The sequence below is a fragment of the Natator depressus genome, chromosome 11, assembly GCF_965152275.1.
Source record: "Natator depressus isolate rNatDep1 chromosome 11, rNatDep2.hap1, whole genome shotgun sequence".
In the NCBI taxonomy this organism is placed as follows: domain Eukaryota; kingdom Metazoa; phylum Chordata; order Testudines; family Cheloniidae; genus Natator; species Natator depressus.
In genome coordinates this window covers 2,823,937-2,941,535 of record NC_134244.1, presented here as the reverse complement: position 1 = coordinate 2,941,535, position 117,599 = coordinate 2,823,937, and the positions used below count along the sequence as shown (strand labels likewise).

The window sequence follows — 117,599 nt, the reverse complement described above, 5'->3', positions numbered from 1 at the left end:
TTATAATCTTCTAAGTTTAGGCCTCAACATATTTTGTATTACATTCTGATTTCATTTTAAACTGGCTCATTTTTAAAAAGAAAAACTTATAAAAAAATTTTAAAAAGGAATTTTATTTAATTTTTAAAAAAGTCTTCCAATTTGTATCCACCCTGGACCTTTCTGTAATTATGACATCACTGCAGCTGTCCTGGGCACAAACCCAGCACTTTCAAGCAGCTGGTATACTCCGTTGCAGTGCTCCGCGGCCTGGGAGCAACCCGAGACTCCCACTCTCAGGGGCTGCAGGGACAAGGCCCAGCTCCTTGAGGAGATGAGCTTGGAGGGCTATGTCAGAACACGTGTCAGTTTTTCAGACAGGTGGATCGCAGCTCGGGGGCCCTTCTCCGGGGCCCAGAAACCCCTCACCACAGCTGAGATTCACGCAGCGGCAAGAGGCTAATGGCCGTAGAGTTGCTCACAGCCTGTACTGCGAAGGCAGGAGGGATACTGATGGGGGAATTGTAGGGCCAGGGACCGGGGAGGGGCCTCTCCAATGCCCGGCCTGCGGGGCCGAGGGGGTAGGTGCAGTGCAAGCTTCTGCTTACAGCTCTGTTAATGCACCTTTGTCCTGGCCCGGAGCCCCACAGCTGCTCTGCTGATGGCTCTCAATCCTGACTGCTGCTAGCCCCCCTGCTAACCCAGCCCTGGGCTCCCTCCCACCCCCAGCTCTGCCAGTGCCCCTCACTCCCGACCCACAGCCCCTGCTATCCCAGCCCCCTCCCCTACCCTACCCTAGCCCCAGTGCCCCTCACTCCCAACCCGCAGCCCCCTGCTAGCCCAGTGCCCCTCAATCCCAATCTGCAGCCCCCTGCTAGCCCAGCCCCCTCCCCTACCCCCACTGCCCCTCGCTCCTGACCTGCAGCCCCTGCTATCCCAGCCCCCTCTCCTACCCCCAGATCTGCCAGTGCCCCTCAATCCTGACCTGCAGCCCCTGCTAGCCCAGCCCTGGGCTCTCCATCTCCCCCTCCCAGCTCTGTTGCTCCCCCCACCACTCTAGTATTATATCCAGCCCAGGTGATTTGAACACAGAGCTCCAAGCCAGACACCACCCTCCAGAAACTCATTTCCTTCATGATTTAATCTGGACTTGACACAAATCTTGGAGGGGAAAAAAACAGTGCTTTAAATTGCCCCCTGAACCCACCTCTCCTCCACTAGGGGGGAGGGCAGAGCCCAGTGATTGGGGGCAGGGGGAGCTCGCTGGAGAGGTGTCTGAATCCAGACACCCTGCGCTCACAGCCAGGTGGCCCCTCCTGGGTGAGATGTGGAAGGCAAGTCCGTCTTTTGGGAACTCCCACGCAGTGCGGGGCTCCTGGGTGTCCTTGCAGGTCACAGGGCCAGGGTCGAAGGGGAAGCAGCATCTCCAGTGCCTGGCAGGTGGTTCAGGTCCAGCTCGGAGACAGTGATTTGGGGAGTTTAAGGACCCAAACAGGTTCTGGGGCTACTCGTGACAGCTGCGAGGGGTGCGGAGGAGTCATTCCCACGCCACCGTTATCATCTGAATCTCTGCCCCCCTCTCCGGCATAGCGGCTCGAAGCTGCAGCTGACGGCGGAATCCCAGTGCCGAGGTTTCCATCGTCTTCCCTGGGCGCAGGATCAACCCTCAGTCAGCAGCAATCTGGACACGACCCAGCACACCTGGGAGACCAGCCCCGGGACCACCTGCCCAGGCCTTGGGCCAGAAATGGTCTCTTCCCACGTCATTTCTCGTGGGCGCAACGCCCATGCACACATGTGTGCAGGACACTTCCGCGGCGGAGCCAGGCCGCAGCTCCGGGTGGGTCGCTGGGCACTGCTGCGTTCGGGGCCCAGGTCGGCTACAAGGAGGGGTTGGAGCATTCATGCAGCAGTGGGCCGAAGATGCCAGAGGACGCCCCAGGGACAACCGGAGCATTTTCCTCCTACCATGCCCCAGCAGAGCGGTCAGCAGGCAGCGTGTGCCAGCGACACCCTGCCTGCAACCCAACCCTCCCCCCTGCCACCAGCGATTAGTGAGGGGGCTTTGAAACCCAGGCGGGGGATGGAAACTCAGGGGTGCCTTCCGGGCACAGTACCGAGAACCGTGCGCCAGGGAGACCTGGCCGGGGCCCAGAGCGCGAACGTGATCCCCCCAGGGTGCCGGGAAACTGGAACCGGCCTGGAGGGAAGCCCCCTTCTGCCCTGGCTCCAGCAAGCGGGAGGAAGGCACCCGAACCCAGCAGCATCTGCCAGGGAGATGCCCCGGCCCCATCTCCTGCACCCCAGGGCTGGAAGCAACTGAAGGTGGGACGCAGACAGATTAAAATAGACTCTGGGCTTTGGCAGGGCCCCACCAGGACCTGAAAAGGCCTGCCCTGGAGAGCTCTGGGGCTGGGAAAGGGACGCAAAGGGCCGCGGGCAGGCAGGCAGGCAGAGGTCCCGCTCAGCCCCAGCCCTGTTGCCTCCTGCTCTTCCCACAGGCTCACAGGGGGCAGGACAAAACCTCGCAAACAGTTTCAGGGGCAACCCCCATGGCAGGGGCCAGGCCAGCCACAGAGGGTAGCTCAGAGCTACGGCGACTAACGAGCCCCCGTGGCCAGCAGCCCGACCGCTTCGCTCACACGCTGTAACCCGTCCCCGGCTCCCACAGCCCTAGAGTGCGTTGGGGTGCGGTGCTCCTCAGGGGTCCCCGGAGAGCAGAACAGCCAAAGCAGAAAGGAATGGGGGGGGAACGGCTGATGGACCGACAAGGGCAGGGAGGCTGCAAAGGATCCAGGCAGAGGTAGGGAGAGCCCAGATCACCTACGAGGAGCTGCCTCGCTCTACGGGCCCCACTACAGTAACACCAGCCTGAGCCGCGGGCAGCAGCTCACAGAGGGAGACACAGCTTCTAGGCCCAGCTCGTCTAGCCCCGTCCATGCCTCAGTTTCCCTGCCTGCTACAAGTAGGCCAGGTGCTGTCAGTTTGCAGCTGGGAATGGCTCCGCCGGTCCCCACCCCGCAGGAGCCCGGATGGATTTCTGAACTCAGGCCACCCTTGAGGTGCTGTGAGCCAGGCCAGCAGTCCAGGTACCAGCTGCTGGGTGGAGGATTAGGCTGTTCGTGCTGGCAGGAGCTATCTGCAGCCCCGACAGGCCCAGTGGAGCCCAGCTACGCCTCTGCGTCCAGCTCTGCTCCGTCTGCTGGCCGCTGGCGCACGGTCATGTCGACGCTCTCAGCCAGCGCAGCCCGGCCGCTCCCAGGGAGGCGCTTGTAGATTTCACCCCCACAGAAGGGAGGTAAATTTCATTTCTCCCCTGTGGGCAGCACCTGGCATCTTCCCACGGGACTCATGCCAACAAGGTCCACCACAAATCACCGAACTCTTGCCAGGGTCCCCCGCACAGGAAGGGGGGAAAGCCCCCATCCAAGAGGAGGCCACTAGCCAGGCTGAGAGAAGCTGGAATTGGGTTATGGGGACGGCACAGACCTAGTTCACACCTGGATCCCAGCCTCATTTACCATCTGCCTCTCCATGCAGGAGCTCAGGAACGGCCCAAGCCCCGCTCTGGGATCTTGCCCCAGACTCGGCTTGTTTTATCGTAGGTCCCTAAATTGCACTTGAAGCAGATCTGCAGCCCCAAGTGAAATGCAGATGCTCTAGCAGGACTGAATCTTCAGGCTGGCATGTCTGGGGCTTGGGCAGAGCCAGCGAGGGGCGGGTAATCTCTGCAGGGGAGCTCAGAGCTAGCTAGGAACCCCACCTAGGAAAGAGAGCACACGCTGTCTGTTAACTGCTCCACAGGAGAGCAGCTGCTTTGAGCCCAGCCAACAGGCCCAGGGAGGGGCAGTAGAAAGGAATCCCACTCGCCTCAGAAGCAGGGCAGCGTTTCCCTGGAGGTGTTTCAGAACCAGAGATTTCCTCCTAAGCCCACTCAGCGATACGCTGTAGGACCTGACAGTGGATGGCTTCGGCCAAATACAAGATTAAGAGCCATCGCCGTGTTCCACTCATGTGAATGGCGCAGACCACACACAAACATCTCCTGCAGCTAGACGCAGACAAGACCGTGGGGTGGGTCTAGACAACGGACAGGTCGGGGAGAGGTAGAGAGACACCCACTGAAAACTGCCAGGATCCTCCCTAGAGCGGATTCACCCCCCCACTGCTGACGAACCAAGGATCCGGGAGCCTGAGGGTGCGCTTGCCAGGCCTCCCGGATCTCCTGCCTGCAGACGGCCCCCTCTCTGATCCCACACTCAGAGATCAGACAGGAGCAGTGATGCTTTGGGTTTTTCTTTATTAAGTTTAAGTTACAAAACAGAAGCATTTTTAAGTCGCGTCAAGGCCGGGATGGAAAAAATGAGACTATCTGTTATAAAACCAGAGCCCGGGGTAAGGGAGGGAGCCTGGCGCTCTGTCCCCGTTCCGCAGGGCTGGCTGCGGGCTGGGGGAGGAGAGACCTGGAGTGGGTTAAGACACTGTTGGCACAACAACATGGCCGATGATCAGCAAAAAGGGACAAAGCTTCTCCCCAAGGAAGCGCGAGATTTGGCTGCTCAGTGCCGCGGCCAAGCCCAGCTCTCACTGCAGGGCAAGGGCATGGCAGTTGCCAGGGGATCCCGGCTTCTAGCCTTGCTGGACAAGTTACAGCCAACCTGCCTTCTCTGCTGCCCAGCCTCCCCGCTCTGTTCGGCTTGAAAAGCTAGCCTGTCCCTTTCTACGCAGGTAGGGGCGCGCCTGCCTTTCCAGACGCCTTAACTGCTGCTGGGCTGAGGCAGATGCCAACCTGGGCCAGGGAGAAGGAGGACGGACAGACAGGAGAGCCAGAGCCCTTGTGTATGGAGGCAGCCTTGAGGCCTGGCACCCCAGAATAGCTGATGTCCCTGGAGCCCTTGGCACCTGCCTGAAATCACTCCTGCCGGTCCCCCTGCCGCCCAGAGGCAGGATCCCCTCATTCAACGGGCTTTGGACAGCAAAGCGGCCGAGCTCACACATGCACGAGCTGCTGCCTCTAAGCCTGGCCAGCAAAGCGGGCTTTCGAACCCAACTCCGTCCTGCCGGCCGAGGGCAGCACTAGGAGGAGGTGCTCTACTTCAGTCCAGGGGACGCCGGACAGCCAGTACACGGTGCTTTGAGTACAGCAGTCACCCAGCAGCCGGAGCAGCTGAAATGCGCAATTTATAGCCCAGAAACACTACCCTGCTGTCACCTCCACCCCGAAGGAAGGGCCCAGAACCCAGGAAGTCAAAGCCTTTGACACCTGGGTTAATTGCAAGTTCTCTCCCTTCCCTCGCTCCCCCAGCAAGTGGAGCGCAGATGGGCCTCGCTCCAGCCATCGCCAGTCGCGAACGGAAACCACAGCCAGGGCAGGCAGCTGCAGCAACCAGACACTCCGCCAGAAAGACGCTGCTCCACGTCGGACGGAGAGAGCCGCCCCAGGGGCGAGACGCAGCCGGTTCGCGCTCTGAGGAGGGGATAAAACAACTGGGTCAACTTTTATTGAGCTCGCTCGTCTAACAGACTTGTAAACGGTGAGCGTGACAAGGAATGCGAGGGAGGCAGCCCGTGCCCCACGCGCTGCCAGCACGGAGACTGCGCTACGGGGAAGAGTCCACGTCCGGCCCGGCCCCAGGCAGACGCCAGGCGAGCTGGGAAGAGGCGGTGCTTGGCTTTTAAGCTGCAGTAACAGTATGTGCTGGTGTCACAATCCCCCCGCGGCTGGGGGAGCGGTCCTGCTGGCTGGGAGGCGGGCAGTCCGGAGGCCGCCCTGCGCACACAGGCGGTTCTGGAAGAGGTCATCGGTTCTTGGTTCTCTGTAAACCTGAGCTGTTTCCTCCCTGGTGCCCCACCCTCCGCGGGTGTCATTGCGGGGGCAGCGGGATGCCCCTGGGGTCGGTGACCTGACCCTCCTGCAGGTTCTTGACGAGCTGCGCCAGCCAGCGCTTGGTGGTAGTGTCGTCCTTCAGCACCTGGGCAAAGGTGGTGTCCTTCAGCTGGTCAGGAAGGCACTGTCTGAGAGCCTCTCGTGCCCTACATCAGGAGACAAGAAACAGGGGGGCCAACAAATAAACTCACATTGACAAGAGGGGAGCATGCCCCCTGCGGGAACATTACAGCCTGGGACAGGCCTTCCCTGTGTCCTCAATAGCAGGCTGCTCTGAACATGCCTGGGAAACTCCCCCCCACAGACTGTAGCCATGACCTCCCCTCCTTCCCCAAACCCAAGAGCTCCAGGCAGATCCCCCACATTAAAGGTTACTGACCCAAGGGCCCCCCCAGTTCCAACACATTCCCAGTCACAACCCCCTTCCAGACATGAGGGGAGTGGCACGTCTGCAGAGTCAGAGGCTTCAGAGCCTGCCCAGTGAGGGACAGAGTAAATGCAAATATAGCTAGCCGGAGAAGTGGCCCCTCATTACCCCACCACTCTGCCCTCCATGAGCCCTTTGTAGCACAGCCCCACAGGAGCGAGGTGGAGCTCGCGCAGCAGCACCGGCCCTGGTCCCTACGTCTCAAGTCGCGTTGGGACAGTTGTAATTTATGACCATTTGACCTGCCGAACCTGCGTTACAAGAGTCAGGCAGAGCCAGCGTGGTCGGCAGGTGCTGCGGGAGCTCATGGGTCTGTATCGAGAAAGGTCCCGTTCCGCTTCCAAGGCTGAGTGAGAGGCAGACACGCGAAGCGGGAATCCCAACGGAACGGCACTTCCAGCAAGAGGGGGAAGCACCTTTGCTCTCTGCCCCACAAGAGCCCCTGAAAACTCCTAAAATGTTTACCTTGGGTTATCGGAAAGGCGAAGGTAGCAGCGGACCACGTGTTTCAACAGCCTTGCGGACGGCTCCTTGGAGAGCTGTAGGACCATCTTACCCTGTTCGACAAAGGAGCGGCTCCAGTTAGAGAAATGGTGTTTAGAAAAAGGACTAGGAAGTGCTCGACTTCGGTGGTTTTGTTTCATTCTCCCAGGACTGGGACCGGGTTTTGGCAGCCACCAAAGCAGAGAGGACTGGTGCCTGTTGGCAGGCAGATCGTCCTCTTTCCAGTCTAGCTTGTAACACTAATAGGAGATGACCCCAACTCAAAGACCCTGCTCAAACTGGGGCCACTACTGCGGGGCTCTCTCCCACCAAGACCCACTTACAGCTGGATGGACCCAGCTGTCATTACAGATTATATCACCAGGCCATTTCCTTCAAAACTTGATTAATTCATATTCAGCCCAGGACCTGCAAGACTTCCATCTCCCTGAGCTTTGGTCCAAGGTTCAGGATGGAAAGCATTTCCCAGGGCTAGGGTTTCAGCATCCGCTCACTCGGTTTGCTTGCAAGTGACAGCATCCCTCTCCTTAGAGCCGTAAAGGAGGAATAACGAATGTCTGATAAGCACTGGGCAAAAATCTACATAATCCGACCTCAGGCCTATTGGATATTAACTGATCTATGCGGCTAAAATAGCTCTTTTTGCATCGTTTATGTCCCACCTCACTCCCCTTACTGAGGGATCTTCCTTGGAGATTCTAATTGTGCAGGTTTTAGTCAGTCTAGTCATAAATATCCATGATGTGTTTTACACTCATCCCAGTAAGAGTTAGATGAGAAGCTGCAGGTGAATTTACAAAGCTGACCATGGGAAGCCTGCATAGGACGGATCCTTGGCAGCAGGTGCGATCATGGGTCAACACAAGCTGGCTGCTCCAGTGTAACCCCGTTAGTAAGTGAAGAGAGCAACCAATCCTACCAATATCATGGCGACATGAGAAAACCGCTCGTAAGTCTGGCAGATATACGCCAATCCCGTATCATCCAGGAGGATCTTCTGTAGAATAAATGTAGCAACCTGGAACAGAGGGGAGAAATCACTTAACCAGCTGCGCCTGTAATGGACCACGTCCTGTTTGTTCTTCTGACAGCAACCCCTACCAACTGCAAAATGGACACATACCAAGAGCACCAAGTATTTCAACAGGGTGGCTAACAGGTTTACCCAGTTTCAAACCAGAAGGAACAGTTGGTCTTTACACAGCACATGGAATTCACTGTGAAAGGGAGAAAGGAACAAACAGATCAGGACCCACCAACTCAAAGGGGCACCAGACCCTGCCTCGAACAACAGATGCAAAACCTGCAAAATCTCTCCATAGCTACAGGGATATACACCCCGCAACACCTTTCAGGATCCCTGGGAGCTATACATACCTATCACAACACATGTGCACCTCATCCAATGCCCCAACAACAACGATGTGGGTGAAATCAATACACCCCGTATAAACTCGCACAGGAAAATGATAAAAGACAAACACACCATGTGCCCTGAGGGCGGACACCTGTCACAAAGCGATCGCTCTCTATCTGACCTACCAGTCCTCGGCCTCAAAGGAAACCCACAGAGCACTTTCAAAAGACGAGCCTGGGAGCTTCAATTCATAACTTTGCTAGGCACTAAAAATCATGGTCTTAATAAAGACACTGGATTTATGGCTTATTACAACCATCTGTAACCCACTAACCCCCTTTTTTGTCCTATGACTGCAGGGGTGCTAATGGGCCACTTCACCTTGAATGTGTGTGAACAACTTACATTAAACCATTTGTTTCACCTTGTATTTAGCTGCAACAGCTTTTGCAAACCCGAGGGAGAGCTCGGCGTAGCTCGAAAGCTTGTCTCTCTCCCCGCCAGAAGTTGGTTCAATATCAGATATGACCTCACCTATCCTGACTCTCCAATATCCTGGGGCCAACGCAGCGACAACAACGCTACAAAGGGAAGACAGGCAGATACAACAGCAGGGCTGTGTTGAGCCCCATGTTCACTCAGGCCATGTCTGCACTACGGCGCTCACCACTGTACCGACGCAGCTGCGCCGCTGTAAGATCTCTCATGCAGCTGGTCCACGCTGGCGGGACAGAGCCCTCCCGTCGGCATCATGACACCACTCCCAACGAGCGGCAGTGGAAGAAGCTCCCACGCCGACACAGCGCCGTGCACAGCGGTACTTATGCCAGCATAAGTTAGATTGCTCGGGGGGGGAGGGGGGCGGCTCGGGGGGGTGTGGAATATTCACACCCCTGAGCAACGTAAGTTTTGCCAACGTCAGTAGTAGCGTAGACATGGCCTAACAACCACCGCCATACTACCCGAGGTAATGGGCAATTCAGACCGATCAACTGTTGAGAGAGGGGAGACAGGGAGGAACACCCCAGGCCACGGCCCTGCTTAGCCATATACAACCTTGCCCAGCTGGCTTGTGGCTTTCTTCTCAAGTGTTACACAGCCAGGCTGCCTTTCTGGAAGAGATGCTTTTATCAACCACGAGTGACTGGGCTAGGTACAGGCATGACGGAATACAATTCTCTGGCCTGTGCTATACAGGAGGCGGGACTAGACTAACGGTACCCTCCTGCCTTAACATCTACGAATATGGGCGAGTGGTGGGGGGAGCATATATGACTGGGTGGGTCAGTGGTCGGCCTGAGGATGCCAGAAGAACTAGCAAGTGAGGCATTACTGTCACGCTTCAGCATGGCACAGTCACGGTGTTCACCAATTCAGGACAACGGAGACCCAAGACAGGCCACGGGAAGGTCATTCTGCAGGATGGCTGCTCCAGCGGGGGGGTGGGGGGAGAGGAGAGTCACCAGCAACACAGCCCCTCACGCAGCACGAGAGCGCAGCTAGTGCGGGGGATGACGGTGGATAACATCCAGCTCGGATCTTCAGAGCAACGTTTTTAAAGGAGATAAAGGGATCAGCAATTGCCCGTCGTTTTACAATGTCAAGTTGCAACAGGGGGAAGTTCAAACTAACTGGTAAGACACACTGATCTGCTGCCTGCAGGGACATGATGAACATAACACCTGGGAACCAGGGGGAAGCGGCCAAGAGGCCAACAAAAACAAATCACTTAATTCAGCTAAAAGCAAATACCGTTTTGGAAAGTTCGCTGCCAGACTCCATGATGCGCAAGCAGAGGGGGATAATTTCTGTTGTCAACAAAAAGTTTATCACTTCTTGCTCATCCGTCTTCACCAGGGCCCCTAAAAACAGACAAAAGAACTTCAGATTTTAATCACTACTGTCTTTGAAAGAGCAGCCTGAACGAGGAGGCAAATATTTATATGACCACAGTGATGGCGAGAGCACAAGCTTTGCTCAGGTTTGTCCAGCACAACGGGAGACTTTGGGCACAGCCCGAGTACAAAGAAAGAATATCTGAATGGTTACGGAGTGATGACTCAAGCAGCAGCCGTATCCCAAATTCGGCTTCTGAAACTGTTACTATCCGGTGGGGACAATCCTTTGGATTCCTAGCACCTGCTTTGCCGAAAGCAGCCCACCCACTCGCTTGTCTGGAACTTAAGAGCCATTAACCGGGGTCATTGTCAGCTGAGAGGCCTGTCAAGTCCCATGCCACCTGGAGTGGATCTAGCTGACTTGCAGGGAGAAGCAGGAGGGGTTACTGGGAATACGGTACACATCTCATCGGACAAGATTAAAGTGTTGATGCTTCCTCGCTCACTGGTTGTCCGTCCCCCCTCCCGTCCCCCCTTGCTTTTCTCTGTCTGACTTTACACTGCTTGCGTCACATGGCAGGGATTGGACCTTTTCTCTATGAAAACCAACTAGCACATTGTGACCAACATGCCAAGCGACGCACTGCAGAAAAAAGAGGAAGAGAAGATGGCTTCATGCAACACTCAATGCCGGGTGACCAAAAAGTCCCTGGAAGCTGTGCTCCAAGCCTCTCCAAGACATACATCCTCACCACGCTGCGCATGGGAGTGCAGGCTGCTTCTCTGAGACAATTAGTCCGAGTCGAGAACAGTGTGACCGGCATGGGAACATGCTACATAAACCAGTGCCTGTATGCACCCAGGGATTTTAAAGGGGGCACTGAACAGCCAGTGCAATCCTCACGCTAAATCTGCGGACATTTCTGGCTAGGAAACTGCAGTCGTTCAGCAGAATGAAGCAAATATGCCATTTTTTAAAAGGCAGGTAAAGTCTAAGCTTTGTCTCCTCCCAGCAATAAAACAAACCCAATCTGAATCGTACCATCAGTTGACCACTGGCGACCTTCATGAAAAATGAATGCATTTTAGAGACGCTATCTTACTGTGCTGGGTTAGAAAGCTTTTAGGAAAAAAATAATCTAGGGGAAAAAAATAGGGGAAAATGACACCCAAGTAAATTCATGGCAAGAAAATGGAGAAAAACTCTGGAAGTCTGACCCCCTCAGTAATTACTTCTCTTGATGGGCTCAGCTTGTAGCTGAAGAAAAAGCAGCTTCCCTGTTCCTGCAAGAGAACTCCCCACCTGCTTTGAGACCAGAACTTCCCAATGGAGCCAATTTTTCTTGTGCCAAACCAAGATGCGGCTTAGGTGCATGCTATCGATACATCAGCCATGCACTTGTATTCGGTGTGACAAACCCCGCCAGCAACACAGCCGTGGTCCAAAACTCTAGGGTCTTTTCTACCACGGACACGTAGAATTTATCTTCACAATTCCCACTAGTATTAATGGGAGTCACGCTGGTAAGCTCTCTGCACATCAATGGGAAGTTAGACATTATCACATAACTCAGAAGATTACGTAGGGAAGGACAGCAACAGTGATTTAAGGTGCTGCTACACTAAAGGAATGGGATGCATTGGCCCATAGGAAAGGAGGAGCCAATGCTCCCAGTGTTTGCATGACTGCTTACCAATCACTCCAAGGCTGGTAAGCCGCAGGTACTCAAATGGACGAGTCTTGCTAACTGTGTGCAAGAAGGGATACAAGAAGAGAGGGATGTGAGCTGCAAGGAAGGCTGACCTGGAAGAAAAGGCAGAAGACACATTGAACATATACCACGAGAAGCCAAGAGGGCTAAACAGACCACACAATCCAGTGACACAGCGTGCTACATCTGCCTCCGCCTCACCAGACAGTAACACCCATCGCTCTAGGCGGCCAGGCAAAGTATCCTCCTTTACAAACGGAGAGAGGGGACGTGACATGCTCCGGGCCATACCGTCAGTGGAGGATGGGCAGGCAGGTGATGGGTCACAGGTATCGCTCCCAACAGGCTAAGGATCTCACATATCCACATTTCTGTATTACCCCATCTCCCCCATCCTGATCTGCTTCTTGTCTTCCCCACATTACAGCTGGTCTTGTAGGTTGCAGATGCTTTGGTGCAGCAACTTATTTACCAGGTGCATGCCCAGGCCCCGGCTGGATGGGACCTCAATCTGCTTGGCCTCCAGCTACTACTACAGTATAAATATTACACAAGACTAACCGTCACCACAGCACTCAGTCATCCCTGGCTCCCAGCCCCAGAACCCATTTCTGATAATGGGCTGGAAAGAATTCTGATTGTGGGAAGTCCCCAGATGAAGAGGTTCCCCTGTTGACATACCATTTCCAAAGCCCATCCTAGGGGAGCTCTCTCTGCTGAACTGAATGACTGTGTTCAGAGTAAAGAGAATCCACCCTTCAGCTACTGATCTTGAATTTTCACATTTTTATGTAGTTATAAAGGAATCCAGTGAAAAAACTGGACTATTTCCCTGAAGGCTGGCTTAAGGAGCAGTGCTGTGAAACCTTGTTTGGCAGAGGCTGAAAGACATTCTGCTTCCTAATTGTTCCCACAGTTTCGTTACAGGGCCTTATTCACAGGGAGAACAGAAACATGAGGGAATGTGGCCATTAGGCCGGATTTCTTCTGGGTTTCAGTCACTGTTCTTTAGGGCGAGCCCCTGGATTATTCCTTTCCTTGTCATCAAGCAACAGGGACAGTGAGGCCCTAGGATATTGGAGGGGCCGCGTTCTCCAGCAAATAAGGCACTTGACTGGGACTCCAGACATGGCACTTCCACTGACCTGCTGAGTGACTTTGGGACATTTTCCCTGGCTGTGCCTCTCTTTCACCCACCCATTGTTGTGTCAAATTACACTGCAAGCTCGTATTAGGTGCTAGCACAACAGGGCCCCAATCTCAGCTGGAGTGTCTTGGGAAGACCAGGTTTTAGAGATTAGAGTATTTAAGGAAATCTCAATATGCAATGTCCTATGTTTGGGGTTTCTGTAAAGCTGCATGCAAAGATCCACAAAGGAACTAGTGACAAGACAGTGCTGCTGTCCATCATCTAGTGCCATATGCCACACTGCCTTTAACGTGGAGGCAACATAAATGAACTTACCACTGGCCCAAAGTAACACAAAACAAATGATTTACACAGCCCGACACACAGTTTACAGGTACTTAGAGGCTAGCCAGTATGACTGATGACAATTACCTGGTTTCTGGATGTGACGCAACGCACTGCAGGAGCGCCAAAGCATTGCAGACTCGGTTAGATTGATGGGCTGTCAGGGTTGGCGGGTTGATTGATGGATAAATATTTACAATTTCCTGAGAAAGTTAAACAAAGCAAATTAAAGGAGAAAACTGGACCAAGCTGCAGAAATTCATTCGCCTGATAAGCGGCTGCAAGTGCCGGAGAGATAGCTGCCTTCCGTTTGCCACATCACTGCCTCAGGCATCATTTTAAAAGGAAGTTATGTAACCTGGGGAACTCAACCTTTGCCCAAGTGAGGGCTGCACCATGCAAATTGCCAGGTATCAGGGTGATGCATCTATTTTGCATGTAATTACGCAGATTACAGCTGCCTTTAATTGTCAGTTAGATACCATGGTAACTGATGCCCTGGAAGTACCAACAAACAACAGTGGTGCAGTTCACTGTGCCTAGAAGTCCCAGCATGCAAAGCTCTATCCTGATCTATCATATGCTGGGACCTCTCGTCTCCCTGAAGTGAAGATGCTATGCGTACCAAGAAGGATGAACTGCATGAGCACAGGGGGCAATTATAAGGAAGTGAGTGAGGAGGAAAAGTCTGCCCCATGCCTGTCGATTACTAACATAAGCCCTTTCTGACTTTCTTCCCTTGCTCCACGTGTATGCTGAACAGGAGTTTCTCAGTGCCCATCCCTCTGATTTTAATTTAATTCCTCAAAGGAAACTCCCAGGTCTCATATTCAGAAAGTCAAGCAGCAGCTGTGGAGCGTGGTGGACTGCTGAAGAGGTAAACAAGGAGGGACGTGCGTGTTTTTATTCGGAAGGCTCTCTTGCAGTAGGAAGGGTTAAGTGACGGAGAGGTAACTGAGGAAACCCACGAGAAGCCACATCAATGAGCGAGCTCTCCCGGTCACCTGCACAGCACGCCGAGGATCATTTCAGGTGCAAAGGAAAAGCACCCACCTGCAGAAGAGCTGCGATTGTGCCAAATGAGTGCCATAGCATCGGGGCCAGGTCCGGGACTGATTCACGCTTCTTACTCAGCTCCAGCAAGGCATTCTCACGGGTCTCGGGGCTGGACAGTTCATTAATCCACTGATAGATCTTCTCTCTATCCACCTGAGCCAGTGCTGTCGGCACAGGCTTGAGGGAAGACAATAAAACGTGTAAGTATATCACGGTTTTTTCGGATTCAAACCAGGCCCTTTTTACTTTGAGAGAGACAGATGAAGCCAGGCAGTTAATGCAACATCAATTAGAGGAGGAAGAAAGCAGCAGACCTGCTTTTCTAATAGTGTTCTGGACACAGATAATGGTTTCAGGTCAATGCTTATCATTTCACCTGCCACGAAACATGGACAGGTGCTTTGCTTCAAGGAATAAATCTCTCGCTACTGTAGTTTCTCTGTATCCTCTGGCAAAATGTTATCTAGCAACTTCCTTCAACAACATTCAGCGAATCGCATGACTTCCCATCGATACAAGCAAAAGACTAGGACAGGTTATTTTTCATTCTTTTTCCACTAGAAATCTGTGCTATATCACAGCACCAGCCCTGTCTATGTTAAGTATCTTTAGACCCTGCACTCAAAGTGTATGCATAATAAAAATGTATTTAAAGGAGTTCTTAAGACACGTTAGTTTAGATTCCACTGGTTTTAGACCTCCAAAAAGCTCAAGACAGCAGCTTTTCAACACAAGCGACTCACACTCAAAACGACATTAAAATAAGGGTCCCACATAAATGAAAAAGATTCTGATTATTTCATCACCCTTCGCATGGTATCCCGGGGCATTTTAAAAGTATTGCTAGAGAGACATTGGGCTACAACTAGATGTTGCACAAATCCATCTTGCTTGCCCATGAACATCAGTCTCTTCCCTAAGTATATATCTTAAAGGGAAACCCCTTATTAATTTGCTGTGTGGTAAAAATCCCTTCCAGAATAAGACAGAGAGAACTGAATCTGTACCCACACTCGGGTAATATTTTTAAGATTAAACATGACAGTTTTTAAAAAGATATTTCCATACCCACTTTCTCACGAGATCAGTGAAAGAATAACATCTTCAGTGAGTTCTCAGGTAGAAAACAATCACATTGGGGAAGCCAGGATTTTAAGATCTCTCTGATTTCCTTTGCAGAAAAGCTAAACTTTCATTAAAAAAAAAAGTCTCACGGCTTTGCGAATGCTCTTTATAACAGCAATACAAAACTAATGCACTGCTGGTCTATTAAACTGACAATCTGGTAGTTTAGGTTGAAAATTCAGGTGTAACTAGATATGAATAGGACTATTTTCTTGACGTTTAGACCAACTAGTTACAGTGTATTTAGATTTAAGCATTCCCTTGCAGTGTCCTCTGCAACTCAACTCTTTCACAAGAACTAGAAAGTGAAATCAACTAGTACCAGAAGTGAAACTGTACATCAGGAACCAATCCTTGCAGAACTGTGGAAGTTAGAGATGAGATGCGTATTAGGGTCCATCTAATTCTTTGGGATACCATTCCACAGCCTCACTTCTCATATCAACAAGTGTTTCCTGATACTTAGGTAAAGTTTTCCCTCTTAATTTCATCCATTCGGCCCAGTTATATCCCATGCACATTCTAACTAATCCTTCCCCACTCTTCGTATTTATGCTATTAAAAATCTGTAGACTTAATAATCCCTTGTTCTTATTCACTTAGAAAAGTATTTGTTTAGTGCCATCAGATTATCTGTAGATGTCAGACACAGTCAATCCCTGCCCTGCAAAGCTCACTACACATTTTAACTCTTCTTCTTTCCTCAAATCAATCCTTCTGGCCCCCTCTCCTCTCTCCCTGTTTTTCAGATAGCTTTTCAGAACCTCAAACAAGGGTATCTCTTGAATGGTGAAAAGTGACAAATTTATTCTGTTTTAAGAGTGAGAAGTGTAATCCTGTTAGCACCTCCTATAACAGTGCTTAGAAATACATGGAAAACTGGAAGGTCTAATTTGTATTAGTTTATGACAACTGAACGACAAGCCCTTTAACAGATAAACATTCGGGTCTATTTTGCTAGACATATTGGAAAGTTCAGTTCAAGTTAACAGTTCAAATGTGTTGACTCCTCAACAATGCACGCACAAATTTATAGCGTCCAGTGCCTTCTTAAGAAAGAATCAAATTTCTCCCCAGACCCTACAGATTCCCATCTGTTACTTTTCCCTGAAAGTCTCATCTGCTTTTAATGCAGTCATTAATAAAATACTCTAATTTTCAAATTGCTGTTTTCAAGGCTCACAGTCTCATTCGCCTTCCCTAAGATCCTGGGGAAGGTCAAATGCAGTATGTAAACATTGCAGATACTTATCAATGATCTTACTAAATGTACTCTGTTGCCCCTCATGTATGCAAGAGTGATGCCATAGCTGTCTTAAAGCACCACGCACTGAGCGCTTGTGAATCACTGAAGAGCCCACAACTCATTTCACAAGAGTAAGGGCATTTACCTGCAGTGTCCCTGCCAAATTGCAACTCTGATAATTCCATAACAACCTTGATTTAGCCAACTGGAGACTTCTTTAATTAAGAAACTGCCCCCCAAGCATTCTGGGTAAAAAACATTGATTATCACACAACATTGCCGAATTGTGTGTGTTTCTCTACATATACTGTTAGATGATCAACCTGATAACACCAGAATGAACCTTTATTTAACAAGAATGAACTAGAAGGGGTCTGATTAATTTGTATTTTCACTCTCATGCTTCTATTTCAAGTTTTCTGTCGTTTATTGTTTTTGCTCCATTCTCTGGACCTCCCCTCTATTATGCTTTGCTCCTTTCAGATTAGCATCTAAATGCAGGCTCTGCCAGCAGTCTCACTATGTAAAAGGCCAGTGCTCTGCCTTATTACAGTTTTGTAATAGCAACTTCTTCCAACCTAAAAAATAAAAACCCCTGTTTATAGGCCTAACAGCCTTGCCTAAGGATAGGGTTATGTACTGCAGCCATCAGCACCGGGCTGCATTTTGGGCCCCATTTACATTTCTAAATATAAATGCAGGTTGGTGGACAGTAAACACATTTCATCACAGCTCACAGAGCGTGTATGTATTGAAGACTTTTTAAATTAGCACTCAACAACTTGCACTCCATTCACATCAACCAGTTGTTTTTATTAGATAACTGTTTAAAAACAGTTTATCGCAAGGAAGCCCAGCGTATAGCTGGGGGCTTAATGGGAGGTACCGCAATCCCTTATCCGCTATAAAAAAGGATAGAAGCATTTTGCTATAAAATCGTAAGGAAGGAACAGTTAAAATATTTAACTTTCTGCTTTCACCCGTTTGTACTCTACACATGTATTTCGTCCAGGAATGATTCTTTACAATCATGGCATTAGACTGGCTGGGAAAACTAAAGGCGGCTGGAATTAGATACCGCTAAGCGCTTGGGTGACTCATATTTGTTTTTGTTTTTTTGTTTTTTTTTTAAGTCTGACTAGTACTGGCAGTAAATGAATTTTAAAACATCCCTACAACTTGATCTCCCAGCAAACCACCCCGGCGCCCGCACGCAACGGCAAGGCCTCTCGCAGGCTCCGGTTTCAAGGAGCGTCCAGCAGCTCGAGACGGGATGTTTCGCCCCGGGAATCCGCACGTGCTGGGGGGGGGGGGGGGGCGAGAAGCCCCCCCACATGGTCTCAGCCTCCCGGCGTGTCCCGGGGCTCGCCGCGGGCACCAGCGGTGTGTCCGCGGGACCCGGCCCCGGCCCGGCAGGGACCCCGGCGCTCGGGGGGGAACGGGCGCGCTCTGGGAAGGGCCCCGGGGCAAGTTCTCCGGCCTGCGCGGCCTCCTGCAGGCGGCCGGAGCAGAGGGTCCCGCGGGGCCGCCCCGGGCTCTTCGGGGGCCGCCGCCCCAGCAGCAGGAGGAGTGGTGGGAGGAGAAGCGGGCGGCGGGGCCCCCCCCGGGCTGAACGGGGCCCCAGGCCGGAGGGGGGGGGCGGGACCCGGCCGCTCCGGGCGAGCTGCGAACGGGGACCCGGCGCCGGGGGCGGGACTCACCGCGGCCGTGGCCAGGCTGTGCATGTTCGGAGCCGCCGCTCGCGCCGCCCAGGGCCGGGATCAGGAGGCCGCCGCCGCCGCCGCCATGGGGACCAGGCCGCCTGCGCGCCGCCGTGACCCCTGCCCTCCGCCCTCTCACCCCGTCACGTGCGCCGAGCGCGCGCAGCCGGCGGGCGCGGACCGAGCCCGCGCGCGGTGAATTCTGGGGCAGGGAGCGCTCCGTGTCCGGGGACGCGGGGCGTCCACCCGGCGCCTGCGCGCGTGCTCCGCGGCGTGGTGACGTGCCCGCGCCGGGCGTGCGTGCGTGTCGCGCGCGGGGAGTCTCGCGCTGCTGCCCGCTTCCCGCCATCTGCCTCCCCCGCCCCCCGGTCTCCCTGAGGAGCGAGCGAGGCTTCGGGAGACGCCGAGCGGCAGGTAGCGGGGCCGGGGCCGGGGCCGGCGGGAGGGGAAGCCGCGGGGGCGGCCGGGGAGGGGCCATAACCCCCCCTCACACGCACACGCAGACAAGGGGAGCCCGGCTCCCCCCGGCGCTGCGGTCCCCCCCCGGGGACCCCGGCCCGCCCGGCCGCCCACGGGCAGCCCCGGGGTCGCTCTCTAGCCCTGCGCGTTAGGCGCCCCCCCCTCACGGCACACAGGGAGCGCAGCCCTCCCCGACCCCCCCCCACCGGCCTGGTGCTCCCTCTTCGGGCCGCCCTCAGCCCTGGCGGCTTCCCTCCCCTCCGCGCTGTGCCCCCCACCCCCCTAGGCGGCCCCTGAGCCCGGCCTGTGGCGTTTGGGACGCTCCTGGGGGGCCCCCTGCCCTTGCCAACAGCCAGAGTAAGCCCGAGCCCCCCCCCCCCGCCCCGCGCGCTCCAGGCCTTGGTTTCCTCTGGATCCCCCAACCTAGGGGGGCGTGTGGGGAAGGGCTGGCAGGTCTAGCGACCCCCGCTGACCTCAGCACAGCAGTCCTGGGGCTGGACAGAGGCCTGCAGCTGATGATGAAGAAGGTCAGGGCCTGTCCTCCTGGGGCGTATGGGTATCAAATTGCTCTTTGGGAAAGAAAAACAAGGAGGAGTCCGGTGGCACCTTAAAGACTAACAAATTTATTTGGGCCTAAGCTTTTGTGGGTGTAAAACCCACTTCTTCATGCACCGGAGCAAGTGGATTTTTTTACCCCCGAAAGCTAACGCCCGAATAAATTAGTCAGTCTTTAAGGTGCCACCAGACTCCTCGTTGTTTTTGTGGATACAGACTAACACGGCTCCCCCTCTGATATTTGGAAAAGAAAGTGTGCCTCTGATTCCCTAATTCTTTCACCATCAAAAATGCGGTCGGGGCAATGTCATGGTCAGAAAATGTTTCTCTGTTTGAATGTCTGAGGAGGTGTGAGTCTGTAGATTGCGGTCTTCCATCCAATTGGCCTGTCTACATTGTTGCAAGAAAACTAAAGGGGAGTGGAGAGAATAAGCTGCAATAAAAAGTGGCAAAATACTTAAGTACTTAGCTTTAGCCATTGACAGCAGTCTGGTCTGTAGATATGTTTACGCTAGACTTTTGCTTAATATTTCCCTCCAGTGCAGCTCTACAGGTGCCATTAATGGAGGAAGCACTGGTTTTGACTAACGTGTATAACCTTGCTGAGAGCAGATCTAGCTGACACCTGTATCTTGTGTGTATTGGCGTCTCCCACCATTGCTTTCACTAGCAGAGCAGAAATGGAGAGAGATAAAGTCTACACTAGGGAATGGTGATGGAATGCAACTTCTTAGTCTTGTGTTTTTGGATAAACTGCATCGCCTTTCATGGAATTTGTGTCAGAGTTAGTGATGAAAGGGCAGGTTCAGTAAGGCACTCTGCTATACATATTGCTGCTGATTAACCTGCGGAAACACCCTCATTGTCTTTAAAGAAACTCCCTTAAAACTGTGTTGTTCAAACTTGAACTGATTTGACCCTGCTACTTAGTTACTGTACCTTGTGTGTGTCTAGGTTGTAATTAAGAATAGTGTTTAATCAAAAGTTAAATAGAAAAGGGTGGTTATATGTGTGCTCCTATTATTAAAAACCAAGGAAAGAAAGAAGCTTGTATCAGACAATGCCTATCAAAACATGAAGTATTTACAGAATAATTTGTCACGTTATTTTAGTAATTTGTATTAGTATTGCTTAGAAGCCTCAGTCAAGTTGGAGTCTCATTGTACTAAGTGCTGTACCAATGTAAAAATACAATCTATACTCAAAAGTTTGCAATCTGGACCAATGACAAGATGCAACAGGTGGCTGAGACAGAGAAATGTGTGAGTTTGAGGTGACAGTGATTCAAGCATGTAAAATACAAAGAATAAATTTTGTTACTAAAAGCAGATTTCTCATTAGATGTTTTATTGTCTAATTTTGGAAAAAAGCGGTTTCCTTAAAAAAAAAAAAAAAAAAAAAAAAAAAAAGTGTTGTTTTTTCTCCCCTACCCATCATCATTCCCTGCTTGGTCTTAGCTAAAGGTGGATTTGTTTTGGAAACTCTGTGGAAACTACATTATTAGATTTGCAAGATCTTTTGGTGTCTCACCCAACGTTAAACATTTAGGGGTTAAAGCAGAGATCTCCAAACTGTCGGGCACACCCCATGGCTGGGGCCTGGGCCAGCCCCCATGGCTGACCAACCGGGAGGGAGATCCACCCACTTCTGCTTCTGGCCCAGTGCTCATCTGTGGCCCCAGCCTCAGCCCCCTGACCCTTGTCCACATTTCTCTTCCCCCCGCCTCACCCCCAGCCTGGTGGAGGGGGAGCATGGACGGGGTAAGGGGGTCATGACCCTGAAAAGTTCGGGGACCACTGGGTTAAAGTAATGCTGTCCAAATTGTGGAAGATTTCTTTATCTATGTTTTGTTTAATGTATTCTATTTTTTCACTAAACTCCTGCAAAATACGCTATTCCTTATTTTTACACTTTACACAGATATATTTGCCAGTTGCCAATTTTAATTTTCTTATTTTTAACAGGTTTCAAGGTGAAGTAAATTTAGTTAATCTGTTATAAGTTATTTATTTGGAAAAAAAAAAAATGGCTCCACTGAAGGTGCATGGACCTGTCCGGATGCGCAGCATACAAACTGGGATTACAAAATGGAAAGAAGGAAGCTTTGAAATTGTGGAGAAGGACAACAAAGTGAGTCTAGTGGTTCACTACAATGTTGGAGGAATTCCAAAGACATTTCAGGTACTCCAAATATCAAGGTGTTTTGTATGAGCAATGCATGGATTGTTCCCTTTTGTGAACAGCTGTCATCTCCAAGACTACTAAGTATCACACAAACTTCCCTTTGTGACTCTTCCTTGGTTTTCATTTCCAGAACACTAATCCTTTTGTGTAACCAGACTTTAAATTATTCAGGTGTATTGTTGGGTGGAATGCCAAGGCAGGAGTGAGCAAACCATTAATTGGGAAGAAATGAAAAAGCTTAAGACATGAAAGAAAATGACCAAACCATATAGTATCTTGCTTTTTTAATTACCTTTTTGAAACTCTTTTTGCTTATTTGATAAACTTTCAGAGCACGTATGTGAAGACCTATTAGGTCACCTACACCTTGTCTGCACTAGCACTTTTCCCAGTTGAACTGCTGAAAATTCCCAGTGTAGACATATCCTCAGTCCAGGTGCAAGACTCTTCACTGTTGTACATGGACTACAGTTCTGTCCAGTCTAGATTTTAAATGTGCCAAGAAACCTGACTTCCACCACTTCCCTTGGGAGACTTGATAGATCTCGCTGTCAGGAAGTCTCATACATTCAGCCTAAATTCTCCTTCTCTTATTTACATCCCATTCCTCCTAATTATTTTTTAAATTGCAGTGGGTGCCCCAAACACCATGTCCAAACACACATGAAGATACAGTGCTTGTCCTGAAGAGCTTACAATCTAAAAAAGATAAATAAAGTATAAAAGCATAAAAGTTGGGTTGGAGCCAGTATGGCAAGTCCTATGTTTTCTATGTAAGAAAAAGATTAGCTTGGGTGATTCTTCGTCTAAGTGCTACTGTATATTTAATATCCCTAAGGACTGTCTGCCTTCTTACCTGAGGAGTCCTGGGGAGGGTTCCCTTCAGTGGATAGGACGGATTTAATGGTCCAGAAGGTACCTGCTGAATCTACATTAGGAACGGAAGAGCAAAGTTGTGTATTATTGGCAGGGAATTTGTTTGGATTGGTGAGATGAGTAAATCTAGTATCATGTGCTACCAAAGATTTTAATGAGCATATTGGTAGAAAAATAGGGATCATGCCAACTGTAAGGTGATAAGCAAAGTGTGTGAACTTAATTCTCAGCAATTTGGTGATATTCATGTATTGAAACAACAGTTCCTGTAATAGGAAACACTGGGAGAAATTTTAAAAGTCCCTTTTTCTGTCTTCAAGTTCAGATTAATCAGAAACATCTTCATCTGCAGATTTGGGAGACCCTATTGTCCTGTTATAGAGGCAAATTGAATTAAATCTTTCTCTCTCTGGAAGCTAGCAGCTCTTCATACTTGTAAAAAATGATTGTTAGTGGTGCCTAGAGGCCTCAGCCGGGTTGGGGCCCCATTGTGCTAGATTCTATATACAGATATATAGTAAAAGACACTCTTTGTCCAAGAGACTTTATAATCTAGTTTAAACAAGACACAACTGGTGGCTGGAGAGAATGGAGGATGATGAATACTGTTATGTCTTCAGAGCTTTTTAAGTTGCAACAGGAGGTTTGACCTTGGATGGTGACAAGATTGAGAGTCTTTTCTGGTGTGCTTGTTTTAGGAGACAGTGGAAGATTTGAAGGCCCCACTTGAATTCTTGCTGTACTGAAAGTTTTCAGTTAATTAAAAAACCAAGGATTGGGCATAAAAGATGGTGGAAGGGTAGCTTCACCAAATGAAAAACTAATCACTGACTGAAGTGGATTATGTCTACACTAGAAATGTTACAGTGATGCATAACTTGGTTCCTGAAGATACCAAGAACTCTGTTTATTCATCTGTTTAAAAATTTTCCTCAACGTACGCGCAATCAAAAAAAGTATCATTGGTCAGGTGATTTCTCGTAGCCAACCTAGCAGAAAGTGAGAAGGAATATATAGATTAATTAGGGAGGGCAACTTTTTTTTATGTTAATGTTGTATTTGATTTGTTGCACTAGTAAATTTTTTACTCTATTAAAAAAAAAAAAAAACCAAATTAAATATGTACTGCATATTCAGCAGTTTTTTGATACTTACTGATTACCAAGCCAGTTTTTTTCCAACTTGTCAAGAATTTTTACCTTTTGAGGGCTAAACTATATGAAAGTTTCTAAAAGTCTTGAGTTATTGAACAACAGATAAAAATCTGAAAAAAAATGCTTAATTGATTAAAAGTTTCTTTAATTTTGATATCTCTGGCAGCTAAATGAAATTTTACTGGCCTCTCATTCATTTAGGATTGAGAGAATCAAGAAATTTGAATCCAGTGAAGAAAGTTTCTGAATGTTGTAAACACTTGAAAATAGGGGCTTGTCAGTGATAGTGTTGCCTTTTCTGAGCAGCATTTTAAAAATTCATTAACCATATTAACTTAAGGTTTAGTGATGACTCAGTATGGAGGAGGGGGAAATACTTGTATTTAAGTACATTTTCTTTCTTTATAACTCTTGGCCAACATAACTGGTTTTGGAGTTTTTTTTTCTTTTATTGTGGAAGTACTTAAATAGTTTAATTTCTTACAGTGATCTATGTTATACCTTTACTTTCTTTCCAGCTAAGCCATAACATTAAAACTGTGGTCCTACGACCAAATGGTGGAAAATTGTGTTGCCTGATGCTAACCCTAAAGGATGCCAGCTTCCTGACGATTGATAAGGTACCATCTAAGGACGCAAATGAAATGAGGATGTATCTGGATGCAGTCCTCCATGACCGGCTTCATACTGGTAAGCGCAAAACAATGCAAATTGTGTTAATAGCAGGTTGGATAAAGATAAGATTTTGAATTAGTTTGTCAGTTCACCTTTGACCATTTTGTCCATCTTTGACCATCTTCCCTTTTTTTAAAGCTGTTTGTTTCTTGCATTGTTTTTGTTTGAATACTTTTCTTTGGGCCATTGAACTCAATTTTATTTTAACGTTTATGTAACTTTCCTGCAATGTTGGCATGCATAGTATTTAATGTATAAGTGAGTTGGTATTTGAAAAATGGTTACCAATCATTTACCATGTTCAGAGACATGCACAGTTTCCTCTCCTTTCTTTGAACACTTGGGTTTTGTTGCACATTAAGTACACAGACTGTAGGAGGAAAATCTGTAAACTTTTGCTTTTTAAACACATGCACTCCTGATATTGTATTGTCTGCCAGATATAGATTCTGGTTTTTACACATACATCTGGTGAATGTTTTGAAAATCTAGCCTTAAATGATTTCTGACAAAGAAAGCAAGAATATATAAAACTACAAGTAAACTAAATGGCGTGTGCATTTGTTGTCAGCTGTGAAACCGTCTCAGGGATCTGGCAGCTTTGGAGGTGTTCTGGGCAGCAGGACGACCCAGAAGGAAGCTAACAGGCAATTTCCATATATTGAAAACCAGGTTTGTTAAACAGTTTGTTTACACATCAGATCTTTGCTCTTCCCCCAGTTCCTTTTAATCACTTCCTCTCTTCCCCCCTCATTTTGTGTGTATGATGCATATTGTAGTAGCACAATAGGTGATTCCAGTTTGTGTCCCAAGCCTTCTGAATCAGGACAGGGTCAGAAAGAGAGAGATACACACAATTAGTTGACCATTTGGTAGGGTAGTGGGAAAAGTGTGTTCCAGTCTTCTGTATGATCCAGGAACGTCATTGACTGGCTCTGGAAGGGTGCATTTACTCCTTGTTGGATAGGCAAGTCAGTCTGCTGGAGAAGTGAAGTAAAGGAGGAAAACATATACTTAAGGGTCTGCACCCAGCGTAGTTCTGAATGTTGCTTTAAGTTTTTATGGTGAAACACTGCACAGAAGTTGGGTATGGTAGATGAAATAAAAATGCAAAGCTCATGTATACGGTAATCGGCAGATTTGGCTGGAAGTGACATTTTGCATAGTAAACGTCTGTTAAACAGTTTTTGGTATCAGATTAGTCTGATTTTAATCTTTCGTGAGATTCTCTTCAGCCTTTCAGGCAAAATCGTCAGACCTACTTTACTGAAACCCACCTTTCTTGGGGTCGCTTTTTGTTGACTCCTTTGCTTGTTGCTGTGACGGTTCTTGGGATACCCAGGACTGCAAGTCACCTTGCTCTACCCCCAGTCTTCACTGAAGGAGAGTCTTGTTGAAGCTGGGTGTCAGTTTCCTGACACCACCAGCCTTTCAGCCATTCAAGCACTCTTCTAGGCTATGCCAGCTCTAACTTTCAGTTTAACAGTAGCTGCACTCCATCCCTGAGTCCCTTTTACTCCTGACAGAATTCTGTCCCCTGTGGAGGTGCAGGATTCATATGGCCCGCATTTTCTTGTGCCCCCCTGCACAGAAAAACAAAAAATAAATGTGCCGGGGGACATGTGCCTCGTCCCTGGAAGTCCAGGCAGTGCATCTGTTCCAGTGTGCCTAGAGCAGCCTCAGAGATGGGGGAGGGGGGCAGGGCATGTGTGCCTGCATGATTGAGCATCGTCTTGGGGGTGCAGGGCTGGGCTTACGTGCATGCCAACAAGCGAGAGAAAGAGAGACTCTGTTCCTCTTGCTTGCTACTGCAGCTCGCTGGCATGGAAGGGTACAGCTTTTTATTATGCATGAGGCAGGCTAGAGGCAGAAATGTAGCAGCCTGCCTGCTACTTAATTGATCTCATTCTCTCAGGCACAAATGTAGCAGCCTGACTGTGTAGTAATGTTGTTAAAGTTGCTGTTGATGGTTAATCGTTCTCATTCTCTAAGGCAGAAATGTAGCAGCCTGCCTGGTAGTAACATTGTTAATGTTCCTATTGTTAGTAAACAGTTCCCATTCTCAGTCAATTCCCCCAGGAATCTGTGAAAGTTTTAAGGCCGCTACATTACCAGAGTGATGTAAAGGAGTCTTATTGTAAATGGCAGTAAGGGAATCCTCAGCTAGGAAGATCTGTGTGCCTTCTCACTTTTTTTTTAATTTTTTTATTTTATTTTACTCATCCATTTAAAAAAAAAAAAAAAGACTTTGAGGGCAAATAAAACATTTACCAAGCAGTCAATAAAATGTCAGGACAATCAGAACCAAACACTTCCCAAAGTACCCAGCCAGGTCCAGATGAAGTTACCAAAGGGCAAAGGGAAGAGGAGTACTTGTGGCACCTTAGAGACTAACCAATTTATTTGAGCATAAGCTTTCGTGAGCTACAGCTCACTTCATCGGATGCATAATGTGGAAAGTGTAGAAGATCTTTTTATATACACACACAGCATGAAAAGTATGCATCCGATGAAGTGAACTGTAGCTCACGAAAGCTTACGCTCAAATAAATTGGTTAGTCTCTAAGGTGCCACAAGTACTCCTCTTCTTTTTGTGAATACAGACTAACACGGCAGTTACTCTGAAACCTGTCAAAGGGCAAAGGGATATTCGTTCTTTTGCACAATGTGAACAGCCTTCATATCACGCATCAAAAACAGCTACACCAGCTTCTTGTGCTTGAGAATTCCCCACAAAACTTCATGCGCATGGGAACAAATTATTTTGCACATTGTGCAGTGTTGTTCTCAGTTATGACAGATGGTCTGTAATTATGGCTCATTTTGCATCAAAAAAAAACAAACTGAAGGAAGATGCGGCTGAAGAGGAAGGCAGAAATAAACATCAGAAGACCATTACAAGTCCACTGAAAAACAAAACACCGTCAGAGAGAGAACATGTGGAGGTGAGTGGAAATATAAGAAAATGTTATAATACAGAAAAATAAGATAAGTAGCATAGAACAGTCATAGTGATGGGATCTTTCCACTTTCTTTGAAATCTTCAATAGACGGCTCTGTTTTTAAACGACTTTTTTGTAAATGATGACTGTGATCATTTACTATACTATAAATCTAAATTAAAATCTAGAAATTCAGAGCTAAATATATGAATAAATGTATTAATCTAAGATTAAAGATGTTACATGGATGGTAAATCTTTGTGCTCACTCAAGACCTATCTAACTTCTTCTGCTTTCAGATTTGTACAGCATGCGTGACGACACTAGCAGGTGCCAACATCCCCCTGTCAAAGACTGACCACCTGCTTGTGAGGGAATTTCTTGACAGCAGGGTACAGAATGGTGGTTCAATTCCTTGTAGGACACAACTGACTGAGACGTACTTACCTGAAGTGTACCTCAAAGAAAAGGAAAACTTAAAGACAAGAAAATCACTGTTATCTTTGTTGAATATTGTGATGATGAGGCAAGATCAGTTCTGAATGTACTGTTTGCACCATTACAACCTTATTGCAGTGTTATGTTAACTCTTTTATGGTGGATACGGTGTTTTAGATGCTGTTAATGACTCCGCTGTTTCACAGGCTGTACTCAAAGCAGTAAGTGAGTACCAGATTGACTATGAAAATGTTGTAGTAATTGATACTGACGATGCTAGTTACATGAAAATGTCATTTGATTTTGTGTTTTCTACACGGTTTCCAAATTCTATGCATATAACCTGTTTGGCACATATTGTTAACTTAATTGGTGAATCATTTAGAAAGCCTTTTCAGCTGGTTGATACATTTTAAGGTGCTTCAAAAACATGTTCTATAACTCTGGTTGTAGGAGAGCGAGGTACCTCCGTTTCATGAACCAGAAACCACAAGAGGAGTCTCCAGATGCCAAAGCATCCATGCCTCCTAGCCCAGGTGGAACACGCTGGAACAGCTGGTTCCATGCTGTCAGGTATCACTCTAAGAACTTTCAGTGCTACAAAGAGTTCTTTAATGAAGAGTGCAATAGCAGCTCCCCAGTTTCTGTGCAAACTATTCTGAAAATGCTGAATGACCCAACTAATTATGCATGGTTGAAAGTACAGATCACTTTTCTAGCACGTAATTTTGTGAACAAATTCTCAGTTTAAATCTGGCATTTGAGAGCAGGAAGCCTTGCACAATTAAAGCATTTGACCTTCTGGAAGAACTACAGATATATTTCAGTTCACATCTAGAACACCCTTCAGAAAGCACCTCAGAGTTCTTCAAATTTAGGGAGGCAGAAAACTTATCTCCTGTTAAAAGATTTGCCGGTCTAGATTTCTTTAAAGAGGCATTCCATGAAGCATCTGAAAAGCTTGACAAATATTTGTCATTTGGACAACCAGGTCTAAATTTTCTGAAGGCTTGTAGGTTATTCGATCCTCATCGTGTTTATATCCTGCCAGAGCGCTGTGAATACTTTCAAACAATACCTGTTTTTTCTGAGGTATCTGAACAGGAGCTAAAATTGTACAGGGAAAAGTTTGTGCCTGAAGCTATTCAATGTCAACCTATTTTTGTAGACCTCTAAGTGTTTTGGCTTTCAGTGACCGAGAATTCCAAATATCGCCAAACCGGCCTTGAGTTGCATAAATGCTGTCTGAAATTCTGCAGATGCAGAGAGAAATTTTTCACTGTACAATTTGATCCTTTCTAGCAGAGGGAAATCACTAGGTGAGAAAAACTTGAAGGCTCTTTGTTTTCTGTACTATAATTTAGATGACAATACTGGATTGCACTGAAATGCGGGACAATGATTAGGAATACTATGACTTTCATATGTGAAAGTCTGAGCAATTTAAAATGACATTCTCCTTCTTTTTTTCCCTTCTGTAATGTAATTTAAATGAAAATCCAGAATTACTACTGGAATGCAGGGTATTAGTTACCAAATGTTTAACTTAATTTTCATGTGTTTAGGAAATGACGAATAGTTGTTGTGACTTTTTTTCTGTATTGTAGTTTAAATATATTATCCAAACAATTGAAACTGGTGTGATTATATTGCATTATTTTGACAAATAAAATATGCAGAATTTTGAATTTTTTTGGTGCCGAGTTTTGAATTTTTTGGTGCAGAATCGGCCCAGGAGTACACTTTGAATTGTTGCCCTGTGCTATCCATCCCCTGACACTGGCTACTCACAGAAATTCCAGGTCCTCTGCTCTGAAAGGTACAGTGTACCCCAGTTTTACCTTAAACCCTTGCTCCTGTAAACACACAGCACTTATGAGCATTTACAATAAAAATAAAGATTTAACTAGAAATAGAGAGTGGTGGAAACAAAAGGTGGTTATAATACAAAACAAAATCCACAAAATATGACCCCGGATCTGCACTTATTAATGGTTACCTTTCCTGTTTGTTAAAGTAGGTTCCCCCCCAGAGTACAGCCTGTTGCAGAGCTGCCTAGTTTCTCAAGAACCAGGATCCAAATGTTCCTGAAAGCACCCATGCTCCACAAGGGGGTTTTCTCAGTGAACGGATACAGAGTGCTGCTTTGTCTGTTATAGTGAAAACAGCATTTTGTTTCTGGCCAAAGACAGGGTGAACCCCTGTCTTGTGAAGTGCTACCTTTCAGTGTGTGTTTTTTGTTGTTGCCCCAGATGGTTTCTTCTTCTGAGATTTAGTATTGTGCAAGTCTAAACAATTGAGCCTTGCATTGCATCACTAGTCAAACAGGGTGGAGTAACAACTCTCTCCTGCCCAAGTGGGCCATCACTGAGACATAGTGACTAATTTCTACTCCAAATCCATAAAGCATACTTTCAGTGTAAATACATTATTCCTTAAATACTACCCATACATACATCTCACAACGATGATGAATCTTGACATGTTATGAGCTTTCTGTACCTTATATGTAACTCTTTATGGATAAATATCCTGTAAGATGTGTTTGGTGTAGTGAGTTTATCAGGTCTGAGGTGAGAGTTGTTTGCAAAGAACACAGAACCCTTTGCCATGGTGCCTAGATCAGTCACTTTACTGTAAGTTTCACTCCGTATTCAAAGGCTTTCAGTTACATAACAATTCTGTGAAAGTACCAAGTCAATCCTTTTATTGCAGCCCGAAACGGAAGTTGTTTTAAGATTATTCCAAACAAATTTTCAGTGCTGCTTAGTCTTAAAATAAAAACTAATGCTGCATACAACCTGGTTAGTCCCTCTAGTTCGGTCCTCAAGCTGAAACCTACCAATATTACTTAGAATTAGCCAACTATGCCACCTCTTTCCATGGCATTACATTTGTTTTTGTTTGTTTGGTCAACAGCAACAGGATACTGTTCTTAAAAAATATCTGTCTTAATATTATTGCACTTTATTTTATAGCACCCAAAGGTGTAGTAGGTGCATCTCAGAAGACCTAAGACATGGTCTGTATCTGAAAGAATTAGTGTGCTGTAGAAACAACATCAGTGACGCTGACAGTGTGGGAGGGGAAGAAGGGTAAAGTTTGCATGGATACTTCGTGTATGCATGTCCATAATGTGGTGGTTTTTACAATGACTTTTCACATATGCAATCTTTACTCCATCTGTGCAACATTAAACTCTACTGTCCTTAAACTTTTGCATTTCCTTGTTTTCATATACTGCATTTGTGGGAGGTACATGTAAATGCCACTTTAGAATAACGATAGTCATTTTCAGTTTTGATTATTGTGGATTTCCCCTGCTGGATTTTGCAGGTTCCTTCCAAAAGAGTGACTGTGGATGGAAAGGAAGAAAATCCATTTCGAAAGGTGCTGGGCAGCCCAAGTAGAACATCTGTTAAGACTTCCCCAGGAAGTGGAACACCTAGCAACAGGATTAACATTTCAGTGTCTCCCACTTCATCAACTCCTCACAGAATGGGCTTATTGGAAAACCGGTATGAAATAAAGTTCCTTCAATATGCTGTCATCAAAATTTAGCACTATACAAATGTGTAATCTTAATAACAATTTACTGCACGTACAAGTACGTATACGCCCTTTTGGTTCATTTTTATAATTTTTTGGTATTGCTTTGAAAAAAGTGTTAACAATCACATTTCCAGCTTACGGCTGGTCCATGAGCTCCGGGAACAACCTAAAAAAGCTCTGTGTACAGAATTCTTTGTTGTATTTTAGATTTTAAACTTGAAAATAGTGAAAGGTTAGCAGGAAATACAGAGAGCACGTGAGGCATGCATGGTGGAGGAAGAGGTTTGACTTTGTCTGTCTGAATTAATGATTCCTTGAAATGATTTATTCTTGTGCTATGTTAGTGAAAAGAGGAAAAGAACACAGCCCTCTGGTTCAGAGATGAATGAAGATTATCCCAAAGAAAATGATTCTTCATCGTAAGTTATTACTTATTTTTGTAGTTTCTGATGCAAATTCCTCCTGTGTGTGCCCACCTACTCTTCAAATATGAGTCTTGTTGAAAAGAATACCCAGATCTATCTTTGTCAAAATAACACTGTAATATATGTTTGGAAAGGGTTAAGGCCTAGGGAGTGAGAGAGAGCACTATATAGGTATGTTAATTCTGTGGTAGTATGTTATCTGCAGACAATGTGTTTGCCTTGTAAGTTAGCACTAACCGAACAAGTCTTCTATAATGGTGTTGGATGCTAAATAAATATCTGCGATACTCGCCTTTTGGTGGTAATTTGCACTGGTTTTGACAGAAGTTGTCTTACTGGGTTTCAGCTTTGACTTGTACGAGGTCACAGCACAAAGGGGGATGGTATTTAATACAACAGAAATATGTAGGCTGTGTGTTTGACATGATAGTGAAAAGGCCTATTTAATGAATTAGTTGGCTAAATTTGTTTGCTGATGAGGTGTACAACATACTTCATAGTTAATTATAACAAAGGCCAAAATGAATTAAATATCTAAAAAAATTTAAAGTGTGAACATTAACTAGCAAAAAGCTGTACTTCACATAACTGCTCTGACTTCAGCTCCCATTTATCTGTAGCAATAACAAAGCTGTAACTGATCCAGCGTGGAAGTTTTTAAATAGTAGCAGAGAGAAACAGCTGAATCTGAAACAGACAGAGGAGAACAGGACATCAGGTAAACATGCATTTTATTTCCTTTCCTCTGGCCTAGAAAAAAATGTGGTCTTGCTCCACTCATATCCATTAAGAAAGCTGCTGCAAAAATAGCTTTCCTAGCCTGTCGCTTTGACCATGTCAGCCATCTCTTTGAAGTCCTCCACTGGCTCCCCCCTCTATTACATCAAACGTAAGCTACTTGTATTCACTTTCAAGGCCCTTCACAGCCTATCGTAAGAACGGCCATACTGGGTCAGACCAAAGGTCTGTCTAGCCCAGTGTCCTGTCTTCTGACAGTGGCCAATGCCAGGCGCCCCAGAGGGAATGACCAGAACAGGCAATCATCTGGTGATTCATCCCCTGTCGCCCGCTTCTGGCAAACAGAGGCTATGGACACAATCCCTGCCCGTCCTAGCTAATAGCCATTGATGGACCTGTTCTTTGTGAACTTTTCTAGTTTTTTTTTTTTTTTTTTTAACCCTGTTAGTCTTAGCCTTCACAACATCCTCTGGCAAGGAGTTCCACAGGTTGACAGTGTGTTGTGTGAAAAAATGCTTCCTTTTGTTTGTTTTAAACCTGCTGCCTATTAATTTCATTTGGTGACCCCTAGTTCTTGTATTATGAGAAGGAGTAAATAACACTTTCTTATTTACTTTCTCCACACTAATTGTGATTTTATAGACCTCTATCATATCCCCCCTTAGTTCTCTTTTCCAAGCTGAAAAGTTCCAGTCTTATTAATCTCTCCTCTTATAGAAGCCATTCCATACCCCTAATCATTTTTGTTACACTTTTCTGAATGTTTTCCAATTCCAATATATCTTTTTCTGAGATGTGGCGACTATATCTGCATGCAGTATTCAAGATGTAGGCGGTATTCAAGATGATCCCCCTTGTTCACATGCTTGTTGACCCGCTCAAAGAATTCTAGTAAATTAGTGAGGCATGATTTCCCTTTACAAAAGCCATGCTGACTTATCCCCAAGAAATTATGTTCATCTATGTGTCTGACAATTTTGTTCTTTATTATAGTTTCAACCAGTTTGCCCTATACTGAAGTCAGGCTTGCAGGTCCAAGTTTACCTATCATCTCTCATTCACTATTGAGTTCTCAGCTTCGATTAATACCAGCCTCCATCGGTCACATGCTGAATTTTCAAACAAGCGCCTTTGTGCTTTCTCCCACGTTACGGCTCATTCTTGGGAGGAGCTACCCATAAACATCTGCCGCACACATTAATTAGTCTCCTTCAAATCCTTCCCTAGCTTTTGTTTGCCATGATGTCTACAAAAAACTTGGCAGTGTTTCGGGCACTGGTATGCTGGGACCAGTATTCATTTCAGTGTTCTTCGCTGCAAGTCCCATGAGCCAGTGGCGGCTCCCATGGACCCTAAGTGCGGCTCCCTGTTGATCGTGCTCTCTGGCAGCACAGAGGGGCTGCAGCTAAGGCAGGCTCCCTGCCTACCCCGGCCCCACGCTGCTCCCGGAGGTGGCCAGCATGCCCCTCCGGCCCCGGGGTGAAAGTGGGTGAGCAGAGGTCTCAGTGTGCTGCTCCTGCCTGCAAGCACCACTGTGACAGCTCCCATTGGCCGGGAACGGGGAACTGTGGCTAGTGGGATTTGCAGGGGTGGTACCTGCAGAGTGGGGCAGCACGCAGAGCCATGTGCCTTCCAAGGGCTGCAGGGGCGTGTTTGTCCCTTCCAGGAGTGGTGTGGGGCGGGGGCCACCCGAAGTAGGTGCCGCCTCTTCAATGGGCAGGTTCTGAATAGCTCTTCCAACATCCAACCTGAAGTCCCCCAGAGCCAGCCTGCAATACTCTCTCCTGCACCCCAAGCCCTTGCCCCAGCCATGAGCCCTTTCCCAGAGCCAGACCCCCATACCTCCTCCTGCACCCCAAGCAATATTACCAGTAACAGTAATATTACCACATCAACCAACAAAGAACTTGGAGTGTTCAACCGTCTGTGTCGGGTTGACGTGGTGCTCACATTGAAGGTTTTTTGCCAAAGTGGCCCCCACTTCAAAAAATAACGAAGAGCACTGATATATTTTTTTGACAAATATTCTCTCAGGGAATCTTTTCACTACGGAACTAAATTGGCACTGCTGCAATTGATGCAGCGGTATCGATTTAGCGAGTCTGGTGAAGATGTGCTAAATCGATGGGAGAGTGCTCTCCTGTTGATTTCTGTAGTCCACCTTCCCGAGAAGCGTAAGGTAAGTCAGCGGGAGAGAGTCTCCCATTGACGCAGCGCAGTGTAGACTGAAGTAAGACTGAAGTGTAGACTGAAGACCATGGTAAGTGGATCTAGTTATGTCGACTTCAGTACCATTATTGACGTAACTGGAGTAGCGTAGCATAGATTGATTTACCGTGGTAGTGTAGACCAGGCCTCATTGATTCCTTGTGCTATCCACCTATTGTTTCTTGTCTTATACTTAAACTGGAAGGTCTTTGGGAGCAAGAACTGTCTTTTAGTCCGTCTGTACAACACCTAACACAGTGGGCTCCTGATCCATGACTAGGGCTCTAAGGCTTTATGGTAATTCAAATTATTAATAAAACCATAAAAATGTAGGGCTGGAGAGGACCTTGAGAGGTCATAATAAATAGTCCTGGCAAGTCAAGATAGTTAAGTGGCAGACACAGACTCTAATGCAATTCTTTTCTTAGAATCATGGATGTGTAGGACTGGATGGACTTCAGTAGGTCATCTAATCCAGTCACCTGCGCTCAAGGCATGACTAAGTAATAACTAGACCATTCCTGACAGGTGTTTGTCTAATCTGTTCTTAAAAAAAAAAAAACTTCTGGCGACAGAGATTCCACAGCCTCACTAGACAATTTGTTCAGTGCCTATCTACCCTGAGAGTTGGGAAGTTTTTCCCATGCTGCAATTGGAGCCTATTGCTTTTTGTCCTGTCCTCAGAGGTTAAGGAGAACAATTTTTCACCCTCCTCCTTATAACAACATTTTATGTACTTGAAAACTGTTATGCCTCCCCCTACCCCCCAAGTCTTCTGCAAACTAAACAAACCCAACTTTTCAATCTTTCCTCATAGGCCATGTTTTCGAGACCTTTAATCATTTTTGTTGCTCTTCTCTGGCCCTTCTCCAATTTGTCCATATCTTTCCTGAAATGTGGTGCCCAGAATTGGACACAATACTCCAGTTGGGGCCTTATCAGTGTGGTGTACAGTGAAAGAATTACTACTTGTGTCTTGCTTACAACACTCCTGTTGATACATCCCAGAATGCTATTAACTTTTTTTTTGCCACAGTGTGACACCGTTGACTCATATTTAGCTTGTGATCCATTATAACCCCCAGATCCCTTTCCTCAGTATTCCTTCTTAGGCAGTCATTTCCCATTTTGTACGCGTGCAATTGACAGTTCCTTCCTAAGTGGAGTACACACACTGAGAGACAGCAGCCCGGGATAGGGATAACTGGCGTAGACTTGTTCGAGAGGGAACGTCCACTTTTGAGGAAAATCGCCTTGCCCTGGTCGCAGAAAAACGCCATGAGTTTTTGAAGATAATCGTTAGTGGCTTGGATATCTCCTCGGTCAGCTCCTTCAGTATTCTAGGATGTAGTTTATTGCAATTCTAAACGTTGAGCACCTTGTTCACAAAGGGGAATGTAATCTAGATCTGCCTTTGTGAGAAACATTGGCTGGTGCAGATTTAAAAATGTGAATACACTTTATTTTGGTATAGCTCAGACTACAATTTTGCTAGTCGAACAAGTAAGGTTGATGCTGAACTGATGAGTGAAGTCTTTTTTTAAAAGGATAGGTTTTAAAAGGACTTCAGAATTAGAAAGCGAAGTTCTCTGTTTATCTGCAAGTACAGGTGGCAGCAGTAAACGTCCTTCAGGCTGTGCAGTTCGCCTGAACTCTGCATCTTCCATCCCAAAACCATGATGAAAGTGAACAATAATTCTCTGTCCGTTTAATAGACGTGCTTGAATGTTGTGAAGTTACGGTTTTACATGGCAACATTTATTATTCGAATCACTGGGGTGTCAAAATACATCTCATTTGAAACACTTCATGTTTTGCCCGCAAATATACATTAATTTAGCATGAAATGGAGAGTAGGAAAAGAAACTTAATTTTCAGTACAGGGTATTTGTTTTGAATTTTGTGTACACTGTATTGGAAATCATAGAAAGGATTTGTGTGTCTATTTTTCATGTTTGAACAACTGACAAATACACATTACATTGTTTCAGTTGTTGGTTCCACATTTTAACAGCCCTTTTCAAATAAGCAAATCAGAATTTCAAGGTGGAGGTATCCAGTTGAACTTTAGCTTATATGAAAAAACTACATGCACTTAGTATTTAGAGCTAGTACTTCCTTCATTACACAACTCTGAAAAAATTACTTGGTGAAAAGGTTTTTAAACCTTTTACATATTAAGTATAGTCATTTATCTTCCTCAAGTACAGTACGCATAGCTGAGCTAGTTGGAATAAATGACACACGTTTTTTCTGTTGCACTTCCAGGGGTTTTGCCTCTACAATCATCCTCCTTTTATGGTAGCAGGTCCGCATCAAAGGACTACTCCACTGGCAATTCCAACCTGGACAGGTAGGCAGGACTCTGTAGTGTTATGTCTACAGGACAAAGAGCTGTTTTTCAGGAATTTAGGCATTTGAATTTTCGTGTGTTTACCAAATGGTATGCATATTTTATTCATGAAAACAAGTGCATCTCATTTTTTTTAAAATAAATAATGCAAGATTGCTGAAACTTGCTCTTGTTTTGTACTAGACTTGGGTTGTCGTGTGGTCTGTATGCACATTGGGCTAGACGGGCTTCCTAAAATCTCTTAATTTGCATGTTGTAAGATTTCACCAAGAAAAGCATGGGTTGTATTAAAGTCATATACAACATACCTCTCTGTTGAGAAGCTCTGCTGTTAAAGGGAGCTTTGCCGGTGCTGGGTATAGGAGTGACTGTGTCAGTGAAGATCAGAGCCCCACATTCAGTTCTATGGGCTTGATTGTTTCACACCATGTTACCTGAGGGATTTGGAAGAATCTGGGATCAAAACCAAACTCTGCAGGGAAAAGAGTGGATGGTTTAATGGTCTGTGTCACATTTAAAATACCTAAACTCTAGAATTTACTAGATGGTTCAAATGCCAGTGAGATTGAATCAGCCTTCATCCTTCCCAGGTAGATAAAGTGTAGTTATTTTTATAAGAAGTAGCTGTATTCCTGTAGTGCCAGATTGGGGCCATGTTGTTCTGAGCACCAGACAGATACAGTCCCTGCCCCACATAGTTTCATATTATACCAGACAAAGGGTAGGGAGAGAGGTAATATTATCCATATTGTAGAGATGAGGAACTGAGGTATAGATATTAAATGACTTGCCAGGGGGTTCACATGGAAAGTTAATGGCAGAGCCATAAATTCAAACTAGATCTCCTGACTTGTGGTCTAGTCATGCCTCAGACCATCCTTCCCAGAGTTTACTATATGGGGATTTGTCCAATGGTACTTTAAAAACAAAAGACTTATCTGCTGTGGGGTTTGGTGGATGTTCTGGACCAGTGTTTCCCCTTCCCATATGGAGCCCACTATTTTGCAATGTAGTGCGCACCAGTTGTCTGCCTGGCTGCTACCATTCATTACAAAGGCGGCACCATTTTATTAGTGAAGCGATTCCTGTATGTGAGTTCTGTTTTGAGATTCTTCAAGACATAATCTAATAAAGGTAGAGTAGGACAGCATTCTCTCCCGCAACTCAATCCCATTTAAATTGTCATGAGTAAATAGGCAGCACCTTGACATGTGCTATGGATAAGGCTGATACGATTGTCATTTTTGTCATCAGCTATAATTGTTGTCTTTGCTACTGTCTTGAAAGAACAGTGCACTCAAAAACTTACATTTTATTCCCTTTTTTTTTTTTTTTTTGCACTGTAGGTCTAGCATATCAAGTCAGACGCCCTCAGCCAAAAGAAGCCTGGGGTTTCTCTCTCAGCCAGCCCCACTTTCTGTTAAAAAAATGAGATCGAATCAAGACTACACAGGATGGAACAAACCTCGAGTGCCCCTTTCCAGCCACCCACAGCAACAGCTACAAGGGTAAGTTTCAGCTACTTTGATATCAGACTTTTTTCCCCTGTCATCTGAATGTGAGCAGACTGAAGTGTACTAATTACATAGAAACAAATTCAAGACCTGGTTCTGAAATGAGTGAGAATTGTGCCTGAGTAAGGAGCCCTTTTCCCAGTTTGGGAAAAGAAAATGCTAACCTGGGAACTTAGTAGCTGATATAGTGAATCCAACAAACTTGTGAAAGGAATAAGCTTGTTTGAAAATTATTCTCTGTACCAAATGATCAATCACAGTATTTTTATATTTAGATTGTAGAAATACCCATAGATGCTTTCCAGATATACAAGATGACTAATGGGTTGCCAGCTTTCTGATTGGTGTTGCAGGCTCTGGGGTGGGGCTGGGGATGAGGGGTTTGGAGGGCATGGGGTTGGGGTGTGGGAGGGAATACGGGGGTCTTGGCAGCAATTATTGCAGCTCCAAGGAAGTGGCTGCCAGGTCCCTGCAGCTCCTAGGTGCATGGGCAGCCAGGGGGGGCTCTGCGTGCTGACCTCATGCCCTCAGACACTGCTCCCACAGCTCCCATTGGTCGCGGTTCCTGGCCAATGGGAGCTGCAGAGCTGGCACTTGGGATGGGGGCAGCGCCATGGAGCCTCCATAGCCGCCCATGTACCTAGGGGCTGCAGGGACCTGACGGCCACTTCCAGGAGCCGCACGGAGCTAGGGCGGGCATGCCGACTGGACTTTTAACCACCCAGTCAGTAGTGCCAACCGGAGAGTCCAGGGTTGCTTTTTGACTGGGCGTTCTGGTTGGAAACCGGACACCTGGCAACCCTACTAATGGTCTAGGAGGGAGGAGCTGTGTTGGAGCAGTTGGGATGGAGAACAGCAAACGGCTTAATAGGTCAATGTTCAATAATATCCTTTGTTGTTGTTTTCAGATTTTCAAACTTGGGAAATACCTGCTACATGAATGCCATTTTACAGTCCTTGTTTTCAATTCAGTCGTTTGCTAATGATTTGCTTAAGCAGGGTATCCCTTGGAAAAAAATTCCACTCAATGCACTTATCAGGTAAACTTCATTTGCTTGGGTGCGATATTTTCTTTTATGGTAACTTTATTTAAGAATATAAGAACGGCCAGACTGGGTCAGACCAAAGGTCCATATAACCCAATATCCTGTCTTCCGACAGTGGCCAATGCCAGGTGCTCCAGAGGGAGTGAACAGAACAGGTAATCATCAAGTGATCCATTCCCTGTCGCCCATTCCCAGCTTCTGGCAAACAGAGGCTAGGGACACCATCCCTGCCCATCCTGGCTAAAATCCATTGATGGATCTAGCCTCCATGAACTTATTTAGGGTTTTTTTAACCCTTTTATAGTCTTGGCCTTCACAACATCCTCTGGCAAAGAGTTCCACAGGTTGACAGTGCACTGTGTGAAAAAAAATACTTCCTTCTGTTTGTTTTAAACCTGCTGCCTATTAATTTCATTTGGTAACCCCTAGTTCTTGTGTTATGTGAAGGAGTAAATAACACTTCCTTATCTACTTTGTCTACACCAGTCATGATTGTATAGAGCTCTATCATACCCCCCCCCCCCCCAGGTCATCTCTTTTCCAAGCTGAAAAGTCCCAGTCTTATTAATCTCTCCTCATATGGCAGCTGTTCCATAACCAGAAATTCCTGTTTTACTCTATCTGCAAACTGGACCTTGGGGTGAATTTGTAGGACATGATGCTTGAGTACAGGCATGTAAGAGTTGGTTGTGCCTTCAACCCTAGCTGGAATGTAAAATTAGGAAAATGGAAACAATTCTTGCTGTCTCTGAAAATCCATCATAATTTGGGAATTTATAAGTGTATTGAGGGACAGATTTTAGAAACATAAAGTAGGGTGCAAAGAAATTGCCGTACTGTGTCAAATCAGTGGTCTCTCTAACCCAGTATCCTCTCTGAGATTGGCAGAACCAGCTGTTTCAGAAGAAAGTAAAGCAAATCCATAAGACAAACATGAAAGAACTTCCCAACAGAGGAAGCATCTTTCTAGTCCCTGTCAGTTAATTGTTGGCTTATGCCCTAGCACATGAGGGTTTATGTTTTATACTTTTTTTATTTTACTTTATGTAACTGTAGAGGTTTACTGTCCATAAAGACGTCTGATCTTCTTTTAATACTACTAAGCTTTTGGCTTATCTCAGTTATACCTTGTGGCAATGAATTCCACACTGTGTTTTACACAGCACATGAGTTATGTGCTGTGTAAAACTGTCTCTCCTCTTATCAGTTTTAATTGTGTTGCCTTTCAAATTTCACTGACTATCCTCTGGTTCTTGTATTACCAGAAAGGGCAAATTGTATTTGATCTACCCTCCTTGTACCATTCAGTATTTTATATATTGCTCTCATGTACTCTCTTATTTGTCCCATTTCCCAGTTAAATGGTTCTAGTCTTTAATTTCTCCTTATGGAAGTCTTTTTATGTCTGTAATTACTTCTGATATCTGTCTTCGGACCCTTTCTATTTCTGTTGTATCTTTCTTGAGCTCCTTGAACTCTTCCTGCACTGTTTGGACTTGGCAGTTCTGTATGCCAGTTGAAATGTCCTTTTGCCAGGATTTTCAATAAGACCTCTGTTTGGACCTATGTTATCAGTCATAGAATAACCATGTTGTGGACACTTTGTCTAATGTTACTGTCAACTTTACAGATAGAGTAAAATAGGAATTTCTGAAGACCACCCTTGTGCTCTCAACTAAGTCCTGTTCTTTCAGAGGTCTATCAAATGGGCCATTGTACATATTTTTCCAATTCTAGTTGTATAAATGCACTGTAAAGCTGCACTAAAGACGGTGCCCTATATCCTTACCGGCAAACTAGGTAGATAGCTCTTGTGACCCATTATAATAGGATCTTCTCATGGAGGGCCATGTGCAATTGAGTGTAGAGGTACAACAGGACTGACTTGAATGCATCATAGTGTCTGTCTTCTGTTGCTTTGTTTCAGGCAAATTTATCCAATTCTTTTGTTAACTAATTGTTAGTTTTCTTTCCTTTTTCATATGTCACTTGCATGTATATGTGCTGCTGCCTTCCTCAATATCGAGGGTTAATATGTGTCTGCATATATAAAATCTGACGTGTAGATCGTTGTGCTTTGAATGTATTATACTAAGGGTATCTATCAATTGAAGAGCACTATGAAATTAACTAGATCACAGTAATTGGAGGTAGGGAGAATCACCTGATTATTAATAAAGTTACCAACAATAATGGTATATCTGAGTTAAAACAAACTTGTCTTGCCAGATTTCTTCAGCCTTTGTTATGTAAATGAATGAAGCTATATGTTGCAACTTCTTGCATTGCAAAAAGAAATAAGACTTGCAGCTGGGTGGAGTGTAATTTATAAAAGTGTTTATTGTCCATAAGAATTAGGGTTAATTATTTATCTGTTTATTTTAATGGGATGTTATTTCATAAGAGATTTTACATAACATATTTTGTTATTGTGCTCTTTACATTGGAGGAATTTTTAAATGCCAAGTCCCACTGAAATGATGGCATCAGGAGTTAAGTTTTAAAACACTTGGAATCTGAGAGGGTGGGGACAGTTTGTGAGGTGTTATACAAGATGAACCCCTCTGCCTCATCCTCTAATGGAAAACAGACTTGGCAAACGTTTTTAGAGAGAAATCTTCAGGTTTTACACTACCTACCATAAGATTTGGAAAGCCAGCCAACCAACCTTTCACTGCATTAATTTCTCCAGACGCTTTGCCCATCTGCTTGCAAAAAAGGATGTTTGCAGCCCTGAGGTAAAGAAAGAGCTGCTCAAGAAAGTGAAAAGTGCCATTTCAGCTACTGCAGAGAGATTCTCTGGTTACATGCAAAATGTAAGTGCTTTCTCTTCTACAAATTGCTTGTATGCTTTGTGCATTACCTCAGCAGTAGTCTGTTTGACTTAGTCTATGCCCATTGGAGTCAAATTGATACTGATTGAGCTGTTATTTGAATGGATGGCTCTTGTCCGTTTTGTGGTTATAACAGAACTTTTATGTGATCCTATATGAGACCATTGTATTCAGAGTTAGTCTGTGTGTTTTTTCTCTCATACACACACACACACGTATAGTAGAGAGATTGAAAGCAGGACATGCAGAGAATCATTCTAATCTAAAGTATTTACACCGTTTCTAGGATGCACATGAGTTTTTGAGCCAGTGTTTGGATCAGCTGAAGGAGGACATGGAAAAGTTAAACAAAACTTGGAAGAGTGAGCCAGCGTCTGGTGAAGATAACTCGCCGGGACGGGCCTCTGATGACATCTCAGCCACTAAAGTTTACACTTGTCCAGTTATCACTAACTTAGAGTTTGAGGTTCAACATTCTATCATATGTAAAATGTAAGTATTTTTGAGAGAGACAATACTTTTGAAGTCGAAGAAGTAAAAGTTCTGCGGGTGGAAGGAGAGTATTTTCATATTCTGTGATCTTATTCATCCACAAACCAACTGCCACATGTAGTACTAAGCAGTTTCCTTCTTTTCCTGCGTATGATATAAGCAGAAATGAAAACTTTCCAGGTGCTTGAAACTGTCTGCACAGGAGGATTAAGTGTAGTCACAGGGTAAACCCTCACACTACACTGCTCTTTACTGTAACATATTCGCCAAGCAGTCTGCTAGCTTTTAAATCTGTTTTTGCAAGAAAAAGGCCTTGGTTTCAGTGTAGGTGTTTTTTTTGCTTTCCCATCCATGCCCTCTAGACAAGATCAGGGCTTTACAGCAGCAAAGGGCTTGTTCCCAGAAGTGGGCAGGTCACGTTTTCTCTGTCATTCTCCCAGTGGTTTCTTCCAGGGAATAGCAGCTCTCCTGTGGCTCCATAAGGAGCTATGCCAGCAGAGGCTACACAAGGATGTGTTGAGTAAGCACATCTACCTGGTCATTCACCTCTATGGCCAGTGCCACATACATTTGGTACTGTGCTGGTGTTAATCATGTCATCATTCTAGACAACTGTTGTTATGTGTGTGTCATATTGTGCTCTTAAAAGCTGTATGATACTACTTGGGTCCAGTTTTTATATCCTGAAATGAAATTAAGGTTTTTAAAGGTGTGCAAATATTAGTATTTCATTTTTTTAAAAAATCAGATTTCCTTTTGCTCCCTTGTGATGTTGGGCTGACTCCTTTCGTCCTGAGAGGGATGATGCAGATTGGAGGGCTTTTAGCTATACCACCAGGCCTGTTGACTTTCCCATATGACAGATCCTTTGACCACTCCAAAGTACTTCTTAGAGATCTGGTTCATGTTTGCTCTCAAACTATTACTCACAGGAATTATTTCTTTAAATCATGAAAATACTGAACCCAAGTCCCAAAATTAAAGCGTAAGTTCAGTCAGTGAGAGACTTCATCATCTTGATGAGTTAAAATGGGCTCGGTATGTCAACATGCATAAAGTTACTGTGAAATAAACCATATAAACTATGATGATTTCCCAGCATACGTATAGGCAAAATCACATGTGCTTTTTTGTTGTAGGTGTGGTGAAACAGTCACTAAACGAGAACAGTTTAATGATCTTTCCATTGATCTTCCCCGAAGAAAGAAATTACTTCCTTCTCGATCCATCCAGGATTCCCTTGATCTCTTTTTCAGGGTACATAATGCTTATTTATTACTATTCACCTCTCTCTCTCTCTCTCACACACACACACACACACCCCCACCCCACATCAATATATATTGAGTAACAGAACTCGATTTTGTATATTACCATGCAATGAGAGGGGTAGTCTTACAATGCATTTTACTGGATATTTATAGCAGGGGTTGTAGGCATATGAACTGTCCAACCTTCAAATACTTTGTAGAGATTGTGTGCAAACAATACACTAATGCTTTTAATATTAAAATATGGTGTAGACACAAACTGATCCTCACAATGCTCCTGGGATGTACATGTTTTACTGTTTCTTAAATAGGGAGATTGAGGCGCAGAAGAATTTTGTAAATCCTAGAGAAGAGTCCACCTCAGATGGGATTAGAACTCATAAATTGTTGGTTCTCAATCCTGTGCTCGTGTGGTTGGACAACTAGTCTGTCTCTTTAAATCAGTACAGAGACCAGAGGCCATATATATCTGTTTAAAATATCTAGATACATGCACAGTAAATAGACCTCCAACATGAGCTTGTTTAAAACTGGAGATAAATATTTCCTGTACAATTCATAGTATTGCATTTTAGTAAGAGTCCCCTCTGAAATCAAAACTGATCAGTAGTAAGATTTTTTTTTTTTTTTTTTAAATCTGTGAAATCTGCCATGGTCCCTTTTATATACACTGGTCTTCATTTTATTTTGATACACTGATTGGAAACATGGACTTATCCTTTCTAAGGCTGAACAATAAGCCCATTGCTTATGCTTGAGGTACAGACTTCCATCCTTAGTTGAAGAGTAGTGGCATGTTTTGACCCCTGGTTTATAGAAATGAATTATATAAACAGTGGACAATGTCTAAATATTGCTGCTGTTGTATGCTTACTCCTCGCATGCTGCTTTTCATCTCCTCTAGCTGTCTGTGCTTGAAAATTCTGTTTAACTGTGATACATCAGTAATGATCCCAGAGGCAGAGGGCCTTTCAGGAGAAAAAAAATAGGAGCTTTGGACTAAAGATATGGAGAATTAAATGTTGTCCAGTAAGGGCTATGAAAAGCTACATGGTAGATGTTTCTGAGAGGAAAAGCTGAAGGTCTTGCAAAACTACTGTCCTCTCCTTTTGAGTACTAATCTTTCTTTGCCCTCTCTATTTTCTAGCTCTGTTTTTTCCAGATTTGGAAAAAACAGTTTCTCCCTAACTAATTCCACCTGTCTTAACTGACAGATCTTCAGTTGTGAGCTTATTTCTTGTTCTTATCTGATTCCTTTTTTGGTATGTCATGTTGAAATAAGTCAGTTAAGAAATAGATGACTGCCCCCTTCAGAAAAACACTGGACTGAAAAAGGCCATCTGCTTTCAATGGAGATCTGGTTGAGTCATCCTTATATTTTGCTTTGTCTTTAATAGGCAGAGGAGATTGAGTATTCTTGTGAGAAGTGTAATGGAAAGTCTGCTGTTGTTACACACAAATTCAATAGGCTTCCCAGGTAAGGGTAAAATCCTACTCTGGTGCTTTCCCAAAAACCATGTCATAAAAGCAGATAAACATATTGGTACATAGGACAGCGTGGAAGAGCAGGGCTAAAGTGATGAAGAGGATGAAGAGTGAAATGGTAGATGTAATTAGAGGATTGTACGCATCATTGCTTCTGTATGCAGAGCTCATTGTACACACCAGGGGAGTCTGACATTCCTCCATTCCCTCCCCACCCCCCAGCTTCTTGTGGACCACCATTCCATCTCCCTCTATTTCAGGGCTCCCTGCAACCCCTCTCCCTTACTTCATGCTGGGGCCCTATCCTTCATTTCCACGGCATCCAGTGTATGCCCCTGTTCACCGTGTCTGCCACATGCCCGGGTCTTTCTGTGCCCCCATATCATTGTGTCCCATTCTCCTCCCCTGAATCAGGGGCTCTGAATGCCCCCCCCATCATTCCTCCCCTCCACCACATGCCTGCGGTGCTGTGCTCTGATGTCTCCTTCCCCCATTCTCCTCCCCATGCCTGTGGCTCTGTGCATTCCTCCCTCCCCCCATTATTTATTTCGGGGTACAGTGTACAATGGGGACTATATTGGCATAGCTACAGTGCCTTAGCTTTGCTGGCATAACCCCGTAGTGTTAGACACAGCTACACCAACAGTAGCTACAGAAGCATTATTCCATCGACCTAGCTTTGTCTTACACTAGGGGAGTTAAATTGCACAGCTGCATCACTCAGGGATGTGGATTTTTCACATGCCTGAGCAATGTAGCTATGTTGACCTAAATTTTAAGTGTAGACCAGGCCTGGGAGATAAGTCATACATGTTATCAACATTTTAAACTCATTTGGGAAGGAGGGCAAGGCTGAGATGGGCAGTGGGGTGAGAATTATGCTGGAACTTGTTAATGGCTGCCATCAACTGATTCTTTGATCTACAGATTATGGTAGACCTGGCTGAAGCTGATACATGTGCTAGCCACATACCTGGGGCTCCAAGCAGTTCCCACTTTCCCCTTTCGGTTTTCTGATTTTTCACTAAAATCAATAGGATTCTGTCCACTAATGCCTAAAACATTCCCTGAAACTTTGGAATAGATCAAATGTGGTGTTCAAAAGTTACCACATTACACCCAGACTGACAGAGAAATGCCGTTGAGTTCAATGAAGGACCTCACTTTGCGTGGCCAACCATCCCTTTCACCTTGGTGCTTGCTGTCTTTCTATATCACAGTGAGTATAGTGGGGCTGCAAGGAAGAGTCCAGAGAGGTTTCTCCCCTATATACCCTTCCTTCCGGAAAGTCAGAGCTTGCACTGTCTCCTAATAAGGATCAGATCTTTCCCGTTTGTGAAGAGAGGTTTATAGCTGCCAGCTTTGTTCTAAAGAAAGAGCAGAATATCTGGGTGGTAGCTGAGAGGCTAGACAGGCTGATATCATTAGAAATACACAGTACTCTTGAAGCAGTACTGATAGTGTGCTTGGTACTTATAATCGCGTAGATGGAATCATTACATAGATTGTAAGCTCTTTGGGGCAGGGATCATCTTGTCATGGTGTAAGTTTTACAGTACCTAGCGTAATGGAGCGTGGGGTCCCTAATTTGGACCCTTTGGTGATACCATCATTCAAGTAATACCACGTGGTCCCTGCCCAGTCTAAATAAACACAAAATGCAGTGCAAGAGGGAAGGCTCACCACACAGTGAATATTTGTAAGGTTGGTGGTAATTTCATGAACAAAAGTTGTAGAAGTTAGGTAAAGCTTATGACTAATAAAAAAAAACCAAAAACAAAAAACCCTCTGCCCAGTTTGTGTTAGTGATTGCTCTTCCTCCTCTAGGATGCTTGATTTTCAGGGCCAACCAGTCTAAGGCCATGTCTACACTTACCAGTAGATTGGCATTGCTGCGATCAATGCAGCAGGGGTCTATTTAGCGGGTCTGGTGAAGACCTGTTAGGTCGATGGCAAAGCACTCTGCTATCGACTCCGGTGCTGCAACGTCCTGAGAAGAGTAATGTAAGTCGGTGAGAGAGCGTGTCTCATTGACACAGCCGTGTAGACACTGCGGTAAATTGACCTAAGCTACGTCAACTTCAGTTACGTTATTCACGTAACTGGAGTAGCGTAACTTAGGTCGACGTACCGAGGTTGTATAGACAAGGCCTAAGTGTTGTTCAACATGTACGTTAAGCCAGTAGGGGATATCTTGAGGGAATATGCTGATGACACTGGTCTATGATCATTATACTTGGCTCTGTTTCCTCACTGGAAGCAATCAGAGTTATTTTCTAGCTCTCTCCTTAGCTGGTAGAAATGAGGACCGGTATAAAAGCCATTTGGCATAAGCTCATCCTGGACAAGAACAAAATGATGTTGATTGAATCGGGAAGTCTCTTGAGTTGACAAAGTCTGATTGCTCCATCGGAGCAGGATGTCTGCCTATTGTTAAAATGGTCTGCAACTTCAGGGTCTTGCTAGATAGAAGCAGTAACCAGAACTGTCTCCTGAGAGGATCAGGCTGAGAGCATATTACACCTGTGCTCTTCATTATGAACTAGCAGCCAGTAAATACCCAAATTAAGTTCAGGGGACAGTTTACTGTCTACAGAACCCGAAGTGCCTTAGCTCCCAGAACCCTGCGGGACCACATCTCGTCAAGCTCACTACACAACTAACTGTTAATGCAACCAAACATCTGTTGTCAGAAAGCCAAGAGGTAGAAAACTTTTTTTCTAAAAATAAAATGTATTTGAAACTGAGGTGACTATTTTGTGGGTAAAGCAAGCTTGGTTTTGAATGTGTTTATTTACTGGCTGCTGTCTTTGGTTTTGAACTTAATGCAGTTATTTTTGCCTTGCCTTCTATCTTTCAGGGTCCTGATTCTTCATCTGAAACGATACAGCTTCAATGTGGCACTTTCTCTCAATCACAAAGTTGGGCAGCAGGTGGTTATCCCGAGATATTTGACCCTGTTATCTCATTGTACAGAAAGCACTCGGCCCCCGCTTACTCTGGGATGGAGTGCGCATTCTGCAGTGTAAGTGTGAAGTGCAGAATTTATCACAGTTATCTATTTATGGGTATTAAGTCCATGTATATGGCACATGGGAGGGGATGGTATCAAATGTTACATATCAGATCTACTCTAGAGAGAGTCATATTAATAAGACATTTAAAAATTGCTCCTGTCCCCTCAAAGGTCATTGTGATTCCCTTTACGAAATTAAAAGCCAAGTCTTTCATCTGCTGCATTAATCCATAATGATACCAATATGAGACAATGTGTGGGGAAGGAGGATTACATCTCATGATGTAAGAATGGCGGGAGCTCCTTTGCTTTGAGATGTGTAAAACTAGACAGGACAATATCTAGAGAACACTCTGTAAGGAACAACTCTTGCCCTAACCCTTGCGGCATGGACTGTTAGAATTTACCAAGGGAAGTTCCCTGAGAGTCCATAATTCAGCTTTATTTCCAATACAAGTACTAGAATGATTGAGCTTTCATTTCATATTTGGTACACCATGATAGCTCTTACATTAAGATATAACTTCATACCTTTTCACTGCTGATCTTCCCCTGCATCCTTTGCTGTGCTGTCCTGTCCATTAATTTATGTATAGGTTTTTCTATGGTGCTTGTCACCACAGTATCTAGTACCTCACACAATGAATTTGTCCTCACAACAGCCCAATGAAGGAAGGAAGTATTACTTAAGAATGGCTATACTTGGTCAGACCTAACGGTCCATCTAGCCCAGTATCCCGTCTCTGACAGTGGCCGGGACCTGATGCTTCAGAAGGAATGAACAGAACAGGGCAGTCTTTAGTGACCCATCCCGTGTCATCCAGTCCCAGTTTCTGGCAGTTGGAAGTTTAGGGACACCTGGAGCATGGGGTTGTGTGCCTGACCGAATGGGCTAATAGCCACTGATGGACCTATTCTCCAGGAACTTATCTCATTCTTTTTTGAACCCAGTTATTCTTTTGGCCTTCACAACATCCCATGGCAATGTGTTCCACAGGCTGCCAGTTCGATGTATGAAGAAGTCCTTCCTTTAAACCTGCTGCCTGTTAATTTCTTTGGTGACCTCTAGTTCTGGTGTGATGTGAAGGGGTAAATTCCACGTCCCTAGTCACTTTCTCCACACACCCGTCATGATTTTATAGACCTCCATCACATTCCCCCTTCGTTGTCCCTTTTCCAAGCTGAACAGTCCCAGTCTTTTTAATCTTGCCTCACATGGAAGCTGTTCCGTACGCCTAATAATTTCCGTTGCCCTTCAGTACCTTTTCCAATTCTAATATATCTGTTTTGAGATTGGGTGACCAGAATTGCATGCGGCTTTCCAAGTGTGGGGTACCATGGCTTCTCATTTTTACAGATGGCAGACTGAGGCACAGAGTATCGTGCCCAGGGTCACATAGGAAGTGGGGCAGACCAAGGAACAAAACCAAGGTCTCTTGTGTTCCGGTCCAGTGCCCTAACTGCAATAGCATAGTGAGTTAGGATGTGTCTGGCATGTTCAGCAGGATGGCACATGTGTTCTTTATGCTTAGTTTTGAATGAGGGTTTTCAACAGTATATTTTTGTAATTGAAAACTTTACTTTTGTAAAGAAAGAAAGGAGAAAAACGCTTTAAAGGGTCAGATTTGTAAGTGGTTTGTAATGGAACCTGAATGTTCTCAGTCTTAATCTATCCTCCCGGCGAGCAGTAGGGGGTGACACACGGTGAGCTGGATGCAGCAGTCTTGGGTTTGGAGAGGAAGTCGGCTGTGTGGATTGGAAGGGATTGCTACAACAGCAGCCAGGTGGTGGGTATGATAAGAGTTGATGGAATTGAGGGACCCGAGATGAGGGTCAGGTGGATCAGAAAGCTAGTGTGGCAGTTGTATTGGTGAAAACGTGGGCCAGGTAGGGAGCTGGTAAAGCCGCCAGGGCAGGTTGTGGGAGAGCAGATCATGAGTTGGCAGTAGGAGCTGGAAAGATGGTAGGAGTGCTGCAAGCTTTCAAACTGAGAGCTGTCCTAGGGTGTGCCACTAAGAGGAGAATCAAGTTGAAAGGGCTAATTATTTTTATGAACCGCTTTTGTATATTCATAGCATAGAATTCTTACTCTAAATCTCTGTGATTAACCAATACAAACAGGTATTCTCCTTATGGCTTTTTTGGCCATGGGCTGGCATGCAGTAGCCCATGAGTAAAATGCACATTTTTTTCAGAATATAACTGTGGCAATAAATGCTTTGTTCTCTTTATAGTTCTCGACCATTGAAAGCTTCCCAAATGGTGAATTCCTGTACTGTAAGCACTTCCACACCTTGTAGGTAAGTTGTAATTCTGAAATGTCCTTGATTTGGGGCAGTTCTCTGAAGAACTTTTGAACATTTAAATAAAAGTCTTGCCTTTCTCTCCCACTTTTGTCTTCCTTTACCATTTTTACTCCTTGTTGATTTTTGTGTTACGAATTACTGTCTCTACAATGTTTTTCATGCTCCAGAGTTGTCTTGAAATTGCGTATCCAATGGCATAAATATTAAGGACACTTTTAGTGTTCACACAGCCCAAATCACATCTTTCAGCATTTCTCTTATAAGCCTGTTTTCTGAGGTTTATAATTATAACACAGACTAGATTTTTTTCAGTATTAAAACCTACAGTAGCAAGGAAAACTGAACTTGGTTTATATGGACTCTTTGATAGTTCGACTCCTCTTATGAACTGGTTGTAACCATAACTGCGAACAAGCTGGTTTGTAAGTCGTTTACCAGAGAAGCAAAATAGTCTCTTATTCCAAGAGCTAGCTCTTTTCTCTGTTCTTATGTTTTGCGCACCAGAGTTGGTTCAGGAAGAGTCATTTAATCTTAGGCTTTATTTGTGGGGGGTAAAGGGACATTGTTTTTACACTTCTTTTTGAGAGGCCAGCTCCTGAGAAACAGTGATAAATGTAATGTAGCGTTGGATAACTTTACGCTGCATAAAAGTGAAGACACTGGAGGATGCATGTAGAGAGCACAGGTTTCTTAACCCAGTGGTTCTCAACCGGGGGTACATGTACCCCTGGGGGTATGCAGAGGTCTTCCACGAAGTACATCAACTCATCTAGAGATTTGCCTAGTTTTACAAGTCTACATAAAAAGCACTAGTGAAGTCAGTACAAACTAAAATTTCATACAGTGACTGGTTTATATTGCTCTATATACGATACACTGAAATGTAAGTACCATATTTATATTCCAATGTTTTATAATTACATGATAAAAATGAGAAAATTAGCAATTTGTCAGTAATAGTGTGCTGGGACACTTTTTTGTATTTTTTGGTCTGATTTTGTAAGCAAGTTGTTTTTTAGTGAGGTGAAACTTGGGGGTATGCAAGACAAATCAGCCTGCTGAAAGGGGTACAATATCTGGAAAGGTTGAGAGCCGCTGTTTTAACCTATAGAAAGTGCTTTTATTTTTCACCTTCGTGAGCCCTCCTTGCTTTTGGTTTTAATAAAAAGGCCAAATGGGAAAACTATTACACGTGTGAAATTTTGTCCTGCCAACACTATTTATGATCTATACAACTTGATTTCAGAGAATAATTAAAGTGTTTAAGTAAATTTCCCAAATTAAACAGCATATAATAATGTGTTCTGTACTCTAATGGAGTCCACTTAAGTGAATGTTCACAGAATGTTGTCCATGCACTGTAAATACCTAAACGCAGAAGTGCAGGGAAGTTCTTTTAATGAATACCTGGTAAAGGAATACAGTAACTTCCAATGCACCAGTAGGTAAGCTAGGATGGAAAATTGATTTGCTAAGTAAATAGATTTTAAATATAGGAAACTGGAGTCTCTTCTAAATTTGCGTAACTGCCTACCTGTTACACTCAAATTTCCTTTTTTAAAAGTTTAACAGGTTTCTACAGTGCTAGGAAATTATAGTTGTATTTTTAATTTTCAGAAAGTATACATTCAAATCTAAGAGCTCTGTGGCACTCTATGTGGATTCAGATAGTGAGGATGAGCCATTGAAACGGTCTGTTGCTCACAGTCAAAGATTGTGTGATGTACAGAGCAGAGAACAGCAGCAACAGCAAGAAGAGCCTGAAAAGGTAAAAGATTCTTTCCTCTCTGTAGGATTTACAATACATTGTGCATTTTCTGTTATTGAGAGGGGAAAACATACCCTTTCACACGGAAAAAATCCCTTACATGTTTGTGTCTGGGCTGTCAGAGTCTATCAGACTGTGAATAAAACAGATGTAAATACAAGATTGGTTCATAATTAGCACAATTATGCTGAAGGGGACTGCTTTGCCAGGCCATCTGATTGACCTCTCTATGTGTTGGCTTGGGATCCCATTGGCAGCAGAGGTATTTGTATTAGTACTGCACTGAAGTCTTTAGCTTAGGTGTGTCAGCTGCACAACTGTTTTACTATTCAGTCCTTAGCGGGTATTTGAATTGCCTTCTCTTGAAGCTGCTCCCTGACTGAAATAGGATGAAAGTCAGTCACTGGTAATAATTATCCAGTAAAATTCTTTGTTTAAATCTGGGGGCCAGGGTATGCATTGAGGATGGGGAAGAAAAATAATAACGTACAATTGGAATGAGTTTGTGGACCCCCAAGTTAAGTGTTTTGGACTTTGGGTCTCTTAGCTGATTGAAAAGTAAAGCTGTCAGTCTCTGGTGATAAGTGCTTAGAAATGTTTAGAGACCTAGTTTCTGGTATGGGGGCATAATTCAATACGTTCTGCCTGTGAGGTCTGTTGTGGCAGATGTTGGCTGCATCCAAAGAAGCTTCTTGCCTGTACAATGGCATTGTAAGTGCAGTAGAACGGAGATGAATCAGGATTGTATGGGAGGGGAATGACATCCTAGAATGGCAAGTAAGACAAACTTTGAGGGTTCTACTTTGCATCTGCCTTAACTGATAAGAGTGCTTCCATTTGCACTCTCCTTTAGGGATGGGTGAGAAAGATGGCAGTGCTGTTGTTGCAAAAATGGAGTAATGCAGCCAATTTATGTGAATAGCAAATCAATCAGATCTAGTCTTCCAGGATTGCTGTGGGGCTGAGTTGAGTAGTTATACTGTTGGTTTGCTCGTATGTAACCATATGCATTGGTGGTCATAAGAACAGCCCTACTGGATCAGACCCAAGGTCCATCCAGCCCAGTGTCCTGTCTGCCGACAGTGGCCAATGCCAGGTGCTTCAGAGGGAATGAACAGAACAGTCAATCATCAAGTGATCCATCCCTGGTCGTCCATTCGCAGCTTCTGGCAAACAGAGGCTTTGGACACCATCCCTGCCCATCTTGGCTATTAGCCATTGATGGACCTATCCTCCATGAACTTATGTAGTTCATTTTTGAAGCCTGTTATAGTCTTGGCCTTCACAACATCCTCTGGCAAAGAGTTCCACAGGTTGACAGTGCGCTGTGTGAAAAAATACTTCCTTCTGTTTTGAACCTGCTGCCTGTTAGTTTCATTTGGTGACCATTAGTTCTTGTGTTAGGAGGAGGAGTAAATAACACGTCCTTATCTCCTTTCTCTACACCAGTCATGATTTTATAGACCTCTATCATATCTCCCCTTAGCTGTCTCTTTTTCAAGCTGAAAAGTCCCACTCTTATTAATCTCTCCTCATATGGAAGCTGTTCCATAACCCTGATAATTTTTGTTGCCCTTTTCTGAACCTTTTCCAATTCCAATATATCTTTTGTTAGATGGGGCAACCACATCTGTATGCAGTATTCAAGATAAGGGCCTACCATGTATTTATATAGAGGCAATATGATATTTTCTGTCTTATTATCTATCCCTTTCTTAATGATTCTTAGCATTCTGTTAGCTTTTTTGACTGCCACTGCACATGGAGTGGATGTTTTCAGAGAACTATCCACCATGACTCCAAGATCTCTTTCTTGAGTGGTAACAGCTAATTTAGACCCCATCATTTTATATGTATAGTTGGGATTATGTTTTCCAACATGCATTACTTTGCATTTATCAACATTGAATTTCATCTGCCATTTTGTTGCCAAGTCACCCAGTTTTGCGAGATCCTTTTGTAGCAATTGGCAATCTGCCTGGGACTTAACTATCTTGAGTAGTTTTGTATCATCTGCAGATTTTGCCACCTCATTGTTTACCCCTTTTTCCAGATCATTTATGAATATGTTGAATAGGACTAGTCCCAGTATAGACCCCTGGGGGACACCACTATTTACCTCTCTCCATTCTGAAAACTGACCTTTTATTCCTACCCTGTGTGTCCTATCTTTTAACCAGTTACCAGTCCATGAGAGCACCTTTCTTCTTATCCCATGACTGCTTACTTTGCTTAAGAGCCTTTGGTGAGGGACCTTGTCAAAGGCTTTCTGAAAATGTAAGTACGCTATATCCACTGGATTCCCCTTGTCCACATGCTTGTTGACACCCTCAAATAATTCTAGTAGATTGGTGAGGCATGATTTCTCTTTACAAAAACCATGTTGACTCTTCCTCAACAAAGTATGTTCATCTATCTGTCTGACAGTTTTGTTCTTTACTATAGTTTCAACCAGTTTGCCCGGTACTGAAGTCAGGCTTACCAGCCTGTAGTTGCCAGGATCACTTGTGGAGCCCTTTTTAAAAATTAGCATCACATTAGCTATCTTCCAGTCATTTGGTACAGAAGCTGATTTAAATGAAAGGTTACAGACTACAGTTAGTAGTGCTGCAAAATTTCATGTTTGAATTCCTTCAGAACTCTTGAGTGAATACCATCTGGTCCTGTAAAAGCGGCAAAGAGTCCTGTGGCACCTTATAGACTAACAGACGTATTGGAGCATGAGCTTTCGTGGGTGAATACCCACTTCGTCGGATGCATGTCATCACCCATGAAAGCTCGTGCTCCAATATGTCTGTTAGTCTATAAGGTGCCACAGGACTCTTTGCCGCTTTTACAGATCCAGACTAACACGGCTACTCCTCTGAAGCTTGACATCTGGTCCTGGTGACTTATTACTGTTTATCAATTTGTTCCAACATCTCCTCTAATAACACATCAATCTGGGGCAGTTCCTCAGATTTATCACCTAAAAAGAATGGCTCAGGTTTGGGAATCTCCCTCACATCCTCAGCTGTGAAGACAGATGCAAAGAATTCATTTAGTTTCTCCGCAATGGCCTTATTGTCCTTGAGTGCTCCTTTAGCATCACGATAGTCCAGTGGCTCCACTGGGTGGTTAGTGGGCTTCCTCCTTCTGATGTACTTAACATTTTTTTTGCTATTACTTTTGAATCTTTGGCTAGCTGGTCTTCAAATTCTTTTTTGTCCTACATGCATGAACCTGACCAACTACCAGTTATCACTATCTGGACCATCTCTTCTCTCTAGAATTTCACTCTCCTCTTTGAACTTCCTTTCCTATCCATGGTCTTGTGCCTGTGTCCTACAGCATCAGAGATGGAAATAATCTCTGGTCTGAGTGTGTGGTTATGTAACCGGTGTGGTGGTCAGTTTGTAGTCTCAGCAGCTTGTGTGTTCAGCTGAATGATAAGCACAAGCATAGAAGGCTATTGCAACAGTGGACAAGCTGGCTAACAGACCAGCAACATAAAGATACAGCGTTAGCCTGAGTTTTCCGGGTAGAGTTGACAGGCCTGTCTGTTGTGAAAGAACCATTTATTTTTCTTTTATGCATTGCTATTTGCTGCCCTGATCTTCAGATTTTGGCCTCTCTTGGTCATATCTCCTGAGACTGTCTAAAGCTCATTTGAGACACTGAGTTCTTTTCTCTTCTCTTCTCATCCTGGCCTAGGTTCAGTGGTTCTCTTTCCATCTTCCAGTTCAAGTTACGTTTATCTCTTGCAGCTGCTGTCCAGCTTCATTAATCACCTATTGGTGATGACTTTGCTACTTATATATGGAGGTTACCAGAGGGTGAGGGCTCACCACCACCTGAAAGGGTGTCACAAGGGGAAGGTGTGGTGATCACAGATGGAGAGAGAGCTGTAGCCTTGCACATCTTGCAAATCCTGGTGGTTGCAGATCAGTGGTTTTCAGCCTGTGATCTGCAGACCCCTAGGGATCTGCAGACTGTCTAACATTTTCAAAGGGATCCTCACATTGAAATTTTTTAGGGGTCCACAAATGTAAAAAGTTTGAAAACCACTGTGTAGATCTATTATTCAAAGTTAACGTTCGTCCCTAAAGACATATTGCATTGACTCTGTATATGTGAAGTGTATTTAGTATGGTTGACACCCAAACTCCCACTTTCTGACGGTTAACCCAAAAGAAATGTGCACAGTAAATGCAAACTGGATATGACACACCTTTAATTTTTTTTAAAGCCTTTTAGCCTGAATCCATTCATTTGTAGGGTTCAAAACGAAGTAAACCAGAGTGCGATAAATCTTCTGACTTGGGAAATGCTGGTTTCGATGGAATGAGCGAGGATGAGTTGCTAGCAGCTGTGTTAGAGATTAGCAAGAGGGAAGCCTCATTCTCTGTGAGCCATGATGAAGATAAACCGACAAGCAGCCCAGACACTGGTTTTGGAGAGGACGAGGTGCAGGAATTGCCAGAAAATCTGCAGTCTATAGAGATGGAGAAACCCAAATCAACTACAGAATCAGGTAGGATGAGAAGTAACTTTATCTTAACTGAACAGATTCTGTGGTGACTCAGAAGTTGGTATTTACAGCAGCAGATCAGAAATATATGAGGCATGAATTGCATGTGAGTGGATTGTAGGCCGTGTCTGATGTACATGGAGAAATATAAATATCAAGTTTTTCCTATCTTTAAAGCTTTTTGTTTATTTAATTTTGAAAATGTTCTAATATCAAACACTTGTAATATGGCTCTGCTAAACTTAGTCATCACCAACGTTTTGGTGATTTTTTCCATCTCCTGTTTAACAATCACCTCAGTCAATTCACTAACAAAAGAGTTTTACTCTTCCATATTCTGAGTACACTTTATTTTCTATAACTGTCTCCAAATCAGTTGCAATCCTGAGTTGCATAGTAGCAATATCCAAAGACAGTTGTTTTTGTGTATGATTAATACATTCAAAGGATAAGGCTAAAATCCCTCTGATGCATAGTGAAAAATAAGTAGAATTGTAATTAATTTGGCCTCATGAGTATACAATTTTAAAAAGTTTTTTTTCCCCCTAAAACAGTACTTTATATTTATGTAAATCCTTCAGAATAAGCCCAACACACTTTTACAGATTGTGGCCCCAAATCCCGCAAATGTGCTTAACTTTACCACTGTGAAGAAGCCCCATTGATTTGAGTGTGGGATAATTGGGTCTCAGCTTTTCTAGTTGGTTAACAGAAATTTTTAAAAGCTTGTAATTTGCTCATGCTACTCGCTTTGGATCAAATTATTTCCTAACTCCACTATCCTGAAAACGCAGTCAGATGAAGTTCCTTCTTTTCTTTTCTTTTCCTCTTAAGAGTTAAGAAATTAAATGCAAAAACCCTACTCTACTGAAGGTTGCAGTTAGCTCAAAATGTCAGGTACTGTCAAATGAAACTTCATGTCAGAAGTCAACACATGAAATAATTCACACAACCTTGTCTGCTCCCGTATACATACACACTGTGGTGCATTTTACACAATCACACTGAATTTCATGTACTTTCAATGCAGGTGGAGGGGGAGACCTACCTAGTTTAGATATGATGGAGGGCACACTTTCCCCACTCCTCCTCATAACTGAGCTGTGTAATAGCCAGAAACCTTGTGGAGTATTGCTCCTTATAATGAAAGTCTGAGTCACAGACTTAAAAAGTAGAGTTAAAAAATTCTATGTTTTGCTATTCATTTAAGAGGATTAGACAGAGCTGGGTTACAATCCTGACTCTGGTGGTCCTGCATTTTCAGGATGTTGCAGATGCTGGCATTTTGCTTCCTGTAATCCTCTGATAACTAATGAACAGATGTGGAAGTCTGCTTTTCCAATTCAAGGATGGGTTCACATTAAGATAGATGGCCTTGCTGGTTTTTTTAGGGGGATTCTGACCATTTACCTGTAGCCAATTGGGGGTTGAAAGTATGCTGCAAATAAGAGAGGTACATATAGTAATGGCAACAAATATTCCCTCCGTAAGCTTTGTAAAACAGCTTCTTTCCTCTTTCCATTGCACAGATCTTAAAGGTAAACAAACTACACAGTTGAAAATTACTTGTGCTTTTATACTACTTAAAAATCTGTAGATCATCTAGCTCTAAAGTGAAGCAAAAAAATGACAAACCGTAATAGCATTTAAGAGATTTTGCTGCTTCCCTCGGTCTTATTTAGAGGAAACATAGTGGGTTCAATTTTAGGTTTTTCTATGGTGCTGGCACCGTAGTATGTAAGCACTGTCTAAATCTATGTACTGTAACTCTGGCAAATGTCAGTTAGCTGAACTTGGGCCACAGTTGTGAAAGCCTAGCAGAATGGGACATGTTTGTTTAGGCAAAGGCTGCTGGTTTTAAATGAAAGCATAGAGTTTGGGGAGAGAGGGTTTTGATAAAACCTTGCTCAGTCCCAAACCTGTAAGATTTGTTATAACATTCCCCTCTCTCATCAAATCCTTAGGCATTCCTAAGGATTTATTAGTTATCCCTCTACCAGTAGATGCCACTGTGCTCCAAGGAGTTCAGGGGCATAAAGAGGACTTAGACTTGGACTTAGGACTTGGTAACAAACAAGGGACCAGAAAAGCATAAATGTCCTCTGCTTCCTCAGGTCCTGCCAATTTCACTGAGATAACTAAAGATTTTGATGAGAATAAGGAAAACAAAACTCCGGAAGGCTCCCAGGGGGAGGTTGACTGGCTGCAGCAGTACGATATGGAGCGAGAGCGGGAGGAACAAGAACTTCAGCAGGCACTGGCTCAGAGCCTCCAAGAACAAGTAAGAGCTAATACTCCCTTCCGTAAGTCATCTTTTCTAGCCTCAGAAACCAGATGGCAAAATAAAAGTTCACCCTGGGCTTGGACAATAATTGCATATTGTCTCTACTGCTAATATTTATCTTCTAGAAGAGACCAGTATGAAAAGCAGAAGATTATTCTAATTCACTAGCCAGTACAGTTGGTGAGATTAACTGTATTAATCACAGTTAGTGTAAACTTTGAAAATCACACCTAGATATTTAAAAGGTTCACCTATACAAAAAAAGGCAAAGCTGTTCCTCACCTAGTTATGTATTGAAATTTAACAAGCCTCACTCTTTAACTTCCGTACACCTCCCTAATTCATCCCCCACTTGAAGGCCTTGCAGTGTGTCCTGTCAAGAGACAGAGGGAGAAGCAGGTTCTAATGCAGATGACCATCCCCTCAGGCAACCATGCCAGGAGCTCTCTTTTTAAATCAGAACACGGTTAGCTCAAACTGTTCTTCTGACCTCAACTGCTGTGGTATCACATGAGGGATAAGGGCAGGTTTCTGAGATAATTAGGTCCCAAACCATTTAGGTTAATATTAGCACCTGGAATTACACCCTGAAACAAAGTGGGAGCTAGTGCAGATCACACTGCACTTCTGACCTGTGCTAAGCAAACACAGAGCTGCGTTATGCACTTGCTGCAGTTTTTGAATAGTCTTCAGTTCTAGCCCCATGTAGTCCATTCTTGGGGTTGCAAAGGCTAACTCAACCTTCTAGTCAAACACAAATGGGGACAGAAGTGCTACTGGCAAACCAGGCATCTGCAAACATTTAGAGCTCTAACAGCCCCCCTGGGTTGCTAATGTGTTACACAAATACTGGGCAGACTGCTCGTCTCCCCTTCATGCACACAAACGTTGAGGGGAGCAGAACTGTTCAGCAGCACCCCATGGCCAGGACTGCAGCCACCCCCGCACCTTGTTCCCTGTTGTCTTGGGCCCCTCAGCTATGCAGGGAGCCCCCTGCAGCCCTGCTGTCAGTGCTGCCCTAACTCCAGCCCTGTCCTGTCCTGCCCTTCATTTCCAGCAACTGCATAGGTGTTGGAAGTAGGGGTGCTGCTGCGCCCCCTGGCTTGAAGTGGTTTCCATGATACGCAGGGTTTACAGTTTGATTCAATGGCACTCAGCACCCCCACTATGCAAATTGTTCCAGCACTATTGAGCAGATGTGAAAATAAAACATTTTAAATATTAAAAACAATATTTTATATAGATTTTTATTTTTATCATCCACATTAGAAAAAAATAAAAATCTAATTTTGCCAACCCTACTTCTTTTCACGTTTGAAATACCTAGACAACTTGGAGTCAACTTAACCCTTCATCCTTCCTGTATAGACAAATAGAGTTCAATACAGTTTACTGTGATAGGGAAGGAGATCATTTGTTATAAGTCCTTGAACTGAGCACCCTGTCTGCTTTGTGTTGATATTAGATATCATGGTACTCCTTGTAAGAGATGGGGTTGGCCTAGATATCAGGGGGCAAATTTCCCCACCCTCCAGTGTAATTCCTTGTGAGGCACAGTGATGGATTTGCTTCATTTCAGCTGTGCTATTAACACATAGATTCCTAGTGCTTTTGGAACGGTGAGATGAAAAACCCCTATGGCAATAATGTAAAATGGATTTAAATGTTACCTTCTGGTGTAGTCATAGTGAGGACCTGCCACCCCACCTGTGATTCAGACATGGCGTGCATTCAGACCCTGAATTAAGGAGCCTGTTCATGCAGTAGTGCCGGCTGGCTTTGGAAGCAGCCACATCCAGTCTCTTCTGCTGGAATCAGTGTTGCTACAACTCAAACCCCTTTTGAGGTTGGTGGGAGGAGACAGGGCAGAGATACAAAAAAAAGATGGTTTCACTTTTATTATCTATCCCAACTTGTTAAGATTCATTGATGTGTAACATTTGCAAAATCCTTTTCTGGAGTTGGGAAATACAGACATTTTTCCATGAATTATATATTTTTGTTAAGCTGTAGGCCAAGTCCTCTTTTTTAGCAATTTTAAAATAAATTGTAGCAGATTGTTTCACCTTTTGATTGAGGTTTGTGTCCTCAGTTAGCTTTGGGCAGAATATTGTGTAAATGTTGTCGTAGGGTCCAGAACCTTATGTGTAAGTGACGGTTTTACTTTTCAAATGGTTCACAAATTCATTATGATGCTTTTCAGATCAGTGATCCAGAGAGCGCTCATGGTGTTACTAGGGACTTGCTCTGCTGCATACCAAACTTTAGTAGCTTTGACAAGCTTTAATTAAGGTTTGTCCCAGGTCCTGTTGCACTAGAACATTGGATTCTTGCTGGTTGTAAACATTCCTTCACATGGAACTTTTAATGTACTATGTCAGGTTTGTTGTAGAAACCAAAGCCGCACAGTTTCAATAGAAAAAGCACACTACAAGAATTTTAAACAGTGAAGTGTCTCAGTGAACTAAGTTTTTTTGTTTTGTTTTGTTTTCTTTCCATCAGGAGGCACGAGAACAAAAAGAAGATGATGACCTTAAACGAGCTACTGAATTAAGTCTCCAAGGTGAAATTTATTTAACCGCTTCCATAATGCTGCTTTTTAGGGGAAATATATCCATGTGTGTGATTGCAACTCTGAGCACCTGAAAGGCAGCTGGGATTTCATGCCTTTTTTTTGTTTGACTGTAGTTGGCTCTGTTCCGTTCAGTTTTATTTCATTCAGTTATGGAAGTAAATGCCAGTGAAAATTCTTAACATGAAAACTGCAGTAGTTTGTCATTCCTTAATTCAGTTTTTTAAAAATATTGTGTACACAGATATTTGGATCTTGAAACTCTTTGTTCCCGAAAAGCCAGCTGTCTATGGCCGAGAGACCCCTGCAGTCTCACATCTGCAGAATACCCTCTTGGCTGAATCAGTTCCCAAAGCCCTGGCTTATCATAGTTCTGTAGTTTTGGATTAACATTTTAATACACTTAAATGTAACAGATTTGCCCAGGATAATGGATAAAATGCTTTATATCTAATAAAAGAACAGAGAGATTATCCACAGCAAGGTGTAGCCCTGGAGAGCACCCAAAGTGAGCAGGTACGGTGCCTGTGCATTCTAAACTGAGGTAACACATTCAGCCCAAGGCTCAGTTTAGCAGTCTTGTAGGCCTAGCATACGAGTAGGGCAGAACAAAGCCAAAAAACCCCACACCAGAAGAGGGGCAGTTGTGATGATGAAATACAGGAGTATTACTTAAAATTCACTTCTAATCTTGCCCAGGCTCCTTAAATAGTCCTCCCTTGCTTATTATTGAAGAGGCACGGGTCTGCTCTTTAACAGGAATAAAACAATATTAAACACACAACAGTGTAAAAGTATAATTCACAACTGTGACACATCACATTGTGAAGATTCAGCCAGGTACTACCGTGTACTCTTAACCAGTGTCCTGCATTCTTGGGCTTTCTTTGCAGCCCACAGCCTCACTCTTTTATCAGATATTGGGGGTGATGTTTTGGCAAAGCAAGTTCCTTCTCCAGCAGTGGTTGAGTGCATTCCCCCTGCAGCACTTCCGGCCCTTAGTAGGCTGGTAGGGTCCCGCACTGGGAATTTAAAATGCTCTTGATTTGCAATCACTTAATTTTGTTTGACATCCTGAATATTGTCAAATGCCTCTAAGCATGCAGTCATGTCATTCATAATTGTGACAGCAGGTACTTGCTAACAGGGATGCTAATACGTTTTCACTATGAAGCTGCTGTTCCCTTCTCACATGTAGCCAGCAGTTCTTTTCTTTTTTTTTTTAAACATGATCCAGTGTTGGTGCTCTTGGTCCAGTATTGATGCTATAACAGTGTAGTAATCCCAGCACTATCAGTGTTTTGGGACTAAGGATTCTCTGTGACTGCGTCTCCATGTGTTACTCACTTGGACAGCCTGCATTTCCCCCTGGGACAATGTATCTTACAAAGCTCGGAACAAAGAGCATGAGATCTGGCAATAAAGCATTTTCACTTAAGAGGTTTCAACTTCGGAACACACCTAAGGAGATTAGACTAATTCAGCGTCTGATGACTTTACAAGGCAAATTGCATGAACCTTCCTTTTGGCAAAGTATTTCCATCCTAACTGGCATGATGACAGTTTTAAAAAACCAGGGAGAGGAGAAGAGCAGAGAACTCGAGTCCAGTTAGGACTCACTATGCAAATTTAAATTATCTGGGAAAAGTTTAGGTGCCTCTGTAACAAGTGCTGGGAAGAACCTTTAGTTGGTTAGCTGCAAAGTCCCAGAAAGTTTAGAACACTGTGTAGGAGAGCCCTTCCGGCTCTAACAGAAAGCCGTGTGCACTTTGCTCAGCCAAGCATTCTGGAAGTTCCTGCAGGGAGCAGCCCTTCTCACCATGTATAAACAATGAAAAGATGGATGCTGCCAGCAGTAGGTTTAGATGCCAGTTTTAATTGATAAATGTAGTTTGTGAATAGAATTTCTAGTTGAAATATAGAGAAATGCTTCTCACCATGGAAACTTCCCAATCACCAAGCAAAATGGGTGCAGTTCATTTAATGTGGATGTTGACCATGGGCCACCAAAGCTTTTGAAAAACGCAGCTGTGCAGACAAATGAAATTTGCAAAAAAGTTTGCATTGACTGTTTCTGCTCCCTGTAATGCGGCCCTGCTGTTTCTGCTCCCTGTAACGTGGCCCTGCTGTAAAAGAGGGTGAAAGGCGTGTGTGCTGCTGCTACTTCTGCATTTTCTGCAGTTCAGGGTTCGTTCCTTGATTCAGAGTCACGGCATAAGTTGCCACATTTTTTTGGGTGGGTAGAGAGGTGATGTGAGGTGTTTTTTGTAAATTTTCCAATATCCCTTGCTTTCTTCAGAAGGGAGAGCCTTTAGCTTTAGTATTTCCTTGGTGTTTGTTTATGAAGATTCATTATGAAGAAAAATATAACCCAACCGTCTGTAACGTTTGTGGTCTGCTTTCCAGTATATGCCAAAAATTCTGACATGGCATCATTGTGTCTTTGTGCCATTTAGAATTTAACAGCTCCCTTCTGGACAGTGTTGGCTCTGATGAGGACTCTGGGACTGAGGATGTTCTCGACATGGAGTACTCAGAAGCTGAAGCTGAAGAGCTGAAAAGGAATGCTGAGGTGACGATCCATTGTTTCAAGCGCTGAATGGGGAACTAATGCCTCTTCACATGTTCAGCACTAGATATTTTGGAGCAAGTGCATCTGTTCAGTCTTAGAGGACCTTGTTAAGTAGCAGCCTTCCCATTAGTACACCTCTACCCGGATATAACGCTGTCCTTGGGAGCCAAAAAACCTTACCGTGTTATAGGTGAAACCGCGTTATGTCAAACTTGCTTTGATCCACCGGAGCGCTGCTTTACTGCGTTATATCCGAATTCATGTTATATCGGGGTAGAGGTGTATTGGGAAACAATGTATAGTTCAGTAATCTCCCTCTATAAGAGCGTGTCCTACAGTTAGAAGAGCTGCCAAGACCCCTTGGTTGCTGTGAGGAATCTTATGGGTGGGGAGGGGAACAGGGAAACAGAGTAACTTGACTACTGGAAGCATTCTGCTGTGTGAAACAAGTGAAAATACAGGCTGCTTAATTATTAAAAAGGGAGAAACAGCATTTCAGATAGTGTAGTGGTTTGTGATAGTGCTAGTAACTGCTGTGGGTTTCTAGCTCTTGCACCATTAAAGATCAGGCAAGTTGTGGAGGAGGCCTTGTGAGTCCTGAGTGGAATATAGCAACAACTCCTGCTGTCTGACCCACTGAGGGTCACTCGTCTATCTTGCTTGTAAGGAGAGTGTTGTATGGCATCTAGAAAGGAAAGGATTAATGTTTTTTATTGGGAATTCCTTTAGGGAAGTTTTACTTCCCTTCCAATTGCTGAACCTTCATCAGAGAGCTGTATTTTCACACCGCTGTTGAACCCCAGTCTATCAGACCGAGGAGGACCAGGAAATCTCTTTAAAGCCAGTCAGCATTATCTGTTCTTAATTGTCACGGCTGAGTTGATGAAAAGAGCTTCATCCCAAATAAGAGGAGAGGGACATTTTCTCCTTAACACTCCAAGAGCAGGGGAAGAGAGAATCTCTAGGCCACCAATCCAGTCTTTCCCTATTGATTTACCTCATTTATCAAATGGTTTGTTTTAATACTGCGGAAATCAATATAGTTCTCTTTGATTTTTCTTTTAACTTCTCTCTGTGGACTTATTGATATCAATGGAAAGTGGTCATTCAGGAAATAGCTTGTCTAGACAAATGGCAGTGCAAAGCAAAATGGAGAGCTTGTATCATCTTACTGGTTTGGAATCAAAACAATGACTGCTTTGTTGCTGTTCCATTGGCAGATTGGTGAATGGGGAAACAAAAACAAACAAAATCTCATGGCATTTTCCAGTTTTAAAGGGACACTTTTTCCTCCTGGCCTGATGCAGTGTGGCAGTTCTTATGTTCCTTGATCACATTTCTCAAACAGCTGAACTTTGTGTACAGAGTACCCAAAACCATGTTCTAACGTGCTGTAAGGCCTTTTGTTCTGAGCTAAGTGGAATTAAGAGCATATTTAAAAGCAAATGATTGGATTGTATTTTCCAGATAGGAGAGCTCCCGCATTCCTATCGTCTCGTCAGCATTGTCAGCCATATTGGAAGCACATCCTCTTCAGGTAGGGAATATGATAACTTTGGTATCTCCGTCTCTCTGTTCATGTGGAGATTAAATAAATGTAATTGAAAATGGTTGTAATATTGTTTGAAGTTGCAGAATAGCGTTAAGATCTGTTTTCATAGTTAACATTAATTAGTCAAAAATACCCATTTAGTCTATAAGTGGTTTGTACAACATGATGGCATTTCAGTATTTAAATGTCAGCTAACTGCAACAGGGTATCTAGAAACAACTTACTGATTTGTTTTGAACTATAGCATGAAAATAAATATGGTTTCTCTCTTTATTTTTTTAGGCCATTATATTAGTGATGTCTATGATATCAAGAAACAGTCCTGGTTCACCTACAATGACCTAGAAGTGTCTAGAATTCTAGAGGCCTCTGTTCAGTGTGATAGAGACCGAAGTGGCTATATCTTCTTTTACATGCACAAGTAAGAGAATCTCAACAGTTTGGGCCAGTAGTAATCATTTCCCAGTCATGAAGTTCTGTGCTTCTCTCCCTACCATCCTCTTCGGTGGAGTTGTCAAATCTAATATTTGCCAGTGTGTCTTAATTTTGATTTACTGCTGCATGTGATTTTGACTAGCACTAAAGCATCCCCTGAAAGTTCAGTAGCACAGAATTATCCCTCGCTAATATATAGTGGTTTAGACATACCTTGCAGTCCCTTCTAACCCTATGATTCTGTGGTTCTAATTGTCATAATGAGATGATAGCTAAGTATTAAAGGCATGTTTAAAAAGGATGTTCAGTATCTCAGCTAAGTATTAGCCCTTAGTGTATGTTTTCCTCTGAGATATAGTCATATATTTGTAAATTCCCATATTCCCCCCAGCTCTTTTACTAGCATTAATTTATTCTATTTTTGCTGCCCTCTTCCCTGCAAGGCTTAACACGCTCTTAGATTTGCTATAATTTGTTGCAAAATCTTACTGCAGCTTCCAACTGGTTCTGAATGACTTCAGAATTTCAGGAACCCTGCTTAGAGGCCTTTGGTGACAAAGTATAATTCTTTAGGCTTAACTAGTAGGATCTATAATTCTGAAATTTCCAAGGCTTAAATTAAACCACTCATTTCCTGTGTGTCATTCTCCCTTCCCATAGGACTGTCTTCATCTTGTGCAGCAGCTCTGCGCTCACTGATTTCATAATCTCCCTTCTCATGTTTTCTAGGGAAATCTTCGATGAGTTACTAGAAACAGAAAAGAATACGCAGCCGCTTAGCATGGAAGTGGGGCGGTCTGTTCGTCAGCCTCTGTGAAGAGCAAATCCCTTGTTTCTCCTGAGCATGGAGAATTCTGAACTTGCGCAAGACACGCAGGAGTAGCAAACAGCTCAGGGCCAAAACGAGACAAAAAGTAAGGCATATGAGATGCTTCACTTGCAGAACCACGCATGTAAACCTTGGGCCTGAACCATACTTGTAAACCTTTGACATCTCAAAGCACTCCTCCTGTGGTGAGATTTTTATTGTTCCAGAAATATTTTTGTCAGCATGGAGCCTTAAAGAGTTACATCAAGCCACAAGACCACAGCTGCTCATAAACTGATGAAACAATAGTGCAAAAAGAGGCTTGACTTTAAAGTCCATTAACTGTGATATGTGAATGGGGAAGATTTACATATCACGTGGCATTCTACTTTTCCCTTCGAGCAATTAAAGCAATACAGCCTGCAACCTGGCATGTATCGTGTCAGTAATATTCACTGGAACCCTAGATCACCAAGTACGCTTTTGCCAGTCTGTCCTGCTAACAGGTGTGCTGACATCATTCAAGTTGACGCGTTTTGACATTCATGAGGTTGTAAATGCTCTGCCATTTACATGCCGTTCCAGGAAACAAACTACTGGTGCTGTGGAATTTATTGCATACCCTACCCCCACTGTGTCATCTTGTAGAGGTCATTTTTGTCTTTGTTTAGAAATGAGATTATATTTCTTTCATTTAAAAAGTTTATCCTTTCTAACTGCATCTTCTTCATAGTGTCATTGCATATTGCAGTTTACATCTTTCTGTCAGTATGTCTATTTCTCACTGACTTTACATCACGTTGGGCTGCCTTGTTTTGACTCTGACAGAAGCAGCTAGTGGGGTGGAAGGTAAGCTTTGGCCTATTGGCAGATTCTCTTCAAGGGAAGCAGCGCCAGTGCTGAACAGTAAAAGGAAGTGAACTAACAGCTCTTCTTTTTGCCTCACACATTGGAAAAAGAGCATTCTAGCATTAACTCTTCAGGGTCTGCAGGCACAAATGTTTGTCTCTGTCATCCTCAAGTGGAAAGTCTGAAAAATTCTTTTAGCGGTTAGACCGATCCATAATTTCACATTGTCCCTACAAAGCCCAGGAATCACACAGAGACATAGATGTTTTTATTCTAGCAGCCTGTTGTTTTTTTAGGAATATGGGCTGCTCAGCTGGAATAAACTAAATCAGTTCAGAAGCTTTTGAAAACCCGTTTTGAGTGTTAACATAAGATATTACAGGGCAGAACTGTTACATTTTATTATCCTAATTGTACCTGGTAACGTGACGCTCATTTTATAGCTGACTTTGGCAAAAATATCCAGTGATTTAATTTTTATTTGAACCTTCGAATGGTCTTTTATTTAATATGGGCAAATATTTCCTTAATTGGTATTTACTTTTATTGCAAAGAAATTGTTGCTAATCGTTGGAGCAGTTACTCTTCTGCCCCTAATTTGGATTTTGTGATTTGAATAATTGGTTACAGAGAGTGCAAAGATATTTGTATTTAAACTACCATTAGAAGTTTCTCAGGAATAATCCATCCAGAGCTAAGTAGACAAACCATTGCTGTAGAGGACAGCAGGCAAAATAATTCCTCCACAGATCTTGTCGAGTTAAGGCTGATCTTCTGGTCTGTGTACCAAGCGAATCTAAATGAGTTTTGTTACAGCTTGGATAATATCTTATTGGCTGTGTTGATCTCATAGTAAATGGCCTAAGCATTAAACTTCTGTCACAAACAGGACAAAGCTTTTACCTCATAAGGTGCAGCACCAGTAGTATATGACATGTTAATTTATTATAAATCATTCTGATTTTGTATTGTCAACAGTGAATATGTTAGTGGAATGTGTGTGTGGGGGGGGGGGGAGTTAATGTAGGAATTTTTTTTACTGAAAAGGGCACATACCTATGAAAATGTGGCAAAGATTTCTTCCATCATAAAAGCAAAGCTGCCTTCCTCATCTTAACCAGCATCATCCTTTTCCCTACATGCTGAAAGCAGCACACGTGGCGCTTTAAATAACAAATGTACTTCTCACAGCAGTGAGTTAGCACTGCTGATTGCTTGGTGGGGAGCAAATTATAATGTTGAGGCACAGCACTCCAAATCAGTTCATTTATAATAAAAGCCAAGATTGCACAGTTTTAGTTATTACCCTAATTAATGTATAAAACCAGCTTTGATGCAGATCCAGAGTTGAGAGAGCTGATGCTTGAAACCAGATTTCATGGTCCCTCTAGTGAAAACCAGGTTCTCACTTAGCATAGCTAGTAACAACTAGTGAACATATGTGTCTTTCACTTTTTTGGCATATGGCAGCTTGAGTGACCCTGTGAACCTTTTCCTGAACAGAGCTGGTTGTCAGTCCAACACTGTACACATCCACATCCCCTGTCTAAAGATGGATTCTTTCTCTCAGCTCCAGGGTGGCAGTGAGGAAGGAAATCTGTACCTTGTCAAGGGGTGTATGTATAAATATATGCTTTGGGGGTTTTGCACAGCATGGCTAGTTCATTCAGAATCGGGGGGAGTATGTGTTCCCAGCGTTCTGTTATACCTAATTAACTTTCACATTCAATACTACTTGTATTTTTGCAATAATTTTGAAATTCAGTAGAGCTTAGCTCTGTGCAACCTTTACAACCATATTGGATTATATGTAGGACAGACACAAACCAAATAAAAGCCAGCACATGTAAGGGATTTTAGCATCAGATATCTTGGAAAGGAAATCATTTAAATATCCTACAAACCCTTAATGCCTTTATTAAAATGGCCATGTTAATAGTGGTGAGACCTGCTAATGAGAGGTGGTCTTTCTGGGAGATAGTGGAGTGCTGTTGGTCTGAATTATGTATCCTATTAATTAGAAAGGGTTTCTAGAGAGTGCATGTTATAAAACACTCTGACATTTCCTGAAATATACAGAGCTGTCAGTTTTAAAAGAACCTGAGAGCCAGTTTAGTTTGGTCTGAGTGTGCTTCAGCATATAAAAAACAAAAGAGAAAACCAATGTCATTCTTTCTTCCACCCCATCATCGGATGTCTGCTCTAACTTGTTCTTGAGTTACTCCTTCACTGTATTTGGCTACTTTTTATGATAAATGTATAAATGTTTATGTAAATGAACTGGAATTTTTGTCCCAGATATTGCTGTGTGTGACTGAGTCCACATAGAGGACTGTTGTACGGGGATGTGCAAAAGAACAACAACAAAATGCAGGTACTAGCTTCCTAATTAAAGCTTCAGTCTATAATACGAGGATTTAATAATTGGGAGGAGAGCGTTCTGATGTATCTAACCTTGGCTGATTGCCTCCCCAGCCCTGTCTGCATCATGGTGTAAATGGCCTGATTTGGAGTGTCCTCTACTTCCTTTTCTGTGTGTGCTGTATCTGATGTACTGGAAAGATTAGCAGATGCTGTTTGTACTGCAACCAATGGGAGAAGCAGTTGATTATCCAGTGTTAACTTCTTATTTAAATTCACAAAAGGTTTTAGATGCCCGTGAAGAATTCTTTGGTTTGGGGCGGGGGGGAGTTGTGTGTGGCTAGAAAGAACTAACTGGGTCACTTTTTAACTGATCTAATCTAAGATTGTAATCAACTGCCAAAGAGAGAGAATAAAAAGGGGTTATGTATCCTTTGCACTCTGCTGTCAGTATTCCCCATCCCACCGGAGATCTTACGTGCCTCCTGACTACATAATTATTCTTGAAAAACTAGGGGGGGTGGGGGGTTCCAGGTGTGTGTTTGAGAGCAGCCAGGATGGATGCCACGTGTTAGATTCTGCATTGAGTGACTTTTGATTCTTTACAAAGTTGATGTGGAGCAGCACTTTCTCTGTGTTTTAGCAGATCTGTTCCTCGGTATTCTTTACGGTTTTGCTCTTGTTTTTTCCTTTTTAATGATGTGTAGATAGATTTTTGTGAAATTAAAACCTCTTTATTAACCCTCTGATGGGTTTGAATCTTATTTCCACAAAGATGGAGTTTTCTGTAGACTCAGATAGATGTGGATAGTTGAGCACTTGACTCCACTCTGCTTACATTGGGGGCCTGTACTGTACCTTTAGTGAAGAAGAAACTAGTTCGCTCTGTAGAAGAGTGCGGCTCTGTTCCATTGATATAAAACTACTCAAGATAGTTAAGTCCCAGGCAGATTGCGAAGAGCTACAAAGGGATCTTCAAAAATGGGTGACTGGGCAGCAAAATGGCAGATGAAATTCAATGTTGATAATAAATGCCAAGTAATGAACAGTGGAAAACATAATCCCAACTATACGTATCAAATGATGGGGTCTAAATTAGCTGTTACCACTCGAGAGAGATCTTGGAGTCATTGTGGACAGTTCTCTGAAAACATCTACTCAATGTGCAGCAGCAGTCAAAAAAGCAAACAGAATGTTGGGAATGGCAAAAGGGATAGATAATAAGACAGAAAATATCATGTTGCCTCTATATAAATCCATGGTACGCCCCCTCTTGAATACGTGCAGATGTGGTCACCACATGTCAAAAAAGATATATTGGAATTGGAAAAGGTTCAGAAAAGGGCAACAAAAATGATTAGGGGTATGGAATGGCTGCTGTAGGAGGAGAAATTTAATAAAATTGGGACTTTTCAGCTTGGAAAAGAGACGACATGGGGGGGATATGGTAGAGGTCTATAAAATCATGACTGGTGTGGAGAAAGTAAATAAGGACGTGTTATTTACTCCTCATAACACAAGAACTAGGGGTCACCCAATGAAATTAATAGGCAGCAGGTTTCAAACAAACAAAAGGAAGTATTTTTTCACACAGCGCACTGTCAGCCTGTGGAACTCCTTGCCAGAGGATGTTGTGAAGGCCAAGACTATAAAAGGGTTAAAAAAAAAAAAAAAACGAGATAAGTTCATGGAGGATAGGTCTACCAATGGCTAATAGCCAAGATGGGCAGGGATGGTGTCCCTAGCCTCTGTTTGCCAGAAGCTGTAAATGGGTGACAGGGGATGGATCACTTGATGATTGACTGTTCTGTTCATTCCCTCTGGGGCACCCGGCACTGGCCACTGTCGGCAGACAGGACACTGGGCTGGATGGACTTTTGGTCTGACCCACTCTGGCCACTTTTATGCTCAGTAACTTTTTATTTTATGCATTTTTTTTTTAGTGACCTTAAGTGCTAGTGAAAGCAGCTCTGCTATTGCTGGCTGCTGCACAGAGCGGAGCATATGTAGGCTCTTCTCTTGTCTGTGAGTTGAGATGTGCATTTATTTCAGTTGTAAGCCGCTTTGGACAAGAGCGTCTAGTCTGTGCAGCTCCAAGCTCTGTCCGTGGTTAATAAGAATCCCTGCTATTCCAGTACTTACTCCCCTCACAAGCCCACGTTCCCTTCTCCCACTGCACTAACAAGTGAGGCTTTCTGGCTAAGGGATTTGCTTTTCGCCTTGGAGATCAGAGTTTAAATCCAAAATGAAGTCACAAGGGAAACTTTATTGTCACATCTCAGTACTGAGTGGGAGGGAATTGTATTAATAAAAAAACATGCCAAGTGTGATACAGTTGGCAACATCTGCTGTAGCAAATAGGTCCTGCATCCCTAGGCCAGTGGCTCTCAACTTTTCTAGATGACTGTCCCCCTTTCAGGAGTCTGATTTGTCTTGTGTATCCCCAAATTTCACCTCACTTAAAAACTACTTACAAAATCAGACATAAAAATACAAAAGTGTCACAGCCACACTATTACTGACAATTTGGTTACTTGCTTGTTCTGTCTGGATTAAATTTTAGTTTGTACTGACTTTGCTAGTGTTTTTTATGTAGCCTGTTGTAAAACTAGTCAAATACCTATTTAAGCTGATGTACCCGAGAGACTTCTGCATATTCCCCAGAAGGACGCGTAGCCCTGGTTGAGAACCACTGCCCTGGAAGATGTTACATCAGTTAGAGCTAATGTAGAGACTGACCTACCTGTCACCTTTTTCTCCCACAAAGTGTATCCTGCCTTAGACTGGGGCAGATTTTCTATGTGTTTGTACAGCCCCTAGCACAATGGGGGCCTGATCGGGGCCTGCAGGTGCCATGGTAATACAAATACGACAAACATGGTCACGGTCATTAAAGTTTGCACTGTGCTTCAGTAAAGTGTATGGCATATGGATTTTTAAAATGTCACTCCCTGCCGTGGCTGGAACCTTTACCTTCAGCACCACAAATATTTGCATAATACTTTTCATGAAGGCTTAACAGCTAGTGGAGGCTGCAGTAGTGGACTGTATACTTTATCTTTAGGAGTGAGGTACCAGTACATGTGAAAATGTAAACAGTTTGCTTTGCAAAGATCTGACATCTAGAAAGACTGAAGATCATTCTAATACCACAGAGCAACACATTACTTGGAACCTCAAACCACTGACTAAGGAATGTAAGTATCCCCGCCTTACAGATGGGAAAACTGAGGCAGAGATGTGCTGTGACATCCCCACGGCTGTACAGCAGGTCAGTGGTGGTGCTGAAATTACAGGTCAGAGGTTTCTGATTCCCACCTCTGTTGTTTGTCCCTTGTGTGCGGCCTCGGCACAATCCTGGCTGGAGGTTGGAGAACAGACAAAATAAGCCAGGGTGAAGAAGCCGTGCTACTTGAGAGCCTGGTCACCACTCACCAGTCCTTCCCACAGCCACACCATTTAAGGCAAGATCCCAGCATACAAATTATAGCTGTCAAACCAACCCAACCAGTCGGGTAGCTTGGAAAGTGAAGATTTTAGCCTAGTGGGAGATCAGTGTTTTCCCTGCCCAAAAAATCACAATGGGGAGGAATGGTTAGCAGTCACCTAAGCAGGGTCAAGTGCACAGCCCCGTTCTCTGAATTAGCTTTAATTTTACTTTCTTAATACTAAACCAAATACATCTCAGGCCAAATCTCGCTGCAGCTCTGCTTAGAAGAGGCCTTTTTCCTTCTTGAGCTTCTGTTGCTTCCACACGGGCAGTGCAGCAAAGGCGTTCCGGGGCATGCTGAAGACCACCTCGAAATCATCACTGGACAGGTGCTCCTGAGGGAGGCAGAGGGGCTCGGATGAGGTGGTGGTGGTGGTGACAACTGCAGCCCTGAGGACAGGGCCATCCTGATGAGCTACAACCTCCCAGCCCTCTGGCTTTGCTGGGTAGCAGGAATTGAGATGGAAGTCAGACCTGGGGTTTTGAGGTAATGCCCTGGGCTACCATCACTCTCCAGGCTGGTATCCAGCCGCCAGCAGAGGGCTCCGGACCTGACATGCGGATGGCAAGAGCTGAGGGAGGCATGAGCCATTGGAGGATGACCTGGGCCACCAGTGAAGCAGCTGATTATCCTAGACCTTTGCAAGTCTCCCCGGGGCCTGGAACACGAGGCCATCAGCTGGAGTTACTCCCTTCCCATTTCGACAGAAGGCCCTAGCCCTAGCCCTGTACGCTGGTGTCTCAAAACGGAGCACAGCTGCTTGCTCCTGGCACTCCTACCCTGCACGTCCCAGCTCCCAGACACTCCAATGACTGCAGCAGCTCAGCGCTGGAGAAAGCATGGGGCCCGGGCCCGAGTCGCTACTTTCAGGATACTGCCCCTGCTGTGGGCATTCAGAACTGCTCACGCTCCCTCCTCCACTCCGCTCACGGCTCTGCGGGCTGCCTTTCAGCAGGCGTTGCAACTGAACCTCCCTGTGCCGGGGGAAGCCTGCAGGAGGCTGGCTCGGAGCCGGTGGCACAAGGCGGATCGTTTCCTTCTGTTAAAACTCCCGCTGAGGATGCTCCCTGAGGATGCGTCACACTTGGGTAATTCTGCTGGGCCAGCTCGTGCTCCTCTGCAACCAGCAGAGGACAAAACGCCCCCTCTCTGCAGAGGAACTAAATCCCCTGCGGCAGCCCACCCTCTGCATCTCCAAACTGCTCTACGCGGGGCTGGTACCGCGGTGGACACGGTGCGGGCCCTGGAGGCCCATTTCTTACACCGTGGCTCTAGGTGCTTGGACAATGTTTATCATAGAATATCAGGGTTGGAAGGGACCTCAGGAGGTCATCTAGTCCAACCCCCTGCTCAAAGCAGGACCAGTCCCCAACTTTTGCCCCAGATCACTAAATGGCCCCATCAAGGATTGAACTGACAACCCTGGGTTTAGCAGGCCAGCTATCCTTGATGTGACAATGCACACAACAAAATTAACCCCATTGAGCCGCTCACCCTCGAGCAAGACTGACCCCAAATAATTAACACAGCCCCTTAGCTAAGCACCCTCCCTCCTCCAGACCAAACTAGGAGCTGGGGGGTGACCCCTGGGCCCCTGGAACATCATCACCCTTGAACTCGCACGCTGGGTATTAAACTCCTTACTCCCCAGTGTATCTCCACTAACCACGGGGCTCAGATCTGTGCTTAGCTGGCTGGCTAAGGAGCTGCTCTTTGTTCCCCCGGGGCCCAAGGAAATTCTTCTGTCACTGGGGCAGGATCGGACCCTAAAAGCCCACCTGCACTACAGGGCAGGGACAGCTGCAGCTTTTGCAGTGGGCCATGCCCTGATTTCACACACACACACACACCCTTTCTCACCTCTTTCCTGCTAGGGTCCACTCCTGTGGGCAGCTCATCCAAGGACTTGTTCACCAGCAACTCTAGGGGGAAGGTCTGGATGGTTGCCGAGTTCAAGGTGGTGTTGGCAGTGAAAATCTCTTGGCTTGTGATTTCCTGGAGAGGGGGTCGGAGAGTCACATGGAGCCATCGCCGGACTGCTCCACGAAGCCCCCGCCCTGTGCTCTGTGCCAGCCTTTGCCAAAGTACCCACCGCATCTCATTGCTGCCGTCCTGACCCTTTGTCCTCCCAGGGACTCTGACCTCTAGTCTGACCTGCACATCTCAGGCCCTGGAACCCCGCACCCCGCCGCAGGGGGAAGATTTCTGCCTGGGCTCGTGCCTAAATCTGACTGCAAGCTGGGTGGGGTGGGGTATGCCACAGCTGTGCCACTGTCTCAGCCTGGGGCCAGCTGTGCTGCCAGGTGTGGGCAAACCAGAAACCACTCCGATTCCTGACTGAGCCGGGTCCTGGCTGGTGTGGGAGGGGGAAGCCTGGGAGCTTTTGCATCCCTCAATAGCCACGACCAGCGGGTGTGCGCAGCATCGCGGGCAGCTCAGCACCAATGGCCATTTCCTCGCACTGTCCTGCAGTCAGGCTGCCTTTCCCCAAGATACTCACGGTCGTCAGCTGGCTGAACTTGCTGTCCTCTCCCAGCTCGGCTTTCAGCTCCTCGTAGGATTTCCTGTCCTGCAGGAGAGAAGCCAGATCTGAGCCGGGAGGGACCAGAGGCAGGCATGTGGGGAGAGCAGAGCTGGCTGGCTTTGGAACGGCGGTCTGGGTTACTGAAGTCAAGCTGGGCAGGCGCTGGGACAGAACCGGTCTGGTTGCTGCAAATCTCTCCCCCTGCCACAGCCCTGGGCCTTCCCCTCCCCAGCAGTTCTGAGTATATCTCACCAGACGGGGATCTGGGGAGATCGTCGGGACGCAGGGAAAGATGCAGGAGCCCAGCCAAAGGGGCATGCCCCCCCCCCCCCCGGGGACCAGTTGGGTAGCGACGTTTGCTGCAAACATGGGGGGAAGTGTCTGGGAGTCAGTGGCACCAGTCCTTAGGCTGGAGGTCGGGGATTGTGCTGGGGGTCGTTAAGCGACTGGCACCAGGGACTGGCTGTCTTGGGTAGTTGGCAATGGGAGACGGAGCCTTTTGTGGGGCCAGCCAGCTGGTTCCTGGGAAATGGGTGTCTGCGCCCCAGAACTTCTGCCACACACCCGCCCCCTTCACTGGGGCCTTGCTAGAGGCCCCAGACTGGTCTGCCCAAGATCTCCCTGGGCAGAGGCTAGTTGTGTGGGACCCTCCCACCGGCCTGTGGATTAAGAGGGCATCAGGGCTACCCAGTTAGTCTCTGGATGCCCAGGTTGTTAAATCTGAAGGATGTTGTAGCCTTTATGCCCCACGGTTCCCTGCCTGTGCCCACGTCTCCTGCCAGTGGCAAGGGAAACGGGGAAGCCCTGCACAGCCACTCACGCTCCACTTCAGGGGGTCCCAGGCCAGGAACCAGCCCGTGAAAGTCGGGGGCTCGTAGCCTTGTTTCACCACGATGATGGGCGTGTCGGGGTCGCGCCCACTGGGGTGAGTTCTCAGGTACTCCTGCGCCATCACGGCAGCCGCTGCCTTCTCCGTCTCGTTTGCGTGCTCCCCAATCCAGAAGAACACCTGCGCGAGAAACAGCCCCTCCGTGACAGTGCCAGGCGGCCCCAGGCCAGCGGCTTCCCACACCGCCCCCTCGCCATCCGCTAACATGGGAAAGCCCCAACTAGCCCGTTCCTGGGCCGGTGGTGGGCTGCGTTCCCTGGCGCTTGGTCTTTTCCAGGAGAGGACGGACGGACCTGGGGCTGAAAGCAGGGGGCCAGCAGCCAGGAATTCTCGCTCTGGGCGGCCAATGCGCCCGGAGGAAGACGTGAGGGGTTGGTAGATTCTCAATTCTAACCCTGGCTTGCCAGCGACTTGCTGCATGGTTGTGGGGGAGAAACGTCTTTTGGCTCCCTTGTCTGTGCTAGGGGGACCATAATACAGACTCCCTGGGGGAGACAGTGGGGCTGAAGGCTCCCCACATTACCTTGTAAGACCCCTGGCCCTGTCTCAGGCCCTGTCCCAGCCCCACCCTACCTGGTCCCAGGTGTCCAGCAGGAAGATGTCGTCATCCTCCAGGTCATCCTGGATAAAATCGGTGATCTCTGTGGCAATGAACGTGCCGGTCTGATTGGAGCATTCAAAGAGGCGGGGCGTTATCGACAAGGTCTCCTCCTGCAGTCTGTGAACAAGGGGGGAAGGAGGGTCAGAACTAGAGAACCCATCCTGGCCCTTGGCTCCAGCTCGACATCCAGCTGCTTGACCCCTGGGGGCCAACAGGCGCAGGGGCTGGCCACCTGGAGAACTACCCCGGGCCAACACGCAACGGCAGCCAAAGGGCTTTCTCAGATGGAGGAATATTTGGCTCTGGCCATGATCCTATTTCCTCTGGCTCAAGGTTCCCCCCACACTTGGACTTTGACCTTGGCGGGCAACAGCCTCGTGTTGCCCCCCAGGGATGCCATACCAGGCTGCTGCGTGTCGGCCCTACGTCCAGCACACCTCGGAGCGGTGCTGGCGGCCCAGCCCTTAGCCCCCGGGGCCTGGGCTGGGATGTGCCGGTGGGACCAGAGACCCGCCCGGCACGTTGCAGAGAGGTGGCAACTCGTGTTCTTGAGATGCCGCCACCCTAACCTAGAAGGTAGCGTGATGGCCGGCCTGCAGCCAAACCCACTGCTCCCCTCCGGTTCACGGTGCTCTCGGGGGGTGGAGGCGGTGACCAACCCGGCCTGGTCATGACTGCTTCAGTGAGGTCAGCCACTCGCCCTTCCTCCTCCTGAGGCTCTGCTGCCCAGGGGATAGAGCACCATACTGGGATTTATGCCTGGCTCAGCCATGGGGTGACCTTGGGCAAGCTGCTTCAGGGACTCGGTTTCCCCATCTGTAACATGGGGGTGATGGCACTACCACTGACCTCCGTGGTGAAGCGCGTTGGGACCTGCGGCTGGGAAGAGCTAAACACGAGCTAGGGGCTGTTCTCCTCAAGTTTATTATAATACAGTGTCTCGAACCCTAACCCTATTACAGCTCAACCCCTCCCCAGAGCTCTGCGGGGCAGGAACCTCCTGGCTGGGGATGGCAGAGTCAAGGACAAGACCTGCCAGGGGGATGGCCCCGTGCTCCGTGCCTGATGGGGCCCAGCGGTGCGCAGCCCTTACCGCTTGCTGTTGGCATACTGGGATTTCCCACCCAGGGCCACCCAGAAGTTGTCCGGCTCCTGGCCCTCGGCTATTACCAGCTTCTCTGTTTTGGCGATGAGGTCGGCCACGGTCTTCGCCATCTCCCGCTCGTCCCCGCTGCAGCCCTGCAGGGAACCAGAGCGCAATCGATCAGGACCCCCCAGAGGGTCCGCGCGGCCTCCCAGTGCAGCGCCGAGAACCCGCTGTGGGTCCAGCCCGTCCTCAGCGCCATCCTCCCCGCTGGCAGGGGAGCGAGATGGGATCCCGGTGGGATGGCAGCAGGGGGCGGGACCCTTCCAGGGGGGACCAGCCAGGTGTCTGGGGGACCCTACAACGAAGGTGGCTCCAGGCCTCCCCCAGGCCAGGGAGAATACTTCTCTGCCCCGAGCATCTCGCCGCTGGCTCAGGTTCTCCGGCTCTAGGCCCGGCTGTGGCGCCCCCAGCCCCCAGCCAGAGGCTCCCGAGCACCATACCCACCTTCCCGTACCAGAGGTAGCAGCAGGCCTGCGTCTTCAGCACGAAGACGTCGTTGGAGTTGAGGGAGCAGGCGCGCGGGGGCACCTCGATGGCCTTGGTGTTGTATTCGTTGGTGCCGTGCACGTGGAAGAGGCGGGTGGACGGCACCGGCTCCGTGCTGCCAGCCCGTGAGGTGCCGCCCTGGGGAACAGCGCCGCGGGTGGGGGGGGGGAGGAGAGAAGACGTCAAACCGGCCTCCACTCTCACTCTGCGGCCCTGACGGGGGCGGGGGAATGGGGTCCGCTATAACACGGACCTAAGGCTAGGAGCCCCTTTGCCACCCATGAACGCAGCTCGTGGGCCGGTTGTAACAGCCTGGGGGAGCCCACTGCGGCTCCAGCCCCACGGATCAGCTTGCCCATTTCATCCCAAGCCCCACCTTCCAGCCAGTGCCTGAGGCCGGGGGTTTGCCTCGCCTCTGCCCCCCTGGCTTGCGGAGCAGCCTCAAGCAAGTGCTTTCTCCCCATGCCTTGGTTTCCTCATTGGCAGAGAGGGGATAGCGCGGCCCGCATCCCCGCTTGCCTGGGGCTCTGGGCTCCGTGGCTGGTGGGGAGCGGAGCTGTCTCCCAGGGGCTGGACTATTGCAGGCTGGTGGGCAGTGCCTGGCGCAGCCCCAGCACCCTCGGCAGAGCCCCGAGTGGCAGGCCAGGGGTGATGGCGCAGGGACCTCCCCCCGCCCCCATCCCTGGCACTCACCGCGTACACCACCATCTTGCCCTTGAAGATGGCCATGAGGTGGGCAGGCTCCTTGCCCATGGGCACCCGCACCTGCACAGCCGCGTTGCTGTACTGCTGGTCCAGGGCGACGGCCTGGTAGGCCGAGGCAGTGATCTCATCCTTGCTGGCGTGGCGGCCCTGGGCCAGGGTGAGGGACGGAGGAGAGGGGCTCAGAGTGGGGATCGGGGCCACGCAACCCCTGGGACCCCCAGCCGCAGGAGCACCGGGCCCAGGGCTGGGCAGCCGGTGCTCCAACCCCAGCGCCAACACTGACCCAGCCCTGGGCGAGTCACGCAATCCCGAAAGTCAGGGGAGTCGGCGCCTCGGAGAGTGAGGTCGGGCCTCAGTTTCCCCATCTGGGAAATAACGATGACGATAAAGCCCCACCCCGCAGCGAATTAACGGCCTTGTGAGGATCCGAGTGGCACATGGAAGATGCAAACCAGCCCAGAGTGGCCATTGGCTAGCATTAACTGACCGTCCCTGAGGGTGCAAAGCATCGTGGGTAGAGGGAAGCCCCCTGTGTTGTGACCTCACTCCCACCCCCTGCTCTGGGATGTTGCATCGTGACTGGAGAGCACTCTGGGGGAAGGGCTGGCCCAGGATGCATCAGCTCTGGCCCCGTGGTTACAACACGGGAACAAGGAGACGTTACGTGAGGCTGAAATGGGGCAAATTCAAAACGAAGCCAAGGTGTTTACACCCAGCGCGTGATCAGCCTGCGGAACTCTCTGCCACAGGATGGCACTGAAGACGAGAGATGAGACTGGACTCGTCTGTGGGTAACACGAGCACGCGGCGGTAGCCTGGTCAGTGACGACATGATTTCTGGCAGGGAGATTAACACCTGGCATCGGTGCAAGAGCCGCTCTCTACCTGTTACACACGGGCCGGGATTCGTGGCGGGGGGAGGGGTCATCCCACGCCTGCTGGCCCTGGCCCCCGCTGGAGCTGGGATCTCAGCCGGGGGGTCCGGGATGACCCTGGCCGGAGACGGGATCCCACCCAGCAGGCTGGGGCGGCGGGGGGCCCACGCACCTGCCAGATGTAGATGATGTAATGCAGCTTGTTGTTGACGAGGTACTTGTAGAGGATAAGGTAACAGTCGCCCCCGTAGAAATGGCCCAGCCAGTGCTTGTCCACCGGCGCCAGCTCCAGGTCCTCAATGCGCCAGACCTGCCGGGGAGCTGGGAATGAGCCGGGGGCTGGCTCCTACCACCCCACACCAGCCCCCGGCCGGCACTTCACAGCAGGGCCGTGGGGATGCTGGGGGGGCAGAGTCCAAGGGCTGGGGCCATCAGGAGCTGCCAGCGCCCCCTGCTGTGGGGATGCGGGGGGGCAGAGCCCAGAGGCTAGGGATCTGGAGGGCCAACGTCTCAGTCTCCATGTGACACCTGGAGGATGCGCCAGCCTGGGCAGGGGGCCCATGCCGCGTGGCCCTGCTCCGTGGCTGGTCTGGTCTTCAGCATGGCCCCGGGGCCTCCCACTCCTCCCCCTACGGCACCTCGCTCTGCTGACCCTGTCAACGCCCACCGGACAGCTGTGCCCCAAGCTCGGGGGTCCCACTGGTCACACGGGGGAGCCCATGTACCCAGCAGGTGTGGGGGGCCCCCCGTGTCTCCCTCTGGGCTGAGCCACACAGGAGCCGGGGCTGTGACAGCCCCAGTTCCTGAGCCTGGCTTCGCAGCGGCTGCTGGGTCCCCGGTTCAATCCCTGCTGTTGGCCAGGCCTACGGCCGGCGGCCCGTTCTTTACCTCGACCTCCCCGGAGCCGTCATCCACCATCTTCTGCTGCGCGGCCACCTCGGGCTTGGCGTGCATGGTGGTGGCGTCGAACTTGACCTGCTCCACTTTGGCTGGGGGAGAAAGACGGGCACTGAGGCTGGGGGGAGGGGGTCAGGCACAGCAGGACCAGTCCACTCGCAGCTCGGGGGGTGGTATCGAGGGACGCCCAGCAGCCCCCCAGAGCTGCGCTCCGCCCTCTTCCGCACCAGAATTTGGTGTGGCTGCCACAGGACCCTTCCTCGGCCCCCACCCCCTGCGCGGGAACGAGGGGCTGGCTTGGGCCGCTCTGCCGCTTCCTGGTGCCAGGCCCTGACCCACTAGTGCCCAGGCCTCTGGCTCTTACCCACTTTGCCCCGGGTGTGGGTCTTGCCCAGGCCGCTGGTCTGGTTGTTGACGGTCCATTTCTGGAAGAGCTGCTTGAACATGGCCGACTCGGCCCTGTCGTTCTCGGTCTGCACGGGGGTGCTGGGCGGGTAGTTCTTGGCTTTGATAAACCCCTGCAAGAGACAGCACCCAGTGGGTGGGGCGGGGGAGCCACAAAAGTGCTGGGGGAGCAGCAGAGAGAGGGCGTCCCCTCTCCAGCCCCTCGTCCAGCCAGCTTTGTCACCGCCAAGCCATTGGTGCACCGGGCTATCGGAGAGGCTGGGGCACTGCAGGGAGAGTGGCGCCCGCTCCCTGATGGGGGCAGCCTTTTAACAGCCCCACCCCCCCCAAACACTCCTGGGTCTCCACCCAGGTCCCCACGACGGCAGGTACAAAGCAATGTGTGTGCGTGTGTGTGTAACACCAGGCTCTGTCGCACGGCAGGTTCGACGCAGAGCTCTGGGGGCCTGTCACCTGTGCTGGTGTGAATCAGGAGTGACTCCACTAACAGAAGGGCCGTTACACTGGGTGTGACAGTGGAGCAAGGAGAGGCAGGGCCCAGGCGGGCAGCTCAGGGCCCCACCCATGGACACACCCCAATACCCCAGGGCTGACGCAGCTAGGTGAGAATCACCTGTAGGGGGCACTGCTTCCTCTCGGGGGTTTCCCAGCCACTAATCCACAGCACAGGAGCTGTCCAGACCCCAAGGGGTTAATTTCCACAGGGCAGACAGACAGCAGGGGGCACCGTGAGGTCACACCGGGGAACATGCAGCCCCCACCCACCCACCCAGGGGTGCGCGGGGCGCAGGGTCTCTCTCCATCCCAGCCCCTGCCACTCACCAGGGCTCTGCTCATGGCCTGCTGCTTCTCCTGCTTGCTGGAGTTCCTGCCTTTCCAGACGTAGATGGTCAGGCCACCCTGGTCGAGAATGTAGCAGTCCTGGGGGGTCGGGGGAGAGGGGTCAGGTTGGAGCCCCCCTGCACCGCCAGCAACTGGGGGGCTCAGTGGGTCAGGATCCCATAGCCGTGGGTTCCCTCTGCTGGCTCAGCTCCCAGCGGGTCGCCCTGGGCACGTGGGACTGCCTGATGGAGGTGTCAAGTGGGCAAAGGGATGGAGACATCCTTCCTAGCCCGTCAGACCCTCCCCGTCCTCCTTGGCAGGGACCGCTCTGCTCAAATACTGGCGTGGTGGGAGAGCTGGAGAGACCGGCCAGCAGGGGCCAGGCACAGAGATCAGCGAGGTGATGCCAGCTGATGGGTGAGGGGGCAGCATAGGTAGCTGAACCATCCCTCCCGCAGGGCCCGGGGGTTAAAGACCCACACTGGGCCCTGCTCATGAATCTGCTGCGGAGCGACCCTCATCCAGGGCCCTGTCTGTCTGTGCGCCCGGCTCCTAGGAGCTCAGTGGGGAGTCAGAGGAAACCCCTCGGGAGCCTCCCGCAGGGGCCACATACCTCGTGCTGCAGCAGATCTTGGGTCAGGGGGCGGGTGGCGACCTCTTGGATCACCAGGTTCCCCTCTGCATCGGAGACACTGCGAGAAACCAGACACAACCCCAGCTCAGCCATGGCCTGGCGCACTGAGCGGGGCACGCACGGCACGGGGCTAAGAGAGCACTGGCCCTTTAGACGCTGCGAACCTGGACTGGGATGCTAAACTGTATTGCACAATTCAGCCACTCAGTGGCGCTATGTGCGAAATACTTCTTTAACTCTAACCTCAGCCATGGCTGGGACAGTCTTAAAAGTTCTTGCGATGAACACAGCTGGTGTAACTAAGCAAGCTACTGAAGTTCATGACATGATGTCAGGAGTAAACAGAAGACGGAAACAGAAGGAAAACAGCCACAAAGGTTGCAACCAAAAGGAACAAACAAAGCAACAAAGGTGGCAGAATCTCATCACCATGCCCCAGTTCCGTGCCCCAGAGACAAACCCTCACAATGGACAGCGTGGAAATAGAGATTTCACATTGCAGACGCCACAGACCCCCCGGTGATGTGCAGGGATCTCCTTTCATTTATGCTGTGGGGAAGCAGGCAGAGCAGATCTCTAACTCCCTGGACTTCCCTGCAGATGGTCACAAAGATGATGCTGAAAGGGATCTGGCTCTGTCTGATGCATGTTTTCTACCTCAGAGGAATGCAGATTACGAAAAGCAGGTTTCCACCAGAGAATTCAAGAACCAGGGAAGAGCAATGTTTTATGGGAGCTGTGCGCACGTTGGCTGAAAAGGGTGAAACAGGCACACGTCAGAAACAGGCTGGTTCCTGAGTTCACAGCTAAAAACCTTTCACAGCAGCGACAACTGGAGAGGGATTTAACCCTAGCCACAGCTCTCCAGAGAGCAAAGCCGGCTGAGCTATTGACTTTAAAACTGACTTCACCTGACACCGCTCTGACTAGCCCCGGAGGGACTCTGCTCCGCAGCTGTTCTTGCTGTCTCTGTAGGAGGAGTATTTCATGATGCAAGCACCACGGGGAGCTACAGGGCATGAAGAAGGTAATAGGGAGAAGGGAGAACGGAAATGCATTCCAATTAACTGGAGGAACTCACTGCTGCAGGAAGCTGCCATACAGCTGGTACTTTGGGGTGGGGATTGATGGGCCTGAAGCCCTTTTTAGCCTTAGATAAGATGCAGTGTGGGCACGCCAGGGCATGGGAGAGTCCTGGGGGGAGATCACACAAGCCCTGCTTGTGCAGGGGTCTCCTCTCCTGACGGGGCTGACAGCTTCCTTCTCCCCACGCTCTGCGTGTTGGCCCCTCCCCTGGGTGACTCACTGGTAGAGCTTGAGAGAGGTTTTCAGCTTCTGGTCCACCACGGTGTCGGGGATGGCTGGCTTGATCTCCTTCCGGTCCCCCAGCACGTGGGTGAGAATCTTCATCAGCTCTGGGCAGACGGCCTCATCCTCGCCATCTACCACACCCACATCGGCACGTCCGCCCCGCTCGCGGTCCCGGATGTCCTTGGCCAAGTTCATGCCCTGCACCAAAATAGGCCATGGGGCTGGCGTCACGTGTGAGAGCAACCCGGGCCGGGCAGCAGCCACAGGGCAGCTGATTTATGGAATAATACAGGGGGCTGTGGGTCCGGGGTGAGGGGCACCGACAGAGCGGTTGCAGGAGCCCAGGACTGGGCTAGCAGGGGGTTGCAGGTTGGGAGTGAGGGGCACCGGCAGAGCTGCAGGGGGCAGGGCTGAGCTAATAGGGGGTTGCGGCTCGGGAGTGAGGGGCACCAGAGCTGCCATAGGGGAGACCCACTGTCTTGGGGCGGGGCTGACTTGGGGGGGGGGACCAACCCATTTGGGCTCCCCGCCATGCAAAGGGGACTTGCAGGGACAGCTGATCCATGTCCCGTCCCAGCTTCTCCCTCTGCGGAGGGGGTGTTTGGGTCTCCCACTCCCTCAGGTGAGAGCAGAGATGAGGGGCTGAGCCCCGAACACTGCAGGGACGGGGGGCTCCCAGGGAAGGATCAGGGCTGAGCGAACAGCGACAGCAGGCGAGGCCACTGGAGAGACCCCACTGGGACACGTCCCCACCGGGTCTCACTCAGTAACCAGTAAGGGCTGGATGACAGGACCCCAGCAGCAGAGGCTGCCCAAGGCTCACAGAGGCCCCAGGGGCAGGAGGCGGGGGGGGTGTTCTGGGCCCTCCGAGCTGGGATGCTGCCATGCTACCTTCAGCCTCTCAGCACGGTTGCTCTCCGGCCCGTTCCACTGGATGATGAGCTTGCCCAGATCCAGCAGGAAAACATCCCCCTGGTTGAAGCTATTCCAGCTCATCTCCACCTGCAGGAGAAGGGCAGCCAGGTCAGTGGGGGAACAAGGGTGTAAAGCACAGGGCTGGAGGCAGGACTCCTGGGTTCTCTAGCGCCAAAGGGTTCTCCCTGGGATGGGAGTTAAAAGTGAATCTCCACCAGCTGGTGGCAGTACAGGGCCTATGACACACAGCAATGCAATTCTGAGTCCCCCCGGCAGAAGGCAGCATTTCACATACCCTGTCCCAGTGCCTACAGCTCCTGAGCAGGCTCACTCTGACATGAACCTCTCAGGCCTCAGCTCCCCCATTACAATGAATTTCATTAGCTTCATTTGCGTTATGGCCACAGCATCCCCCACCACTCAAACGCAGCTGCCTCTGGGGTGGGGCACGGCAGCCCTCCAACAGACACACAGCAACACGGCGCAGGGATTACCTGCCCAGTGCGGAAATGCGGCCACCTCTGGGGTGGGGCGCGGCTGCTAACGATGCACCGCGGCTCAGTGCAAATGTTTAGGACAGGAAGTGAAGGAGAACCGCGTGTGTACACTGCCCTGAGCTGGCTTTTGGCAAAGGGCCCCGGGAGCTGGGTTTAAGCCCCGAGCCAGTTTGCGGCTGCGCTCGGACTGGGGGTTCCGGGGCTCATGCCAGCCACCCCCCCACCATCACCCACCTCTCCAGCCACCACGTTCTTCTTGCCCTTCACGTGCAGCAGCCGTTGCACGTTGTACGTGTTGGTCTCCACGTGCTTCATCCCCGAGGCGACGCCACCCTTCTTATAGCTGTGGGGGGGAAGGCCGGGTCAGAGTGGGGAGCCCCGGGGCCCTGCAGCCGGCCCCCCAGTCTGTCCAGGGCTTTGCAGACACGAAGGTGTTAAACTTTCCCTCCCCCCAGAAGGCAGCTTTTTCAGGATCGCTCTTCCCATTCGGGGGCTGGTCAGGGACATGCCCCCGTCGCACAGAGAGTGGGGGGCAGGGGAGGGGGTGTTAGAACCCAGGAGTCCTGCCTCCTCTTCCCCTGCTGGAGCCACTAGACCTTGCTGCCTCTCAGTGCCTGAGCTCCTGTCCCAGCGAGTCTCCGTCCCTGGGGAAACTGAGTCCTTTAGCTTCTGGGAACAGAAACCTGGTGTTCTCCAGGAGAGCTGAGCTGCGGGGGCCTTTGCTTATGTGGCGGGGACGGCCCCCCAGCCTGGCCGTCCCCTGCCAGGACTGCCTTCCTGGGACCGCTCAGGGGTTTCGAGTCCCTTCCACGGGGCAGGGGCTAGCTGGCGGCTCCCTTTACCCTGGGCGGGTTGTGGATCCAACCTGGGCCCAGACAGGGCCCTGATCCAAAGAGCCCTCCCGCGGCCATGCACCCGCACCAGGGCCGAGAGCGGGGATCGAACCCGGGACCGAGAGCGCCTGCCCCCTCCTGCTTCAGGTCAGGAGCAGGCTGTTGGAGTTCCCGGGAATGGCCCCAAGGGGGCGACATGGTCACACGCGCTATCGGTGCGTTTTGGGGGACGTTATGCCCCCCCCACCCCAAGCGGATCCGCCTCCCCGGCCCCGACGTACATGAGTCCCTGTTTGAAGTGGCCCTTGAAGATGTTGCTCTCGTGGCCCTGGACCTCGCGGTGCTGCACGGCCACCCCGCCCAGGTGCTCGTCCATCTGCGTGGTGTAGATGGCAGCCGCCCCCTGCTCGTCCTGCGAGGACTCCTGGCCCAGCCAGTAGTGGATGTCGTAACTGAAGCTGTTCCCGGTCTTTTGCGTCTGTGGCCAGAGGACACTGGGCTAGCGGCAGGCGCAGCTCCGCGCCCGTTCCGGGGTCTGGGGGCCGACGGCCCGGCCTGGGCTGGGATCCTGCCGTCGGCTAACCGGGAGGAGCCGCTCAGCGTGGCAGCCCCGGCAGCCGGACGCAGGCCCGGACTGGCATGCTCCTATTTAGATGCTGCCACCCGCTCGCTCCAGCCTGCACGGAGCACGGGCACCCGCCCAGCCCTCCCCTCTCCTCCCCTCCCCTGGCATTGTGATGAAGCGGGCATATTCTGTAATAGTTTGAGGAGGCCCGTGTGTGCCTCAGTTTCCCCTATACGGCCTTGATCCCCAGTGGGTGGCGGGCGCCTGTTTGCACTCCTGGGTGGGATTGGCGCCCAGCTGTCCGGACTGAGGCACAAACAAGGCCTCCTAAAAATATTACAGCCTATTCCCCCTTCAACTCACTTGCCCGGGCTGGGGTGCACACCCTGGCTTGCACACCCGGTCGCTCAAGCACACGTCCCCACTTGCTGTCACACACACGCTGCCGGGTGCTAAGCAACCCTGCCCCACGCCGCCCCCCCTCCCCCCACAGGGCGAGGCAGCAGGGTGCCCCGCAGCCCAGCTTGCCACCCACCCGGCCCAGGAGGGCGCCCCGCTGCCCCCGCCCCCGGCTCCGTCCCAGGCCCGGCGCAGAGCCCGTACCACGAGCACCACGTAGCAGTCCCCTTCGTAGAAGTTCCCGTAGCTTTTGGGAGGCACCGGCACCATCTCCATTTTCTGGAAAGAGAAGGAAACGCCCGGAGCTGAGGCCGGAGGGGGCCTCCCCCCGGGGAACCAGGCTTGCGGGGTTGGCCCAGGCACCCTGGTGCCACCGGCCTAAGCTTGCAATCTGCGGCTGGTTAACCCCTCCGCCCCTGCAGGCAGCCTGACCTCCCCCGGCGGCTGCCGAGTCTGGGGTGAGGCCGCGTCCCTGGGATGTTAGCGGGCGAGGCCACGCCAGTGGCTCTCAGTCCCAGGCACTGACGGACGCAGAGAGCCAGGAGCCCCATCCCCGGCTGGGCCCCCCCCATCACCGGGTCCCACCACCCACCTCGATTCTCCAGATCTGCAGACCAGGCGTGGTTCTGTTCAGCGTCTTGGTGACTTTGGCGGTGAGTTCCGTCATGATGGGCGGCGCGGCGGGGGCCTGGCATGGGGGAGAGGCAGCATTGGTGACACCCTCGTTAGCACCCATTAATGACAGGGAGATGCTGAGCCGAGCCCCTGGCTGGAGCCTCGCGGGGGGCTCCGTGTGCACCCACGCGCCAAGGCGCCGGCGCTGGGCCCGGCTGGGCGGGGGCTCGTTTCCAGAGCTGGTTCTGGTGCGGTGCCCCATTCCCCCTGGTGGTCGGGGAGAGGGGACCACCGGTGCATGTGCCAGCAAGTCCCTGCAGCCGGGGGGCAGCACGGCATGGGGAAGGGCAGCGCCACGGCTGAGAGGAGTTGTCTGGGCCAGGGGGCTGTGGTGGAAGGTGCCAGACGGGCAGCTCTGGGGCAGGGGCAGCGGCCGTGCCCTTGTGCATTATCTGTGCCCAGGCCAGGCCCGGGCTCTGCAGCTCAGGCTGCGGTGGCTCGTGCTATTAGCTCTGGAGGGGGCCGGTTTAATCCCCAGGCTCAGCCCAGAGAGCAGCTGTCATGCTGGGCAGTGGGGGTTTTACAGCTCTCTGGGGTGCGGCGCGTGGGTGGGTGCCAAGCTGGCACAGGGAGGCGTGTGGGAAAGCGGATTTCCCTGGGCGCTCTCTGCCAGCCGGGGCCCGGCTGCTGGGACAAATGGGCCCAGCCAGGCTGATAAACATACGTGCTCCAGATGCCAAGGGTTAGCTGCCACCTGCGTGGGAAGTGCCTGCTTCCGGGGGCAGGGAGGCAGGGAAGCCCTGAAGCATGGCCCCCAGCAGGGAGCCGCTCCGTGGGACCATGGGTGCCCCGGCGCATGATCGATGCTTTAGTGGGTTGACCGAGACCTGGATCGAGGGGCTGGCCTGGGGCAGGGCTCACGCCCAGGCTGGGCGGGGGGTGTGTGACTGTCACCCTGGGGTGTATTAACAGGAGAGTCATGTCCCGCTCTGCTCGGCACTGGGCGGGGGTGCCCCACACTCGGGTAGCTGGGGATAAACTGGAGAGAGTCCGGAGGAGAGCAGAAAAGCCGAGCGAGGGCTAGAAAAGCTGTCCCAGGAAGAGGGGTAGCTTGGAGAAGGCGGGGTGCGGGGTCCTGGGCGCTGGAGGGTTCTAAGACCAGGTTGGACAAAGCCCTGTGAGGGCTGCTCCGGGTTTGCTCGGGCCTGAGTGCAGGGGGCTGGACGTGCTGCCCACTCGCGGTCCCTCCCGCCCCACCTGGTGATTGGCCCGAGGGGCCCACGCATGAGAGCTTCAGGCAGGACCACGTGGCGGGTGAACCTGGTCCTCCCTGCCCCGTCCGAGGGACGAGATCAGGTGCCGTGTTCCCAGCCCTTCGCCGCTGCCCACTCACCCGCCCTAGAGCTCCAGCCGATGAGCCCCCCTGTTCCCGGAGCCAGCGTGTGCCCTCCCTTCTGTGCCATCCAGCCCCATCGGCACCGGATTCCCCTGCCTGGCCTTGTGCTATGGCTGCTCACGGCTGGCTAGAGCCCTGAAGGGTGGCACCCCCACACCCCGCCCCCGAGATCCAGGTGCACTCAGCGGGATGCCCCCCCATGCTGATCATGCCCCCCGCCCCCGACATTCAGAGAGGTTCAGATACTCGTCCCTCTTGCTCAGCTCAGGTCAGCTGGCCCTGTGGCAGGACAAGCTGGAGCAACCCCCCACCCCAGGCCCAGACATGTCCCTTGTGGGCTCTGGTGCAGGGGGCCACGATCTGCCCAGAATGGGCCTTTGTTCCGGGTGTGGGGTTCAGCCTGCTCCCCGCCCTCCCCCACTCCCCGTGTGCTCAGCTGGACCCAGCCCTCACCTGCCTGCCCCACACTCAGCTGCGCCTCCACCCAACAGAGGAGCCATTGTCCCCAGATCCCCGCGCCTGTGCAGTGCCGGCAAACAGCGACCAGGCCCGGAGAAACCTCCCCGGGCGGCTCCGTCAGGCTCATCTCAGACCCTGACACCTTCTGTGGCCTGGCCTTGCCTCCACCTCAGTTTCCCCATTTGTCCCAGGCAGATACTGCTCCTGCCCCTCCTCCCCAGGGCTGTGTGGGCGCTGACGTGCAGAGACACACTGGATGGGCTCACAGGCCCTCTGCTCACCGGCCCTGGGGGCTGCCAGAGACACCACGTCCTTGCCACCGCTCTGCCAGGCCGGTGGCTGTCACCTGAGAGTTGAGGGCAGAGGGTCAAGGGTCAAGTGGGGCCACGGTGCATCCCGGCAGGGGTGGGGCCGGAGGGAGGTGCGGGCGATTGGCACCCATCAGAAATGCAGCCTGCACCTCCAAGGGGGAAGGGGAGTGGGTCTGATTTAGGGGGAGCCCAGAGGGGTCCCTGCTTCCCTGCCCCAGCAGGGCTGTGGGTCCAATCCAAAGCCCAGTGCTTCGGATCAGGCCCTATATCCTCAGCCCCTTCAAGGGTGTGGGCGCTCCCCCAGAAGCCACCAGCAAGGAGCAGCACTCATCGATTGGGGGCCTCCACTTCCCACCTGCCCCCGCAGGGCTGCCCTGCCCCCGGCCCTGGGAGCAGAGGGGGCCGGAGAGGGCTGGCAGGTGGGTCCCAGCTGTTTGGGGCTGGGCCCTGAGATCCACCCCCAGGGCCTGCAGGGCAAAGCCAGGCACAAGGGGACACGCGAGCAGGGGCCAGGCCAAGGTGCCAAGACCCGACCCCCCGCCGCCAGCCCCTTACCTCTCCTGCAGTGCTAGCTCGGCTCGGCAGCCTGGAGACGGCTGGTACCTATGCAAAGTGCTCTCCTGCCGGAGACGGAGACGGAGACGGGGCGACCTTTGTCCCCTCCTTCGCCTGGGCCTGCGTTCGCCATATAAGGGCAGGAGCCTGGGGAGGGACACGCAGGCGAGCCAAGGTCCCAGGGTCCCTTGGGAGCTGCCCACTGCTGCCCTGGCACCGTTACTCCCTGTTTATTGCCCAGCATGTGGCATCGTTATCTCGTCACAGATCTGTCCCCTGGGCCCCACCCTGCCTCAGCCCTGCAGCAGGAGGCACCTGGAACAGAGCGTGGGTCGGGTTCCTGCATTCTGGAGCCGAGTCTGGCAGCGCTGGGAATCAGCAGGGACCCGGCGGGGTGTCGCGGGCAGAGAGGCACCGGGGAGAGCAGGCCCAGAGCACTCCGCCGGCAGCAGAGTCCCGGTAGAGCTGCGCCACAGGCCACCGGACGGCTGGTACACGCCGCTCTGAACGCGCTGGGCCCACCCAGGTAGATGGCACCCCGCCCACCACCGAGGACTCTGGGTACAGTGCGCCCACCTGCCGCCAGGCATTCTGGGCACAGTGCATCCCACACACCACCAAGCATTCTGGGTGTGCCGGGTCGAGCGCACCTGCCTGCCATAAACATGCCAGGCACCTGCAGGCCGAAGGGCCGCAGAGCCAAGCGGTGAAGCTCCCCGCAGGAGCAGACGCATCCCCCACACCGCTGAGTTCTGCATCCCACTGAGCAGAGCCCTGGGGCCAGAGGCTGTCCCAGCCTGCTGCTGGGGTCTGGGGAAATTCCCTGTCAGAGCCGCAGGAACCAGTCCCTGAAGGGTTTGCAGGCTGTGCTGACTGGACGCTCCACGCCCCGGTGCAAAGAACGCTGCCGTTTCCTGCGCCGGGCGATGCGGAGTCTCAGCCCAAGCTGCCGAGCTCCGATCCAAATCTGAACTGCCCTAGAATTTGGGATGGAGTGGGGCCTAGTCACTGCAGCTCCTCTGCAGCAGGAGACTTGATTCAGTGAAACCGGGCCTTCCCTACACCCCCCCAGAGGCCTGTGCCCCCCCACCCCGACCCCTGAATTTCCCCAACGCCCCCACAGTGGTCAACTAGTTACCAATAGTTCTTGCCAGTTTAGTCACTGGTTGGAAATTTGAACTGAAATTGACACATTAATACGCACTTTAAAAGCAGATACAAAGTACGATAAAACTTCGAAAACAGACTCCAACGAGAGACGGCTGAATTGGAATTAATTTGCAAATTGGATACAATTAACTTAGGCTTGAATAGAGACTGGGAATGGTTGAGTCATTATAAAAAGTAACCTATTTCCCCTTGTTTATTATTCCCCCCCCGCCGCCCGCACTGTTCCTCAGACGTTCTTGATAAACCCTGGATTTGTGCTGGAAAGGGCCCACCTTGATTATCATACACATTGTAAGGAGAGTGATCACTTTAGATAAGCTATTACCAACAGGAGAGTGGGTTTGTGGGTGGGGGGGGGAACCTGGATTTGTGCTGGAAATGGCCCAGCTTGATTATCATACACATTGTAAGGAGAGTGATCACTTTAGATAAGCTATTACCAGCAGGACTGTAGGGTGGGGGGAAAGAAAACCTTTTGTAGTGATAAACACCCATTTTTTCATGGTTTGTGTGTATAAAAACATCTTCTGTATTTTCCACAGTATGCATCCGATGAAGTGAGCTGTAGCTCACGAAAGCTTATGCTCAAATAAATTGGTTAGTCTCTAAGGTGCCACAAGTCCTCCTTTTCTTTTTGATAAAATACTTGTACCTGGAAAAGTATAACAGGTTTGAAAAGTCTGAACAAAGACTAGCCTCCTCACACAGCTCTTGTTTTTGCTGACCATGTCGGCGCATTGGGGTCCGCGATGTTGGCCAACCTTATAATTGAGAATGAAGATTTGTAAGCAAGGTGTGAATGAGCTGTCCCCTGACAGCTAGTGATGAGCCAGGGGGCGGGGGAAAGGCTTCAGGACCAGGCTGTATTTACATGTGCTCGCCTACTCTGCCCAGGTATCCAGCAGACAGAGCTGTGTAGCCCAAGTGATCGATTTTGGCAGGTGTTGGGAGTTTCTGTATTAAACATTTTTATTATATTATCATTAATTTTTACATAAAACATAAGAACGGCCATATTGGGTCTGACCAATGGTCCATCTAGGCCAGTACCTTGTCTTCTGACAGTGGCCAATGCCAAGTGCTTCAAAGGGAAATAACAGAACAGGGTAATTATTGAGTGATCCATCCCCTGTTGTCCACTCCCAGCTTTGGGCATACAGAGGCTCTCAGAGCACGGTGTTGCATCCCTGCCCACCCTGGCTAACAGCCATTGATGGACCTGTCCTCCATGAGCTTATCAAGTTCTTTTTTTTAATCCTGTTCTAGTTTTGGCCTTCACAACATCCTCTGGCAAGGAGTTCCACAGGTTAACTGTGTGTTGTGTGAAGCAGTACTTCTTTTTGTTTGTTTTCAACCTGCTGCCTATTAATGTCATTGGGTGATCCCTAGTTCTTGTGTTATGTGAGGGAGCGTTTCACTTTCTCCTCATCAGTCAAGATTTTATAGACCTCAGTCATATCCCCCCTTTGTCGTCTCTTTTCCAAGCTGGAAAGTCCCCAGTCTTTTTAATCTCTCCTCATATGGAAGCTGTTCCATATCCCTCATCATTTTTGTTGCCCTTCTCTGTGCCTTTTCCAACTTCAATAGCTCTTTTCTGAGATGGGGTGATCAGGACTGCACGCAGTATTCAAGCTGCCAGCATACCATGGATTTATAGAGTAAAAGTGGAGGAGCTTGGTTTGCCAGACCGATCAGCAAAGCCAATGCTGACAAATGCTGTGAAAAGGCTGCAAAACACCAATCCTCAGGACTGCAGGGACATGCAGAAAGCCTTGTAAGCCAGTCACTGTCAAAGCCAATTTTAGAAATACTTAACAAGGCTGGTGACACAACCCCGTTTATTCAAACAAACATGGCTGTCACATCATCCTTTCTCTTTAAGCAAGAGCTACCGCACACTGCAAACTGGAGGCCAATGTTAAGTGCATGGTCATTTGTTAATCTGGAAGTTGGACACTGGTTCCGACCAAGACCAGCAGATGCTCACTATCTTTCTGCAAGAAACTCAGCTGACTGGCTAGAAGCATGCGGTGCAACAGTGAAGAGTCAGCCGTCGAAAAAGTGAAGACCTCTCTCACCTCATTCAGAGAATGTGCATACGTGGCTGACGAATGCACCGATGCAAATGGGTGTCAAGTGTTAAGTCACCGCCTATGTTATCTTGTTGTCAGGGGTCGGCCAGTAGATGAATTTCTAGATGTTCAGGTTATAGAAGACACATCGGCTGCACCTCTGACAAGCCACGTCTTAGAAGAGTTAAATGCTTCTCAGTTGAACCCCAAACAGATGGCTGCTTGTGCATTTGATGGAGCTGCAAACGTCTCTGGAAGACAGAGTGGAGTACAAGCTTCGCTCAGAGAAAAGTGTAACTCTGATCTCTCCCCTACACACCGCAGGGGCCATCTGCTCCAAACTAGCGCCAGGACGAGCTGCAGAATCTTCAAAAGGCATTTCAAAAGCTATCAATTGAATGTCTTCATTACACTCTTTTTCAGTCAGAATCCAAAAGGACTCAAGGTCTTGGAAAATATAGAAGATGCACTGGGACTGAAGTTCAAATTAGTCCAACCTGGGAAAACCCGCTGGCTTTCTCATGAGCGATTCTTGGCTGTTGTCTTAAAATGACTGCAACCATTACTATTGGCTTTGGAAAGTATCGACCGAGATGGGATGGGTCTGAGTAGTGGATGATGGATTACTTTTGCTCCTACGTTCAGAGAAGACTATGGCCATTCTCTCTCTTGTAAGTCTACTGTTGAAACCATTTGGTTTCATTCAGGCATCTGCTAAAACAGTAGTAGATCTCTGTCCAGCAATGGAAGCCACACTGGGATCAATCAGAGATCCATTGAAAACGTACTGGAAGAAGCAAAGACTTCAGTTCAGACGTTGACTAATTAGGGCACTTATATTAACTCCTTAAATGAAGAAGACAAGAAGTGATGTTAAGGCAGCTGAAAAAGTAAAGTACATGGACTTGATTCTTACATCTCTAGAACAACAACTTCTGGATTCCATCAACCTCTACGTAGCTTTTACAGCTGCCTGTCTTATAAAACACCGACAGTTGAATGGAGTGAGGCTCTCCCAGCAATGGGGCTGCCACGGGACCAGGACAGAACAGAGAATTTGAACACACAGTGGAATATCATACGATGGACGAATGTAGATTTGACTTCAACTTCTTCTTTGGCATCACTAACGGTTTGACCCAATTTTTGTGCTCTGTTTCCTGGGATGAAGGAAGTAGGAATTCCTCTCTTGCTACTCCCGGTCACAGCAGCTACAGCCGAGCGTTCTTTTCCCTCGTTGGATAGAATTTTGGGTTCCGAAAGAAGTCGCCTTCTGCCGGATCATGAGCATGTCATGAAGGACTGGAAGCACCTGACACATGAGAAGCTACCAAAAATGAATGCACTGCGTTCGAGAAATTCATTAACGGAGCTGTGCAAAATTACAAGAAGGGACCAAGAAGGATGTAGGTATAGTGCTTCATAGAAGGCTTGAGTAGCCAACTGTAATTTGTGTGATGATTTACAAACATGAGTTAAATCGAATAAAATGGTTGTGAAACATTCTTCAGTGTTTACTGTGGTGCCATAGAGCCCACCTTTGCCCTCACGGTCTCACCCCTCATGGGTCCTCCCCCTTCCCCCTGTATTTCTGAACACCCCCCTAATCTCAATTTCTGGGGACAACACTGCAGTGAAATATTTTTTCTGCGTGATACTTGTTTATATCACATTCTGTCAGCTGCAGGATTCAGCATCAATTCTCCTCCGAATGGAAATACCCGGGGAGGCTGGTTGATTTTGCTAGGCTGCTTCACTGGCTCATTTGTTCGTGGGAGAAGCCTGAGCCTCTAAAGAGCTATTCCCCTCACCGAAAACACCATGCCAGCTTTTCAATCAAACTCTTTGCCCCCCCACCAAGGTTTGGCTGAGTTTGAGATCCTCAGTAGCAACAGTTATAATCAACCGATGCCATGTTTTGTAGAGATCACGAGCACGTTACCAACTGCGGGCTCAGGTATGGCTCCAAAGCTTGAGCCATGGGGTGGCGGAGGAGAAGGTGGTACATCTTCAAGCAGTGGTGGTAGGAGGGGTGCTTGTGCTGGTGGAAGCCGGGGAAGCCCCGGGGCCACCAGGAGCCCTGGGGAGTGAGCGTTGCCTTCACCAGTACAGAATAGGTGTAGCAGCATGGCACGCCACGCAGGGCCTGGCTCCTCTGGGGTGCTCAGTATAGCTGGCAGGGCCTTCCACCCCTCCCCGTCTGCCGTCAGGGTATTTAGGCAGGAGCAACATTATCGCTTCCACATGCATGGGAGTGTTTGGGGGAGGGACAGGACTTTTTGACCCTCTTCTCACCTCCACCACCACTAATGCCTCTGTGTGACGGCAGCCATGTTTTGACCCTGTAACAAATAGATAGGAACTGCTTCTGCCAGGAAAAATTTCAGGAGAGCATAGATGGTCCTCAGTAAGGGAAATAGGAAATCCAAAATACTTCTTTCCTTTCTATGCAGCCCCTCACCCGCCAAGAATAAAATATACCTGCATGGAGACAAACCCATCTGGCTCATCTTGACTTCGACTCCCTCAGGGAATGAATGGGTAGGATCCCCTGGGGGACTAACATGAAGGGGAAAGGAGTCCAGGAGAGCTGGCTGTATTTCAAGGAAGCCCTGTTGAGGTTACAGGGACAAACCATCCCGATGAGTCGAAAGAATAGTAAATATGGCAGGCGACCAGCTTGGCTTAACGGTGAAATCCTTGCTGATCTTAAACATAAAAAAGAAGCTTACAAGAAGTGGAAGGTTGGACATATGACCAGGGAAGAGTATAAAAATATTGCTCGGGCATGTAGGAATGAAATCAGGAGGGCCAAATCGCACCTGGAGCTGCAGCTAGCAAGAGATGTCAAGAGTAACAAGAAGGGTTTCTTCAGGTATGTTGGCAACAAGAAGAAAGCCAAGGAAAGTGTGGGCCCCTTACTGAATGAGGGAGGCAACCTAGTGACAGAGGATGTGGAAAAAGCTAATGTACTCAATGCTTTTTTTGCCTCTGTCTTCACGAACAAGGCAGCTCCCAGACTGCTGTGCTGGGCATCACAGCATGGGGAGTAGATGGCCAGCCCTCTGTGGAGAAAGAAGTGGTTCGGGACTATTTAGAAAAGCTGGACGTGCACAAGTCCATGGGGCCGGACGAGTTGCATCCGAGAGTGCTAAAGGAATTGGCGGCTGTGATTGCAGAGCCATTGGTTATTATCTTTGAAAACTCGTGGCGAACGGGGGAAGTCCCAGATGACTGGAAAAAGGCTAATGTAGTGCCAATCTTTAAAAAAGGGAAGAAGGAGGATCCTGGGAACTACAGGCCAGTCAGCCTCACCTCAGTCCCCGGAAAAATCATGGAGCAGGTCCTCAAAGAATCAATCCTGAAGCACTTACATGAGAGGAAAGTGATCAGGAACGGTCAGCATGGATTCACCAAGGGAAGGTCATGCCTGACTAATCTAATCGCCTTCTATGATGAGATTACTGGTTCTGTGGATGAAGGGAAAGCAGTGGATGTATTGTTTCTTGACTTTAGCAAAGCTTTTGACACGGTCTCCCACAGTATTCTTGTCAGCAAGTTAAAGAAGTATGGGCTGGATGAATGCACTATAAGGTGGGTAGAAAGTTGGCTAGATTGTCGGGCTCAACGGGTAGTGATCAATGGCTCCATGTCTAGTTGGCAGCCGGTGTCAAGTGGAGTGCCCCAGGGGTCTGTCCTGGGGCCAGTTTTATTCAATATCTTCATAAATGATCTGGAGGATGGTGTGGATTGCACCCTCAGCAAGTTTGCAGATGACACTAAACTGGGAGGAGAGGTAGATACACTGGAGGGCAGGGATAGGATACAGAGGGACCTAGACAAATTGGAGGATTGGGCCAAAAGAAATCTGATGAGGTTCAACAAGGATAAGTGCAGGGTCCTGCACTTAGGACAGAAGAACCCAATGCACCGCTACAGACTAGGGACCGAATGGCTCGGCAGCAGTTCTGTGGAAAAGGACCTAGGGGTGACAGTGGACGAGAAGCTGGATATGAGTCAGCAGTGTGCCCTTGTTGCCAAGAAGGCCAATGGCATTTTGGGATGTATAAGTAGGGGCATAGCGAGCAGATCGAGGGACGTGATCGTTCCCCTCTATTTGACATTGGTGAGGCCTCATCTGGAATACTGTGTCCAGTTTTGGGCCCCACACTACAAGAAGGATGTGGATAAATTGGAGAGAGTCCAGCGAAGGTCAACAAAAATGATTAGGGGACTGGAACACATGACTTATGAGGAGAGGCTGAGGGAACTGGGATTGTTTAGTCTGCAGAAGAGAAGAATGAGGGGGGATTTGATAGCTGCTTTCAACTACCTGAGAGGTGGTTCCAGAGAGGATGGTTCTAGACTATTCTCAGTGGTAGAAGAGGACAGGACAAGGAGTAATGGTCTCAAGTTGCAGAGGGGGAGGTTTAGGTTGGATATTAGGAAAAACTTTTTCACTAGGAGGGTGGTGAAACACTGGAATGCGTTCCCTAGGGAGGTGGTAGAATCTCCTTCCTTAGATGTTTTTAAGGTCAGGCTTGACAAAGCCCTGGCTGGGATGATTTAATTGGGGATTGGTCCTGCTTTGAGCAGGGGGTTGGACTAGATGACCTCCTGAGGTCCCTTCCAACCCTGATATTCTATGATTCTATGATCTTTACCCTACAGACTTCAAAATCTCTTTCTGAACAAGCCCTTTCATCTCCAGTGAGATATTACTCCAGGAGCGGGCTGGAATCTACGCTCCCTTTGATCAGAACCTTTCTCAGTCAAGGCACCAGGACAAGTGCGTTGCTGCCGGCTGAGTGGATGACCAGTAATGGTCAGAGATTGCACCAGTATAGAAGTATATTGAAGGCGAACCCTAAAGAAATTAAGAGTTTAAATCATCCTCCACATGTCCCATGTCCCACTACAATGAATCCAGGCAGGGTCCTTTGGAAGCCGAACACTTTATGCTTCCATCCCCCCACACCACTGTCAAGTTTTAGCAAATTAGGACAAGTCAGCACATAAGAACAACCATACGTATCAGTAACTTGCTAATGGTAACAATTCACTACCTCTCCCTGCTACAGGTAGCAAGTCCCTACAGAGAGCAGTTTCACACACCCTGTGGTGTAAGAAACTGCTCTCTGGAGGAATTAGCTGCATCAGTTAGCAGTTTTTCGCAAATTAGGACAAGTCAGAAAATAAGAACAACCTTATGTTCTTGGTGGTGATGGGGGACTTCAACCACCCAGACTTCTGTTGGGAAAATAACCCAGCAGGGCACAGATTATCCGAGAAGTTCTTGGCATGTATTGGAGACAATTTTTTATTTCACAAGGTGAAGAGGCTGTTCTAAGGGAGAGGCTGGTCTAGATTTGATTTTGACAAATAGGGAGGAACTGGTTGAGATTTTGAAAGTGGAAGGCAGCTTGGGTGAAAGTGATCACGAAATGGTCGCGTTCATGATTCTAAGGAATGGTAGGAGGGAGAACAGCAAAACACAGACAATGGATTTCAAGCAGGCAGACTTTAGCAAACTGAGGGAGTTGGTAGATACAATCCCATGGGAAGCAAGTCTAAGGGGAAAAACAACTGAAGGCACCTGGCAGTTTTTCAAAGAGACGTTATTAAGGGCGCAAGAGAAAACTATCCCACTGCGTAGGAAACACAGGAAGTCTGGCCAGAGACCACCCTGGCTTAACCAGGAGATCTTCAATGATCTAAAATTCAAACAAGAGTCCTTCAAAAAGTGGAAACTCGGTCAAATTACAAAGGATGAATATAAACAAATAACACAAGTATGTAGGGACAAAATTAGAAAGGCCAAGGCACAAAACGAGATCAAACTAGCTGGAGACATAAAGGGTAACAAGAAAACATTCTACAAATACATTAGAAGCAAAAGGAAAATCAAGGACAGGGTAGGCCCTTTACTCAATGTAGGTGGGGAGTGGTGAAATAATAACAGAAAATGTGGAAATGGTAGAGGTGCTTAATGACTTCTTTGTTTCAGGTTTCAGAGTAGCAGCCGTGTTAGTCTGTATCAGCAAAAAGAACGAGGAGTCCTTGTGGCACCTGAGAGACTAACACATTTATTTGGGCATAAGCTTTCTTGGGCTAAAACCCACTTCATCAGATGCATGCAGTGGAAAATACAGTAGGAAAATATATATATGTACACAGAGAACATGAAACAATGGGGGTTGCCATACCCACTGTAATGAGAGTGATCAGTTAAGGTGAGCTATTGTCAGCAGGAGAAAAAAAACCTTTTGCAGTGTGTGACGTTATTGACATAAGCTGGGACCGTATAGATCATTGTTGCAACCAAGGTCCTGTAGTGGCACCAAATCTTGTATAAAGGGGGTCAAATGAGGTGTCCCAGACAAGGTTATGGTTTGCTGGTTATGATTATGCTGTCTATATGCGTGTATCATTTTTGTAGTTAAAGTTATGAATATTGGCTCTGTACCGTCTGTATTTCAAACTTATGCTCTGCTTCTGGGGGACACCCCAGACAAGCTGGTGTCAGCTCTGCCTAGCCTGCTTGATGGCCCATTAAGGACCATCAGCTATACAGCTGACCCACTGAGAGAAGGCAGACACGTCTGGGGACTCAGCCAGGTGTGCAGGGACCTGCCTGTGGACAGAACTCTGAGGTGTTTCCAGGCCATGGGATGGGCAGCTTGTCTTTGGGACACAGAAAGAGACCACATGGCAAGAGACTATACAAAGCTCTCTGGAGAGTGGGGTGGGGGGAGGTATTTTTTCATGCTTTGTGTGTATAAAAAGATCTTCTACACTTTCCACAGTATGCATCTGATGAAGTGAGCTGTAGCTCGCGAAAGCTTACGCTCAAATAAATTGGTTAGTCTCTAAGGTGCCACAAGTCCTCCTTTTCTTTTTGCGAATACAGACTAACACGGCTGCTCCTCTGAAACTTGCTAATAGCTGTTAGCACAGAGAGCACACCCAATCAGCCAGTGAATTCTGTTAAGCAAGAGAAATCAGGGTTTGATCCTTCAGGACAAGGAGGAAAAAGAGAACTTAATTTTGCAAAGGGAAGCCACAGGCTAACCCTAAAATGCCAAAACCCCAACGGTGTTGAGCCGAAGGTGTGGCATGACAAACATGACTGGAGATGGACACTTGCAAAGGATTTGTTGTTATTGCTCATGGTAATTTTTGTGACTAATGTGTTGCTGTTACCAAAAACTGTAAAAATGTACAATGTGCCTAATCTTTTGGGAAAGCCCTTGGACATGGTAAAAGGAATACGTGAGAACTCACTTTGTGCTAAAAGGCCTTGTTATACTGATGTTTCACAGTTAATGCCTGTAAACAGTCTTGGAACTTTTCACAGGGGAAAAGACATTCCAGACCCGATGTCCTGTATGAAAAGGGAAACTGAGGCACACTACCCTATTGCTTTCACAGCTAAATGCCAAGATTCCTGTCCTATGGACAACATTAATAGCTACATTGACTTGAAGTTAATTGGGTTCCAAACATTTGCCAGAGTTTGTATGGATAAAGTAGCTATGTTCTTTAGCTCTTGGCAAGATCACGAGACCTACAGGAACCATGGCGCAAGAGCAGATCCAATCCACTATTGTTCTAACCAAGTTTTACCTGGAGTTTGTAAAGAGATTCAGTCCTGTTAGTGAACATGACTTTGATAAACCGTTTCGGTTACACACGAATACTTGCTGCAGTAAGGCAGAACCCAGGATGGGGAGCTCTTGGGATGCAGTCAGCGATGTTTGTGTCATCCCTTCCTGCATCAATTTTGCGTTGGGGGTGTGACGTTATTGACATAAGCTGGGACCGTATAGATCATTGTTGCAACCAAAGTCCTGTAGTGGCACCAAATCTTGTATAAAGGGAGTCAAATAAGGTGTCTAAGGCACAGTTATGGTTTGCTGGTCTGGATGATGCTGTCTATCTGCGTGTATCATTTTTGTAGTTGAAGTTATGAATATTGGCTCTGTACTGTCTGTAGTTCAAACTTGTGCTCTGCTTCTGGGGGACACCCCAGACAAGCTGGTGTCAGCTCTGCCTAGCCTGCTGGGTGGCCCATTAAGGACCATCAGTGACACAACTGACCCACTGAGAGAAGGCAGATACGCCTGGGGATTCAGCCAGGTGTGCAGGGACCTGCCTGTGGACAGGACTCTGAGGTGTTTCCAGGCCACGGGATGGGCGGCTTGTCTTTGGGACACAGAAAGAGACCACACGGCAAGAGACTATACAAAGCTGCTGCAGCTCCTCCATCTTCTCTTCAATCCTGCTTCTGACCTCTGGAGAGACTTGGCTACACTGAAGCTCTGAACCAAGGACTGAAGAACCCATCCCAGCTGGGGATGTTCTCCAGGGACTTGATTTGAACCTGCCGTTTATTCCACCACTGCTGCAAGCCTGAACCAAGAACTTGGCCATCCCTGGATGTCACTGATTCCATTTCACCCATTCTAGCTCCCGTCTGTATCTTTTCCTTTTATGAATAAGCCTTTAGATTTTAGATTCTAAAGGATTGGCAACAGCATGATTTGTGGGTAAGATCTGACTTGTACATTGACCTGGGTCTGGGGCTTGCTCCTTTGGGATCGAGAGAACCTTTGTTCTTTTACTGGGGTATTGGTTTTCATAACCATTCATCCCCATACCGAGTGGCCCTGGTGGTGATACTGGGAAACTGGAGTGTCTAAGGGAATTGCTTGTGTGACTTGTGGTTAGCCCGGGGGGTAAAACCAAAGTCTTCTCTGTCTGGCTGGTTTGGTTTGCCTTGGTGGGCACAGAAACCCCAGCCCTGGGCTGTGACTGCCCTGCTTGAAGCAGTTTGTCCTGACTTGGCACTCTCCCTTGGGTCCCGCCAGAACCAGCCTCGTTACATAGTGATAATCAGGATGGCCCATTTCCAACAGTAACAGAACGCCACTAGCCATCACCTTCAGCCCCCAACTAAAATCTCTCCAGCGCATCATCAAGGATCTACAACCTATCCTGAAGGACGACCCATCACTCTCACAGATCTTGGGAGACAGGCCAGTCCTTGCCTACAGACAGCCCCCCAACCTGAAGCGAATACTCACCAACAACCACATACCACACAACAAAAACACCAACCCAGGAACCAATCCCTACAACAAACCCCATTGCCAACTCTGTCCACATATCTATTGAGGGGACACCATCACAGGGCCTAATCACATCAGCCACACTATCAGAGGCTCGTTCACCTGCACATCCACCAATGTGATATATGCCATCATGTGCCAGCAATGCCCCTCTGCCATGTACATTGGTCAAACTGGACACAAATCGGATGTCAAGAATTATAACATTCATAAACCAGTCAGAGAACACTTCAATCTCTCTGGTCACGCGATTACAGACCTAAAAGTCGCAATACTACAACAAAAAGCCTTCAAAAACAGACTCCAGTGAGAAACTGCTGAATTGGAATTAATTTGCAAACGTTAAATTAGGCTTGAATAAAGTCTGGGAGTGGATGGGTCATTACACAAAGTAAAACTATTTCCCCTTTCTTATTTTTCCCCTCGACTGTTACTCACACCTTCTTGTCAACTGTTGGAAATGGGCCATCCTGATTATCACTACAAAAGGTTTTTTTTCTCCTGCTGGTAATAGCTCACCTTACTTGATCACTCTCATTATAGTGGGTATGGCAACCCCCATTGTTTCATGTTCTCTGTGTATATATACATCTTCCTACTGTATTTTCCACTGCATGCATCCGAGGAAGTGGGTTTTAGCCCACAAAAGCTTCTGCTCAAATAAATTTGTTAGTCTCTCAGGTGCCACAAGTCCTCCTCGTTCTTTTTTCTTTGTTTCTGTTTTCACCAAGAAGGTTGGTGGCAATTGGATGTCTAACATAGTGAATGGCAGTGAAAATAAGGTCGGATTAGAGGCTAAAATAGGGAAAGAACAAGTTAAAAATTACTTAGACAAGTTCGAGGTCTTCAAGTCATGAGGGCCTGACGAAATGCATCCTGGAATACTCAAGGAGCTGACTGAGGAGATATCCGAGCCATTAGCAATTATCTTTGAAAAGTCACAGAAGACGGGAGAGACTCCAGAAGACTGGGAAAGGGCGAATCTAGTGCCCACCTATAAAAAGGGAAATAAGGACAACTAGGGTGACCAGATGTCCCGATTTTATAGGGACAGTCCTGATTTTTGGGTCTTTTTCTTATATAGGCTCCTATTACCCCCCACCCCCTGTCCCGGTTTTTCACACTTGCTGTCTGTTTACCCTAAGGACAACACAGGGAATTACAGACCTGTCAGCTTAACTTCTGTACCTGGAAAGGTAATGGAGCAAATAATTAAGCAATCAATTTGCAAACACCGAGAAGATAATGTGCTAAGTGACAGTCAGCATGGATTTGTCAAAAACAAATCATGTCAAACCAACCTGATAGCTTTCTTTGACAGGGTAACAAGCCTTGTGGATGCGGGGAAGCGGTAGATGTGGTATATCTTGACTTCAGTAAAGCTTTTGATACTGTCTTGCGTGATCTTCTCTTAAACAAACTAGGGAAATGCAACCTTGATGAAGCTATAATAAGGTAGGTGCAAAACTGGTTGGAAAACTGTCCCCAGAGAGTAGTTATCAGTGGTTCACAGTCAAGCTGGAAGGGTATAATGAGTAGGGTCCCGCAGGGATCAGTTCTGGGTCCGGTTCTGTTCAATATCTTCATCAGTGATTTAGATAATGGCATAGAGAGTACACTTACAAAGTTTGCGGACCATACCGAGCTGGGAGAGGTTGCAAGTGCTTTGGAGGATAGGATTAAAATTCAAAATGATCTGGACAAACTGGAGAAATGGCCTGAAGTAAATAGGATGAAATTCAATAAGGACAAATGCAAAGTACTCCACTTAGGAAGGAGCAATCAGTTGTACACATACAAAATGGGAGCCTAGGAAGGAGTACTGCGGAAAGGGATCTTGGGGTCATAGTGGATCACAAGCTAAATATGAGTCAACAATGTAATGCTGTTGCAAAAAAAGCAAACATCATTCTGGGCTGTATTAGCAGGAGTGTTGTAAGGAAGACATGAGAAGTAATTATTCTGGTCTACTCCATGCTGATTAGGCCTCAGCTGGAGTATTGTGTCTGGATCTGGGTGTCACATTTCATGAAAGACATGGACAAAATTGGAGAAAGTCCAGAGAAGAGCAAAAAAATGATGAAAGGTCTAGAAAACATGGCCTCTGAGGGAAGACTGAAAAAATTGGGTTTGTTTAGTCTGGAGAAGAGAAGACGGAGAGGGGACGTGAGAACAGTTTTCAAGCACATAAAAGGTTGTTACAAGGAGGAGGGAGAGAAATTGTTCTTCTTAACCTCTGAGGACAGGACCAGCAGCAAAGGGCTTCAATTGCAGCCAGGGCGGTTTAGGTTGGACATGAGGAAAAATGTCCTAACTGTCAGGGGGGTGAAGCCCTGGAATAAATTGCCCAGGGAGGTTGTGGAATCTGCATCATTGGGGATTTTTAAGAGCAGGTTGGACACACACCTGTCAGGGATGGTCTAGATAATACTTAGTCCTGCCATGAGTGCAGGGGACAAACTGCTATCTGTAGGAATTTGCTACATCAGATAGCAGGTTTCTTACAATCCATTGCGTATCAGTAACTGCTACCTGCCGCACATTCCTACAGGGAGCAGTTTCCTATACTACAATTGGCTGGGTCGAGGCCTTGGTCTTTGGACACAGGTGTGGCAGGGACCTGCTGTTCTAACCTCGTCCCACGCTTTGACAGCCCAAGGGCAGGTCAGTATGGCCAGCCCCGTTCTCCTGTGGGGACTCAGCCCAGACCCCCACTGGGGCAGGGGCAGAGAAGGGACCAGAAGCCCCCAGAGCTGCAATGGTGGGAACAGATGGAGGTGAGCTGTTGATCCTGGTCTCTCAGGTCTGGACAGGTCGGGGCACTGTCATAGCTGGAATTAAAGTCTCCCTGATCGATCATTCTTTAGCACCTGCTGCCTGGTAAAGATCACTCCCGGCCTGGTAAATATTTACCCAGCTGATGGGAAGCAAAACCAAAAGAATCCTTGAGAGCTTTCTCTGGAGTCTCACTTTTTGTCCCCATCACCCGAGGGAGCAGCGTGACTCACCCTCCCCTCTCCTGGGACGAAACTCCTGTGGGTGTTAACTCCTGTGGGCGTGAGCTAGTGAGCCCAGGGCCCCCAGTGTCCTGCCCACGTGTGGCAAACCTGGGTCTGTCTTTGCAGCCCGTAGGCATGTCTTGGCTGGTCCTGAAGCCAAAGCCTTGGCTTACGTGCTGTGTTCAGTTTCTGTTGGAGCCGGGGGTGGCCCGTAATGCAGTGACTGTGCCTATTTCTCCTGGAGTATTTTACCGCATTGCACATGTATACGAGTCCCGCACCCAGCTCCAAAATGCATCCACTGCTGGGGGGAGGCACAGCAGCGGTCAAACAGCCATGCTGCATGGGGCTCACCCGTCCGGCGCTGAAATGCCCCCACCTCTTGGGTGGGCCATGGCAGCTGTTTAACGGGCACAAAGCCAAGCTCTGTGACGGTTTAGGACAGGGAGTGAGAGAGAAGCCCATATTCCAAGGTTGCAGAATGGAGTGATGGGAGCCAGGGTCTGGCTGTGCAGAAAGTGACCAGTCCAGACATCCCCCCACGCCCCGCTCCAGCGAGGCCCCCAGCCTGCATTCCCCGAGGGGAGGGGGGGCGGAAAAGTTTGATGGGGGCCATCGTCCTGTTTTATTGCTTTACAGCACTGGGGAGTTTCTCCAGCTTATCTTATCTCCTGTGCTGAGCCAGCGTCCCACTCCCGCACACAGACCAATGTCTGCTCCTCCCAGTGGGAAAGCAGAACTGCGGGCCCCAGGCTTGGCCTGCTTTAAAGCTGTCAGAGCCCCGGTGGGAAAGATCCTCCTTCCCGCATCCCAGAGCTAATTTTGGGGGGGGTCCCCATTACACCCCTCGCTCAGCTGCTGCAGCACCCTGACAGCCAGCAGAGGGAGACCCCGTCCCCAGAGCCGGGCTCCAGGAGCGGCTGTGGGTGCAGGCACCGAGACAGGGACTGGCCTGTGATTCTTCAGGCTTCCAAGGGGGCGGCCGCACCCGAGGGAGCGGCCTGTCCAGCAGGAGTCAGGCCCTTGCCCCGGGCTGCAAAGAGCCTTGGATGCAGTGAAGGGTCCTCAGGCCAAGCAGCCCGCTTCCCTCCAACCCTGGCACCTCGCCATGGCCTTCTCTGCAGGAAGGAGCCGCTGGTTCCCGGCTCGCTCGCGGCGTTGGAACCCCATGCGTGCCCTACGTGCTCAGCCGTGTCACCGGGCGTGTGCACCCGAAACTGCCCTGGCTTTGCTGCCCGGTGGCAGGGTGGGCCCCTGGTACCCTGCACGGTTCTGGCACGGGAAGGGGCTCAGTGTCTCCTGGTCCCAGGCTTTGCTCTGGGCACCCATGGGGCTCCCCAAGGTGCTGCTTGCCCAGGGGGATCCCCATGCGGGCGCCCGCGGGGCAGCTGATCTCTGGAGCCGAGAGCAGGAAGGACCCGACCCCAGGGACTTGTCAGTGCATATCCTTGTCCTGCAGAGCCGCGCTTGTCCTGGGGCCTCAGGCGCTGAGGGGCTGGGGATGGCCTGTGCTTCCAGGTTGTGGGTCCCTGGACCAGAGCAAGCTGGGGCCCCTCCCCATCCCTTCTGCCTGCAGTACCCCACACTCTCCCTCGGCGCTCCTGCTGGGGAAATGGGTCGGGGCGCAGGGGTTTCCCCCACTCCACCCACCTGCCCGGCACTCCTGCCAGGGAGCGGGATAGTGGCACGGGGGCTTCCCCTGCTCCCCAGCAGGAGCGCTGGGTGGCCAGAGAGAGTCGGGGTGTGGGGGTCATCATTTTCCCAGGGCCCCCCCAATTGGCCAGGGCCCAGGGCATGACTCCGTTGGCCCAGTGGCTGATTCGCCACTGCCCGCTTCTGTGTCTGCTGGGCTGGGAACTCCTGCCTGGCTCTGGCCTCCTTCCAGTAGCTGCCGTAAACCCAGGCAAGGGGCGGTCAGGGTGCGCAGAGCCGGAGCAGGACGTGACCCAGTTCCCTTGGCCCCTTGCCTCTGCGGAGTCGGGGTAATTAATGGAGGAGGGGCATTTCCTGGGGCGGACCCAAGTATGGAGGTTCTCTCCCTGAATCCCGGAGGCACCCGCTCTGTGGGGAACCCCAGTGGCCCTGCGAGACTGAAAGGGCAGGGGGGTAACTGAGGGCAAAGAGCCTGGCCAGTGGGTGCCGCCCTGGTGGTGATGGGCGGGCACCAGAGAGGGTGACTGTGCCTAGAGCCAGGCCATCTCAGCACGACAGTCGAGGAGGAGCCACCCCAAACGCCCCATGCGATGGAACAAATACCTCAGCCAATGCCCGGTTTGCCCGGAGCCCGGCAGATTGCAGGCTTAGTTTGCAGCCCCCCGCTGGCCCCTTGCTATTCAACCAGCCCAAGGAATGTTTCCGGGGGCTGCCGCCACGGCGGATGGAATCTGGGTGCCTGGAGCTGTCATGGAAGAATGAGGCTAATCTACACCCTGAGTTCCAAAAACCGAGGGGCTGGGGGGGGCATCACATTCAGGCCAGACAAGTGCATCCTCAGGGCAACCGAGGCACGTCCCAGCCCCATTCTCTGAGCTGGCCCCGGCCCTGCCACAGTGGCAGCTCTCCCTGAGATGAAGCCGGCACAGAACTATCTGCTGCAATGATCATGCTGAGCTACAAGAGACGAACTCGCCAGGGCGCTACCGTGCTGGGCAGACGGCTTGGCACCGACCTCAGCAGGATCCCGCCTTCGCCAGCATGAAGGTGCCGATCGGGTGAGTCCTGGATCCACAGACAATCACAGTCCCGGTTAAAGTCAGCGGGTGCCAAGCACCTTCCTTCAGACTCAGAGGCAGGAGCAATTAAGCCCTTTTATGGAGTAGAGAGAGCTGCAAACAGTGGGGGTGACCACCCAAAGCACATGGCAGATCAGAGCTGAGTCAGGGGGCTCCGGTGGGGTTTCTCAGGGTGCACAGTCAGGGGGGCTAGGAGACTGGTCTCAGTCTCTGTGTGTTGCAGGCAGGAAGGCTGGCAAAGCAGTCACGAGGGTGACCCTGAGAAGCAGCGGAATGACGGGGCTTCTTGGGCACAGAGCCCACGGGAGGGGCAGGTGTGGGAATTTCTGAGCAAGGGACCTGCCTGCTGGACAGGCTTAGGGAAGCGGGACCATGTGCACAAGGTAAAGAACCAGGTCACGCTGAAGAATCTCCCTGCCTCAGAGCATCCGTTTCTCTGCCCAGCAAGTCCCCATGGGCGCGCTACTCTGGCCAAGGGGCACCAAGACCAATAAAGAGATGGCACAGTCGGGTGGGCCGCAGGGAAGCCAGCAGTTTGTGTGGTCTGCACTACTTACCCCCCACAGGTTGGGCACAAGCCGGAGGGTCTCCCCGCACAGTGGAGTCCTTCAGCCCAGCTGGTAGCCTTGCAGGGAAAAGCCCTGGAAGCACTAGGAAGGCTGCGAGGAAGAAATACTGTTTCGTGGTGGCGCACAGATTTGCCAGCCCCTGACACTGGTGGCTGAGTGTCCCTGAGAGGGGCTGGTGGTACATACAAGCCATATGGGGTGCAAGCTGGTTGAGTCACCTGATCTGTGTCAGCGATGGCCAGAAGCAGGGCTGCAGCAGCATTGTTAGCCCTGTCTCAGTGTTGGCCGTCGGAAAGAACGACATTTGTATCCACCCCGACTCCGGAAGTGGCATGTATCCCATCACGTGACACATGGACCAAGGATCACCCAGTGACATTAACAGGCAGCAGGTTTAATACAAACAGCAGAAATTGACGTGTTGTTCCTTGACTTTAGCAAAGCTTTTGACATGGTCTCCCACAGTATTCTTGCCAGTAAGTTAAATAAGTATGGGCTGGATGAATGGACTATAAGGTGGATAGAAAAGCTGGCTAGATCATCGGGCTCAACGGGTAGTGATCAATGGCTCCATGTCTAGTTGGCAGCCGGTGTCAAGTGGAGTGCCCCAGGGGTCGGTCCTGGGGCCGGTTTTGTTCAATATCTTCATTAATGATCTGGAGGATGGCGTGGATTGCACCCTCAGCAAGTTGGCAGATGACACTAAACTGGGAGGAGTGGTAGATACGCTGGAGGGTAGGGATAGGATACAGAGGGACCTAGACAAATTGGAGGATTGGGCCAAAAGAAATCTGATGAGGTTCAACAAGGACAAGTGCAGAGTCCTGCACTTAGGAAGGAAGAATCCCATACACTGCTACAGACTAGGGACCGAATGGCTCGGCAGCAGTTCTGCAGAAAAGGACCTGGGGGTTACAGTGGACGAGAAGCTGGATATGAGTCAACAGTGTGCCCTTGTTGCCAAGAAGGCCAATGGCATTTTGGGATGTATAAGTAGGGGCATAGCCAGCAGATCGAGGGACGTGATCGTTCCCCTCTATTCGGCATTGGTGAGGCCTCATCTGGAGTACTGTGTCCAGTTTTGGCCCCACACTACAAGAAGGATGTGGAAAAATTGGAAAACATCCAGAGGAGGGCAACAAAAATGATTCGGGGACTGGAACACATGACTTATGAGGAGACGCTGAGGGAACTAGGATTGTTTAGTCTGCGGAAGAGAAGAATGAGGGGGGTTTGATAGCTGCTTTCAACTACCTGAAAGGGGGTTCCAAAGAGGATGGCTCTAGACTGTTCTCAGTGGTGGCAGATGACAGAACAAGGAGCAATGGTCTCAAGTTGCAGTGGGGGAGGTCTAGGTTGGATATTAGGAAAAACATTTCACTAGGAGGGTGGTGAAGCACTGGAATGGGTTACCTAGGGAGGTGGTGGAATCTCCTTCCTTAGAGGTTTTCAAGATCAGGCTTGACAAAGCCCTGGCTGGGATGATTTAGTTGGGGCTTGGTCCTGCTTTGAGCAGGGGGTTGGACTAGATGACCTCCTGAGGTCCCTTCCAACCCTGAGATTCTATGATTCTATAAATTACTTCTTCACAGTGTGCACAGCCAACCTGTGGAACTCACTGCCAGGGGATGGTGTGACGGCCAAAAGTACAACAGGGTTCAAAACAGAACTGGTTATGGGCCTGGAGGACAGGTCCATCAATGGCTATTAGCCAGGATGATCACAGATACAATCCCCTGCTGTGGGGGTCCCTAAAACCTCTCTTTGCCAAATGCTGGGAATTGGATCACTTGACGATTCCCCTGGTCTGTTCATTCCCTTTGAAGCACCTGGCATTGGCCACTGTCGGAGACAGGACACTGGGCTTGATGGACCATTGGCCTGGCCCAGTGTGGCCATTCTGATGTTCTGGGAGGGCCCAGCAGTGACAGGGGGCCTGATGTTTAATGATTCCACAGGCCATGAGCTGAGACCCGACAAAGAGCATGGGGAATGGGGGATGGAGCACAGGGCCAGGCATTAGCTGGTTTCCCCAGGGTCGAAGATTTCAAGCACCGCTGCAGGCCCATGAGGTGTGGCAGGGCCCAGAAGCTGGGAGTGGAAGCCAGGGGTGGCTCATTGCATAGTTACCCTAGTCTGTACCCAGCCCCTGCCCCCCTGGTATGAGCCACAGTCAGAGACAGGCTAGGGCAGGGTGGGCCGCGGGCTGACCCAGTCTGGCTGCACTTATGCCCTCGTGAGGCCAAGTGTTCCACACGGGCACTGACGTTTCTGCAACACAGGGCTGTTGTGATCTGTTTCCTGGGCAGAGCCAGGCTGCTCGGTGTGGGGTCCAGCGACCGCCCCCCAGGTCAGGTGCTTGCCGGAGACACGGGTTAGTCAGCGCCCGGGTCCAACTGGCTGCGCACAACGAGAGTGCCACAGCGCCGGCCTCACTGGCTGGCAGGGAAGCGCAGCCCTTAAAGGCACAGTCCTCAATACCCTCCCAGCCAGAACTTGAGACACTAACACAGCTACAATCCCGCTGACAACAGCCAGAGCCTGCCAGCCAGCTCCCTGCACGGCTGCCCTGGGACATCGGCTGCCAGAAGGCAGCGGGGTGTGTCCTGGGGCTCCGTTGTCTCACCCAGCCATGGCTGGTTCCTGTCCAAGACCCCCTCGGGCACGACTCAGTGTCCCTCGTTGCCACCGGCCTGGGTTTGGAGAGGGTGTCGCCTCTTTCTCTGCAGCCTGTGCCCGGCTGAGTGACACCCTCACGCCCCCGCAGGGCGGTGACTTGGGAGTACGACCGCTGTGCCGAATAGCTGGGCCAGACAGCCAGCTGACTGGCCAGGTCTCCGTACGGCTGCTCATGGCCACGCTGTCTGACAGACACTCAGCCAGCTCCCAGGGCTGGCGCAGAACGATGCCATGGCCGGCTGGGTGAATGATCACGCATCATTCACATCGGCGCTGGGCACATGCCGTGTCCCATGGGCAGGGCCCCTTCCCCTCTCCTGGGCCCTGACCCTCGCCTCACGCAGCCCAAAGCGGGAGAGGAGCAAAGCCGAGCACCACACCCGTGGCCAGGCTGGAGGCGGGCAGGGCGGGCGCGAGGCCACGTGATGGGGTGCTCCGCAGGGGTGCGCTGCTGGCTCTCCAGCTCCCCAGGGCCTGCTGACGGGGGCAGGGAGCCTGGGCCAGGCTGCAGCGTGGCAGGCGATGGCTGGGGCGGGTGGCAGGCCGGGCCATTCCCCGTTATCGGGCCCTAGCTGGTGGCACAGTCCAAGCCTCTTCAAACATTAACCAGCATTTCCTCCCCGGCTCCAGGGCCATTTATGGCCCAGTGGGTAAATGAAGGCGCAGAAGTAATTTATAATGTTGACTCTGCTGCAACCTGTGGACTTTCCCATGGCCCCCCAGGTGCCCACGAAGGTGGGGCCCACACAGGCACCCCATGGAGGGGCCCACGCCGCTCTTGCCCTAATGCAGGGCTGAGGGTGGGCCCGGGCATCTCTGCCCACTAGGCCTATGCCGGAAACAGCTCTGCTGTGGGCACACTGGCTCCCTGCCCAGTCAGAGTTTCCAGCAGCAGAGCAGACCCCCCTCGCCCCCCGGGTGTGGGGTACAGGGTGCCCCCATAGCCTGGGACCCCCCCAGCCCGGCTCTTCCAGTCCCTGTGAATGGGCACACGGAAGCCGTTGGCTAGCTCGACACTGTGCCTGGGGGCAGGGTTTGAACACCAGGCCCGAGACCTTGCACAGGGCTCTGTATCACTGAGGAGCCAGGACGCCAGGGGGATGGGCTCATGGCAGCTGGTGTTGCTGGGCAGATGGCTGCACCCGCTGGAGCTATCTCCGAGTGGGCGGCTCCATCCCTGGCTAGAACGAGTGGCACTGACTGTGCCAGGCACCCGCCTGGTGCCCATGGCAGAGCCGTGCCCGTGCCCCATGAAGGACACTGGGCCCAGAAGGCACACTGGCGTCGCTGCCTGAGATGTGGGTGACACCAGCTGCAGGCCCAGCAACCGCTGTTGTTTCGCGGGAGGCCAGCGGACTGGGCGAGGGGCATGGGGCGGTTCTCACACCCCAGATCTGCAAGTTTCCCGGCTCCCTCCCGCTGCAAGAGACAAACTCGCTGTCTTTGCCAGGCGGGCCCTGCCCCACGGTGTCCTGTCCTCTCACTCAGCTTCCCTCACCAGCTGAGCCGGCGGCCCCCCCGGTGCTCTGTCCCATCGCCCCTGTGGATGCAGGCCTGGAAGGGACCCCTGGTCCCGGAGCCAGCCCCAGGCCACCCCATCAGCTCACCCCATCACAAAACGCGCAAGCTGCAGTGTAAAACCAGCTGGCCCCCAGCTCCTGCCGGCCTGGCCAGGCTCGGGGAGTGGGGCCTTGTGCCCTCCAGCTCCTCGGGCCTGTGGGCCACCGGGCTGGGCAGGGCCTGGCACAAGCCCCTCGGCTACAGTAACACAGAGACACCGCCAGCCTTTGCCGACGGCTGCTCCCAATCGCCCCAGCCCCGGCCGCCTCTGCGGCAGGCTCGACCCGGGTTTGCCCACCCCACTCAGCAGCTGGCAGCCCCCCCCTTACCTGGCGCCGAGTAGCCGGGGAGGGGCAGCTTTATTGCCCCAAGGTTTGTTCAGGGTCTCTCGGCTGGTGCGGGTTGTTGCTCTGCCCAGGGCTTGGCAAGCCAAGGCCAGGCGAGGGAGGGGACCCTGCCCGGCAGCCTGGTGATGGAGTAGCCCGGCCCCCTCCCCGCTCCGGCCCGCTAATGAGCTGAACTCCAGCAATTAGTCCACCAAAGTTGGGGGGGGAGCAAAAGGTGGCCAGGGACGACAGGCAGCTCATTCATGAGGGAGTGGGACAAGCCAACCCCAGCAATGGGGCCGGAAGATGCCAGGGGAGTGAGCTCAGAGCCCTGGGCTGGCAGCGAGTCGGCCGAGCCAGCACGGGGCAGAGCAGGTGCCCATGGGAGGGGGCTTGGGCTCGGGTGAACCTGTCACCAGCCTCCCCCGGTCCAGGTCACCTATTGGCCGTGCCCCCAGCGATGACCCCCCAATCCTGGGTCTGAGCAGGAGCATTGTGTGGGGTGCGCGGGCAGAGGCTGGGCAATGCTGGGGGGTCGTCCCATATGGGGCGGGGGGGCATGAGGCTGGGGAACAGTGCGTTAGGGACTAGCGCAGGCAGAGGGGGGCTGCTGATGCCTTGCCCAGGGCCAGCCCCATGGGCCCGTCACGCGGGCAGGGCTGCTGGCACTTGCAGGCACTGCACCAAGTGGGTTGGAGGTAGTCAGGGGGCAGGAGGGCAAGACAAGAGAGACCAGACGGGCTGCAGCAAGGGGGATACCGGGAATGAGGTGCCAGCTCGCGGGGAGTTCGGCGTCCCCGGGTGGATGTGGGACCCCCGGCACAGGCAATTGCTAAGCCCAGGTTTGCTTGGTCCTGCCTTGGCGCAAGGGGCTGGACGTGGTGAGGTCCCATCCAGCCTGGCAGTGCAATGCACAACGAGCCAGCAGCAGGGGCACAGGCCGAGCCCCCAACATGGGGCCAACACTCAGACACGCCAGGGGCTGAATTCCCCACCTGAGTGGATCCCCCGCTTAGGCCATTCCCCCCCCACCCAACTCACAATTAATTGGTCTCAAACCTCCTGCTTTTCTGAGGCTGGCACATGGGGGCAGCAGCCTGGGGGTTGGCTCTGCTGTATAGCCCCCCCGCAGTGGCTCTGGAAGGTGGGTCAATTGTTTGCCCCGCGGGGGGGGGGGGGGAGAATTAGAAGCCAGGTCACCTGAGCCCCTGGCCTATGACTTAGCCACAAGACTCCCCTCATTGCAGTGCTGGGGCCACCCCATGCCTGACCCCCCCCCCACTTTAGTCCTTCATAGAGTTTGTGAGTGTGTGTGTGGGGGATGATGGGGGCTGGCCCCAGCATGTCGCGTATGACCCCGGGGGGTCTTGTGAGAAACCCACAGCACACGAGCAGGGCCAGAGTGGCAGCTGGGGACACTGGAAGCCATCGCCCAAGGACACAGGCAAGGCTGATCCGTAGCAGGGCCAGGGTGACAGAGGCACGGTCACCTCCCTTTATCTTCGCAGAGCTGCTGGATGGACTGCCGCAGAGGGCGGCTTTAGCCACTCCAGACACTGCCCGGCCCCAGCAGAGGGGTGCTTAAAAAGCCCCTTGTGCCACACAGAGCAGGTACGAGCCCCGGACAAGTTGCACGGTCCCTGGGCCTTCGGGCTACCTCCCCTGCTGCTGCCTGACCCAGAGCTGGATGCGCTGGCTGAGGGCGAGCGCGTCACCTTGCTGAGGGCAACCACAGGGGGGAATGGACACGGCCGGGCTGAGGCTCTGGCTTCGGGCCACCACGACCCACATGACCAGCGCTGAGCCCGTCAGCCAGCAGAGAACGAGATGTGGTCACCCCTTGCATGTGGATGCCGGCACCCCACCCCCACACACAGATCTTCTCCCCTCCAGCAGGGGGCAGTAAACCACACACATTAGCACACACCGTTCTGCCCGCAGGGGGTCATGCCATGCAGTCTGTGTGTGTGTGGGGTCTTTCTGTCACTCACAGCCCCCCCCCCCCAGATCTCCTCCCCTCCAGCTGGGGGCACACCCAGAGCTGGTGGCTGAATCACTACACAGCAGAACCAGGGTGCTTCTCACAGTATTTTTTTTTCCTTTAAAGATTATTTTACAGTTTAATCACACAAAAGGCACTTTGATCGGGTTTTTCTCTCTCTCTCCCCCATAGCTGCGATTTGCTCATGGGTTGTCTCTTTACCCAACAGATACACAGTGAAGACACGAGCAGCCACAGGCCCGCAGCCCTTTCTCCAAACGCCAGTGCCGGGGCGTTCCCCACAGCCTGGCAGTTACCAAACAAAACTGCCCCTGCCCTGCCAAAGCAGGGGGCGCCCAGCAGGGGGCAGTAGTAGCAGGGTGGCACCTCAGTGGCATGAAACCAACCCGGGCAATCAACACAACGGTGCCACGGATTGCTTTTTCCTGATCCAGGGAAGTGCTGGGCTTTACAATACAGCCGGTCAGGCCCAGGCCCGCCAAGGGAGC

At 49.0% G+C, this 117,599-nt stretch overlaps 3 protein-coding genes across 6 annotated transcripts; 1 reads left to right on the top strand and 2 right to left on the bottom strand.

The window, feature by feature from the left end:
• Window positions 1-4,268: 4,268 nt before the first annotated feature.
• On the bottom strand, window positions 4,269-18,427 carry CNOT9 (CCR4-NOT transcription complex subunit 9). 3 transcript variants are annotated; one of them, XM_074967034.1, is made up of 8 exons: window positions 18,306-18,427; window positions 14,232-14,411; window positions 13,266-13,381; window positions 11,687-11,796; window positions 9,907-10,016; window positions 7,717-7,815; window positions 6,759-6,850; window positions 4,269-6,012 (listed from the first exon to the last, which is right to left on the bottom strand). In XM_074967034.1, exons 1-8 carry the CDS (start codon window positions 18,327-18,329, stop codon window positions 5,844-5,846), a joined length of 900 nt encoding a protein of 299 aa, XP_074823135.1. In that variant the 5' UTR covers window positions 18,330-18,427; the 3' UTR covers window positions 4,269-5,843. The 3 variants fall into 3 exon arrangements, with proteins under 3 accessions (XP_074823135.1, XP_074823133.1, XP_074823134.1); XM_074967032.1 differs by having other exon boundaries at window positions 4,269-6,019; window positions 6,760-6,850; XM_074967033.1 differs by having other exon boundaries at window positions 4,269-6,016; window positions 6,760-6,850.
• A 154-nt stretch (window positions 18,428-18,581) lies between these two features.
• Window positions 18,582-71,293, top strand: USP37 (ubiquitin specific peptidase 37). Its single transcript, XM_074967025.1, has 24 exons — window positions 18,582-18,719; window positions 21,284-21,500; window positions 24,052-24,223; window positions 24,780-24,880; window positions 30,925-31,106; window positions 31,485-31,559; window positions 32,186-32,283; window positions 36,780-36,864; window positions 38,211-38,372; window positions 39,287-39,418; window positions 42,117-42,240; window positions 42,545-42,750; window positions 43,890-44,007; window positions 45,419-45,498; window positions 48,367-48,531; window positions 50,757-50,822; window positions 52,446-52,596; window positions 56,854-57,109; window positions 59,221-59,387; window positions 61,893-61,953; window positions 64,419-64,534; window positions 66,002-66,071; window positions 66,369-66,507; window positions 67,251-71,293. The coding sequence occupies exons 2-24, from the start codon at window positions 21,345-21,347 to the stop codon at window positions 67,336-67,338; spliced, it is 2,970 nt and encodes a 989-aa protein (XP_074823126.1). The 5' UTR covers window positions 18,582-18,719; window positions 21,284-21,344; the 3' UTR covers window positions 67,339-71,293.
• Window positions 71,294-72,785: 1,492 nt separating this feature from the next.
• On the bottom strand, window positions 72,786-115,269 carry VIL1 (villin 1). Of its 2 annotated transcripts, none has more exons than XM_074967027.1 (20): window positions 115,113-115,269; window positions 89,128-89,223; window positions 88,740-88,814; window positions 87,853-88,049; window positions 86,973-87,081; window positions 86,218-86,328; window positions 85,322-85,524; window positions 83,995-84,073; window positions 83,382-83,480; window positions 82,519-82,672; window positions 82,146-82,246; window positions 81,430-81,567; window positions 80,371-80,529; window positions 79,636-79,815; window positions 79,138-79,283; window positions 78,017-78,161; window positions 77,375-77,563; window positions 76,531-76,599; window positions 75,891-76,025; window positions 72,786-74,364 (listed from the first exon to the last, which is right to left on the bottom strand). In XM_074967027.1, the coding sequence occupies exons 2-20, from the start codon at window positions 89,200-89,202 to the stop codon at window positions 74,251-74,253; spliced, it is 2,478 nt and encodes an 825-aa protein (XP_074823128.1). In that variant the 5' UTR covers window positions 89,203-89,223; window positions 115,113-115,269; the 3' UTR covers window positions 72,786-74,250. The 2 variants fall into 2 exon arrangements, with proteins under 2 accessions (XP_074823128.1, XP_074823127.1); XM_074967026.1 differs by lacking the exon at window positions 115,113-115,269 and adding an exon at window positions 91,872-92,006.
• Window positions 115,270-117,599: the final 2,330 nt, after the last annotated feature.

Bases quoted from the DNA above. Each gene is read 5' to 3' on its own strand.
- CNOT9 (XM_074967032.1), bottom strand. From the start codon at position 18,329: ATGCACAGCCTGGCCACGGCCGCG. The intron at 13,382-14,231 runs GTGGGTGCTTTT...TAACTTTCTCAG, and splicing joins CAATCGCAGCTCTTCTGCAG to GAAATTGTAAATATTTATCC. The intron at 7,816-9,906 runs GTATTTGCTTTT...CCTCTGTTCCAG, and splicing joins GCAGCGAACTTTCCAAAACG to GTTGCTACATTTATTCTACA.
- USP37 (XM_074967025.1), top strand. From the start codon at position 21,345: ATGGCTCCACTGAAGGTGCATGGACCTGTCCGGATGCGCAGCATACAA. The intron at 39,419-42,116 runs GTAAACTTCATT...TAATTTCTCCAG, and splicing joins CCACTCAATGCACTTATCAG to ACGCTTTGCCCATCTGCTTG. The intron at 48,532-50,756 runs GTAAGTGTGAAG...TTCTCTTTATAG, and splicing joins TGGAGTGCGCATTCTGCAGT to TTCTCGACCATTGAAAGCTT.
- VIL1 (XM_074967027.1), bottom strand. From the start codon at position 89,202: ATGACGGAACTCACCGCCAAAGTCACCAAGACGCTGAACAGAACCACG. The intron at 84,074-85,321 runs GTGAGTCACCCA...GGTTTCTCGCAG, and splicing joins ACCTCTCTCAAGCTCTACCA to TGTCTCCGATGCAGAGGGGA. The intron at 76,026-76,530 runs GTGAGTATCTTG...CCCCCTCTCCAG, and splicing joins AGTTCAGCCAGCTGACGACC to GAAATCACAAGCCAAGAGAT.